At 39.5% G+C, this 144179-nt stretch overlaps 4 protein-coding genes across 6 annotated transcripts in view; 1 reads left to right on the forward strand and 3 right to left on the reverse strand.

Moving 5' to 3' along the window:
- Positions 1–2529: 2529 nt before the first annotated feature.
- On the reverse strand, positions 2530–38122 carry LOC139746097 (uncharacterized). Its single transcript, XM_071656937.1, has 14 exons — positions 38030–38122; positions 35383–35825; positions 34062–34191; positions 30435–31258; positions 26332–26491; positions 23656–23735; positions 20078–20212; positions 18633–18775; positions 12684–12819; positions 10819–10971; positions 10315–10476; positions 7713–7795; positions 3552–3765; positions 2530–3344 (listed from the first exon to the last, which is right to left on the reverse strand). The coding sequence occupies exons 2-14, from the start codon at positions 35818–35820 to the stop codon at positions 2673–2675; spliced, it is 3330 nt and encodes a 1109-aa protein (XP_071513038.1). The 5' UTR covers positions 35821–35825; positions 38030–38122; the 3' UTR covers positions 2530–2672.
- Positions 38123–40008: 1886 nt separating this feature from the next.
- On the forward strand, positions 40009–56732 carry thoc6 (THO complex 6). The gene is made up of 8 exons (XM_071656942.1): positions 40009–40269; positions 42355–42502; positions 44121–44204; positions 45067–45221; positions 47185–47350; positions 49615–49762; positions 50367–50476; positions 56201–56732. The coding sequence occupies exons 1-8, from the start codon at positions 40157–40159 to the stop codon at positions 56288–56290; spliced, it is 1014 nt and encodes a 337-aa protein (XP_071513043.1). The 5' UTR covers positions 40009–40156; the 3' UTR covers positions 56291–56732.
- A 12960-nt stretch (positions 56733–69692) lies between these two features.
- LOC139746290 (uncharacterized) lies at positions 69693–120788 on the reverse strand. Of its 2 annotated transcripts, XM_071657378.1 has the most exons (9): positions 120630–120788; positions 99636–100703; positions 88276–88445; positions 86076–86235; positions 84196–84304; positions 78105–78265; positions 75945–76175; positions 71509–71595; positions 69693–70390 (listed from the first exon to the last, which is right to left on the reverse strand). In XM_071657378.1, exons 1-9 carry the CDS (start codon positions 120648–120650, stop codon positions 70178–70180), a joined length of 2220 nt encoding a protein of 739 aa, XP_071513479.1. In that variant the 5' UTR covers positions 120651–120788; the 3' UTR covers positions 69693–70177. The 2 variants fall into 2 exon arrangements, with proteins under 2 accessions (XP_071513479.1, XP_071513480.1); XM_071657379.1 differs by lacking the exon at positions 71509–71595.
- A 12015-nt stretch (positions 120789–132803) lies between these two features.
- The window catches only part of LOC139746130 (uncharacterized), an 11630-nt gene continuing 254 nt past the window's right edge, over positions 132804–144179 (reverse strand). The window contains exons 2-4 of one of the 2 annotated variants that reach the window (XM_071656987.1): positions 137951–138125; positions 136973–137122; positions 132804–135020 (exon numbers count right to left, since the gene is read on the reverse strand). In XM_071656987.1, the coding sequence (XP_071513088.1) occupies positions 133476–134987 (1512 nt within the window). In that variant the 5' untranslated portion in view covers positions 134988–135020; positions 136973–137122; positions 137951–138125 and the 3' untranslated portion in view covers positions 132804–133475. The remainder of the gene's footprint in view (positions 135021–136972; positions 137123–137950; positions 138126–144179) is intronic. The other variant, XM_071656986.1, reaches the window with a different exon arrangement.

Raw genomic sequence — 144179 nt, forward strand, 5'->3', positions numbered from 1 at the left:
CAAAACACCCTCTTCTGCTCTCTCAACCACACTCTTTTTATTACCACACATCTCACTTACCCTTTCATCACTTACTTGATCAAACCACCTCACACCATATACTGTCCTCAAACATCTCATTTCCAACACATTCACCCTCCTAAACACATCCCTATCTATAGCCCATGCCTTGCAACCATATAACATTGTTGGAACCACTATTCCTTCAAACATACCCATTTTTGCTCTCCGAGATAATGTTCTCGCATTCCACACATTCTTTAACACTCCCAGAACCTTTGCCCCCTTCCCCACCTTGTGACTCTCTTCTGCTTCCATGGTTCCATCCGCTGCTAAATTCATTCCCAGACATCTAAAACACTTCACTTCCTCCAGTTTTTCTCCATTTAAACTTACCTCCCAATTGACTTCTCCCTCAACCCTACTGAACCTAATAACCTTGCTCTTATTCACATTTACTCTCAGTTTTCTTCTTTCACACACTTTACCAAACTCAGTCACAAGCTTCTGCAGTTTCTCACCCAAATCAGCCACCAGTGCTTTATGATCAGCGAACAACAACTGACTAACTTCCCAAGCCCTCTCATTCACAACAGACTGCACACTTGCTCCTTTCTCCAAAACTCTTGCATTCACCTCCCTAACAACCCCATCCATAAACAGAAGAGGGTGTATTGAAATGGTTTGGTCACATGGAGAGAATGAGTGAGGAAAGACTGACAGAGGATATATATGTGTCAGAGATGGAGGGAACGAGGAGAAGTGGGAGACCATATTGGAGGTGGAAGGATGGAGTGAAAAAGATTTTCAGCGATCAGGGTCTCATCATACAGGAGGGTGAAAAGCATGCAAGGAATAGAGTGAATTGGAATGATGTGGTATACTGGGGTGGATGTGCTGTCAATGGATTGAACCAGGGCATGTGAAGTGTCTGCAGTAAACCATGAAAAGTTTTGTGGGTCCTGGATGTGCTAAGGGAGCTGTGGTTTTGATGCATTACACATGACAGCCAGAGACTGAGTGTGAACAAATGTGGCCTTTGTTGTCTTTTCCTAGCGCTACCTCGCACGCCGCGCGTGGGGGAGGGGGGTGCCATTTCATGTGTGGCAGGGTGAAAACAGGAATGGATAAAGGCAGCAAGTATGAATATGTACATGTGTATATATGAATATGTCTGTGTATGTATATGTATGTATACATTGAAATGTATAGGTATGCATATGTGCATGAGTGGGCATTTATATGTGTACATGTGTATGAGGGTGGGTTGGGCCATTCTTTTGTTTGTTTCCTTGCGCTACCTCGCTAACACGGGAGACAGCTGTCAATGGATTGAATCAAGGCATATGAAGTGTCTGGGGTAAACCATGGAAAGTTCTGTGGGGCCTGGATGTGGAAAGGGAGCTGTGGTTTCAGTGTATTATTACATGACAGTTAGAGACTGAGTATGAACGAATGGGGCCTTTGTTGTCTTTTCCTAGCACTACCTCGCGCACATAAGGGGGAGGGGGTTGTTATTCCATGTGTGGCGAGGTGGCAATGGGAATGAATAAGGGCAGACAGTATGAATTATGTACATGTGTATATATGCATATGTCTGTGTGTGTATATATATGTATACATTGATATGTATCAGTATGTATAGTTGCATGTGTGGACATGTATGTATATACATGTCCACACACGTATGTATATACATGTGTATGTGGGTGGGTTGGGCCATTCTTTCGTCTGTTTCCTTGCGCTACCTCGCTGACGCGGGAGACAGCGACAAAGTAAAATAAATGAATAAATAAATATTATTGCATATGACAGGCCAACCTAATAACTTTGCTTTAATTCACATTTGCTCTTCAATGCTTCTAATGGCTTTCCTCCCAAATCACAAATTCCTAATATCTTCCAAAAAGCATTTCCATCAAACACATATAAATCCTTTTGTTCCTACACGTATTTCTCACACATGTTCTCCAAATGAAAAATCTGATCCACACATCCTCAACTACTGAAATCACAATGTTTCTCCTAATCTGAAGCTCTGAGCATGCCACCACCATCTTAATCACAATCTCCAATACTACTTACCAGGTACACTCAACCAACTTATACATCTGTAATTTGGACCTTCACTTTTGTCCCCCTTGCCTTTATACAACTGCACTATACAAGCATTCTCCCAATACTGAGGCATCTCATAATATTCTATGCATACATTAAAAATCCTACCGTTCCAATGAATCTTAAGAAAATTGAGTGTAATTTCTTCTACCACAGCTACTTTGCCACATTTTGTCTCATGCAAGGCTTTCACCACTACTTCTGTCTCCAGTATTGAAACTCTTTGAAATACTAATCCACAAAAGAATTAAACAAAATAACCCAATCTCACTTATACAACAAGGCTCCAGATCTAGCCAATCTACTACTGCACCAAACACAGATGTCACAGAGAAGTAATAATATTTCTAACAAAAGAAAGGCCAAACAAGCAAGTATGAAGTCTTTCTGAAAGTCTGCGGTAATAAAATGATATTAACAAAATCAGGAGACAAAAAGCAAACTAAAAATATGATAGTATGTGTGGGTATGGCATATCCCACTCTTGCATGGAGAAAATTACCATAGAAATGAACATATATCATGAATAGTTGCAAAGATTGCACTCCTCAGAGTTACTGTTGTTCTTCTGTTTGTTGTATGGTAAAGATACTAGTCTGACCATTACTTATTCCATCAGAGGAGATTCCAATGATATACTGATGACCATCTTCTGACATCACAACATGAGGCAGTGTCATTATAGTTTCCTCTCCATCCACATTAAGAACATCTGTTTCTTCACTGGTACTAGCAACAACACCCAGAGCTGTTGTACCATCACTGCTGTGGTTCATTAAAGATGCTGTTTCAACTACACTTTCTTCTAACTGCACCTCTTGCTTAAACTGATCAGGCTGTTTAATGTCAGGTTCTGATCTCTCACACATGTCAGAACTGGATGAACCTGATTTTGTGATATCTGACTGCTCCATATTGCCTAGTTTAATTGTTATGACCTGAGTCTTTGGGTCATTACTTGCGGTACTAAAAGATTCAAAAACATATGATCCTGAACTGGTATCCTTGATGGTGTTATTTACATCCACTTCATCGCTTTGTTTCAGTTTGATGTTATCTTTTTCTGCAGAGTTTACTTTGTCAATCTGTATATCAGTACCCTCAACATCATTTTTATGATCTGAAGAATCACTCCTCTTCTTGAAGGCTTCTTTAACTAACTGCTTCTCGTGGTTTGTGGAATGTGATATATACTCTTGTAATTTTGGGGTCTCCATTGAACAAATCTACAAAAATGAGAAAGAAAATGCTCATGATAATACTCTATATAAAAACAAATTTAAGAGAGTTGCAATACTGTACGAAGACATATTGCAAAAATTAATGCATATAAATCCATGAAAATAGACAAATAATATGAACATGAAAATTGGATTTTTTTATTCTCTTTTTATGTCAAATACTAATAATATATGAATAATAAAGAATTTTACCTGACATTTATAAATGGCCTCTGCTTCAGGATGTTTTTTTGCCACATGCCTCTTGAAGTATGCAGTATGACGACTCTCAAACTGACAAAAGGCATGTGGACACTTTAGTGGTTTTAAGTGCAGGTGAATGAGTTTATGTCTTCGTAATGCATTATGATCACGACACTGCCATCCACAGAGCTCACATTTATGTGGTCGCTCCCCTGTGTGTTGCCTGAAAGAATGGTTACAATAAAAAAATAAATTTGACTGTGATATGAATCTATTGCAAAGGACCCCAAAACTATTGAGGTACCTATATGCATTCCCTAGCCTATCAAAGGTAACTCCATTTCTTCAAATTTTGAAATTTCATCTTCTATGTTTATCTGTGGATAATCAATTGGCCACTTTGGTGATACATATGGGAGGAGGATGCTCAAAGTGAATGCGATAAAAATAATGCTACCTTATGAAAAGATCAAAACAGTATCAGTGTGCAAGGTAAAGAAAAAAAAGCTACAGAGGTTCATGTGTGTGGTGAAGATAGAAGAGGAAGGTATCTACTACATTAGCCACATAAGATGTGGGTTACTATCGTTATTACTTATTTCTTATAACCTATAACCTATATGAGGGAAAAGGTTTACTTTTGCTATTCTGCTGGTGAGGAAATGTTCTTGCACATCTTTGACATTGCTCATGCTCATTTTCATGTTATATACTCTGGTCTTGATATTTCTTTGGATTTTGATGAAATGGTTTATGCCAAGCTTAACAATGCCCCTAAGTAAATCTAAGGGGGTTAACATATCTCTTCCTAGCTTCCTCTGCTCCTGCATGGGCAGATCAGGGACTTTTCTCCTCTCCTCATGATTCCTTTTGGCAAAATATATGTATCTTCTTGAACATTTACTTTTACCTTTACTTGAAAGCAATCACAACAACCGAATATTTTTGCTTCTCCCATGATCTCCCAGGTGTTATCTATCTATAACTCTGATGCCTGTTCCCACTTGCAACTTCCTCAAGGGGATGGTTACAACAATAGTCACCTAAACTAGTGCATTCCAGTGCTGCATCTTAACTATTAGTGCCTTGCCCTTAGCAGGCCACTGGCAAAGGGCAACTCTAGCACAGTGTTTGCAAAGGCTCCTTCCTAATGTTCCTACTGACTACTTCTACCTAATGTTCCTACCTACTATTTCTTCCTATTGTTTCTACCTAATGCTCCTACCTTAATGTTCCTAACTATGGCATCTATCTATTGCTCTAACCATTTTGCCAAAAGGCATGGCTAGTGCATAGTGCTCACCATGGGAAAATCTAGAGTTAAGAAGAATGAGCTATGTGAGATAAGTGCTGTCAAATGTTATGTATGACAAGAGGTTGTACGTTTGTGGACAGAATGCCAGTAGTCCATGTGTAGGTGAAGCAGAAAGACAAGACAGCTACCTGGGTCAAGAAGAGTGCAACTTGACAACCATTAAAGTGCTGGCTCACTACACAGCTGTCATTAACCCTCTCTAAGCCCAGTCGGGTAGTACTGGTAATGTTCCTCCCTGGTTGGTGGCTGCCTACCAACTACTACTTACCTACATCAGTCTCATTCACAGGGTAATTCTGTGAACTTGTTTCTATCAATGCAAAAATCTGAGTTTGGTCTGTTCTCATTCTCTCCCATCTTAATGAATTTATACTGGAATAGGGTTGGCGTAGTTATCACATCACCTAGGTAAAGCAGGGATGCTGGGCTCAAAATGAAGGCAGTTACAAATCATTATTATCCTGTTTGTAAACAAAATGCAACACTTTACATTGTGAGACTTGTGAAGCTTAACCAGTAAGCAAAATTACTGCCTCTGGAACTTAAATAAACCCCATATCTTCCAAAAGTTGACTAAGTTAGAAAAATGTTAGAAACTCCAAGCTACCAGTGCACTCATCATACTCAAGAAACTGGAGGTAACTAACCTTTCAAAGCATTACTTATAACTAACCTTTCAAAGCATTACTTATACAGATCATATAATAAGGGCAAGCAAAATTACAGAATCATGAGAGAGTCCCTTAATAGCTCCTTCCTTCATACACTAGAAAAAAGAAGCAATCATAACATTTCCAGAACAAAGATTCTTTATGGATCACATGTAAATCCAGGGGATATCATTATTATTATCATCACTGTCATCCTTTTTTCACACTGATCACCTTTTCCCGCATTAGTGAGATAGCTCCAGGAACAGACAAAGAAAGGCCGCATCCGATGTAGCTACAGGAACAGACAAAGAAAGGTCACATCCACTCACATCCATTCTCGAGCTGTCATGTCTAATGCACTGTAACTACGGCTTCCTATCCACAACCTAGCCCCAGAGAACATTCAATGGTTTACCCCAGCCACTTCACATGCCCCGATTTGGTCCACTGACAGTACACTGACCCCAGTATACCACATCATTCCAATTAGCTCCATCTCATGCAAGCCCCCTAACCCTACTGCATGTTCAGGTTCTGATCACTCCAAATCCCCTTCACTCCATCTCCAACTTGTCTCCCCGCTATCATTATTACTATTATTATTATTATTTTTTTTTTTTTTTGTCGCTGTCTCCCGCGTTTGCGAGGTAGCGCAAGGAAACAGACGAAAGAAATGGCCCAACCCACCCCCATACACATGCCTTGATTCAATCCACTGACAGCACGTCAACCCCGGTATAATTATTATTATTATTATTATTATTATTATTATTATTATTATTGTTATTATCATCATCATCATCATCATTACTGTTGTTATGCACAACCTTACTGACATGAAAAATGGTGAACTTGTATGAAAAAAAATTATTATCACTATCATAACCCAAGGATTCCTTCAATGGAGCTCCTAATGCTTCATAGCTGCACTACAAACAGTAGCTGTTAGAGGATGGACTCCTTTGAAATGGAAAGTTTTTTAATGAAACCATACTTCTTTTCATACAGTGATGATGATACTACCTCACAGAAGGCGACTTTTGACTCACAGCATAACCACATGCAGGAAGAGTCTAGTAGTGCCACTTTAGGGAAGAGATAAGTAAAAATAGATGAGCTGGCTGAATTGGTACCTGCAACAAGGAGAAAACTACATCCTAAGATGGTGGAAGAGGTTAACTGCTCATTAGATAAGATGATGTGTTTCCTAATTGAAAGCTTCAAGTCAGGTCATGATCGGTGTGCTCTTGATTTCCAAAATCACCTGAGGAAGAGGGGATGACCATATTAAGTAGTGTGACTCATTCGATATATCTATGTTGTTGTATTCCCTGAGATGTCCTACAAATGCAATATTATGCTGAGTTGGTGAACTCAGTAGTGGCATTTCTGAATATTTCTGCATATGAAACAAAATCCAATAAACTAGGAGTTTTTCATATTGTAAAAAAGATGGGAGCCATTGAATTACGTCAGTTCAGCAGTAACTTGCTTTACCATAATCAATTAAATCATAATTACATTAGACTTGCAACTGGATTCATGAAATCTGGAGACAGAAGCAGCCACGTTTAACAGCAATATGAGTACTGTTTTTCAATTATGAAGCTCTGCAGTAACACAAATTAATTCCTCTCTACTAAGAATGCACATTTCAAAAAATAAAAATAACTTTAAAAAATGAGTGTTCATAATAAATATGACAGTACACAATGTACAGATCCCAAAATCATAGTGCAAAAGTGAAGAGCAACAGCAAAAACAAAATAACGAGAACATCTGTCTAACGACTGTCTACCTCTCCCCTAAACGGCATGTATACTTAAGTTGCAATTTAATTAGCAGTTCGTGAGCAAGAACATACTTGTCCACATAATCTTTTAGAAATTGTGTCTTCTGCTTACACAATGACTAAGCAAGGGGCACATAGTCATGCAAGGATTAGCGAACCTACAAGAAGAAAACACATTGTTCATAACTTATAGGACAATTAAACATCCACCTGCTTTTATGAATCAAGTCTCTTTTGTATACACCATAATCAACAGCCAAAGAACTTGAAATACTCACCTTTAATGAACTTTTACATCAAAATCATCACTGTTCAAGTCTTACAGGATAATCAAACATTCCCTCCTCTTTTTAATTATTAAGTCTTTTGTATATACCAAAAATAACATCCAAGGAACTTGAAATACTCACCTTTGATGAACTTTTAGATCAAACTTCCTTGAACATCTATATGAACAATGAGGACAAGCATGAGGCTTTACTTTTAAATGTACCTGTAAAAGGGAAAAATGTTATTACAGGCTAATCTAAACCCACAAGTACTTCCAGCCTATGATTAAAAAGAGCAGCTGTGGCAAGATGTATGCATATAATTACTATACAAGTTCTTCACAGCAGCACTATATACACAGAACACTACATGAACTCCTATCTGACTACATACCCATTCCAATTACTCTCCACTTAAATCACCCAACCTGTACAGTCAGCAAAAACACATGCACAAATTACAGAAAAGCAGATTGCTCTCCATTCAGACAGTATAGAGAATCCAAGCTCCAAAACTTCAATGTAGGTGAATTCTCACCCATATATTGTGCCATCTTACATTATATCAACATCACCACCCATGCCAGCAAAAAGCACATTCCACAAGGTCAAAAAAAATAGCCAAAAATTTCCTCCTACAAGTTGCATAAAACAAAGAAACAAGCTCATAAAAAAACCACAAAACATCTTAAGAAATCACATAAAAAATTAAATTTCTAAACATATTCATAATCTTACTGAAAGGCATGCTGCAAACAGGAACTACTTTCTCTACAGTGTGAATCACAAAACTACACAGGAACCATCTCTGGTGTCTGTTAAGTAAGATCCACACCTCCTGCACAGAGCATCTTTATCAACACTACCATATGCTTTCTCCAGACCCTTAAATGCCACATATATATATATATATATATATATTTATTTATTTTTTTTTTTTTGCTTTGTCGCTGTCTCCCGCGTTTGCGAGGTAGCGCAAGGAAACAGACGAAAGAAATGGCCCAACCCACCCCCATACACATGCCTTGATTCAATCCACTGACAGCACGTCAACTCCGGTATACCACATCGCTCCAATTCACTCTATTCTTTGCCCTCCTTTCACCCTCCTGCATGTTCAGGCCCCGATCACACAAAATCTTTTTCACTCCATCTTTCCACCTCCAATTTGGTCTCCCACTTCTCCTCGTTCCCTCCACCTCCGACACATATATCCTCTTGGTCAATCTTTCCTCACTCATTCTCTCCATGTGCCCAAACCATTTCAACACACCCTCTTCTGCTCTCTCAACCACGCTCTTTTTATTTCCACACATCTCTCTTACCCTTACGTTACTTACTCGATCAAACCACCTCACACCACACATTGTCCTCAAACATCTCATTTCCAGCACATCCATCCTCCTGCGCACAACTCTATCCATAGCCCACGCCACGCAACCATACAACATTGTTGGAACCACTATTCCTTCAAACATACCCATTTTTGCTTTCCGAGATAATGTTCTTGACTTCCACACATTCTTCAAGGCTCCCAGAATTTTCGCCCCCTCCCCCACCCTATGATCCACTTCCGCTTCCATGGTTCCATCCACTGCCAGATCCACTCCCAGATGTCTAAAACACTTTACTTCCTCCAGTTTTTCTCCATTCAAACTTACCTCCCAATTGACTTGACCCTCAACCCTACTGTACCTAATAACCTTGCTCTTATTCACATTTACTCTTAACTTTCTTCTTTCACACACTTTACCAAACTCAGTCACCAGCTTCTGCAGTTTCTCACATGAATCAGCCACCAGCGCTGTATCATCAGCGAACAACAACTGACTCACTTCCCAAGCTCTCTCATCCCCAACAGACTTCATACTTGCCCCTCTTTCCAAAACTCTTGCATTCACCTCCCTAACAACCCCATCCATAAACAAATTAAACAACCATGGAGACATCACACACCCCTGCTGCAAACCTACATTCACTGAGAACCAATCACTTTCCTCTCTTCCTACACGTACACATGCCTTACATCCTCGATAAAAACTTTTCACTGCTTCTAACAACTTGCCTCCCACACCATATATTCTTAATACCTTCCACAGAGCATCTCTATCAACTCTATCATATGCCTTCTCCAGATCCATAAATGCTACATACAAATCCATTTGCTTTTCTAAGTATTTCTCACATACATTCTTCAAAGCAAACACCTGATCCACACATCCTCTATCACTTCTGAAACCACACTGCTCTTCCCCAATCCTTTCAATCAATACCCTCCCATATAATTTACCAGGAATACTCAACAAACTTATACCTCTGTATATATATATATATATATATATTTCTTTCTTTCATACTATTCGCCATTTCCCGCATTAGCGAGGTAGCGTTAAGAACAGAGGACTGGACCTTTGAGGGAATATCCTCACCTGGCCCCCTTCTCTGTTCCTTCTTTTGGAAAATTAAAAAAAAATGAGAGGGGAGGATTTCCAGCCCCCTGCTCCCTTTCCTTTTAGTCGCCTTCTATGACAAAAAAAAATCCTTAAAATATAACCCCAAAATTACTATTTGATACTTCCAACTTCCCACCAAAATAATTTTGCCCTAAAATTCCTTGAAATTAAGTATTCATTAAACCAAAACTTAATTATTTTCATCTTTTCTACTTGCAAATGTTATTCAAATTAATGTCCTCTAAACCTTGATGGAATGTACTGAAAAACAAATATACAGATATACTTACGGCACTAATGTGAAGTCTTAAAGTTTTCTTATCACCAAACCATCTTTTGCATTCACTGCAATACCCTTTCTGTGCCCAGGTAGGAAGATCCTTGGCACTGGATATGTGTAAAACTTGATGGTTTAAAAGTTGTGCCAACTGCCTAAAACCTTTTCCACAGACCTGTTTTAGTAAGTTGTCTGCATAAGTTATGTATCATTTTCATGGGATTATTTTTTTCTTAGCATGAACAGATTTAACCATAGAATAAGTTAAAAACCTTGATGAAATCAATCTTTTTCAAAACATAAATCATATACTGAAAAATGCAACGACAAATGCAACATTGTATCAAAGAAAAACTGTCTAAAATCATCATGAAGTCTATTTTTCTCATCAATTGAAGTCTAACTATTTTTTCCATCAATTAAGACAGTATCAAGGGATGATAAAAAGCACTTCTGAAACTAAATACCTTTTACAAGATGTAAGATATGAACACTCAACAAGTCTTATTATACATACCTTGCAAACATGGTCCCGAGCATCTGAATGAGTCTTCTGATGGATTACAAGCCTCTGCTGTGTACAAGTCTTGTAAGTATGACAAATTCCACAAGTGAGCAGATCTATGTCTATCCCATGAGACTTCCACAAGTGTAACTGACATGCTGCCCACTGTAAAACAAGTTTTATTATCATTAAGAAAAATACATCAGAAATCATTGTACCTGGCTGTCACAGAATACTATACAATTTTGGTGTTAGGTATGTAAATAATACACTTTCCCCTCTATGTTCATACAATGTATTTGGAAAATTTACATTCATTGCAGTTTCTTTAAAGACATGAGGAGGAACAACAAACATGCAGCACTACATTACGCACTGGGAACCATGGCTCACCCAGAGCAGAATGTTTGCATCTCCACACATTTTCAAACACTCTTTTAAGCCTGTTAAGACATTAATCTACCTATCAGTCACCCTAAAGGGCCAATCACTTCCACTCTACAAAATATCAATTATTTTGAGTATCAGATTCAACATTTACGTGATATTCACCCCCACATCAAAAATATTAATGCAAAGGCAAATACAAACTAAATGACAGAACACTAAATGGTGCTAGAATTAGAAAAAATATCCCTTAGTATCCTCCACAAACAATTCACCTCATTCACCCTACAGTAAACTATGTCTCTCCTTACTGGTCATACCCCCCCTTTAAAAGCAACTAAAAAAATGCAAATAACACAAAATAGAGCACTCAGAACAATCACTGACAACCTAGCCATCACAAAAACTCAATACCCACGGAATGGAACAAAGATCCTTCCAATAAAACCCCATCCTAGAAAGCTCAGCACTCAAAACCTTGCAAAACAACTAGAGCCTCACATCTGAACCACTACAAAACTAACCACCAAACCCTACTCAAAATAACAAAAAATTATGTCTCACACTTTAACAAGCTATACTCACAGATACCCCCTTCCCTATCAAATGAAACTGACCAAACGCTTACACAGTAATGACTTGACAAGCACTAAATAATTGCCTCCCAACCTAGCATTAAATTCTACACCATCTGAAACTACACTCCCTAGGTATGCATAAATAATACTTTCTCATCTATGTTCTGGACACTACAAACAATGATTTAATATATAAGAGGATCCATTATACTCAAGATTAATCTTCAGTCTGAAGACACTAAACATCTACTCCTCAAATTACTCCTTTACTGTAGTCACCTCAAATATACAAACACATAACATCACCAAACTTCTTGGCCTGAGGTCCTACTTGATGGATATGACCAGCTTCCTGTGCGCTGTGGCAGTTCCATACAGGAAGTTCCTGGTGCAGGAGATTAATCAAGTATATGTATAAACAAAGGCAGACAGTATGAATTATGTACATGTGTATATATGTACATGTCTGTGTGTGTGTATATATATATGTGTACACTGAGATGTGTAGGTATGTGTATTTCCATGTGTGGACGTGTATGTATATACATGTGTATGTGGGTGGGTTGGGCCATTCTTTCGTCTGTTTCCTTGCGCTACCTCGCTAATGTGGGAGACAGCGACAAAGCAAAATTAATAAAATAAATAAATAAAATATGTATTACTGGACTCCAAGTGTATGTGGCTACATCACAAGTGAAAGGTACCTTCAGTGAGGCTGTAGCATCATCAATGGCAAAAAAGAAGTACACTTTCATTTAGGAACTCAAGTCCATGAAAGTCTATCATTTCCCTGCTCCTGATTGGAGCACTGCCATGAAGTTGCAGGATCCCTAGAAAAGTGGCCCTGGGGTTGCAGAATTAAATTGCTTATGATAATTATTTATGACTGACATGATATGATTCTTTCCTTACCTTGTCATATTTGAAGAAACACCGATGGCAAGTAAAGACTCTTTCTTCACTACTCCCTGGCTGTCCATGACATTCCTGATGTTGATACAAGTTTTCTTCACTTGAAAACTTATATTTACAAGTTTGTACTGGACACCTAAAAGAATACAAAAATCATTATCATAAGAGACTTTTATCAGAAGTTGGTGACTGAGTTTGGAAAAGTGTGTGAAAGGAGAAAATTGAGAGTAAATGTAAATAAGAGAAAGGTTAGTAGGTTCAGTAGAAATGAGGGATAAGCTAATTGGGATTAAGTTTAACTGGAGAAAAATTGAAGGAAGTGAAGTGATTTAAATATCTGGGAGTGGACTTAGCATCAAATGGAACCATGGAAGTGGAAGTGAGTCACAGGTTGGGGGAGGGAGTGAAGGTTCTGGGAGTGATGAAGAATGTGTAGAAGGAGAGAATGTTATCTCAGAGAGCAAAAATGGATATGTTTGAAGGAATAGCAGTTCCAACAATGTTATGTGGTTGTGAGGCAATGGGCTACAGGGCTATAAAAAGGGGTTCTGAGGTTTACTACTACAACTAATATCAATAATAATAATTTTTCATTATCATATCATCATAATTGCTATTTCCCACATCAGCGAGGTAGCGCAAGGAAACAGAAGAAGAATGGCCCAACCACTCACATAGACATATATGTATATAAACACCCATACACACACATATACATATCAATGCATACATACATATACATACATACTTGCTGTCTTCCTCCATTTCTGTCGCTACCCTGCCACGGGAAATATTCCCTCCCCGCCAGTGAGGAAGCACCAGGAAAAGAAAAAAAAGGCCACATTTGCTCACACTCAATCTCTAGCTGTCATATATAATGCACTAAAACCACAGCTCCCTTTCCACATCCAGGCCCCACAGACCTTTCCATGGTTTACCCCAGATGCTTCACAGGTTCTGGTTCAGTCCATTGACAGCACGTCAACCCCGGTATACCACATCATTCCAATTCACTCTATTCCTTGCACACCTTTCACCATCCTGTATATTCAGGCCCCGATTGCTCAAAGTCTTTTTCACTCCATCCTTCCACCTCCAATTTGGTCTCCCACTTTATGATAATAATAATAATAATAATAATAATAATAATAATAATAATAATAATAATAATAATAATAATAATAATCCCGTTTTTTTAGAAAGTTAAAAATACAAGGAGGGGAGGATTTCTGGCCCCCCGCTCCCGTCCCCTCTAGTTGCCTTCTATGACACGTGAGGAATGCGTGGGAAGTATTCTTTCACCCCTATCCCCAGGGATAATATATATATATATATATACATACACACACATATACACACACATATATATATATATATATATATATATATATACATATATACATATTCCCTCAAAGGCCCAGTCCTCTGTTCTTAACGCTACCTCGCTAACGCGGTAAATGGCGAATAGTATAAAAAAAAAAAATGAAAAATGTAAGAAATAATTTAGAAAACTGAAACTTCTATCTTAAAATGAAATTAAAAAAATGAATGTCACATTATGGTTCAACCTCTGGCTATGGAAAAGGGAAATGTATAATTCATTTACACAAACGTCAATTAGTAGTTTTCATCAATTTAACCACAGTATCATACTGCCTGGACCACTTCTCTTATCAAGAAACTGGAATATTGGCTTATGATGTTTCTCAATTGTCTTCATTACACAAAGTACAACCATATCTTGGATACATGAGGGTAGGTAGTTGGTCATCCGCCATAATAAAGCCTTGACAGACCAAAAAGTTTATCTAGACCTCAACTTTTCCAGTACATTCATGAAAAACACCTTTTTGCTTTCTATCTCTATCACTTTGAAAAATGCTCCCTTTGTTCACATTTCAATGAAAGAATAAGCTTCAATGTCTAAGCTACATTCTTTTCCAATTTCACTATATTCTTGTCAGAGCACCATGTATGAAAACTATCACTCCAGTAACACAACTATAAACATTTACTTTCCCTTTAAAAAAGTTCTGGGGAAGTCTGTCTTGATACACTGCGGGTCACTCTACCACCTGGCGAGGTTTGTGTTGCAATGGTTCTTAATTCACAAAAGTAGTAGCATCACTGGTGGGCGGAAGAACATTCTCATCATTTAGGACGAACAAGAAGGGCAACAGCGACACACACTCGAGGGAGACAGTTGCCCAGGTCCTGTCTTAGTTGGTTGTGAGGTCGGGTATGAGGTTTCCAGCCTAAGTAAGCAGTTGGGGGCCAGAAAGAAGTGGATTTTCACATTTTTCTGATCTCTCTTCATTTCTCCACATACATAGCAGCTGGAAACATGATGTTCAGGAGCCATGCTCGTACCTTCTTTACTCTGCACCACACCTTTTCAATGTTATACGTATCATTGGGAGGTAAGTTTGAATGGAGAAAAACTGTAGGAAGTAAAGTGTTTTAGATATCTGGGAGTGGATCTGGCAGCGGATGGAACCATGGAAGTGGAAGTGAATCATAGGGTGGGGGAGGGGGCGAAAATCCTGGGAACCTTGAAGAATGTGTGAAGTCGAGAACATTATCTCGGAAAGCAAAAATGGGTATGTTTGAAGGAATAGTGGTTCCAACAATGTTGTATGGTTGCAAGGCGTGGGCTATGGATAGAGTTGTGCGCAGGAGGGTGGATGTGCTGGAAATGAGATGTTTGAGGACAATGTGTGGTGTGGAAATAAAAAGAGCGTGGTTGAGAGAGCAGAAGAGGGTGTTTTGAAATGGTTTGGGCACATGGAGAGAATGAGTGAAGAAAGATTGACCAAGAGGATATATGTGTCAGAGGTGGAGGGAACGAGGAGAAGTGGGAGACCAAATTGGAGGTGGAAAGATGGAGTGAAAAAGATTTTGAGTGATCGGGGCCTGAACATGCAAGAGGGTGAAAGGCGGGCAAGGAATAGAGTGAATTGGATCGATGTGGTATACCGGGGTTGACGTGCTGTCAGTGGATTGAATCAGGGCATGTGAAGCGTCTGGGGTAAACCATGGAAAGCTGTGTGGGGCCTGGATGTGGAAAGGGAGCTGTGGTTTCGGGCATTATTGCATGACAGCTAGAGACTGAGTGTGGACGAATGAGGCCTTTGTTGTCTTTTCCTAGCGCTTCCCCGCACACATGAGGGGGGAGGGGGATGGTATTCCATGTGTGGTGAGGTGGCGATTGGGAATGAATAAAGGCAGACTGTGTGAATTATGTGCATGGGTATATATGTATGTGTCTTTGTGTGTATATATATGTGTACATTGAGATGTACAGGTATGTACATTTGCGTGTGTGGACATGTGTGTATATACATGTGTATGGGGTGGGTTGGGCCATTTCTTTCGTCTGTTTCCTTGCGCTACCTTGCAAACACGGGAGACAGCGACAAAAAAAAAAAAAAATAATAATAATAATGAGAACAAATGGGAACATCGGTGAAAGGGGCAAATGGGGAGGTAATAACAAGTAGTGGTGAAGTGAGGGGGAGATGAAGTGAGTATTTTGAAGGGTTGTTGAATGTGTTTGATGATAGAGTGGCAGATATAGAGTGTTTTGGTTGAGGTGGTGTGTAAAGTGAGAGGGTTAGGGAGAATGATTTGGTAAACAGAGAAGAGGTAGTGAAAGCTTTGTGGAAGATGAAAGCCAGCAAGGTAGCGGGTTTGGATGGTATTGCTGTGAAATTCATTAAAAAGGGGGTGACTGTGTTGTTGACTGGTTGGTGAGGATATTCAATGTATGTATGGTTCATGGTGAAGTGCCTCAGGATTGGCGGAATGCATGCATAGTGCCATTGTACAAAGGCAAAGGGGATAAAGGCGAGCGTTCAAATTACAGAGGTATAAGTTTGTTGAGTATTCCTGGGATAGTATATGGGAGGGTATTGATTGAGAGGGTCAAGGCATGTACAGAGCATCAGACTGGGGAAGAGAAGTGAGGTTTCAGAAGTGGTAGAGGATGTGTGGATCAGGTGTTTGCTTTGAAGAATGTATGTGAGAATACTTAGAAAAACAGATGGATTTGTATGTAGCATTTATGGATCTGGAGAAGGTATATGATAAGAGTTGATAAAGATGCTCTGTGGAAAGTATTAAGAGTATATGGTGTGGAAGGTAAGTTGCTAGAAGCAGTGAAAACTTTTTACCGAGGATGTAAGGCATGTGTAAGAGTAGGAAGAGAGGAAAGTGATTGGTTTCCAGTAAATGTTGGTTTGCGGCAGGGGTGCATGATGTCTCCATGGTTGTTTAATTTGTTTATGGATGAGGCTGTTAGGGAGGTGAATGCAAGAGTTTTGGAGAGAGGGGCGAGTGTGCAGTCTGTTGTGGATAAGAGCGCTTGAGGAGTGAGTCAGTTGTTCACTGATGATGCAGCGCTGGTGGCTGATTCGGGTGAGAAACTGCAGAAGTTGGTGACTGAGTTTGGTAAAGTGTGTGAACAAAGAAAGCTGAGAGTAAATGTGAATATGAGCAAGGTTATTAGGTTCAGTAAGGTTGAGGGACAAATAAATTGAGTAAGTTTGAATAGAGATAAACTGGAGGAAGTGAAATGTTTTAGATATCTGGGAGTGGATCTGGCAGTGGATGGAACCATGGAAGTGGAAGTGAGTCACAGGGTGGGGGAGGGGGCGAAGGTTCTGGGAGCGTTGAAGAATGTATGGAAGGTGAGAACGTAATCTCGGAGAGTAAAAATGGGTATGTTTGAAGGAATAGTGGTTCCAACAATGATATATGGTTGTGAGGCATGGGCTATAGATAGGGTTGTGTGAAGGAGGGTGGATGTGTTGGAAATGAGATGCTTGAGGACAGTATGTGGTGTGAGGTGGTTTGATCGAGTAAGTAGTGAAAGGGTAAGAGAGATGTGTGGTAATAAAAAGAGTGTGGTGGAGAGAGCAGAAAAGGGTGTATTGAAATGGTTTGGTCACATGGACAGAATGAGTGAGGAAAGATTGACAAAGAGGATATATGTGTCAGAGGTGGAGGGAACGAGAAGTGGGAAAACAAATTGGAGGTGAAAGGATGGAGTGAAAAAGATTTTGAGTTATCAGGGCCTGAACATACAGGAGGGTGAAAGGCGTGCAAGGAATAGAGTGCACTGGAACGATGTGGCATACCAGGGTCGATGTGCTGCCAATGGATTGAACCAGGGCATGTGAAGCGTCTGGGGTAAATCATGGAAAGTTTTGTGGGGCCTGGATGTGGACAGGGAGCTGTGGTTTTGGTGCATTACACATGACAGCTAGAGACTGAGTGTGAACGAATGTAGCCTTTGTTGTCTTTTCCTAGTGCTACCTCGCACGCACGTGGGGGGAGGGGGTGCCATTTCATGTGTAGCGGGGTGGCATTGGGAATGGATGAAGGCAGCATGTATGTATATGTACATGTGTATCCCTGGGGATAGGGGATTAAGAATACTTCCCACGTATTCCCTGCGTGTCGTAGAAGGCGACTAAAAGGGGAGGGAGCGGGGGGCTGGAAATCCTCCCCTCTCGTTTTTTTTTTTTTTTTTTTTTTTTCAATTTTCCAAAAGAAGGAACAGAGAATTGGGCCAGGTGAGGGTATTCCCTCAAAGGCCCAGTCCTCTGTTCTTAACGCTACCTCGCTAATGCGGGAAATGGCGAATGGTTTGAAAGAAAGAAAGAAAGATGTCTGTGTATGTATATGTATGTATACGTTGAAATGTAGAGGTATGTATATGTGCGTGTGTAGGCATTTAGGTATATACATGTGTATGTGGGTGGGTTGGGCCACTCTTTCATCTGTTTCCTTGTGCTACCTCGCTAACGCGGAAGACAGCAACAAGGTATAATAGGAAAATAGATTAACATAATCAACCTAAATCTTGTATTAAGTCCTGTTTGTTGCTGAAGACAGCATTTAGCAAATCAATTTTGCTGATGATGATATACAAGATATTCAACTTACTTAAAATTTTTTTCAACTTCTTTTGAGAACACAGGTTTAGGTCTTTGTTTCTGTAACCAATACTGTTCATGGAGATTCTTTGGAGCTCGAATACGACGCTTGCTGTTCTCAGCTCCATCTACTTTCCTTTCTTCTGTCTCCTCCTGATAAGATAATGAATATTTCATTACAACATTCATTATCATCCCAGTTTAATATGCATCATAATATAGAAATACTGCTGCTTATTTCATTTCACAACACCTGTGGGAAGGAGGGGAAAAACACGAATGAGTATCAGAATGAGAGAATTATGCAAGCTGAAATCCTTTTAAAAAATAAACAGCATTATAAAAAATACAGGAAGCCCCTGTGCTAATCAAGGTCTTGCAAAGAGCTGGCATAAAAGTGCTTGGCTCCATCTCTAACAGAGGAGAGCTCAGCTATGAAACCCCAACAGCATTAACAAATTCAATAATTTTCATTTTCTAGTCTCTAATTTCTGAAGCTAAATTTCATACAAACAATCATCTTTTTCTTATAATTATTCCCTGTCTCCCACATAGCAAGGAAGTACCAGGGACAGACAAAAAAGGCCTCTCTAGCTGTCATATATAAAGCAACAAAACCAGAGCCCCCATCAACAGATTAATGTCACAGACCTTTCAGTGGTTTTATTCCCTAACCACTTCAAATGCTCTGGTTTGGCCCACTGATGGCATGTTGCCCCAGCAAACCACATCACTCCAAACTGCTCTATCCCATTTGAATATATATTTCAAAAAATTTCAAAATAAAGGTGGCTAAGGGATGTGAGACAACTAATGTTCAAGAAAGAAATGGGTAAGGCAAAAAATCTTGTGATTAATAGGAATAATCCAGTTCCATGAGATGATGACAAGTAGGTCTAAAAAAGAATCTGTCATTAAAAACTAAGACAAATAAATCAAAATATAAGACTCAAAGGCAGGTTATGAAGGGACCCAGTGGCCTGTTGCCACAGCTAATGACAGGAAGGTGCAGAGGGTACATCGTACCTGGGTCCAGGGGTCCAACAGGGGGCCCAGGAATTTCCTGGGATTTCAGTAAAGGTTTGCATATACTGAAGACTAGGATTCCACCCCTTCCCTCATCTTCCATACCCTTTTTTGGCCTTACAGCTTATGGCATAAAACCACAACGAATAAAAAAAGGAAGACTAATGGAGAAGGGAAGGGGACCTAAGAGAAACTTTGTATCCCCGATAAATTCCTCTCAGAAGCCCTGCCTGTTGCTTCTTGAATTCCCTTGTATCCACCGTCACAAAATTAGGTATGCATGCTAAATATGAAAACCATCATCGAGCATGTTGCATACATTAAACAAATAAAATCTTAGTACTGACAATTTCTTATCATAACAAAAAAATTACCTGACATTGTACTGAGAGCTCATTCTACTTGTAAACCATGAAGCATAAACCTCACCTGGTTGTATGTACGAGACTTTCGGTGGCCAATAAGCATGCCAGGTTGTGAAGGATACTTGGTCTGTAGTCCTTGAGAATGACGGTGACGCTGTGTTCCTTTTCTTGGTTTCTTCTCTGCCTCATTTGGGTGCTCCTGTTAACAAAATTACTGGTCTGATTCACTTATTTCAACATTTCAGCTGATATATCAAATGTACCTTTCAACAACAAAAAAAAAGGTTTAAACACTTCTAAATACATGTATAAATTTGATTACCTATCTATGCATGTGAAATGGAAACTTTTACTTTCATGGGGTCTCATTTCTTTTTCTTACTGTCAATTTAACTTCTTTTTGAACTTCTTAGCCCTCTGTGTCAGTAAAGTTTTTGTCTGTCTAACAACCTCACTTTACATTTGAAGAAATGCTCATATCACCATTATCTCATCTACAAGGAAACTTCAGAGTAATAAACATTTCCCCTCTTCCTTCTTTCTTCCAAAAATGGTAAGTCTATGGCTGTTATCCTCTCCCTGTAGCTCAAATCTCTATTTTGTGGATTCAGCACTAATCATCTGCCACTGGATCTTTTCTAATAGATTTGCATCACTGCAGGAGGGGATGACTAAACAAATATTGCATACTCTAATCTGAAACGATAAACAATTTTCTTAACATTTTCTTATGCATGTACTTGAAAGTAATCTTAACACTTACAAGCAAGTAATCTTTCTCCTTTATCAGTTTCTCAATCTAGTGGGGTCCTACCTTTTACTCTTTTACCTAATCATACAGCTCTTGAACTTCAAACAGAGGCAAGAAATGCTGACAGTAATATAATAAACACCTTTCTTTCGGAAAAGCAATTCTATTGATGGTATCCATTCTCTGTAGCTTTATATACATTTTTCCCCTTCTTATGCTCAATTTTCCAAAACAAATTCCGGTCTTCTGAAATAGGCTGACAACATTATTTAATTATTTTATTTATTATTTTGCTTTGTTGCTGTCTCCCGCGTTTGCGAGGTAGCGCAAGGAAACAGACGAAAGAAATGGCCCAACCCACCCCATACACAATGTATATACACACACGTCCACACACGCAAATATACATACCTATACATCTCAATGTACACATATATATACACACACAGACACATACACATATACCCATGCACACAATTCACACAGTCTGCCTTTATTCATTCCCATCGCCACCTCGCCACACATGGAATACCATCCCCCTCCCCCCTCATGTGTGCGAGGTAGCGCTAGGAAAAGACAACAAAGGCCCCATTCATTCACACTCAGTCTCTAGCAGCCATGCAATAATGCCCAAAACCACAGCTCCCTTTCCACATCCAGGCCCCACAGAACTTTCCATGGTTTACCCCAGACACTTCACATGCCTTGATTCAATCCACTGACAGCACGTCAACCCCGGTATACCACATCGATCCAATTCACTCTATTCCTTGCCCGCCTTTCACCCTCCTGGATGTTCAGGCCCCGATCACACAAAATCTTTTTCACTCCATCTTTCCACCTCCAATTTGGTCTCCCACTTCTCCTCGTTCCCTCCACCTCCGACACATATATCCTCTTGGTCAATCTTTCCTCACTCATTCTCTCCATGTGCCCAAACCATTTCAACACACCCTCTTCTGCTCTCTCAACCACGCTCTTTTTATTTCCACACATCTCTCTTACCCTTACATTACTTACTCGATCAAACCACCTCACACCACACACTGTCCTCAAACATCTCATTTCCAGCACATCCACCCTCCTGCGCACAACTCTATCCATAGCCCACGCCTCGCAACCATACAACATTGTTGGAACCACTATTCCTTCAAACATACCCATTTTTGCTTTCCGAGATAATGTTCTTGACTTCCACACATTCTTCAAGGCTCCCAGGATTTTCGCCCCCTCCCCCACCCTATGATTCACTTCCGCTTCCATGGTTCCATCCGCTGCCAGATCCACTCCCAGATATCTAAAACACTTTACTTCCTCCAGTTTTTCTCCATTCAAACTTACCTCCCAATTGACTTGACCCTCAACCCTACTGTACCTAACAACCTTGCTCTTATTCACATTTACTCTTAACTTTCTTCTTTCACACACTCTACCAAACTCAGTCACCAGCTTCTGCAGTTTCTCACATGAATCAGCCACCAGCACTGTATCATCAGCGAACAACAACTGACTCACTTCCCAAACTCTCTCATCCACAACAGACTTCATACTTGCTCCTCTTTCCAAAACTCTTGCATTCACCTCCCTAACAACCCCATCCATAAACAAATTAAACAACCATGGAGACATCACACACCCCTGCCGCAAACCTACATTCACTGAGAACCAATCACTTTCCTCTCTTCCTACACGTACACATGCCTTACATCCTCGATAAAAACTTTTCACTGCTTCTAACAACTTGCCTCCCACACCATATATTCTTAATACCTTCCACAGATCATCTCTATCAACTCTATCATATGCCTTCTCCAGATCCATAAATGCTACATACAAATCCATTTGCTTTTCTAAGTATTTCTCACATACATTCTTCAAAGCAAACACCTGATCCACACATCCTCTACCACTTCTGAAACCACACTGCTCTTCCCCAATCTGATGCTCTGTACATGCCTTCACCCTCTCAATCAATATCCTCCCATATAATTTACCAGGAATACTCAACATTATCTATGTAAACTCTTAATTCAGGTTGAGAATATGCTGTCAAAATCAATCTGAAAACCTCCTTATCCTTAAAATTTACATCAGGAAATTTTGATAATGTCTAGTCCAAAGAGTACATACTTTTCAATATTTAAAGTTCAATTATCTTGTGACAGGCTGGGTAGTACATCAATCACAAAGTGTTTTCATATAAAAATCCTGTTACTAGCTCCTTGCAAGATAATAGTCTTCTGGCCTTGATTTACAATTACCCATGTATCTGGGCAATGCTGGATTCTGTTCAGTTTCTTTGCAAGTTCTTGCAGTCCTGATTACTCCATATTTCTCTCATAAGTTAAGCATGCAAACATTAAGAAATAGCCCTTGCACTTAAGGTAGATCTTTCATGTCAGCCAGATATACCAATGCTCCCAAAACTGAGTCCTAAGGGATTCTTATCACTTTTTCCACTCTGAGAATGCAATCCATCAAGGAAGTCTTCCACTGGTAGCAACATGAGATACCTACTTCTTCAAAAGCTGTTTGTTTGGTACAGTATGAGTGAGTAACAAATATTCCAAAAATACTTGATCAACTCTAATGTTGCCTAGTCTACCAAAGAAATGTTTCGCTCAGTAATTTATCATTTCTACACTCTACTTTTATTTGCAGAAGTTTATATATTACTTTAAAGAAAAGACAACAAAGAGTTATCATATCTTTCTTTGTACACTTATTTTGAAGAAAACATTTCAAAATCAATTACACAAAAAACTTCATGAGTACCATAAAAATATTCTTTGGACTATGGCTGTTTGGCAAAAGTAAATTTATGCCCAAATATCAACTAAAAGAACTTTTTTTTTCAATTACAGCTCTACAATACAAAAAAAAAATCTCACCTTATTAATGTGTTCTTGGCACTCCTCCAGTCCCACAAAATCTTGAGAGCAGAATCCACATGACAATATGTTAAGTTCCTCTAGAAAATACACAGAGCAAATCAAGATACTGTAATGTATAACAAAAAAATTTCAGTAAAGTGAAAAATACAAATATAGTATGAAACGTTTCAATATATATATATATATATATATATATATATATATATATATATATATATATATATATATATATATATATATATCCCTGGGGATAGGAGAGAAAGAATACTTCCCACGTATTCCCTGTGTGTCGTAGAAGGCGACTAAAAGGGGAGGAAGCGGGGGGCTGGAAATCCTCCCCTCTATTTTTTTTTGATTCTTCCAAAAGAAGGAACAGAGAAGGGGGCCAGGTGAGGATATTCCCCCAAAAGCCCAGTCCTCTGTTCTTAACGCTACCTCGCTAATGCGGAAAATGGCTATATGTGTCGGAGGGGGAGGGAACGAGGAGAAGTGGGAGACCAAATTGGAGGTGGAAAGATGGAGTGAAAAAGATTTTGAGTGATCGGGGCCTGAACATCCAGGAGGGTGAAAGGCGGGCAAGGAATAGAGTGAATTGGATTGATGTGGTATACCGGGGTTGACGGGCTGTCAGTGGATTGAATCAGGGCATGTGAAGTGTCTGGGGTAAACCATGGAAAGTTCTGTGGGGCCTGGATGTGGAAAGGGAGCTGTGGTTTCGGGCATTATTGCATGACAGCTAGAGACTGAGAGTGAACGAATGAGGCCTTTGTTGTCTTTTCCTAGCGCTACCCCACACACATGAGGGGGGAGGGGGATGGTATTCCATGTGTGGCGAGGTGGCGATGGGAATGAATAAAGGCAGACAGTGTGAATTGTGTGCATGGGTATATAAGTATGTGTCTGTGTGTGTGTATATATGTGTACATTGAGATGTATAGGTATGTATATTTGCGTGTGTGGACGTGTGTGTATATACATGTGTATGGGGGTGGGTTGGGCCATTTCTTTCGTCTGTTTCCTTGCGCTACCTCGCAAACGCGGGAGACAGCGACAAAGCAAAATAATAATAATAATATAATATATATATATATTTTTTTTTCATACTATTCGCCATTTATATAAATTTGCCATATATATAAATACCAGATACATCAGGTCTCTGGATCAACTGGAACTAAGTAACAACTTTATGATCACAGATATCCATGAGGATAGTACCAAAGCCATAAAATACTCAAACACTTTATCCAGATTTTCCACTACTTTAATATCTTTTTATCTAAGCATCACATAAAGTTGTAACTCCAGGCCTAAGATAAAATTACAGGATTATTTCATAAGGCAGCAGAGGAAAATTAGCTTTGTCAAATGAAGAAATTTCTTTCTTCATTGGTGATGCATGGGCTGTGACCTTAAGACCCAAAACACATGATTTAAAAGCAGAATCAACATACTTAAAAGATCTACAAGATGTCATCCAATAGCATTTTCACATCCATCTGGCAAATAACAAAGAACAGACTGACTCAAATTCTACCATGACTAACCTTCCTCACCATTAATCATGAAGATCCCATTACATCTAACTGCCCTCTGACAATTACATTTAAGGTATCTCGGGAGGGGTGGGAAGGAGCGACAGGCTGATCTTGTAATGTACTCATCATAACTCTTGTAATGTACTCATCATAACCATAAACTTCGATATTAATGACTTCCTGTGCTGTGTAATGGATTGTGATCATAGGAGCATAATACTAATGGGGCAACATTCTGGGATAAAGACACAGTTTCAGTGACAGGAAAACATGAATTTTGTAGGAGTGAGGGTTCTTTGATGAGTCTTGAATACTAATGCTACAATATTGCCAAAGGTAATTTTTTTTACTCAAGGCATAACCTCATGCAGGAGGAGTCCAGTAGCACTTGCACAATTAAATAAAGAACAGCATATGCTGCTAATATGGGAAAATCAAGTGGTTTATTTGATGGGAATACAAGGTCAAGAGGTGAGGCTCCACAATACTGCTAACATCTCCCTAAAAAAATGCACAAACATGACCACACTCACACATGGGGCTGAATTAAGGTCCTGGAACTAACTGATCCAAATGGGCCTTGAGTTAGTATGTTCATGTTCATTATGTTACGTATGTGATTCTGAATCTGAGTATGAAAACAAAGAAGATATATCTTGTATCATATAGACATACATAATATGCTTGTACTGGAAACACTGCAATATCAATTTTGTTTACATATATGCACATTTCTCTCAAAAACAAACCTTGAACGTTTTTGTACTACTGTGGATTAAAATTACGTCTTATGCTCTATAAAATGTCTTCTAAATTTTTTTTAAGCTGGTTAAGCTCAAATCACAACCTATTAACCCATGAAATACCTGCCTCAAGTGCCACCTAATACAGTAGCCCCCCACAGTTGTGCCACAGACACTGGGCCACTAAACAATGTTCTCCTTGAATCTATTATTCCTCACCTATTGTCTAGTTCATTTGGCCTATTTGGAAGGCCTTATAGTATTTCCTATATCAATTTGGCAGGTGTATGTTCTCTGATGGGCTTGGGGTTGTAGGCCCATCCGCCCCATCGTTAATTCGTCTGCACACATGCACACACTCACTTCTGTTTTGATACTAGTAGGAAACTTACTAGTTTTCTCCCCTCTTTCGCTGTTACTTCCTCTCTTGAGAATTATGTTACTCATCTGTAAATCAGTAAATGCTTTCTTAGGAGATATTTTCTTACCACCAAAACGTAATGAAGATTCATTATTTTCAGATGTAGTCACTCGAATCTTTACCACTCCTCCCTGAAATTCAGAAAAATTATACTTAATCTTTTAATGCCCTATTCACATTAACTAACAACTACCAAATGTCCCTCTTGGCCAGGATTAATAATAGCTCTGGCAAATGGGTAGCTATATGCCTAATAAGCAAAACATCTATGAAAACATGACAGTCATTAAGATTGGATCCATCTATAGTGCTGGGGGTTTATGAGATTTCAATTGTTCAGTTTCTTGTCACCCAGCCAGCAGATCACACCAGCACACATCATTATGATCCTAAGCTAACTGGCAAGATGGCAGATATTTTTTCACTCATGTTTATATGAAGACTTGTCAGAATTTTCTGGAATCTCAAGTTACTTTCACTTAATGCACAGTATATCACACTGTAAGTGTTATCATGGAAGAAAAAAGGTAGTAATCCTTCAATGGCTTAGTCTCAGACCTATTCAAATGTTTCAAAAAAAGGATTTCTCTTCTAAACAAAGAATTTCTGATCTCTCTTTTCGTTTAAAAAGACTAACATAACATGGACAAAAACATGTCCCAGTCAAATGCCATCACAGGTGAAAGGAAAACAGTGAGAGAAAAAAGAATGTAGAAATTAATCAAAGCTCTGCAGCTGTTTGAAGATCTGACTTTCAAACCTTTCACTGTACCATACCACTTTTGTAGCTTCTACTTATTGCAGTGGCTTTTAGTGCAAAATCAACTACAGTGGCTGGTCTATAAATCTTGCTTCCCGCAAGGATTATGTAGTAGCACTTCCCTTAACAATATACGGGTGACTGTGATGAGTGATATTTCTTCTATCTGTTTTATTGGGTTCCTACTAGTACCTATGGATATGATACAGAATCATACATTAGCAGGGAATTCAACTGGGAGTACGAAGGTTCACAGTCACACTCATGATGCCTCTTTTCTATACCCACTCACTTTCATTAACCTTTTCTCACCCATATCATTTTCTGTTTCTGAAATCCTCTAAAAATCTTTATCCTTGCCTCCATCAAGTGATAATTAGTCATAATCCTAGGATACATCCTCCAAGAACTCCTGCAGCTTTAAGGAGAGAAAGTATGTTCAATATGAAAATGAGATTGAGCATTAGGAGGAGGGGAGGGAAAGTGAGATGACATGTGTACAGCAGAATCATCAACATAAGAAAGAAAAAAGATCATTTAAGGAAAGTGGAAAGAAAGTAAGTAATAGGACAGAACCCAGAAGTTGAAGAGAAAAGATCATTTATGGAAACAGGAAAGAGAACAAGCAATAGGACAGAACCATGAGGGACACCACTGTTGAAAGAATGAGAGGATGGAGCTGCTCCATATATGACTTCTGCAATGGAAACAGCCAGAGAGAAATCTATGCATTAGGAAACAGAGAGAAGCAGTAAACACAAAGGAAGAAAGTTTAGAAAGTATAGACTTATGACATACTATGCGCTCTTAATTACTTTGGAGATGTCAGGGGTCACAACAAAAGATTTATGAAAATCCCTAAAAGAGAAGGAATGGAGAAGAATCACATGGGAGAGAGATAAACAACAGACCCAGCACTGCAAAAGCCTTACAACTGATCAATAAGATGAGATTCTAGGAGTTTGAGAAAGTAAGAACTAAAGAGAGTTTCAGGAACTTTGGAGACAAGAGAGGTGAGAGCACTGGGGTAATAGAAGGAAGAGTTAACAGTTGTTTTCTCTCTTAAAGTAAGCTATTCTGAGGTATGCTCCTAAGAAGGAAAAATTTAGTTGTTTTTGGACACACAAAATAGCCAAACAAGGATCAATGCTAGCTCAGAGGCAGACTCTCTTATGACTTGAGAAGGAATGTTATGTGTCATGAGCCTTGTTTTGGTTAAGGACCAGAGAGGTATGTCAGTGGAAGTTACACCAGCACACTTTTTTTTATGAAGCTGTGCTTGACTTTATAAGGAACACCTTTGAAATGATTCTCAGCATTAATGAAAGCAGAGAGCAATTCAGGGGAAGGAAAGTTTCACGGCCTGTTTCACTAGTGCACACAAAAGGCATTACAGAAGGAGTAATCAACCATGACTGGAGAGAGATGAAGCACTCCATCCTATCCGATATAACAGCTGTATATTTAGCACAACATGAGAATGAAGTACCCTTCCCAAGGAAAGTTAGTAAAGAAGCCACACAGGTATGATGGTTGAACTCTTTCAAAGCACTAAAGTTGGAATTCTGAGGGAGAATAAGCTCAAGTATTAGTAACAAAATAAGACCGTAAATAAGAAGTTGAGTGTATTGGAAGAGTGGCTGACTCCTGTTGGGTATCTGAATATTTTTTTAAGATCATCAATATGGGACTGTCAGGACTAAGTACAGTTTAACCAATCATTGTGGTACACATTGATATACCTTGCACAGAGGATTTCAGTGCATGGATGTGAAGAAAGCAATGTTCCATGAAAGGAAGGCAAATAGTCAGAGAATTGTACACAGATCAAATAAATTTGGAGGAAATATATGAAACAAGAGCATAAATATAAAGGGGTAAGAATTTCTAAGCTAGGTAGGAAGCCAGCATATTGTAAATTTCTAAATTACCTGCTATTCTGTCAATGTTCTGCGGCTCTAGTTAATCTATGGAGGAACAAACAGAATACAGGAAGTGAATATTTCATATCAAAACTATATACATTTTTCCATTATCTGTAATTTCATAAAAGCTTTCTAACTGTCTGATCAATGAACCACAAAAAAAAGTTTTATGAAAAAATTTTTTCTTATGGAAATAGTCAGTCATATCCTGAAATTCAAAGTAGTGGTATTTCTACAAAGTTTTTTCTTATACCTGTATCATAATGACTGCTGTTCTGTTACTTTTGTTGTGATACAACCTTTGGACACTGCCTTAGCCAATCTACTACATACACCAATCTGTGCCAATAATGAAAATGGCCAATTGGTCTTGCATAAAAAGAAGGCCAGAGAATTTTTACTCTTAAACCATAGGTCTAACAAGACTGTTGACTTTAAGGCTTTTACCATGAGGGCTATGTTAGGTCATCAAAAATATCATCTATCCTGCAGGATAAGCATGAAGCTCATTGAATGGTCTATTTTGGATCTATAAAGCTGCAAATACTGAACACTTCACCTTCTTACAAGCAGAAGAATGTGAAGAATCAACTATGCTGTGCTTCCTTTAGGTGTTAATGCCTGAAACAGGAGTCTATCATCCTTTGATTATTCAATTAACTGAAACTTGTAAGCAATTACATGCATCAAATATTATACTTTAATATCATTTCTAATATACAGTAACTTATTAGACCAGCTTTTTCTGTTACCACTTCTGTAGATTCTTAAAATTTTTTGGTTTCTACCTCAAAGGCAGAATGCACAATGCGTGGTTTACGTATGGATGAAGTAGGGACTTACCAGACCATATGACAGAAATATGAAGTTGAGCATTCAATCTTTCATGGTCCTCAACAAAGACTGAATCAGAAAGTAAGAAGAACAAAAGTTAATAACAAAGGAATTAGAGCGTAAAATTAAGTTTCCAAGAGGAGCTGAATTTTCCTTACTTTCCCTTCCTCTGTTTTCTATTACTTCACAACTTACTTTTCCTTGTGTATTCCTACCATGGCAACTGTAATTTGTCTTAAACATTTCAATTCTTAGTGCCATTGTTTCATTCTTGTAAATGCTAAACCATCATGCACAAGTCCTTAACAAATGTTTGGAGATATGTTGCCAAGTTACTAGCAGGCAAGAGAGATGAGGTGGTTAGTAACTGAAACATTTCAGAAAATTCTACAAATGCCATCCTCTTTTGATTACAGAAGTTGGTTACACAATCTAGAGAGAGATTTGAAAATGTGTACCACATTAAGTGATCATTCACATTCAAAACCAAATTCTAATGATGCCATTTCTACATAGATCAGAGAACAATACAAAAAATACTGGCAATATACCTACAGGTTTGTGCAAATCCTGATAGTGCTGAAGGAGTACAGACTTTTCCATAAACACTTCTGAACATAATTTGCATCTGTACGTCATCACAATATCATACAGACTCTCTTCATCAATAGCCACTGGTTCATTTACATCTGATTTTGATGAATATTTGCAGTGTTCAAAAGGTGACAGTTCATTATGTTCACTGTGCAGTTTCACGGTTATACTAGGCCTCAGAATTGATCTGCTGCCAAGACTAGTTAATGGTTTCACTGAATAGCTCTCCTGAAGAGCAGGTCGTTTCTTTTCTTGCTGCAATGAACTGCCTTTAAAGACAGTCATATGAGGAAAATCTATATCTACATTTTCTTCAGAGTTAGAGACAGGAGTGCTCCCAGTGGTCCCAACAGGATGAGTTACAATGGATTCACCTGTACTATCAATGACTTGGTGGGGCTGACTATTACTATCTGTAAACTTCTCAATGATCTCTTCTAGGTTGATATGGGGCACAGATTCAATACCAAGAATATCCCTTCTTATTTCACCTGAGGTCACCCCACCACTCTCATCTGGCACTTGAAGAGTAAGCACAGGAGCATCGGAACAGTCCAATAATGTGGAGTTTCTTCTTTGGTTTTCTACAATGCCACCAGTGGCATGGAGATTTAAAATAGAATTTCCACTTGTGCTGACATGATCTCCAGTGCTGGAGCTATCAGGAGCTACTCCTGCATTAAGACTAAGTGATGATTCAAGCTGTGTCTCAAAAATCTGGTGACTAGTAAGTTCAGCTGCAGAGCTATTCCCAGCTGCCACTATATGGGAACTTAACATATTTCCTGAAAGTAGAAGAGAATAATTTAGTCTTTAGGCAGACTGAACTACAGTCTTTGGTGAATACAACCATTAACATATAAATTTGGTATTACTCATATCTACACAAAGAAAATATTTTTCATATCATAATCATATTTCCTACTATATTACCATTGCAAAAGCACTTTACCCAAAGCAAATGACACCCTTAAGGTCATCATACAATCTCTCAAGCCAACAAGTTTGCCTTGGGTAAAGTGCTTTTGTAACGGTAATACTAATTGTGATTACTATGCCAACCTTAAATATCAAACTACCAGTACTACTTTATGATGTACGTATTTCACTTACCAGCCAATGAGAGTAATAATTTTATTTCCTCAATTTTCTATTACTTGAATTAAGTCATCATTCCAGCCCATAACAGCAAAACAATATGAAATATGGCCTAAATGGTTATGCACAGTGGTTAGTAACAAACCATCAGGGGCCTTCATATACTGATGGCTCATAGAGTGATATTTCACAATACCAACATTTGAAAATTAAAGATCAAACTCTTATAATTACGTTAAAAGTCTCGCTAAAGTGAAAATCTGGAAAATAATTACGCTGCTTATTCAATATTTTCAATACCTTTGCCAGTATTAATGAAATATATATGAAGTATATTGAAAAGTTTTTCAGTCATAATGCCTTTTATAATAATGGTATATCAATACAATAATAGATTTCCATACAACAAGTGACTGAAATGTCATTTGGAATAAAATTACCCCTCCTGAAGATCATTTTGGCATATCCAGCACACAACTGTTTCTCTTCCCAACAGTGTTGGATTTAACAAAACTGAAAAGTAAGATTTTTGCTGAAGTCACATTCTGAGAAGCTAAACAACAAGGAACTAATGCAAGTTGAGGCAAACAAATGGAGAGAATGAGTGAGGAAACATTGACCAAGAGAATATATGTGTCAGAGGTGGAGGGAATGAGAAGTGGAAGACCAAATTGGAGGTGGAAAGATGGAGTGAAAAAGATTTTGAGTGATCGGGGCCTGAACATGCAGGAGGGTGAAACGTGTTCAAGGAACAGAGTGAATTGGAACGATGTGGTATACCAGGGTGGATGTGCTGTCAATGGATTGAACCAGGGCATGTGAAGCATCTGGGGTAAACCATGGAAAGTTCTGTGGGGCCTGGATGTGGAAAGGGAGCTGTGGTTTCGGTGCATTATTACATGACAGCTAGAGAGACACTGAGTGTGAACGAATGTGGCCTTTGTTGTCTTTTCCTAGCGCTACCTCACACACGAGGGGGTTGTTATTTCAATATGTGGTGGGGTGGCGATGGGAATGAATAAAGGCAGACAGTATGAATTATGTACATGTGTATATATGTATATGTCTGTGTGTGTATATATATGTATACGTTGAGATGTATAGGTATGTATATTTGCGTGTGTGGATGTGTATATATATACATGTGTATGTGGGTGGGTTGGGCCATTCTTTTGTCTGTTTCCTTGCGCTACCTTGCTAACACAGGAGACAGCGACAAAGCAAAATAAATAAATATATATATATATATAAACGCCCATAAACACACATATACATACCCAGACATATACATATATACACATGTACATATTCATACTAACTTGCCTTCATCAATTCCTGTCACTACCCTGCCACACAGGAAAGAGCATCACTACCCCCCTGCTGTGCTATTTGGTTGCCAGTAAATCAGGTTAATGTAATAAAGATAGTGAGAATACAGAAATATTTCACAAATGAAATCAATTGGTCTGGAGCTTATGAACTACCAGAAAAGACTAACTGAAATTTATCTACAAAGTCTAAAATGACAAAGAGAGAAACATAATAATACAGTCTGTCAACAAACAGAACAAACAGGGAACTATCTTTTAAACATCAGACAAAAATACACAAATGCCTAGCACATAAGCTGGAATGAATCATTTAATGCAATACGTGGTTGACAAAGAAACTTACAAGGAGTTGACTAAAGAAACAGTCAATACTGCATAAATCTCAAACTGATGACTAAACCAAAGTTTCAGGTGAATTGCCCTGGCGTATATTTTATCACATATTTTACCTAAAACAAAAAATTAATTCCTGATTATTATGTTTACTCTTGTATAATATTTTTCTATGGTCAATGTGACTAATTTTTTTTCATGAAAGCAAAATTGTAGAAATCTGTAAAACTACCAGATGTAACGGTAAGATGTAAAGTTGTCAAAGTCAGGCAAATGCTGGAAACTACCTATACTCTTGCTAGAAAATCTTCTGTCCCAACTTGGTCAACTTTTAATGCTGGAAGAGTTATTGACCATGAAATCACACCCCACGTGATCTAAAGACAATTCTTCATTCTCAAATAATTCAAGAACATTTAATGGCTCCTCTAAATCTAGCTAAAAGCCACTCAGTTTCCTTCCTAGAAAACTAATGAAGATCTATTCTCTGGCATGGCCAAAGAATGACTGTCTGTGCAGGGAAATTACTGTGTACTGCCACCCCAACCACCACCCAGGCTCAGCTTGCGGCTTGGATACGAAAGCATAAAATGCAATATGTAAAGATCTGTCTAAAGATTATGCTCAGCTCATTTACACATCCATCTGGAGACATAAAGGGTTAAGGGGAAGTGGTCACTTAAAACACTGTGTAAATATATGCAATGACAAGTACTTTCACATTAAATTTTGAAAATTTACTACGGTGGAAAGAAAATCAGCTCAATACATATACAAAATTTTACAAGCAAGCTATCATATACACTTAATGGAATGGAAAATTTACCAACTGAAGTATGACAGGTGTCAACTGAGGAATGATCTTCTAGTGGTCTTTCCACCACCACCTGCTCCTCTTCAGACTGCAAGGCACCCACAACCACAAATTGTTCACGAGATCCATCATCCTCTTGCAACTACAACATAATCATATTCTAATGCATATGAAAAAGCAAGTTGTTTAGTGAAATGAAAGTAAAAAGTACATATAACTTTTCAGTGAATAATCTCATCATTTTCATGAAGAAAATTCTTCAAACTTACTGAAAATTCAAACTTGTTCTACTCTAATTTCCCTTAACTCTATTCTCATTTACACGGAGTGGGTGAAATGCCTAAAGCCTTCCAACTCATTCATGTATGTTCTTAACTCATATACATGACAAAATAATAAATATTTTCCATATAATTATGAAAGTTTGCCCATTAAACTGAGAAATCTGATAAGAATTACATCTACATTCAGCCCTCCATCTTCACATACAAAGAGCTGGGATACTCACAGCCCTATACAAATCATCATATCAATCTATCTCTTCCATGGGTCTACCATACAAGCTCATTTCCTTCTTTGCAGATCTTGTACAATATCCTGCTCATGTCAAACATATATTCTCTGTATCTATTCCATGAATACTCATGGATATTAGTTATCTGATTAGTAACATTCAGACCTGCTGCTGAATATATTTCATTCAATCTCTTTATAAATTCATACATACTCAACATTCCCTTTTTCATCTTATCTCCGATTCATCCTTCAAAATCATCAATTACATGGACTTTGGATCTGTTTCTTTAGTTATTCTTTAAACCCTATCCAAAATGCATGCAAGATGCATATACAACATAATTTTTCAAATCAACTGAACTTTGATTTTGAAATTAACAGCCTAAAACTCACACAGTTTCAATCAACCATAATTTCTCACTAATGATATCAATGAAATTTCCAAACTTTCTGTTCATATTCACCTACGTACATTCTCCATAATATTCAGTGACACCTTTTACTCCATTCCAAACAACTGCCTCACAGCCTTTCATCTTTTTGCACATATCTCTCGTTTGGTATTTCTACATCATCCTTACCTAAAACAATGAACACTCATTGCTATATATGTCCCTTAATCTTACATTCCAAGGAGAAACAGAATTCTGCAATACTTGATATAATACCTAGAAACAGGTAAACAAAAAGTAGATTACCCTCTCATACTCCTAGAAGAAAATCATAAAATAAATATTGTAATCTATAAACTATAATTTTTTGATGTTCACAGAAAAGGAAACAAAACTTATTTGCCTTTCTAATATTTGGCTATTACCTGAGGCCCTGTGGTTTCTTGTGCAGAGTGAGGCAAATGATGTACCAATACATGCAAACCAGTGGCAGGGTCCAGGTACAGTAATGGACCTTGTCCCACTTCTCCATCCTCTCTATCCCCTCCACTAATTAACACTTCTTCGGCACTACCAACTTCTCCCTCTGCACCTGAGAGAAATGTCTCTGCTGTTTCTGAAGGTTCAGAAAGACTAAGAAACGTCTCTGATGCTTCTGCTTGACTTGTAAGAAAGGCAGCATCTGAATTCTGTGAAGTATGTGCAAGGAAGGAGGTTGAAGAGGAAGGGGAGGCATGTGAATTAGCTGTTAACCCGGTCAAGAAATCTCCTACGGATAATGATGCCCCTGTTGTTCCTTCCTCATATGGTCCAGTTGCCCGAGGTGATCCTTGAACCAGGAAAGAGTTCAAAGAATTTGACATGGTATCTGAAATATAAGGTTCATTCTTTTTAATGAAGTATTCAAACCCTCTACAAATATAATTGTCAATAACACAATGGAATTGCATTTTGAAAGTTCTATTAACTATGTAGTACTTCTTAATCAATCACTTCCTAGCCTAAAGAATTGTTTACAATACTATGATAAAATCCTGTCCTGTATCAATTATTGCTGCTAATTGTGTAAAATTCTTTCGACTACATTAACCTCCATCCAACTCAGGTTCACAAAGCAGAGCACTATAATTTGGCCTGGGACACCAGCCTCTGTTAACTCATATGTTTTTGAAAAACTATTTCCATTTTTCAACAGTGACTAATAATGACAGATGGCATGCTTTTAATCACTAATGTATATATCAGGAATATAACATTATATATTTGATTGATAACTGTGAAGTTTCAAGGCACCACAGAAGTAATATATAGTGGTAATGTAATATTGAATTATATTTTTTTTTCTATGGTAGTTAATAAGACAATAGTAAGGAGAACTATGATAATCAAGGAAAACATATTCAATTAAAGCAAAAGTGGGTGAAATATTCCTAAAATATCACGAGTACCCAAGAGAACCTAACCAAATTCCCCTAGCAGCTCTGACTTATCAGTTTTAGTATCACTTCATAATCAAGTGATTCCTGTAACAGTTTACATTTTCATCTTGCACAGAGCATGAAAAATCTGGCTGTGAATACAAAACTCACAACAATTAGTTATTCTTTAATCAATATGAAAAACAGGAGGCTTAACCTCAGCTGCTAAAGGAAGTTAAGTAAGGTTTTCATGGGTTTAAGACGTTTGCTGCCTATGTCAAATCACTTTATATTTTTGTTAATCCATCTCCTGCTCTTGATTATCATAGCCCTCCCCGCTAACAACTTATCTAACTATTAAGTTCAAAAGTAGAAAATATGCAGTAAAACACCCTTCCTATTCTTACTGCACTCTTGGAAAATGTACAGTGTACCTACAAAATTAGAACTGATGACGTGAAATTTGGAACATTTAATTAACTTTGATTTCAGGAAAATCTGATAGAAGGGAGGGCTATGATTGTCAGTGAATATGAGGGGGGAAAAATAACCTAACCCCTATAGAAACCATGAGAACCAATGAAACCTTCACCTAACTTCCCCTAACATATTAATTTCATCTTTTCTGTTACATGATATATATGCTATTGTGCACCAGTCTGCTGGGATGTCCAACGTTTAAAACCCGTTAGACAGTTTGTCATCTACCTTAGGTTAAGTAGATTAATTAGTCAGGATTGAGTAGGTATGGTAAGGTTTAGTCAGGTGAGTAGATAGGGAAGGTTTAGTTAGGTTTGGCGTACCTGCGTCGGGAAAGGTTCATTGGGGGAAAATGCATCAATATATATATTCAAGGCATTTAATTTTTCCCCATAACTGATGCTAATCAATAATTAGCAGGCATAAATATTGCTCTATATCACTTCCACAGAGAAATGAAGAGCCGTAAAAGGCGTTCTTTCTATACCCATTACAGTGGTGTCCCTAAACCAGAACTGTACTGTAGTTTCCATTATGAAGCCTATCTTATACTTAATCCATTGCATGAATACTTTAACAAGGGAAACAAGTCATGACTAGCCTATAATGATGGCGTAATGATAAATACCTTTCCATACAATTTGCTAATTCCCGAAATTCATTTAATTCAAATTTCCTATATTCTTCAATGTCTTATGTTTTTAACGTATTGTAAGGTATAAGCATTTCATCTTTATCCTCTTCTACTTGTTCTTTTACATGAAATCAGGTAAATCACATGGTATACATTTAAAATGCAACAACGCATTATATTGTCACCATGCAAGTTCATTAGAACTTTTTCCTGATGAAGGGTAAAATAACCTAAAAGATTCTAATGTTAGTGAGGATCCTAAGCTATAGAAAAAATAAGAGAGCTCCCAAAAGCAATTGTTTATTTCTCCAATGTGAGATATCATCTCAAATATACTGTAAGTAGGACCGACGGTGTTCCAACGATAACTATGAGTGACTCATCTCGCTCCCGAAATGGCGTCGAGCATGCGGACTACCGAAGCGGACTTTGGGGACGAGACGAACAAACCTTCTCCCCGAGATTCTTGAATACACTTTATTTCAAAACTGACGAGAGTGTCATGACAAACTTTATGAATATTCTAAGATAAAGTCTTACCTGTTTCGAGTGCGTGGATGTGGGGGAATTCATAGATAATTCTACACCATGGAAGAACTCTTTCCTAGTCTCCGGGGTTATGGTACAACGTCGTCTGCAATTGGCGGGAAAAATATGGCGCTGATTTAATTCAAATCTTTTCCAAACTCAAGTATATATGTGCAAAAAGTGTATAATTAATTATTTTTTCAGAACAGAAAGCACTTAAACCAAAACATAATACTCACAATGATAAATACATGGAAACTATGTGTGTTGCCAACTGCTCGAATTTATGCGTATTTACGCATTGTCAATCTCCAAATTCATCTACACAGTCATTGTTATCATATGAGTCAAATCTACATTATTTTTTGAATTCTTATGGCCTGTTATAATCAATAAAGGTGAAAGGCTGAGTGCCCAGATAACCAGATTTTTCGATTGGGGAATAAAGTAGATACACAATTACTTTCAGTCTGTCTTGTAAGCCACACATGTACATTTTGTTAACAAGAAACTTCCAACCTAATTAAAAAGAATTTGTGAATATTCGCGGGTTAAGATATTGAAGGACAAAGAATAAGTAAATTCATATACAATCCTACATAAAATTTTAAGCCTTGCAGTATCAAATAGCTTTAGCTAGATAAGAAAAATTAAATATGATTTTGAAAGCTATGTAGGTGAGCGAATGTCATATATTTACTATCTTTCAATTTCTCTCAAATTCATGTAATGAACGGTCATCTTGCCGAACTCATGAATCCTAGCTATTTCTTAATTTATGAAATATTCTACATAGAGTTACTGCATGAAAATCTGTGGTAATTTTTTTCAGTTTGACAAATTTCGACAAATATGGCATCGAAAATGATGTTTTACTATTATGATGAAGATCATAATTTGACAAGAAATGGGAGAAGATGGAGACTCCAATGACAAATGATCACGATACCAGCCTTCCTTATCTGTAAATTTCATGACGGCTGTAGCTAAAAAAAAAAAAAAAAAGAAAAAGAAAACTGTTCTCATAAACTCCAAGATAGTGAGAAGTGGAAATTGGTTAGCATGAGAGAAATGAACGTAAGTGTTCCATGGCGCCAGTCTTATCAAAAGAAGGAATTCCGGGATTCTTTCACAACTTAAAAGTATCATTGTGGAGGAATTTCATTCCTGTTAAACCCAAATGTTTGTGAAAGAGAAAAAAAAACCCTAATCGCACGTTCTGGAACAATGAAACACCTCGTTTGAAATATTATGTGTGTGTGTGTGTGTGTGTGTGTGTGTGTGTGTGTGTGTTATTATTTAACATTACTGTAAAAGTTATTAGTTAATTAGTGAATACTGTCATTATCAAAAATGTCCTCAGTTACACTGTGCATACATATCACAATTTGATAATAGAAAGTAATTTGATATAAATTGATGTCAGTTAAAAATAAATTGTTATTCCATATGTTGAATATATATATATATATATATATATATATATATATATATATATATATATATATATATATATATATATATATATATATATATCATTTATACAGTTTTATATCTTAAGATAGGAAGGTTGCTCATAGCCAAACATATATTGACTGATCGGGTAAGTTACTGATAAAGGAACTACTTGGAGTTTGTCCTTGACTATGAAACCTCAAGATATGAAGTATTCGGTACATGACAACCATTAATCGAGCGCTGACATTCACAGTGATGTTTCTGTCAACAGCCTGGTTAAATGAATGAGTTGATAATGGATAACAACCTCATCAAATAGGGGTACAAAGTACAAAGTGTATATCCAATTTGACTTTGACTAATATGACGCTAAACCATTCATAATTTATACATCAAACATATGAATAGAACGATGATTTTTATCAGACTCAAACTGCATTTCAAATCTCACAAATAAAGCTTATTTCTTATATTACACTTGATTATTATGATGGAGCCCAGTACCATTGAAAAGTTTCTACTCTTCGTTTTCCACTGTATTGCGCCCCGAATCCAAAACATAAACAAATCTGGGACTCTCTAAGAGGCATACAGTAACTGAAAGCTAGAGAGCCTTATTTAAACCACACTAATAAATTCAGAGAATAAGGACAGGAGGAGTGAAGTGACAGCGATAAGATAATGGTGTTAACTACACTAAAGAACTTGTATACAACTACCTTTAGCCAGGCAAGCTCCCCGGAATCAGCACTGCTAGCTGTTGGGAACAATGATGGCAAGATCGTTGTTTATGAGTAAGGATTTTTTTTTTGTATCCTTGATATATTTTCTCTATTATTTGATAAGTGTTGGATGTCAAGTATGGCCACAGGTGTGAGAAAAATTGTAATGACCAGGGGGCCGTTAACCACCAGTTCGTAGTGACGAGGCTGAAAAGACTTTGAATATCTGTTCTAGGAAAGTGGCGATTTTAACGGTAAATTTATTTATGGGATATTGCATTTATTTGTTTATTTGCGCGCTTGAACAATTTCTGGGTATTACAATATGGTGACGTTCCTGTTTAGGGGTACCACAAAAATTGCAGTAAAGTATTAGTGGCACTACAAAATAACTTACGAATTTGATTGCAGAGCATATCAGTGGGATCTTGACACTTTGTAAAACTGATATAGAGTATTATTTACCCCTTATGAAAAATAGTCTGTTTCCTGAAGCTACCTCGCTGATGCAGGAGACTACGATCAAGTATAACATGGATATTGTAAATAAAAATTGATGTTAAGTTAAAATTACTTAAACAGTAAAATGTGTGTGCAGTAAAATTAGTGGAAGTAAAACATAGCAAAATAATTGAGAACCTTGCATAAAAGCCAATATTTACTTCATTTTGAGTGGTATACTTGAAATATTTTTAAGACATTGTTGCTATCTTCCATATATTGCATTAGTAGCATGCAGGTGTAGAAGATGAACATATAATTATTTGACAATAAACACTTTGGAAATAAAATTTCTAGAAATGGGGATAAGTAACTTAGAAAAGTTAGTTTTTTCTATTCTATTTGATTTGTTTTCTTATAGAATTGTCTACATTGAGTTGTGATTTAGTAATAAAAACATAGACTAGTTTCATAATTTTCATGCTTAAAAAAAAATTATGATGAAACAATATAAAAACTGCCTATTAATAAAAAAAGAATTGCTTGAAACTGCACTGTTATTTGTATGAGTAATGGTACATTGATGAAGTTCCATAGTAACCACATTACCAGTGAAGGTATTTCAATTTTACATTTATTTTTATCAATTTTTTTTTAAGCCCTTATTTCATGTATGTTCTCAAGCTCGCGGGATAGACTGCTCAGGAGAGAAATGTAGGTTTTGAGATTTGAAAAACCTTTTTATCTTTTAGGCAGTGCCCTGTGACCAGTTTTTTTTTTTTTGGTGACTGTAGGCAAGGGCTTCCATACTGGATATGCAGAGGGTTTGAATGGCCTAACCCTTATATTCTTATGGGGTGCTGCCATAAAAAGTTTTTCATTATTCATTACTGACACTTTTCTGATGCTTCATATCCTCTCTCCACTTTTATTGGGGTTTTAGCACAATAAATTGCTTCAGTTTTCAGAATTCAGAATCATGTTTCAGAGCAAGAAAAACATACTTCTGGTCAATTTCAAGAGAACAGTGACATCTATCCTTGTTATTTTATTAGTGCCTTCATTAAGTTTTATAGTCTTGGTGTTATTGTTTGAAATTACACCATATTTTAGTGGGTAATGCCTCTTAAGATTCAGGTTATCATTATGGAATTTAAAATATGAGACTGCCAGTCTGGATGCCTTATAGAAATATTTATATTGTTGAGGGAGGTTGTGAGGTTAGAGAAACTAAGGTGATGAAAATCAAACTTAATCTAAGTTATAAAGACATTAAAATGTTACAAATTTAACCAGTTCTATTAGAGATCATTTTTGCTTGTTGAATGTGATACTGGCAAAGATCTGCTTATTGACATATGCTCTATTTAGACCATTTTTAGCAGTCAGTAGAATGATCGTTAAATACTACCATCGTAAATCATGAATTGAGGCTTAAAGGTATTCCTTTAGTGAAAAACTGCTTATGTAATTATTTTAGAATTTTTTGATTCAGATCTATCTCAATGTTGTTCAGCAGCATAGCTAAGAATATGCATAACTGTGGATGATTTTTATTGCCTACATCTCATTTTCTTTTAACTTTGAATTCTTAGTGATTATTCACTTTACTTTGCAAAGACTGATGATTGATGAAAAAATGTGATACTTGATATGGTGATTTGTTTTAAAACTGCTATCAATATTTTCACATTTACTAATTTACATATTTTGTAGTTTATCAGGTGTTAATGCCAGTCGAGAAACAGGTGTTGGTGAGAGACTTGCAAAGCCATGGAAAATAATAAGCGCTCACAATGATGCAGTATATTCTATGGTGTCTACAGATGCCTTTTGTATATCTGGAACTACAGGTTTGATTGCAGTAAGTTGATATCGAATTTTTGTTGTTCTGCTTTGTAACTTTTGTCTTTTGTGTATCAATAATACATTTGCACATATACAGTATGTACCATGTGAATGGAGGTTGGCATGAAAAAATAACAGAAATGATCTTTATGTGAAGCTGTATGTACATTATTAGATGTGAGGATATATAATTAGAATATGGGAGTTCTCTCTCATCTAGGAGGAATTTCTTACTACAAAGGAGTCCATTTTTTCCCTACTCTTGCATGTAGTGCAGCCTTGCAGGTGCAGGAGCCACATAAAACATCCTGGGGAGGGGGATATAATTTCATGTGTGGCGGGGTGGCGACGGGAATGAATAAGGGCAGACTTATGAATTGTATGAATTATGTACATGTGTATATATGTATATGACTGTGTGTGTATATATATATATGTTGAGATGTATAGGTATGTATATGTGCATGTGTGGACATGTATGTATATACATGTGTATGTGGGTGGGTTGGGCCATTCTCTTGTCTGTTTCCTTGCGCTACCTTGCTAATGCAGGAGGCAGCGACAAAGTATAATAAACAAATATTTTTTTTTTTTTTTTGCTGCCTTTATTCATTCCCGTCGCCACCCCACCACGCATGAAATGACAACCTCCTCCCCCCGCATGTATGCGAGGTAGCACTAGGAAAAGACAACAAAGGCCACATTTGTTCACACTCGGTCTCTAGCTGTCATGTATAATGCACCAAAACAAAGTATAAAGGTAATTTTTTTCAAAATGATGAAGGATGAAGCTTATGCATCACATGTCAGTTCAGTGTACCCTTATTGTAGTGTCACATAGCTGAAATATTTTGACTCATTGAAATGTCATAAGTCAAAGCCCTGTTGTACTTCTCAAAAACATCTCTGATGCTCATGGGACACTACATCGGACAAATTTTTTTTTTTTCAGATATACATTTTTCCCATTATACACTAAGTTAATTCATACCACCTCCATCATTAATGGACACTAGATATTCAAGTGTCTATGAAGTAAATTTATCATTTATCAAAGAAGAAAGCAGCTTGTATGCCACAAAGAGTTAAAGGGCTGTCGAGATATATGAATAATTTTGTATGGATGGCTGTTGTTACTTGTTTGATTTGACAATGTTGTGTATAATTTTCAGGACAGGAATACTTAAACAGTTCAAATAATCTGTTAAAGTCATTACAATAAACCAATATAGTTATAAATGTATTTATTCTTTTTTTTATAGGTTGTGAGCCTTATGGTTAGTCATGTGGAAAAATCAGTTTTGAAGTACAATAATTTTGTTCCATCAAGTTTTGAAATCATACAAATTGTGGAGAACCCACTTATCAACCTATATTGCTTATTTGTATCATATATGTGGACAGAAAAGCTGACTAGTTTATCAATCATTGAGTCAAGCTTTGCCTAAATAGGGTGATTTTAACAGGCAATTAGCTTGTGATTGACAGACCCTTTGTTGCTTGGTGTTGGGGAAAGAGATGACCACTCTTATTTAATAATATTCTTTCATCAAAATTGCCAGCAAACTTTGATGTCAGAAGCTTGTAAGTTGTTAATGCTTAAGTATTTCTTATACTTTGGCGGTTTTCTTTAGGGACGTCGTTGGAATGAAATGAGACAGCAGAACTGCCAGTCAGCATGGACTATATCCCTGGAGTGTGATCAAGCCAATTTTGGGGTAAGATGGCTAATTCAGGTTCATACAGTAATTGCTGTAATTTTGCAATGAGTTAATGTGAAAATCACAGATGAAATCAAAAGGATTACATTTGAAAAAGTAAACTAATACAGAGGGAGATAGGTCACTAGACAGGATAGCTTGATATTAAATATGTCACTTATAGTTACACTAGTTGATACTGAATATCATGAAATTTATTTAAATGTATGCAGATTGGTATAGCTTTCAGGAGAGTTGGGAAAAATACTATGTTGAATGTATGGTAGGATTCACTAAAAAGGAATGATGGAACCTCCATTAATGAATACTAATGTAATGCAGATTTCTGACAATAGGTGATAGAGTGCAAGTGGTTGAGATGGATGTTGTAATAGGTGGAGACAGGGGCCAGGAGATTGACAGAGGAATCAAGAAACTAGTGGGAAATATTATATTTTGATATGGTAGATAAAAGTTGGAATGTTGAGTTGTCTTGCTCAGTTAAAGAAAAGGTAAGTGGAAAAACATTGAGAGAAGTGTTTATGAGTGAAATACGTACATCAACAATCCAGGTTAGTGTAAAAGGAAAGGATAAAGGGTAATGAAGAGATTTGGCATGAACCACCTTCCTGTCTAGGAGGAGGTGTATTTGAAATTAGTAAATGTGAGTGTGTACAATTAAAGGATTATTATGCTATTTTATACAGTTGTGGAAAAGAATTTAGAATTGACAAGTTCAAAAGTGGTTACAGAAATTTATGAAAATTGTAGTTACCTGTGAGAATAATAATAACTGACATGATCAAAAGAATGCTTGGGTGATAGCCTGTTTATGGAATACGACTGATGTATTGCTTCTGAAATTGCTGATTTATTGCAGACTCCCGAGGTAAACAGTCTTGCATATGACACTGTAAGAGGTCTTGTATATGCAGCATGTGGTGACTGGCGCACTCATGTATATGACCTCGAGACGGGTAAACGTACTCAGACATTGGAGGGACATGATGACTATGTACACGATGTGGTTACAAGGTATGATTAGAATATTTCAGTATGAACACTGTAATGAAAATTTTTGTTCAACCTTATATTAAGCATGAATTTTACATGTGAAGAAATTCATGAGTCAGTTGTTGTTCGCTGATGATACAGTGTTGGTGGCTGATTCGTGTGAGAAACTGCAGAAGCTGGTGACTGAGTTTGATAAAGTGTGTGAAAGAAGAAAGCTGAGAGTAAATGTGAATAAGAGCAAGGTTATTAGGTACAGTAGGGTTGAGGGACAAGTCAATTGGGAGGTAAGTTTGAATGGAGAAAAACTGGAGGAAGTGAAGTGTTTTAGATATCTGGGAGTGGATTTGGCGGCGGATGGAACCATGGAAACGGGAGTGAATCATAGGGTGGGGGAGGGGGCGAAAGTTCTGGGAGTGTTGAAGAATGTGTGGAAGTCAAGAACATTATCTCGGAAAGCAAAAATGGGTATGTTTGAAGGATTAGTGGTTCTAACAATGTTATATGGTTGCGAGGCATGGGCTATGGATAGAGTTGTGCGGAGAAGGTTGGAGGTTCTGGAAATGAAATGTTTGAGGACAATATGTTGTGTGAGGTAGTTTGATTGAGTAAGTAATAATAGGGTAAGAGACATGTGTAGTAATAAAAAGAGTGTGGTTGAGAGAGCAGAAGAGGGTGTTTTGAAATGGTTTGGTCACATGGAGAGAATGAGTGAGGAAAGATTGACCAAGAGGATATATGTGTCAGAGGTGGAGGGAACGAGGAGAAATGGGAGACCAAATTGGAGGTAGAAAGATGGAGTGAAAAAGATTTTGAGTGATTGGAGCCTGAACATGCAGGAGGATGAAAGGCGTGCAAGGAATAGAGTGAATTGGAATGATGTGGTATACCGGGGTTGACGTACTGTCAATGGATTGAACTAGGGCATGTGAAGCATCTGGGGTAAACAATGGAAAGTTCTGTGGGGCCTGGATGTGGAAAGGAAGCTGTGGTTTCGGTGCATTATTACATGACAGCTAGAGAGTGAGTGTGAACGAATGTGGCCTTTGTTTTCTTTTCTTAGCGCTACCTTGCGCACATGAGGGGGTGAGGGGGTTGTTAGTTCATGTGTGGTGGGGTGGCGATGGGAATGAATAAAGGCAGACAGTATGAATTATGTACATGTGTATATATGTATATGTCTGTGTGTGTATAGGTATGTATATGTGCGTGTGTGGACGTGTATGTATATACATGTGTATGTGGGTGGGATGGGCCATTTCTTTCGTCTGTTTCCTTGTGCTACCTTGCTAACGCGGGAGACAGCGACAAAGCAAAATAAACAAAAAAAAAATATTTTGATTATTATTGCATTGCTGTGGAGACTCAAGCTCCTGCATTACATTAATGATGATAAATTGTTCAGATATACCTAAAGGAATACTATTGCAAAATCAAGGTATGAATTAATTGATTTAGAAAGCCTCATAAAAAGCGAGAGTAGAATAGAGATTTTGATGTACTTCATGACTTACTACTGTGGTTTAATTTGGTTATGAAATCTCTTATTTATGTCCCCCAAGAGATATGTGTACAAATAATCTCTTTAATGGGTATACTAATGAATTATCTGTGTTTGGAATTCTGCTCTTGCTGCTTTTAGAAAGAGGTATAGAGGGTTTGTATTTTGATATCATGTAAGTAGATATGAAGTCTCCATGTATTTCTCTTGTGTTTCTCATCAGTTTTATGATCATAAACAGCCTTGAAAGGACTTGTGGCGTGTTACTGAAAACACTGCTCTAGATGTGCCCTCTGCCAGTGGCCTGTTAAAGGTGAGGCATTAAAGTCTAAGAAGTGGCACTGAAGTTCACCAGTTATGGAGAGACTTTTGCCATGGCCACCCCCTTGTGGGAGTTTCTGAATGGAACATGTGTCAGAGGTATAGATAGATTGATAGTATTTTGTGGTATAATGAGTTCCATTACTTGTACATTTTTATCAACAGCGGAAATTTGGTAGCAAGCAGTGGAGAGGATGGTCAGGTGTTTGTTTGGGATCCTCGGTCAGGAAGGGAGCCTCGTCACAAAGTGGCACCTCACACCCATGATCAGCTAGCCAGACCACACCTTGGGAGATTTATTGCATCTCTCGATCTCGACAATGATTGGCTTGTAAGAGGCAATGTGAACATTATACTGCTTGCTAACACTTTCTCACTATTGTCTTTAAGTTTGGTTAAGGTCAAACTTCAGTTTGCTGTGTCTCAAGCATTTCTTCTCACCATTACCCTGCACCATCATCAAAATATCATACTTTGTTTGAAATAACATGTTCCTAGATCTTCTATACCATTGCACATTTCCTTGTCATACAAAAGAGAGCACTCCAAACAATCATTAACTACCTAACAAACACAAACATTCAGTACTTGAGTAATGAGAAAAAAATTCTGATGATACCATCCTACCTCAATTTGCTCGGCACCAAATTCTTTGTAACAGTGTTAGAGCCTTTGCATCCAAACCACTCCATAGCCACCCACTCCTGAGTAGAAATAAAAATCAGACCCCTTCCTCACATTCCAACAGCCTATACCCACAGATCCCTCCATTGAAACCAACTTTGACAAAACGTATACACACCATTTCATCTCTCCCTTTGTCTCCCCTTCTTCATATTACCATCAGTGACACATATCCTCTCCGTCAGCCTTTCCTCACTTATCTTCTCCATATCCAGACCACCTTAGGAGCCTATAGAGAATAAAGATTTTAAATATTTTCAAAGTAAAATTTAAAATTTAACATATGTCATTTTAATTATCTAACTTCACTTTGATTTATAAAGTTAATACAGAAGCAAAGTGTAAGTAGTATAAGAAGTAGATAATAAAATGATCGACAAAAATTTCACATTAATAACTTTTAAAGAAAAGTTAAGAGAAGGGATGAAACTGAAGAAGAGAAATAGAAAAGGAAGAAAAGAGAGAAGTTAAGAAAAGAAAAAAGTAAAAAATGGAGATGAAAACATAGAAATAGAAGATAAAACTAGAAAATAAGATGACATATTTCAGTGTGTTTAAAGTCAATAAAGTGACCTTGGCTTGAAATAGTGTAATGAAATACAATTATTCATATAAACAACAGTTTGTAATTCTGTTTTCTTACACTTTTGGTTATAAATAGAAATAGTTCAAAAATTTCTTACCACGTAGGTTACACCTTGGAAAAAAGACTACGAAATCACTCTTGAAACTGTAGTAACATGCTGGAGAAAGGTCTCTTGTATATGACTTGACCTGGTTTACATTAATCTGTAGTATGAAAACTAATGAAGGATATCACACACTCGGTTATGAAAGTGACAGGTAAGCTTTAAACAATGCATACCAAGTATCTGTGTTTAACATGTTAGCCTATATACCAATGTAGTGTGACCTAAAAGTTTGAGTCAGGTTGACTAGACTCTCTGATTATAGAGTTGACTTGTCATATCATTACCTTGATAATTAGATTACACTCAACTTGATATACCCTTAGAGGCAACACCAACCAAAACTGCTCTTCATATCAGACAAGTTCACTATCAGGTCATGGTGACAAAGGCACTTTGATTGCAAGGGTTGACCCAGTACACTAAGAAAGAGAGTCCCAGCCACCTTGATAAGGTTATTGATAGGATATAGTCCTAGAGAGACCACTTGCCATCTTGAGAAGAATATTGTTTGGACCTGCTCTTAGAGTTGACCTGGCATGCCCTTAAATAGGCTACTAATCCCCCTATCCTGACCTGCATAAGATTATAATTGCTCTATAAACCACTCAAACACACCAAAAAGCCTTTGAGAACCTGCAGACAATTACTTTTCAGGGATATTGCAAAGGTCTTTTCTACACTTGATTACCTGGTAACCCAATCTTGCTAAAAGGGCCAAGGGCTGCACAAAATTTCCCTAAGGGATGCAGGTAACTCTGTAAAGCAGATTAGTAACCTGTGTTCTACATCAGCGACAGGTGACGAAAGTGGATACAGATAAGTGGAATTATTTTATAAAGCTGTCAGGGTAAACCAAAGAATAGTTTGTGGGCTTGGCTTTGGAAATTAGGCGCTTGTTTCAGTTCATTGCATATAACAGCTGAGAGTGGAATTGTTCAAAAGGAGCCAGAGTTCATTTGTCCCTTATGCTAAGTTGCTAAAGTGTGAGAAATAATTGGGTAAAAATGAAAAAATTGTTGTTTCTTCCCTTTAATTTTGCTGGAATATAACCATGGTGTCAGTTGAAATTATTTGCAACTTTGCATTTCCTGATTTATTTGTGTGTATAAATAACCTGCTGTTACATGTTATTGTGAATTACTTTTATAGATTTCTGATTATTTTTTTGTAGAATATAAGTTATGAACTTTTGGGTAGCATATTTATCGCCTTACCTCAGGTGTGTGGAGGTGGACCACGGGCTGGAATCTTTCACTTGAGATCTCTTGCTTTAACAACAGTCCTACCCCCTGCAAAATCTGCCATTCATGTCACAAAGTTTACAAGGCATGCAGAAGGTGGAGATCGAGGTGGGATTGTAACAGCAGGTAAAGATAAATTTTTTCATCGTTTTAGAACATATTTACTGCAAGATAACTGCCCTAGTGATAGTGAAAGACAATTTTGTAGCAGATGATTGTGATTACCTTAGATCTCCTGTCATAAAAAAGATGGTGAAAAATTATTACTGTTTATTTGTGAGCTGTCATGAATAAATTGTTTATTAATAATTGCTCATAGATCAAACCAAAGTAAGATTTCTTTTATACTACTTCAAGAGGTAAATAATTATACAAATAATATGGGAGTAATGTAAAAATGATCAAACTTTAGTTCTAGGATGGCTGCTGGAAGCATTGGCTTCACTAGGAATATGTTTTCGATGCCTTATGTTGGTCACTTGCAATGCTGGATGAGTTAGTGTCCATAAAATCAGTTTCCATATGCAGAGAGGTAAATAATTATAGGAACAGTACCAGAATTATTATGAACAAGCTTTATTTAGTTTTAGGGTGATCACTGGCTCCATGTGTGCTGGGAATACTTTCTGATGCTCTATCTTCATCACTATCAACTATTCCTTGCCATATTGCAAATATAAACTGCATATTATGTCTTGAAAACTTACCTCCCTCATGAACTTCTTCTCAGGTGTATCACCCCATCTCTCCATATGCAGCATGGCTGGAGTGGTGACAGCTCAGCTCCCATCATCTTCACCATGTATCTACACTGTCAGCGTGTCTGACAAGCCTTTCACTGTATGTATGTCCTATTTTTAAAGACCAACTTAATTTACTTTTGAACTGTCGTAATGTTATTGATTGGAGAGGATAAAGACTATCAATCCTTAATGCTTGGGACTAAAAAGCATCGAGTGAATTTTATGGTTCTTAGATCCACAGATTATGGTCAGATCTGTCTTAACCTTAATGCTCTGTGTACCTGAAGTGGGTTTAAATATTTGATATTTTAAGTAAATATGTACTATATTAAACATTTGATAAACATATACTTAATTTATTTTACATTGTTAATCCAATATTCTTTCTTCTCAAACTCTCAAGCACTGTAGTACAGGTATGTAGACTAAAGGAAGGGTTGGCAGGCAGGTCTTTCATTTCATTTCATGTATGAGATTAGCGTCATTGTCAGTGTGGGTGATCAAAGATAAACTGTGGCTTGGCAGTGTTATACTCGAGGAATTTGCAGTCATTATCCATGACAGGTATAGAGTGCATATGAGCAAATGAGGCCATTCTTAGGTGTAGAGTGTATATAAGCAAGTGAGGCCATTCTTGGTCTGTTTCTAGCACAATTTCTTGGGGGGTGGGGGCTAGCAGTTGCACTTTTTGGATGTTTACCACACTTCTATGCCTGGTTGACTAGTTTTTTGGTGAGTTGCCTTGAGGTTGAGGCAGTAGGAAAATGTTTTGATTATGGTAATGGATGGTTGTCAAAGAGAATCTCTGGTTGGTTAGTATCAGGCATGGTGAAGGGTCAAGAGTTGCATCATTTAGACCACCACACTTTGAAGCCTGGTTATACATTTCAGAAAGTCATTGCCTTTTAAAAAGTTTAGTCTTTCCTTGTTAAAAATATTCTGAACAAGGCTTCAGTTACACTAGACTCCCAGCAAATGAGACAGTGCTAATGAAATATGGCAAATGTATCTTTGTATTGCCTTTCTCTTGATTAAAAGGTAGCAAAAAATGATTGCTTAAATCTTGTTGTTAAATGAGGAAGGTAGGTAGAACTCGTCCTTCAATTCTGTATGTTCATATGGTTCCCTAGCTTTGCTTTGCTCCTTAGGATGCATAGGTCTCATATATGTTACGAGTCTTACAAAACCTCAAGGTATGCCAAGTGTTATAAGTATTTGAAGCTTTACAAGTTTTGCTCAATGTTTCAAGCCATAAGTAACCCCCAGTGGACTTAACAGAAGGCTATTCTCCCTTCTCACAAACCTTTGGAAGCATCTCAGACACCATGACAACATTTTCTACCAGTTGATCCTTCTTCTAATGTTGAAGGGATAAGAATGGAATTCTTTGCTTAGTAGACACTTGTTCCATAACTTTGCATTTAACCTTGGCCATGTACGTCTTCTTGTTAAGCTCTCATGATTTGGCTGAAAAAATTTGAGGCATGGATTTTTATTTGGTATTGACCAAAGGATACTCTAAAATACTTTGATCAGGAGGTAGTGGAAGGATTCAGTTCTACGAGGCCAAGAGAACAAAAAGCTAGGATGTTGTTAACTTGATATCACACCCTGGTGCAGGAATGGTTAATATTCAGTTTTGATAAATCCTTTAGTTTTTGTAGAGTATGAGCTGTTCCTGGCAAAACAATCTGGGCATAATGAAAATGGACAATAAATACAAATTAACCCTCTTTATGGCATGTAGGACACATACTATCAATGTATCTATATTTCCAGGGGTGCGTGATGTCTCCATGGTTGTTTAATTTGTTTATGGATGGGGTTGTTAGGGAAGTGAATGCAAGAGTATTGGAAAGAGGGGCAAGTATGCAGTCTGTTGTAGACGAGAGAGCTTGGGAAGCGAGTCAGTTGTTGTTCGCTGATGATACAGCGCTGGTGGCTGATTCGGGTGAGAAACTGCAGAAGTTGGTGACTGAGTTTGGTAAAGTGTGTGCAAGAAGAAAGCTGAGAGTAAATATGATGAAGAGCAAGGTTATTAGGTACAGTAGGGTTGAGGGACAAGTCAATTGGGAGGTAAGTTTGAATGGAGAAAAACTGGAGGAAGTGAAGTGTTTTAGATATCTGGGAGTGGATTTGGCAGCTGATGGAACCATGGAAGTGGAAGTGAGTCACAGGATGGGGGAGAGGGGGAAAGTTCTGGGAGGGTTGAAAAATGTGTGGAAGTCGAGAACGTTACCTCGGAAAGCAAAAATGGGTATGTTTGAAGGAATAGTGGTTCCAACAATGTTATATGGTTGCGAGGCATAGGCTATAGATAGAGTTGTGTGGAGGAGGGTGGATGTGCTGGAAATGAGATGTTTGAGGACAATATGTGGTGTGAGGTAGTTTGATCAAGTAAGTAATGAAAGGGTTAGAGAGAAGTGTGGTAGTAAAAAGAGTGTGGTTGAGAGAGCAGAAGAGGGTGTTTTGAAATGGTTTGGTCACATGGAGAGAATGAGTGAGGAAAGATTGACAAAGAGGATATATGTGTCAGAGGTGGAGGGAACAAGGAGAAGTGGGAAACCAAATTGGAAGTAGAAGGATGGTGTGAAAAAGATTTTGAGCAAGCAGGGGCCTGATACAGGAGGGTGAAAGGTGTGCAGGGAATAGAGTGAATTGGAACAGTGTGGTATACCAGGGTCGAGGTGCTGTCAATGGATTGAACCAAGGCATGTGAAGTGTGTGGGGTAAACCATGGAAAGCTTTGTGGGGCCTGGATGTGGAAAGGGAGCTGTGTTTTTGGTGCATTACACATGACAGCTAGAGACCGAGTGTGAACGAATGTGGCCTTTGTTTTCTTTTCCTAGAGCCACCTTGTGTGCATGCATGCGCAGGGGGAGGGGGTTGCCAGTTCCTATGTGGTGGGGTGGTGATGGGAATGGATGAAGGCAGCAAGTGTGGATGTGTACTCGTGTATATATGTATATGTCTGTGTATGTTTTCATTTCATGTGTGGCGGGGTGGAGACCGGAATGAATAAGGGCAGACAGTATGAATTATGTAAATGTGTATATATATATGAGATGTATAGGTATGTATATGTGCATGTGTGGGCTTTTATGTATATACATGTGTATGTGGATGGGATAGGCCATTCTTTCGTCAGTTTCCTTGTGCTACCTTGCTAACGCGGGAGACAGTGACAAAGTATAATACATAAATAAAATAAATAAATGTATATATATGTATACGTTGAAATGTATAGGTACATATATGTACGTGTGTGGGCTTTTATGTATATATACGTGTATGTGGATGGGATGGGCCATTCTTTCGTCTGTTTCCTTGCACTACCTTGCTAATGCAGTTGACAGCGACTAAGTATAATAAACAGTATATATATTTCTTTTTTTCTTTCATACTATTCGCCATTTTCCGCATTAGTGAGGTAGCGTTAAGAACAGAGGCCTTTGAGGGGATATTCTCACCTGGCCCCCTTCTCTGTTCCTCTTTTGGAAAATTAAAAAAAAAAAAAAATGAGAGGGGAGGATTTCCAGCCCCCCACTCCCCTCCCTTTTAGTCACCTTCTACGACATGCAGGGAATACGTGGGAAGTATTCTTTCTCCCCTATCCCCAGGGATAAAATAATATATATATATATATATATAGCGCAAGGAAACAGACGAAAGAAATGGCCCAACCCACCCCCATACACATGTATATACATACGTCCACACACGCAAATATACATACCTACACAGCTTTCCATGGTTTACCCCAGACGCTTCACATGCCTTGATTCAATCCACTGACAGCACGTCAACCCCGGTATACCACATCGCTCCAATTCACTCTATTCCTTGCCCTCCTTTCACCCTCCTGCATGTTCAGGCCCCGATCACACAAAATCTTTTTCACTCCATCTTTCCACCTCCAGTTTGGTCTCCCTCTTCTCCTCGTTCCCTCCACCTCCGACACATATATTCTCTTGGTCAATCTTTCCTCACTCATTCTCTCCATGTCCCTCAAAGGCTCAGTCCTATATATATATATATATATATATATATATATATATATATATATATATATATATATATATATTCTTTCTTTCTTTCAAACTATTCGCCATTTCCCGCATTAGCGAGGTAGCGTTAAGAACAGAGGACTGGGCCCTTGAGGGAATTCCCTCACCTGGCCCAATTCTATGTACCTTCTTTTGGAAAATTAAAAAAAAAACGAGAGGGGAGGATTTCCAGCCCCCCGCTCCCTCCCCTTTTAGTCGCCTTCTACGACACGCTGGGAATACATGGGAAGTATTCTTTCTCCCCTATCCCCAGGGATATATATATATATATATATATATATATATATATATATATATATATATATATATATATATATATATATAAAGCAGATTAAACAACCATTGAGGCATCACACACCCCTGCCGCAAACCTACACTCACTGAGAACCAATCACTTTCCTCTCTTCCCAAACGCACACAAGCCCCACATCCTCGACAAAAACTTTTCACTGCTTCTAACAACTTGCCTCCCCCACCACACATTCCCAATACCCTCCACAGAGCATCTCTATCAATATAATATATATATATATATATATATATATATATATATATATATATTATATTTTTGTTTATTTTGCTTTGTCACTGTCTCCCATGTTTGCGAGGTAGCGCAAGGAAACAGACGAAAGAAATGGCCCAACCCACCCCCATACACATGTATATACATACATGTCCACACACGCAAATATACATACCTATACATCTCAATGTACACATATATATACACACACAGACTCATACATATATACCCATGCACACCATTCACGCTGTCTGCCTTTATTCATTCATATATATATATATATATATATATATATATATATATATATATATATATTACACACAAACGCTCACATATACATACACACATGCAGACATTATATATGGCTCTTGGAGTGAAATATTTTCAGGAAAATATGTTATAGTTTAACAGGAAGGCTGTACCAGCAGTATGGAAGGTATGGAAAAGAAAAATGCAAAATGAGTAATTCATACCATAGGACAGTGTCATCCACCATTCAGGGAGTGTGGTCAGGGAGGGAATGGTGGTGTGTGAGGGTGTGATGGTTTGGCAGGGAATTGGTGGTGGTTGTGAGGGAGGGTGTAGTGGCTAGGGAGGAAGGAAATGTTGGTGGCGAGTGACAGTGTGGTGGTCAGGGAAGGAGAATCTGGTGACCAGGGTGGGATGGTATGGTAATGACAATTAGGGAGGGTGTTGTAGCCCACCACAGGAGTGTAGAGACTAGGGCCCAGAGGGTCTGAATCAGCTTGTAGAATATGGAGTGTAAATGGATAAATAGAAAGACACAGGGTGTAAAAGTTTGAAATTTTGGGTATTATATTTTGTAAGGATCATGTAATAGAAACCCATAGAATATATATTAAAAGTTAAAGTGCAGGTAATTATGAGCTATCTTGTTATGATTATTGCAAGCTGCTTACATATGTAGCAGGTTCTGTAACAGTGGAATGGCATGTAGAGTGTCCAGTATCGCATTAGGAATATAGCTGGATTGAAGTGAGAAAACAGAGAAATTTGGTATCATGAATAATGTGGACGAAAATATAGACACTGGTTGTATGGCTATGTGAAAATCAATTGTTTTAAGTTGTTGAATTATAGTATATGGTTTGCATGAGCAACCATACTCTGGTGTGGAACAGAGCATACAAAATCTTGATGGAAATTGAAACTCATAAGAACTCTATGCTGCTTCTCGCCCCTATCATTCACTTAATTTTTTCTTTTTCAGATGATGACATACGGTGGAACAAGTACAAAGCTTGATGTCTGCTTTAACCTGAACTATCGTGACCATACAGTGTCCCTGCTTGAAGATTAAGGACCAAATAAAAAGTGCCAGCATCTTGAAAGACCAACATTTACTTCAGCTCCTTGTACGTTTCAACAGAAGTAAAGGCAAAACACTTTTGAGGACATGCTTAGTCGTGTGAATTTTTGCAAGAGGATTGTCCATTAGTGTTTCTGGAAAAGGCCACATTGATTTGCTCTGTTGGCAGACTTTAGAAAGTATTATTATTTGGTGGATATTGCCTCTGGACATTTCCTCATTAGTCAATGTTCCCTTATACCCAGAACTAACAGACAGGCAGTTATTAAAGTTTTTTATATCAGTAAACTTTAAAAGAAAATTTTTTTATAAGCATTAATTTCATAAGTCAATTTATTTCATTCAAAAGAATTAATAAGTATACCTCAGTACGAGATACTTGAAAGAAAACTATTGTGACATTGCTGAACAATTAATAAAGTACAATTTATGATTTTGAAATTTGATTCCAAAACTTAAACGACATTTGATTTTACTATGATTTTTAACAGATATGAAATCCAGTTTTATAATTAAACATAAATTAATACTCAAATTATTTTTCAACGAATGACAAGAGTTAAGTGCATTCAATAAGTATTTTTTTTATCATACATGATCGCCGCTTGTCGTGACAGTTAGGTAACGCCACGAAAGACACAAAGAATGGCCCATCCACTCGTATACACATATATATATTACTTTTATTTATTATACATAATCACTGTTCACACGTCAGCGAGATAGTGCCAGGAAATAGACGAAGAATGGTTCACACACTCATATACACACACACACACATATATATATATATATATATATATATATATATATATATATATATATATATATATATATATAAAAGGGAAGGGAGCGGGGGCCTGGAAATCCTCCCCTCTCGTTTTTTTTTTTTTTTTTTAAATTTTCCAAAAGAAGGAACAGAGAAGAGGGCCAGGTGAGGATATTCCCTCAAAGGCCCAGTCCTCTGTTCTTAACGCTACCTCGCTATTGCGGGAAATGGCGAATAGTATGATGATACAGCGCTGGTGGCTGATTCATGTGAGAAACTGCAGAAGCTGGTGACTGAGTTTGGTAAAGTGTGTGGAAGAAGAAAGTTAAGAGTAAATGTGAATAAGAGCAAGGTTATTAGGTACAGTAGGGTTGAGGGTCAAGTCAATTGGGAGGTGAGTTTGAATGGAGAAAAACTGGAGGAAGTGAAGTGTTTTAGATATCTGGGAGTGGATCTGGCAGCGGATGGAACCATGGAAGCGGAAGTGGATCATAGAGTGGGGGAGGGGGCGAAAATTCTGGGGGCCTTGAAGAATGTGTGGAAGTCGAGAACATTATCTCGAAAAGCAAAAATGGGTATGTTTGAAGGAATAGTGGTTCCAACAATGTTGTATGGTTGCGAGGCGTGGGCTATGGATAGAGTTGTGCGCAGGAGGATGGATGTGCTGGAAATGAGATGTTTGAGGACAATGTGTGGTGTGAGGTGGTTTGATCGAGTGAGTAACGTAAGGGTAAGAGAGATGTGTGGAATAAAAAAGAGCGTGGTTGAGAGAGCAGAAGAGGGTGTTTTGAAGTGGTTTGGGCACATGGAGAGAATGAGTGAGGAAAGATTGACCAAGAGGATATATGTGTCGGAGGTGGAGGAAACGAGGAGAAGAGGGAGACCAAATTGGAGGTGGAAAGATGGAGTGAAAAAGATTTTGTGTGATCGGGGCCTGAACATGCAGGAGGGTGAAAGGAGGGCAAGGAATAGAGTGAATTGGAGCGATGTGGTATACCGGGGTTGACGTGCTGTCAGTGGATTGAATCAGGGCATGTGAAGCGTCTGGGGTAAACCATGGAAAGCTGTGTAGGTATGTATATTTGCGTGTGTGGACGTATGTATATACATGTGTATGGGGGGGGGGGTTGGGCCATTTCTTTCGTCTGTTTCCTTGCGCTACCTCGCAAACGCGGGAGACAGCAACAAAGTATAATAAAAAAAAAAAAATATATATATATATATATACATATCTTTTCTTTTAAACTATTCGCCATTTCCCGCGTTAGCGAGGTAGCGTTAAGAACAGAGAACTGGGTCTTAGAGGGAATATCCTCACCTGGCCCCCTTCTCTGTTCCTTGTGTTGGAAAATAAAAAAAACGAGGGGAGGATTTCCAGCCACCCGCTCCGATATATATATATATATATATATATATATATATATATATATATATATATATATATATATATATATATATATATCTTTTCTTTTAAACTATTTGCCATTTCCCGCGTTAGCGAGGTAGCGTTAAGAACAGAAGACTGGGCCTTTTTTTGGAATATTCTCACCTGGCCCCCTCTGTTCCTTCTTTTGGAAAATTAAAAAAAAAAAAAAAAAAAAGGAAAGGGAGCCCCGTGGTTCGGGCATTATTGCATGACAGCTAGAGACCGAGTGTAAACGAATGGGGCCTTTGTTGTCTTTTCCTAGCGCTACCTCGCACACATGAGGGGGGAGGGGGATGTTATTCCATGTGTGGCAAGGTGGTGATGGGAATGAATAAAGGCAGACAGTGTGAATTGTGTGCATGTGTATATATGTATGTGTCTGTGTGTGTATATATATGTGTACACTGAGATGTATGGGTATGTATATTTGCGTGTGTGGACATGTATGTATATACATGTGTATGGGGGTGGGTTGGGCCATTTCTTTCATCTGTTTCCTTGCGCTACCTCGCAAACGCGGGAGACAGCGACAAAGCAAAATAATAATAATAATATAAATGTTGGGAAATAACCGGTGTAGACCCCATTGTAAGTAGGAGAGATGGCCTGACAGCGTGATTGGATTATGTGTTAATTGATAGGCATGCGAAAGAGAGACTTTTGGATGTTAATGTGCTGAGAGGTGCAAATGAAGGGATGTCTGATCATTATCTTGTGGAGGCGAAAGTGAAGATTTGTAGAGGTTTTCAGAAAAGAAGAGAGAATGTTGGGGTGAACAGAGTGGTGAGAGTGAGCGAGCTTGGGAAGGAGACTTGTGTGAGGAAGTACCAGGAGAGACTGAGTAGAAAATGGAAAAAGGTGAGAACAAAGGACATAAGGGGAGTGGGGTAGGAATGGGATGTATTTAGGGAAGTAGATTAGAAAGGGTAGTGACTGGTGGGATGAAGAAGTAAGATTATTAGTGAACGAGAAGAGAGAGGCATTTGGATGATTTTTGCAGGGAAATAATGCAAATGACTGGGAGATGTATAAAAGAAAGAGACAGGAGGACAAGAGAAAGGTGCAAGAGGTGAAAAAGAGGGCAATGAGAGTTGGGGTGAGAGAGTATCATTAAATTTTAGAGAGAATAAAAAGATGTTTTGGAAGGAGGTAAATAAAGTGCATAAGACAAGGGAACAAATGGGAACTTCAGTGAAGGGGGCTAATGGGGAGGTGATAACAAGTAGTGGTGATGTGAGGAGATGGAGTGAGTATTTTGAAGGTTTGTTGAATGTGTTTGATGATAGAGTGGCAGATATAGGGTGTTTGGTCGAGGTGGTGTGCAAAGTGAGAGGGTTAGGGAGAATGATTGATGATAGAGTGGCAGACATAGGGTGTTTGGTCAAAGTGGTGTGCAAAGTGAGAGGGTTAGGGAGAATGATTTGGTAAATAGAGAAGAGGTAGTAAAAGCTTTGCGGAAGATGAAAGCCGGCAAGGCAGCGGGTTTGGATGGTATTGCAGTGGAATTTATTAAAAAAGGGGGTGACTGTATTGTTGACTGGTTGGTAAGGTTATTTAATGTATGTATGACTCCCACTTATCTAAAACACTTCACGTTCTCCAATTTTTCTCCACTCAAACTTACATCCAAATTTACTTGTCCCTCAACCCTACTGAACCTAATAACCTTGCCCTTATTCACATTTACTCTCAACTTTCTCCCTTCACACACTTTCCCAAACTCAGTCACCAATTTCTGCAGTTTCTTACTCTGATCAGCCACCAGAGGTGTGTTATCGGCGAACAACGACTGATTCACTTCCCAGTCCACTCACCCCAACAGACTGCATACTCCCCCTCTCTCCAAAACTCCAGCACTTACCTCCCATTCATAAACAAATTAAACAATAATAGGGACATCACACATCCCTGCCGCAGACCGACCTTCACCGGGAACCAATCGCTCTCCTCTCTTCCTACTTGTACACATGCCTTACATCCTTGGTGAAAAATTTTCACTGCTTCTAGCAGCTTACCTTCCACACCATATACTCTTAAGGCCTTCCACAAAGCATCTCTACCAACCCTATCATATGCCTGCTATAGATCCATAAATGCTACATACAAATCCATCCGTTTTTCTATCGTATACCTGCTCCAAATCCATAAATGCTACATACAAATCCATCTGTTTTTCTAAGTATTTCTCACACACATTCTTCAAGGCATGATTCACACATCCTCTACCACTTCTGAAACCACAGTGCTCCTCTCCAATCTGGTGCTCTGTACATACCTTCACCCTCTCATTCAATACCCTTCCATACAATTTCCCAGGAATACTCAACAAACTTATGCCTCTGTCATTTGAACACTCACCTTTATCCCCTTTGCCTTTGTACAGTGGCACTATGTATGCATTCCACCAATCCTCTGGCACTTCACCATGATCCATACATACATTAAATATCTTTACTAACCAGTTGACAACACAGTTCCCCCTTTCTTAATAAATTATACCGCAATACCATTCAAACCTGCCACCTGGCTGGATTTCATCCTCTGCAAAGCTTTCACTACTACTCTCTTAACCAAACCATTCTCCCCGACCCTCTAACTTTGCACACTAACCCGACAAAAACACCCTACATCTGCCACTCTATCATCAGACTTATCAACAAACTTTCAAAATACTCACTCCACCTCCTTCTCACTTCATCACTTTGTTATTACTTCATCCCTTGCCTCCTTCACCAAAATTCAATAAGTATGGTAAATTAAATAAATTTTAAATTAAAGTGCATTTACAAATGCTGTTTAAAAGGTGCAGTATGTACTAGCTGAGCAAGAGCATTTATTCCTTACTCTTTGGGGTAGCTTAAAAGGAATACTACCCATATTTCTCATTCATAGAGGAAAAGTGAGGGATGGGAGTTGAGGGGGATGAAAATCTAACCCACCTATTTTACACTTTCTATTTATTTATTTGCTTTGTCGCTGTCTCCTGTGTTAGCGAGGTAGCACAAGGAAACAGACGAAAGAATGGCCCAACCCACCCACATACACATGTATATACATACATGTCCACACAAGCAAATATACATACCTATACATCTCAATGTATACATATATATACACACACAGTACATAATTCATACTGTGCCTTTATTCATTCCCATCGCCACCCCGCCACACATGAAATAACAACCCCCTCCCCCTTATGTGCGCGAGGTAGCGCTAGGAAAAGACAACAAAGGCCACATTCGTTCACACTCAGTCTCTAGCTGTCATGTAATAATGTACCAAGACCATAGCTCCCTTTCCACATCCAGGCCCCACAGAACTTTCCATGGTTTACCCCAGACGCTTCACATGCCCTGATTCAATCCACTGATAGCACGTTGACCCCGGTATACCACATTGTTCCAATTCACTCCATTCCTTGCACGCCTTTCACCCTCCTGCATGTTCAGGCCCCGATCACTCAAAATCTTTTTCACTCCATCTTTCCACCTCCAATTTGGTCTTCCAATTCTCCTTGTTTCCTCCACCTCTGACACATATATCCTTTTGGTCAATCTTTCCTCACTCATTCTCTCCATGTGACCAAACCACTTCAAAACACCCTCTTCTGCTCTCTCAACCACACTCTCTTTATTACCACACATCTCTCTTACCCTATTTTTACTTACTCGATCAAACCACCTCACACCACTTATTGTCCTCAAACATCTCATTTCCAGCATATCCACCCTCCTCTGCACAACGCTATCTATAGCCCACGCCTCGCAACCGTATAACATTGTTGGAACCACTATTCCTTCAAACATACCCATTTTTGCTTCCAGAGATAATGTTCTCAACTTCCACACATTCTTCAATGCTCCCAGAACTTACGCCCCCTCCCCCACCCTATGATTCACTTCCACTTCCATGGTTCCGTCTGCTGCGAAATCCACTCCCAGATATCTAAAACACTTCACTTCCTCCAGTTTTTCTCCATTCAAACTTACCTCCCAATTGACTTGTCCCTCCACCCTACTGTACCTAATAACCTTGCTCTTATTCACATTTACTTTCAGCTTTCTTCTTTCACACACTTTACCAAACTCAGTCACCAGCTTCTGCAGTTTCTCACCCGAATCAGCCACCAGTGCTGTATCATCAGCGAACAACAACTGACTTACTTCCCAAGCTCTCTCATCCACAACATACTGCATACTTGCCCCTTTCCAAAACCCTTCTATTCACCTCCCTAACAACCCCATCCATAAACAAATCAAACAACCATGGAGACATCACACACCCCTGCCAGAAACCTACATTCACTGGGAACCAATCACTTTCCTCTCTTCCTACACGTACACATGCCTTACACCCTCGATAAAAACTTTTCACTGCTTCTAACAACTTGCCTCCCACACCATATATTCTTAATACCTTCCACAGAGCATCTCTATCAACTCTGTCATATGCCTTCTCCAGATCCATAAATGCTACATACAAATCCATTTGCTTTTCTAAGTATTTCTCACATACATTCTTCAAAGCAAACACCTGATCCACACATCCTCTACCACTTCTGAAACCACACCACTCCTCCCCAATCTGATGCTCTGTACATGCCTTCACCCTCTCAATCAATACCCTCCCATATAATTTCCCAGGAAATTGTATTATTTCCACTTTTTAAAAGTGGAAATGAGGAGGAAAACATGGATTTTTCCCTCTAAAGCTCGTGCATCTATTCTTGACAATTATTTAGATGGAAAAAGCAAGAATGCATCTTTGGCAAACAATTTATCTGCTCTGTCTAGAGAAAGTGTATGATGGAGTTTCATGGAGATGCTCTGTGGGAGGTGTTAAGAATTATGATGTAGGAGGAAAATTGCTAATACCAGTAAAGATATTTTCTCAACTGAGCAAGGTGTGTGTGTTGAATTAGGAAAGAGAAGGGTGTCTGGCCTCAAGTGAAGGTGGGTCTGCAGCTAGGGTGTTTAATTTGCTTTTGGGAGGGATGGTGAGGTAGGTAAATACAAGGGTCTTGGAGAGAGGGGCAGGAATCCAGTCTGTTGAGCCTTGGGATATGGGTCAGTTGTCGACTGTTTATGACAGAGCGCTGCTGGCAGGCATGAGCCTGGTTGGTGTCCAAGACTGGAAGTGTGTGAAAGGTTAGAAAGTTGAGAGGAAATGTGAATAAAAGGAAGGTTATTAGGTCTAGCATTGTAAAGAGACAGGTTAGCTGGGGATGTGAGTTTTATTGAGGAAATTTGGAGGAAGTGAAGTGTCTGATACTTGGGAGTGGCCACAGCAGCAACTGGAACCATGGAACCCAAGTCAAGTTAGAGGGTGGATGAAGGGGAGAAGGTTGAGGAGAGCATGTTAAGGGAGGTCACTATCTGGGAGGGCAAAAATGGGTATGTTTGAAGGTACAGTTGTCTAAACAGTGTTGTATGGATGCAAGGTATATGCTATATGTGAGAATGTATGGAAGAGCTAGAATGTGTTGGAAATAAGTGTTTCAGGACATGTGGTGTGAGGAAAGTTGATCAAATAATTGTAAGGCAAGAGAGAAGTGCTGTAATAAGAAGAGCATGGTTGAAAAAGCTGAAGAGGGAGTGCTGAAATGATTTGGACATACGGTGAAGATGCATAGGGAGAGGTTGACAAAGAGGATATATTTTTTTAGAAATGGAGGGCACAAGAAGGCGAAGATTAAATCGGAGATGGAAGGATGGAATGAACAAGATTTTGAGTGCTCATAGCCTGAACATGCAAGAGGATGAAAGGTATACACAGGAGAGAGTAAAATGGAGCAATGACTTGCTGTCAACTGACTGAACCAAGGGATATGAACCATCTGGGGAAAACCACAAAAAGGTCTGTGGGACCTGGATGTGGATAGGGGGTTGTGGTTTAGGTGAATTACACATGGCAGCTAGGGAATGGATAAAAGCAAATAAGACCTTTTCTTTGTTCCTGGCAATACGGAAAACTGCGAACAGGTATGAAAGAAAGAACAAAAACATGTACATTACTCATGTAGGTATAACTGAACTCTCCATGCTCAAGGTTACATTGCAAGTGAAAAATACTTATGACAAGGATGTATGACTGGGAGTCCAGTCTCTTCAAAGAACTTCTCATTCCAAAGTTCACAATTTCTTGCTACTAAAAGCAGTGCAGCCTTGAGCTGTAGGAGCCTGTTGAAAAAGATCCAGGGTAACACCAGGACTCTTCCTTAGATACTGGTCCTAGGATAATTATATAACTCACATATTTCCTGTGCATTGTAGGGGTGACCAAAAGGAGCAGAAATGTGAGAGTGGAAATGCTCTATTCCTGTATCACTACATTTCCCAACAAAGGAAGAGAGGAAGAAACTAAGCAAGGATTTTTCTTCTGAGGCACAGTAGCCTGTTTGTGGTGCCACTTTGCTAAGGCTGGAAAAGACAAATGGGAATCAAAGAAGAATATATTTATATTCCCATAAACTTGGAGGAGGAATATGGATCACTATAGACATGTCTGATTAATTAAAGGCATTCTATTCATAGCATGCGATGTTCTTGGCTAATCAAATATTTCAGATAATTAAAATTTATTGAATGTGCTATTCTTTCACAAGTCTAGAGTTAAAAATGCTGTGTTGAATTATTAGTATGGTAAATCTAATTTCATAAACCTTCTGTTATACATACTAATATTAATGACTGGAGATTGTGATTACCTGTTAAAAGTACAGTAACAGTCAAACTAATATATAAAAAGTACTGCTAAGCAGCCACAATAATCACTAGCCTTACCTTTACATAGTATCCTGTTATCTACTTAAGAGACAAAAACTGAACTGTGATACACTAATTCATTCCTTAAATGTCTCAGCTATGGAACTTCCCTCAGCTCCTGCTGTGAATGATATTGCTCTGTCTAATGTAGTTACTAATGACTGCCACAACCTGTTCCATCATTTCAGATATATCACCTTTAGTCTTAAAAAAATATAACAAGAAAGGCAGCCTTATTACTAATCTCCAGCTTGTAATCTCTCATCCCCTGTACCATGCACTTAGGGCCTTCCACCCCTTCTCTTCTCTCTCCTTGCTTTTTGCTGCCTTTTTCTTTCTCTCCTACGCCTTCTTCTCTCACGATGTTGCCGTTTCCTTTCTTCAATTGTCTGGTCTATATCTTCATTCCATTCCCCATCCTCCTCATTTTGCTGCCGCCCTATGCCATTTACTTCTATCCATTCACTATCTGCAGAATGATCATCTCGTTTTTCCTGAAACATTTACAAAAGGTAAGATTCACAGGAATTTCTGAATAACATAGAAAAGACAGAATCAATGAATATCTGATTTCCACAAAAATCAGATAGTTAATGTTACAGAATGTTCAAGAAAATGTATCTGAAACTGGTAAATGGAAAAAAAACATCAATAAAAAGGGGGAGGGAGAGAATCATTATCATACAGAAGTAGTCTACACATTTTGAGTTAAATATTATGTTCTCTCAACCACAATCTTTATTACCACACATCTCTCTTACCCTTTTATCACACTACATATTTCATTTATTATATTATACTTTGTCGCTGTCTCCCACGTCAGTGAGGTAACGCAAGGAAACAGACGAAAGAATGGCCCAACCCATCCACATACACATGTATATACATACACTTCCACACAAACACATATACATACCTATACATCTCAACGTATACATATATATATATACACACAGACATATACATATATACACATGTACATAATTCATACAGTCTGCCCTTATTCATTCCCGTTGCCACTCTGGCACACATGAAATGACAGCCCCCTCCCCCCGCATGTGCACGAGGTAGCGTTAGGAAAAGACAACAAAGGCCACATTCGTTCACACTCAGTCTCTAGCTGCCATGTATAATGCACCGAAACCACAGCTCCCTTTCCACATCCAGGCCCCACAGAACTTTCCATGGTTTACCCCAGACGCTTCACATGCCCTGGTTCAATCCATTGACAGCACATCGACCCTGGTATACAACATCGTTCCAGTTCACTCTATTCCTTGCACACCTTTCACCATCCAGCATGTTCAGGCCCCGATCACTCAAAATCTTTTTCACTCCATCTTTCCACCTCCAATTTGGTCTCCCACTTCTCGTTCCCTTCACCTCTGACACATATATCCTCTTCGTCAATCTTTCCTCACTCATTTGTCAATCTTTCCTCACTCATTCTCTCCATGTGACCAAACCATTTCAAAACACCCTCTTCTGCTCTCTCAACTACACTCTTTTTATTACCACACATCTCTCTTACCCTTTCATGACTTACTCGATCAAACCACCTCACACCACATATAGACCTCAAACCTCTCATTTCCAGCACATCCACCCTCCTCCGCACAACTCTATCTATAGCCCATGCCTCGCAACCATATAACAGTGTTGGAACCACTATTCCTTCAAACATACCCATTTTTGCTTTTGGAGATAACATTCTCGACTCCCACACATTTTTCAACCCTCCCAGAACTTTCGCCCCCTCCCCCACCATATGATTCACTTCCACTTCCATGGTTCCATCCCCTGCTAAATCCACTCCCAGATATCTAAAACACTTCACTTCCTCCAGTTTTTCTCCATTCAAACTTATCTCCCAATTAACTTGTCCCTCCACCCTACTGTACCTAATAACCTTGCTCTTATTCACATTTACTCTCAGCTTTCTTGTTTCACAGACTTTACCAAACTCAGTCACCAGCTTCTGCAGTTTCTCACCCGAATCAGCCACCAGCACTGTATCATCAGCGAACAACAACTGACTCACTTCCCAAGCTCTCTCATCCACAACAGACTGCATACTTGCCCCTCTTTCCAAAACTCTTGCATTCACCTCCCTAACAACCCCATCCATAAACAAATTAAACAACCATGGAGACATCACACACCCCTGCCATAAACCAAAGAACCAATCACTTTCCTCTTTTCCTACACGTACACATGCCTTACACCCTCGATAAAAACTTTTCACTGCTTCTAACAACTTGCCTCCCACACCATATATTCTTAATACCTTCCACAGAGCATCTCTATCAACTCTATCATATGCCTTCTCCAGATCCATAAATGCTACATACAAATCCATTTGCTTTTCTAAGTATTTCTCACATACATTCTTCAAAGCAAACACCTGATCCACACATCCTCTACCACTTCTGAAACCACACTGCTCTTCTCCAATCTGATGCTCTGTACATGCCTTGACCCTCTCAATCAATACCCTCCCATATAATTTCCGAGGAAATTGTATTATTTCCACTTTTTAAAAGTGGAAATGAGGAGGAAAACATGGATTTTTCCCTCTAAAGCTCGTGCATCTATTCTTGACAATTATTTAGATGGAAAAAGCAAGAATGCATCTTTGGCAAACAATTTATCTGCTCTGTCTAGAGAAAGTGTATGATGGAGTTTCATGGAGATGCTCTGTGGGAGGTGTTAAGAATTATGATGTAGGAGGAAAATTGCTAATACCAGTAAAGATATTTTCTCAACTGAGCAAGGTGTGTGTGTTGAATTAGGAAAGAGAAGGGTGTCTGGCCTCAAGTGAAGGTGGGTCTGCAGCTAGGGTGTTTAATTTGCTTTTGGGAGGGATGGTGAGGTAGGTAAATACAAGGGTCTTGGAGAGAGGGGCAGGAATCCAGTCTGTTGAGCCTTGGGATATGGGTCAGTTGTCGACTGTTTATGACAGAGCGCTGCTGGCAGGCATGAGCCTGGTTGGTGTCCAAGACTGGAAGTGTGTGAAAGGTTAGAAAGTTGAGAGGAAATGTGAATAAAAGGAAGGTTATTAGGTCTAGCATTGTAAAGAGACAGGTTAGCTGGGGATGTGAGTTTTATTGAGGAAATTTGGAGGAAGTGAAGTGTCTGATACTTGGGAGTGGCCAGAGCAGCAACTGGAACCATGGAACCCAAGTCAAGTTAGAGGGTGGATGAAGGGGAGAAGGTTGAGGAGAGCATGTTAAGGGAGGTCACTATCTGGGAGGGCAAAAATGGGTATGTTTGAAGGTACAGTTGTCTAAACAGTGTTGTATGGATGCAAGGTATATGCTATATGTGAGAATGTATGGAAGAGCTAGAATGTGTTGGAAATAAGTGTTTCAGGACATGTGGTGTGAGGAAAGTTGATCAAATAATTGTAAGGCAAGAGAGAAGTGCTGTAATAAGAAGAGCATGGTTGAAAAAGCTGAAGAGGGAGTGCTGAAATGATTTGGACATACGGTGAAGATGCATAGGGAGAGGTTGACAAAGAGGATATATTTTTTTAGAAATGGAGGGCACAAGAAGGCGAAGATTAAATCGGAGATGGAAGGATGGAATGAACAAGATTTTGAGTGCTCATAGCCTGAACATGCAAGAGGATGAAAGGTATGCACAGGAGAGAGTAAAATGGAGCAATGACTTGCTGTCAACTGACTGAACCAAGGGATATGAACCATCTGGGGAAAACCACAAAAAGGTCTGTGGGACCTGGATGTGGATAGGGGGTTGTGGTTTAGGTGAATTACACATGGCAGCTAGGGAATGGATAAAAGCAAATAAGACCTTTTCTTTGTTCCTGGCAATACGGAAAACTGCGAACAGGTATGAAAGAAAGAACAAAAACATGTACATTACTCATGTAGGTATAACTGAACTCTCCATGCTCAAGGTTACATTGCAAGTGAAAAATACTTATGACAAGGATGTATGACTGGGAGTCCAGTCTCTTCAAAGAACTTCTCATTCCAAAGTTCACAATTTCTTGCTACTAAAAGCAGTGCAGCCTTGAGCTGTAGGAGCCTGTTGAAAAAGATCCAGGGTAACACCAGGACTCTTCCTTAGATACTGGTCCTAGGATAATTATATAACTCACATATTTCCTGTGCATTGTAGGGGTGACCAAAAGGAGCAGAAATGTGAGAGTGGAAATGCTCTATTCCTGTATCACTACATTTCCCAACAAAGGAAGAGAGGAAGAAACTAAGCAAGGATTTTTCTTCTGAGGCACAGTAGCCTGTTTGTGGTGCCACTTTGCTAAGGCTGGAAAAGACAAATGGGAATCAAAGAAGAATATATTTATATTCCCATAAACTTGGAGGAGGAATATGGATCACTATAGACATGTCTGATTAATTAAAGGCATTCTATTCATAGCATGCGATGTTCTTGGCTAATCAAATATTTCAGATAATTAAAATTTATTGAATGTGCTATTCTTTCACAAGTCTAGAGTTAAAAATGCTGTGTTGAATTATTAGTATGGTAAATCTAATTTCATAAACCTTCTGTTATACATACTAATATTAATGACTGGAGATTGTGATTACCTGTTAAAAGTACAGTAACAGTCAAACTAATATATAAAAAGTACTGCTAAGCAGCCACAATAATCACTAGCCTTACCTTTACATAGTATCCTGTTATCTACTTAAGAGACAAAAACTGAACTGTGATACACTAATCCATTCCTTAAATGTCTCAGCTATGGAACTTTCCTCAGCTCCTGCTGTGAATGATATTGCTCTGTCTAATGTAGTTACTAATGACTGCCACAACCTGTTCCATCATTTCAGATATATCACCTTTAGTCTTAAAAAAATATAACAAGAAAGGCAGCCTTATTACTAATCTCCAGCTTGTAATCTCTCATCCCCTGTACCATGCACTTAGGGCCTTCCACCCCTTCTCTTCTCTCTCCTTGCTTTTTGCTGCCTTTTTCTTTCTCTCCTACGCCTTCTTCTCTCACGATGTTGCCGTTTCCTTTCTTCAATTGTCTGGTCTATATCTTCATTCCATTCCCCATCCTCCTCATTTTGCTGCCGCCCTATGCCATTTACTTCTATCCATTCACTATCTGCAGAATGATCATCTCGTTTTTCCTGAAACATTTACAAAAGGTAAGATTCACAGGAATTTCTGAATAACATAGAAAAAACAGAATCAATGAATATCTGATTTCCACAAAAATCAGATAGTTAATGTTACAGAATGTTCAAGAAAATGTATCTGAAACTGGTAAATGGAAAAAAAACATCAATAAAAAGGGGGAGGGAGAGAATCATTATCATAATCATTATTTTCTCTATGCCAACTTGCATCCCAATTAACTTGTCTCTTAACCCTGTGGGTCCTAATAATCTTGCTCTTATTCACATTTACTCTCAACTTTCTCCTTTCACACACTTTTCCAAATTCAGTCATTAACTTCTGCAGTTTCTCACACGAATCAGCCACTAGAGCTGTATCATCGGTGAACAACAACTGACTCGCTTCCCAGGCCCTCTCATCCCCAGCAGACTGCATACTTGCCCCTCTTTCCAAAACTCTATATATTTTCTCTCTGGCCTACAGCATTCCTATTCCCTACTACCCTGTCAGTTTCTTCAAGGCTCTCCTCCATTCGTACTTCAAGCTGGCCCTTTCACTATTAATCTATGAAAATTTTGTTTCTTGACTCATGGCCTACTTTCTCAAGGGAAGGAAGGCTTTCATTCTTTATAGAAGCATTACCAATCACTTATTCATAACATTTTCAACAACCCATTCCCAATCATGACCCCATTGGTAAACAGAAATGAGTTAATCCAATAGCTTGATTCTTTAAACAAGGCTTTTTCATAATTCTTCTGTTCAAAATACATGAAACGGGTGCAACGACAATAAAAACAATAAATTTACAGCAAAGCAATGAGAGACAGCTGCTAGTAATGTGCCTAGCATATGAAGAGGCCATGCTCCCCCATGCAAGTCTAAGGTGGAATAATCTTTAAGACTAAATATTTAAGTGCACGAGTAAAGCAGGCAATTATTCATTGAATTAGCATGAAAAAAAGGCAACGAGACAATACAAAACTCTTGACAGTCATTAGCTTTTATATGTTCATCCTGCAAGCTAAAACGTGTAGTATCTCAGCATAGCCCAGTAGGATACAAGAAACTTGGACATCCTTTATTATCACAGTGAATGAAAATTTTTAGTCTTGTATATACATCATACCTTCTCCCAGGATGAATTTAGTATGGAACTTAGAAGATTAATATAACAGTTGCTGTCTAAAGCATTTGTTTCACTTCTAGGTTCATCCTGAAAATTAATAAAAATAATGCAATATCCAACCCAAATAATGCTCTTCAAATGAAAAAATTATGCTTCTAATATCAATATGTAAAAAGGCTCCTTGAAAAGAATGTTGTAGACTAATAATCAAAGAAATACATGACTCACATCTGTCAACTATTGTCAGAAGATAAATGGACTCATTTTTCTTGGATGTTTTCTTTAGCAATATTGCCCAGCAACACCTTGATAAACAACACATCTTTTTGACTTCAAAGACTATTTGTTTCATCTTATCTTTCATCAATTTCATTATTTTTAACTTCTTAGTCTGCATTTGTCTTATTTCCCCCTTGTGTATGCTTGCTGAAGCAAGCAAGCAATCTAGCAAACACTAAAATGCAATAGTCTTATCAACCACTTCAACTTAATATTGTTAAACTTTGATAACTAAAGGGATGAAAATGATAGGTATTGTACTACAGCTTGTCTGGAAGTATATTCTGCAGAAGAGTCAACTATGTGAAAGTATTTATATCAAAACTCTTACTATCCCAGTTTTCTCTTTGCCAAAGGTCTCCCATGTTACTTAAAATATCTAAAGATTGATAATCAATCCCATATGAATGAATTACATATCATATCAAGATTTTCAATCAACTTGTCCACAGAATCTTGGAATAATAGAATGTAGGAATTTAACAAAAAAATTTTCCACACATCACCAATCACTAGCATACATTATCTTATCATATGAAGTTAAGTTTTCACAAAATACTAACTAGCAAAATAAATCTGCAATTGAAATTGAATATCTGCAGCTTCAAACACATACAAAGACAAACTGACTGACCGAGTTCACTGTTGGTAAACGAATTCTAACATCGAGAACATAAATGAATATTAACATTAACAAGAACCAAATTTTCATACTGGATGTAAAAATGAGAATGCAAGGTATAATATGGATTCTGTTGAACTACAAGTAAATGAGGAAATAAACTTGTCATAATCTCGGGTGGCCTAAGCCAAGCAAGCAGTGCACAAGCAGTAAAAGGGTAAACAAATTTCTTGGATTCATAGGCAGGAGTTTTGAATTGAAGTGGTTTTGAATTTACATCTAAGAAATCATGCATACTCTAAAGAGGTAGTTGGTACAGCTCCTTCATGCATACTGTGTTCACTTTTGATAATCCTGCTTGGAACAAGAAAGACAGAACAGAGAGTACAACAATGAGCTATACACAGTGATCCCAGGCTGATAAACAAATCCTATGAGAGCTGAATGAATTTTTTTTAGCTTATTAAAGAGAAAGTTAAGAGATTGTCTAGTACAGGCCTTCAAAATTATAAAAAGGATTGATAATCTTAATTCAACAAGCTACTTAAATCTTGATTTCAGTCATTTTCATCTAATTTCAGTCATTCCAATGGATATAAGATTGTGGGCCATCATTTTACCTTGAATGAAGCAAAGTACTCTCTCTTAACTGGACTGTTAACATATGGAATAATTTACCAAATAGGGTGGTTGAAAGCAGTACTATGGACACAATTAGGAATAATCTTCAAATATTTTGCTTCAAGTCTATGACCAACAATATTAGCATCTCCTTAGTTACATGAACAGATTTGTAAGTTTTCCTTTAGAACCATCCATAAGACTTTCTACTTGACACAATCTGAGTTTCTGACATCTTTCACTACCACAGAGAGCCCCAAAAGGAAACCCATGGTCTCTTGCTGTTTAAATTCCTTCGTAATTTTTGTATAAGTAAAAATTCTAAGATCAAGAAAAATAGTTGAAATCTAACCCTTATACTCCTATGCTGGTTCCCTTCCCTAAAAAAAAGAAAAAAAAAAAAAAAAAAAAAAAAAAAAAAAATAAGCGATTTTCAGGTGTAACTTTAAAGTGCGTTATTCTTTGCATTTGAAACATTCATAATACAATGAAAATAACTGTAAGAGTATGCTTTGGCCACTAACATCCAGCCAAGACAATTTACATGTTTGGAGAGCTTCATAAGGACAGAGCATCTAAGAAATGCTACTGACATCTGCTAGATACATATGGCTCATGGGCTGCAATACCATCCAAACCCATCACGTTGCCTGATTTCACCTTCCACAAAACTTTCACCACCTCTTCTCTCTTAACTAAACCATTCTTCCTGACTCTCTCATTTTGCACACCACCCCGATCAAAACACCGTATATCTCCACCCTATCATCAAACACATTCAACAAACCTTCAAAATACTTACTCCATCCCCTTCTCACTTCATCACTGCCCAATATTATTTCCCCCCTTGCCCCCTTCACCGATGTTCCCATTTATTTTCTTGTCTTACGCATGTTATTTACCTCCTTTCAAAACATCCTTTTTATTCTCCTTAAAATTAAATGATACCCTCTCACCCCAACTCTCATTTGCCTTCTTTTTCAACACTTGCACCTTTCTCTTGACCTCCTGCTGCTTTCTTTACACATCAGTAGGGTTGAAAGTTGCTCAACCCAAGAACATACATGTCTGGAGGAGTTAAGGGGTTTAAGTGCACATTGAAAAGGTCAAAAAGCCAAATAAACCTTAATACTGTACTCTTTACACTCATGTTTTTAGGGCATCACTTCAATGTTTGGCAAAGTCCATAACTTAGCACTTGCTGCTAAGTTAAATAGGACCTGTGTTTGCAAAATTCACTGCTTTGTTGTATGGGTGCTGCCCAGACATCCCAGTGTTGCCACAATCCACTGTTTTCTATTTTGAATTGCTAAGCATAGCTTATTACACGAAAACAAGGGATACGGCAAGGACCGTTTAAGAAGATATCAAAGCAATGAACAAGCCAAGGTATATCAAATTGAAACTCTTTACCAAGCCGGAGCCGAGTTTTCATCATCTTCCAAGCACATTCACAGCAGCTCCTACAATGGACAAAGTAAAACACTCGCCTTCAGCCTAAGGTATCATCATCATCACAGTAAGATAACATTCATGTTTACTCACCCTCAGGTTTAATTTGGCCTGATGCCAACCTAGCAGTTCAACTATGTAATCATGTATTGCTACTTTAGTCTACATTGTACACTTTAGGATTGGAAACAAGGAAGAAGTTTACGTGCAGTACATATATATGATTGCAATGTTTAAAAAATATGTCAACTTAAAATTGGGAAAGCAACATCCCACAATTTGTAATCTTTAAGCAACACTCGACAGTCTGCGAAAGGAAAAAAGACTATTTATGGTGAGTATATTGATATACATGTAACATTTTAAAACAAACACTGTGAAAGTATAACTAAGTTGTAATTCTATTGACTATTAGGTATACAGGGGTCAGCGTGCTGTCAATGACTAAAATAGGGCATGCGAAGCACTGGGGTAAACCATGGAAAGGTCTATGGACCCTGTTGTGGATAGGGAGCTGTGGTTTTGGTGCACTGCACATGACAGCTAGAGGATGGATATGAGGTACTGTGTTCTTTCTTGATCTGCACCTAAATGATACCTCACTAATGCATCCTTTCTTTATCTGCTCCTTGCACAACCTCACTAATGCAGGAAATTGCAATAAAGTATGAAAAAAGGTGCTCCTGGCAACATCAATACCTATAATATCAAAGCTACCCTAATTCAGCAACTGCTTGGGCCCTAGCTTACCAGATTTGTTATTGTACAAAAAATGAGAAAGAGATCTCTACAATCAGGTTCCCCACTGAGTAGATCAGTATTTAAATGTGCAGGTACATGCATCAATATTGTCTGTACACTGGTGATAAAATTTTTCATCCTCTGACCTGGGACAGTCCAACCAACATGCATTAAAAATTAACACTGGTAAAGAGAAAAGGAAAGTTCCTCAACATTACCAAAATCAGCTGGTTCCCTGCAAATAAGTGTAATCAAATTGGCCAACAAAAATTCTTTGCCAACAAAACAAAGAAATGAAGTATCATTACAAAGCTTTGACATGCTGGCAAGCAAAAAAATTCTTAAATACTAAAATCTTCCCGAGTACAAGTAATGGCATTTAAGTTAACAGACATAATGAGGACACAATAGAACTTCAAAAATTTAAAAACATTAAGTATAACTTAAGTTGCCAAAATATTCCACAATTCATTGCCTGAATGACATGACTTTTCATGGTGGATCACAATCAGCAACTAAATGTGGTGTGGCCCCATAATGACCCAACTAGCCACTCACGTTAAGCCATTTATATTTAGGCATGTCCTCTCATTGTCATGCTAATTTTGACTTTACCTGTGTCTAACCACAAAGGTTCAAGCCGTGCAAATGGTAAAAAATATTTATACCCATCTAATCAATCAAACAATTGCTTGCTAAATATTTCTCTAGTTATTCTTACCCTTAAGTGTTCAAAGTTTTTTGGACTGGAGGCAGATATTCCTGTGGTTGTTATATTTGGGTAATGGCGGTCTATCTGACTTCTTATCCAGGGATAAAGAAAAGGAATGTTTACATATACTCCTGGTACTCCATCATCACCACAGCCTATACCCCAGGCAGTCATTCCCACCAAGGAATACCTTTTTGGGTTATCGATCCGGGCACAAGCCAGAGGTCCTCCACCATCTCCCTGTAATAAAAGCAGAAATCATAAAATATGGCTCTCCCATCTAATGACAATTCATAGTTATAATGTTGTGGGTGAGTGGTACAGGTTTTTATATCCTCTGTTAAGAGCAAAATCTTTACAAAAGTACAAAAAAAATGAGTGACAGCATTCAAGTGTGCTATCATAAAGTGATATGTTTCAAAAGAAACAGGCAACACTTGGGCATGTATATGTAAGCAGCACCTCTGCAGTTCCAAGGTTGTACTACTTCCATCAGCAGTAAATGATGATGATCTTTGGAATGAAAAGTACATCAGTGACTGTTTTTCCTTTAGTCAATGTTTTTCCTTTAGTCAACGGATGACACAGCCACGCCAAAGGTTGTATATAGGGGTTGATGTGCTGCCAATGGAATGAACCATGGGTTGAGAAGCAGCAGGGGTAAACCATGGAAAGGTCTGTGGGGCCTGTTTGTAGATTGGGAGTTATGGTTGTTGTTCACTGATGATACAGCATTGGTGGCCGATTTGAATGAGAAACTACAGAAGTTGGTGACTGAGTTTAGAAGCATGAGAGAAAGGAGAAAGTTGAGAGTAAATTTATAGACTCCTGTGGTGTAGTGGTTACCGTTCCTGACAAATTCATGGGCTGCCCAAGGTCAAGCGCATAGGTTTAAATCCTGGTTGTGGGAGTTGATCCACAGTCAACCCAGCTGTTCATCCACTCCATAGGGCTGGTAGATAAAATGGATACCTGGCTCAGGCTAGAGTATGAATCTATACAGTGTTAATAGGATGGCCCTGATTAGGGCCTCAGCTGCCCCTGCTGTCTCAGCTAACAAAAAAAAAAAAAAAAAAGAAAAAAAAAAAAAAGTGAATAAAAGCAAGGTTATTAAGTTCAGCAGCAGGGCTGAGGGACAAGTTAATCGGGATGTAAGTCTGAAATAAGGAAAATTGGAGGAGGTGAAGTGTTTCAGATATCTGGGAGTGAACTTGGCAGTAAATGTAACCACGAAAGCGGAGGCAAGCAATGGGGTGGGGGAGGTAGCGAAGGTTCTGGGAGTGATGAAAACGTGTGGAAAGAGAGAATGTTATCTTGGAGAGCAAAAATGGGCATATTTGAAGGCATAGTAGTTCCATCAATGCTGTACGGTTGCAAGGCATATGCTGTAGATGGGGTTGTGCAGAGGAAGGTGGATGTGTTAGAAATGAAATGCCTGAGGACAATGTGGTGTGAGGTGGTTTGATTAAGTAATGAAAGGGTAAAAGAGAGATGTGGTAAGAAAAAGAGTGTGGTTGAGAAAGCAGAAAAAGTGTTGAAAAGTTTTGGCCATAAGGAGAGAATGAGTGAAGAAAAGTTGACGAAGATGATATATGTCAGTCATGGGGGGAAAAAGAAGTGGGAGACCAACTGGAGATGTAAGGATGAAGTGAAAAAGATTTTGAGCGATCAGGGCCTGAACATGCAGGAGGGTGAAACTCACTCACAGATAAAGTGAACTGGACTGATGTTGTGTACTGGGGTCAACGTGCTGTCAATGGATTGAACCAGGGCATGAGAAACATCTGGGATAAATCATGGAAAGGTGTATGGGCATTTATGTATATATACGTGTATGTGAGTGGATGGGCCATTTTTCATCTGTTTCCTGGTGCTACCTAGCTGATGTGGGAAATGGTGGTCATGTATAATATATATGCATGTGTGTATGTGTTTGTGCATATATATAGGGATAGGGGAGAAAGAATACTTGTACATCTCAATGCATCTAACTTTACCATACAAACATTACTTCAACCTAATGACTCATAGAAATGCAAAAAAGTAACAGATGAAAACTGGACAACATCCTGTACTGGAGCTCTAGATAAGAAATAACTTTTTTCTTGTTCAAAACTGATTTCAAAAAGATAAAATGGGTATATGTTAATGTCAACACTGTGTACTCACTCTGCAGGCATCTTTGCCCTTCTCTCCTCCAGCACAGATGAAGGAATCATGCAGGCGAAAATATGATCCAAGTCTGGTTTTTCGCAGACTGGCTTGGCATTCAGCTTGTTTTATCAGTGGCAGTGTCAAACTCTTCATAATCTTCTGGAACTTGCCATCCTCTGCTCAACACAAGATTTCATGTGGGGGAGAACAGATAGAATTCTTGAAGCTTTTAGCCAATTGCATGCATGAACTTCCACATATGACAAATGTACTGTAGTGTATGATTTAACAACAAACTAAATAAAGATACAAAAGGGTTCACAGCCACAGACTCCAAATTTCTGTGCTAATTCTTACAAGTACGTATATGACTAAAATAAAAATCTAAGTAACACAAAATATAAAACACATGCTAACTTCACTTAAATACATACACATATATAGGTATACAGCCATACACAATGTATTTCTTGATGCATACATACAAAGTTTTTAAAAGATCATGATGTTAACATAGACATTTAAGTCATAAGAGAATCAAAAACTAGATGGCACAACTGGAAGACAGACAAGAAAGGTGCATAGAGGGAAGAGAAGCATTCTTCAGAAACAGAGTGGTGGACTTGTGGGGAAAACTTAATCAAGATTCTTCAGAAACAGAGTGGTGGACTTGTGGGAAAATTTAATCAGACTAATGAAACAAGCTAAGCAAAAAGAAAGTATATGAAAGTGTCTCTGGAAAACTCAAAATCCCACAAGATACAGAAAACAAATAATTAGGCCCGAAAAAACAGTTTCCTCCCTACATGCACAAACAGGTCAACAGTAAAAACATGAGTGCATACACATGTTAAGAGTTGTTCAATATGTAATCATACACACACACAATATACACAACCTTTAAGCTTTTAAACTGGTTGATGAAGTAGATAATGAGCAGTTCTTGAGAGATGCAGTTCATAACATGAAATTAAGTAAGAAACTTACTGAAAAAGATGTTTAGTACATGTACAGTACATCAGTGGATGAATGTAATACAATGAATCGAGACATGTAGAGAGCATCTAGAAATTTACAAAGTTGCAATTGCACACACACACACAAACACATTATGATAATTATAAAGGAGGCAAACTGTCTAATGGCAAATATTAGAACTATCAAAATATCTGGAAAAGGAAATATCTAGCAAGCTGCTCATCCTAAATTAGACTAAAACAAATATGTTTCTCAAGCTTGGTCAATGCACATTGTTACAGTTATCTCCCCTCATTCCCGATAATTGTTTCAGTTATCCATGATATGTTCAGTTTTTCTATCAATGGTACATTATATTCTTTTGAAAAATCTTATTGTCGTATGTTACAACATGAAATTTTGATTATTAAATCAAGAATAAATCAATAGTAGCCATTTTTACTATTATACAAATTTATGGAAGACCACGGAATATGTAAGAGATAAAATAATAGGAAATATTTGTATGCAAGAATAGAAAAAGTACTGAAATGTTTATGTTCTGTTTGCTCTCTTCCTCAGAACAGCTCTCGAGTAGTATGTAGTACAATGCTGTTGGGCAAATTATCTGTACACATCTTGGTGATTTCAAAAACATGTTATAAATTGAGGCCAGTATATTTGCCCAAGATTTGCTAAGTAAAATATGTAGAGGGAGATCACTGCATTAAGAGAAATTTGTATCTTTATGTTCAGAGAGAGATTATGTTTATTTTTGCTGATGTAAATACACTTTTATAGCTTTATCCCTGGGGATAGGGGATTAAGAATACTTCCCACGTATTCCCTGCGTGTCGTAGAAGGCGACTAAAAGGGGAGGGAGCGGGAGGCTGGAAATCCTCCCCTCTCTTTTTTTTTTTTTAATTTTCCAAAAGAAGGAACAGAGGGAGCCAGGTGAGGATATTCCAAAAAAGGCCCAGTCCTCTGTTCTTAGCGCAACCTCGCTAACGCGGGAAATGGCGAATAGTTTAAAAGAAAGAAAAAAGCTTTTTTACCACTGTGTTTGGTATTTGACCAGTGCTGGAAGAAAGAGAAGTGTATATATATCAAGCGGCTGTCAGCTGTCTGGAGATGTTAGCCAGATGGTAAGGGAATGAATGTCTAGCCCAAGTCTATCTGCTAACAGAAACCATTATTTCAGAGTTCTGTCTTAATGGGTCTATGGGTTGATTATACACCCTTAAAAGAAGGGTGAGGCTCATAGCAATGTGAAGCAAAAATACTGAAAGAGAAGGTTTAGAAGAAGTCATGAAAGATAGTATTGAATAAAGAGCTGCATTAAAAGGAAAGGTTGAGGTCTTAAATCTATCAACGATAAAAGAGGAGAAAGAAGTGACCCGATTCTGAACCTCTGAGAAAGTGCACGAATAAAAAAATTCAGGGGACACAACATTAAATCTAGCAAGAAACTTGTTGGAAAAGATATAAAGATTACAGTCATGGTTGAATGGAATAAACTAAGTGATGAAAATCTGGAAGTGGACAGCATACAGATGTTTAAAAATTTGTATGATGGAGAGAGTTTAAAAGAGGGGGCAACATGCTTGTAAAACTTCCCAATACATCACAAACATGCAATTACTAACAGATGTTACCAGAGGTGTATCGCAGGGTTGTGTTCTAAGAACACTGCTCTTATTGATCTATGTAAATGACTTACCAAAAGGATGACTCCTACTTGAGCAGAACTGTGGATGATATCATGGTCGAGTGGGACGTACAGGGAAGGGGAGAACTGCATCTACTTGCAAAGGGACCTAGACAAACTCTTAAAGTTTGTCCGATACAAGGCTGATGAAATTAAACTCCAGTATATGTAAAGTAACAAAGAAGAGTGACAACGAAACAAGACCTCCTGCGGAAAGTTAGCTTGCCTTGATGCGTTTGAAAGAGACATTGAGTCCAAACAGCCCCTAACCTGTCAGCTAACTACCACCTCGGAGAACAGCAAAGGGGAAAACCATGCTGGCAAATATCAAAATTGTATGAAAGAACAAGCATAAAGAAATATTCTGCAAGCTGTTTACACCCAATATCATGCCTAAACTGGAATAAGCTTCTCAAGCATGGTCAATAAACTCACAGAAACACAAAGAACTAGCATATAAGCAGTGGAGGGCAACAAAGATGATAGCACAATTAGGAAAGCAGAATTACAAGGCAAGTAACCTTAAATTTGCCCACCAGGTTACAGAGGAGTAAATGGTGACCAGAATTAAACCTATCAGTTTTTAAACAAGTTTCATGATGAAGACAGAGAACAATTTTAAAGTACAATATAATAATAGTGGATGAACGGAAGAAACTCAGCTATAAGAATGTGAACTTGGACAGCATATAGAGGTTTAAAAAGTTACACAGCAGTAGAGAAGACTGAAGAGATGAGGCCCTACAAGTGAAGAACTACCTCCTTGCACAGTACAAAAAGGTAATTCCCCACAAATGCTAGCACACATGCACTTACAAGACAAGCTTAACACTGAGGGAGACTACCATTCAGTGTTCTACATGATGGCAATAAAGGAAGAAACCATGTGAAAACAAACAGTATAATGTTTTCATTACACCTTAGTTGAGAAAATACTAAAAGATGTTGGATACTTTCCCACACATTGTCTGAGTGGGAAGGAGTTCAATGGCAGGATAGGGTCTAAGCTACTGGCATGGATGCTTATCTACATATGTATACCTTAATTACAGGTCTTCTTCAGGTTGATTGGCTCCTACATACAACTAATCAAGTTATATAATCAATTTCTTTTCAAGACATAATTTCACACTAAACGTACACACTTATTTTTTCATGTAGGTGCGAGGTAGGGCTGTGTGAATCAGGTGTTTGCTTTGAAGAATTTATGTGAGAAATACTTAGAAAAACAGATGGATTTGTATGTAGCATTTATGGATCTGGATAAGGATGATAGAGGTGCTTTGTCGAAGGTCTTACGAGTATATGGTGTGGGAATTGCTAGAAGCAGTGAAACGTTTTAACCAATGATGTAAGGCATGTGTACGAGTAGGAAGAGAGGATAGTGATTGATTCCCAGTGAAGGTTGGTTTGTGGCAGGGGTGTGTGATGTCCCCTTGGTTGTTTAATTTGTTTACGGATAGGGTGGTTAGGGAAGTAAATGCAAGTCTTGGAGAGGGGTGCGCATGCAAACTGTTGGGGATGAGAGGGCCTGGGAAGTGAGTCGGTTGTTTTTTGCCGATGATACAGCTCTAGTGGCAGATTCTTGTGAGAAACTGTAGAAGTTGGTGACTGAGATTGGAAAAGTGTGTGAAAGGAGAAAGCTGAGAGTAAATAAGAGCAAGTTAATTGGGATGTAAGTTTGAATGGAGAAAAATTGGAGGAAGTGGAGTGCTTTAGATATCTGGGAGTGGACTGAGCAGCAGATGGAACCATGGAAGCGGTACAAAGTCACAAGGTGGGGGAGGGGGCAAATGTTCTGAGAGCATTGAAGAAAGTGTGGAAGGCGAGAACATTATCTCGGGGAGCAAAAATAAGTACGTTTGAAGAAATATTGGTTCCAACAATGTTATATGGTTGAGAGGCATGGGCTATAGATAGGGTTGTGTGGAGGAGGGTGGATGTGCTTGAAATGAGATGACCGAGGACAATATGTGGTGCGAGGTGGTTTGATTGAGTAAGTAATGAAAGGGAAAGAGAGATGTGTGGTAATAAAGAGAGTGTGGTTGAGAGAGCAGAAGATGGTGTATTGAAATGGTTTGGTCTCATGGAGAGAATGAGTGAGGAAGGATTGACAAAAAGGATATACGTGTCAGAGGTGGAGGGAGTGAGGAGAAGTGGGAGACCAAATTGGAGGTGGAAGGATGGAGTGAAAAAGATTTTGAGCGATTGAGGGCATAACATACAGGAGAGAGAAAGGTGTGCAAGGAATAGAGTGAATTGTAACGATGTGGTATACCGGGGTCAACGTGCTGTCAATGGATTGAACCAGGGCATGTGAAGCGTCTGGGATAAACCATGGAAAGTTTTGTGGGGCCTGAATGTGGAAAGGGAGCTGTGGTTTCGGTGCATTACATGTGGCAGCTAGAGACTGAGTGTGAACGAATGTGGCCTTTGTTGTCTTTTCCTAGTGCTACCTTGCACGCATGCAGGGGGAGGTGCCATTTCATGTGTGGCCGGATGGTGGCGAGAATGGATGAGGGCAGCACGTATGAATATGTACATGTGTATATATGTATATGTCTGTGTATGTATATGTATGTATACATTGAAATGTATAGGTATGAATATGTGTGTGCATGGGCGTTTATGTATATACATGTGTACGTGGGTGGGTTGGGACATTCTTTCATCTGTTTCCTTGCGCTACCTCGCTAAGGTGGGAGAAAGCAACAAAGTATAACAAATAAAATATAGCACATATATACATTTTCATGCATTTATATATCATCTACACAAGCCTTTTTACATGAATGAATGAAAAGCTAACTATTTGCACTATGAATATAAAAATTCATACCCCAGAAATTGTCTCATTCTAAAACCAACTAAATGGTGAGCGCTGATACCTAGCTTTACACCCATATGATGTATATGCTATAAACTCTCTAGTGGTTTCTTTTTCTTGCTGCCAGTGATATCTAAGGATAATTAGTAGATGCAAACATCTGCTGGGATTCCAAAGAGGAAGCAAGTTTTATCAACCAATGCCAGGAGTAGGGTTATATGGTCCCTCCCAAGAAAATCAGTATATCGTGGAATAATATTAATTCTTACAAAGCTTGTCCTTCATTAATTCTGACTATCATTATTACTCTTTCAACCATACGCAAATGATCAGTCACTGCCTCTATTCAGGTCTGGTACACAAACACTTTTCCAAGCTACCATGAATACTTTCACACTGCTGTTTCCTATCCAGTCTTCATCATGTCTATCCTCACCATTTTCACACCAATAACTAATGAAACCGCAAACATGAACCGATGAGCGAGATAACATACCAGTTAACACATACATCACCACCACTGATTCATCAAGGGAAGCAGTGGCTGATAGTCCAACAATTATAGTACCATTCATGAGGTGCCAACAAACAAAAGGCAAGTCATCACCACTTACCAAAACCATCAACTCCCCAGCCATTGATGACACAGTCAGTAGGGTCCACCGTAGCAACATCCTGGGCCATGCAGATGCGATTTATATGTGGGGCAACAGAAACTTCCTCCTGCATGGAATATAGGCCATATTTAACTGACTTTTAAATAGGGCTCTAGCAATTCCACATCCTTATATCCACCATGACCCAAACTTAGTGTATACACACTTTCTTGTAAAGTACAGAAGGGAAATGCAGCTCTATTTTTAAATATGGTTAGTGTATCTATGCCTTAGATACAAAAACAATCAGTACATGCCTTGCCCAATCACAGGAATTAGACTTACAATAATTATGAGACAGTGGAAGAGTAAGGGAGGGATAGAAATGAGGGAAAGAATGCATGAAATAGTGTATGCAAAGGAGGCATGTAAGGACAAGGGCAAGGAAGACTCTTGCTGTGGCCACCCCCTCAATGGGAGTTCCTGGAGGGGACGGGCACTAGGTAAATGGATGAGACATGATAGTAATATCATGACACTTGTATAATGTAAGCTTGTACAAGGTAAGGACGACATAGAAAGGGAGGAAATACCACTGCCTGAAATCAGTTGCAATGCAGTTGAGGACAAAGAAATTGTTTCATTAAATAATGCTCTTGCTGAATGATCTAGGAAGGCTGCATGGTTGAGGATAACAAGATGTAAAATGTAAGATTTCTTAGCTTGAGTTGAAGAACTTTTGAATAAGGAGACAAATTTTAGATATTCCTTGTTAGTCCTCAGGAAAATAAGCAATGCAAGGCTAAGTCTACTATACTGTAATTCATTCAATTAACATTTACATACATATTCAGAATGTAATTTTTCTATGGCTCTACAAACTTCAAAGTATCTTTATAACCCTAAGGCTAAAATTTCTTATCTATGCTTCATTTAAATTCAACAGAGAAAACCTACGCTCCTTCACTTTCTGGGGCTTAGGTGGCCCTCAAACTTCCAACCTTTACTGGCAACACTTTGTTTTGTTTGGCACAATTTACATTTTTTTTATTGTTAACTAATCTATGTTTACCTCCCTTCAACACAAATAATCAGAAGCACAACTCCATGGGGAAAAAAAAAGACAGCCATCTTTATAATTGCTGGTTAACAACTGAAGAACAAAAGTTCTCATGGATCAATGAAATTACAATTGTAACCTAAAACAACAAGGTATGCCAAGCAAAAAGTAGTTACGTACAATGAAAGTGACAGAGAACTGCAAGTCCCCTTACAATTCAAAGAAGCAGATACTTAACATACAAGTCAAAAACTGGAAACAGCTTCCTGTTATTAGTATTACAGAGGATTAACATGTTTCAGTATAATGAGACATACTCTATAAACTTTTGAACAAACATTGACAGATCTGTAATGTGATATATATAGCTACATCCTATTACATAATAAACAACAACAAAAAGCTCTCTATTTACTTTCTAAATATCAAGTAACTATGTCATGGTGAATGTCCTCATGTCTCAACATTACTAACATAGACCAGGGTTTTAAATTTGTATCAAAGTATTGAAAAAATTACATTAATTCATCCAAGAGTTGAGTGAGCTTCTGTTTTTTGTTTTAATCTTTACATCAATTACAGATAACAATTTTAATAAAAAATTTGCCTAAATACTGGACTGTGGACCAAATGCCTTTTAAGACAACAGCTGAAAAATCAAAGAAAAAGTAATCTTATCTACAAATGTGAAACACATGAAATACATTAAAGCATGTACGTACATTTAAAATCTTGGGTCCATTTGCGAAACCTCGTTAAATTTTCATGGAATAAATCCTGCTTATGCACTTAAGCTTAATCATGTATTTTCTAAAGAAGAAAAGTACTGTGTACTTACCTTGAGGAAGAGAAGGGCTACATCATAGTAGAGTGTTGCAGGGTAAAACCTTTTGTGGATGACCATTTCCTCTACCTCAAAGTCCTGATGTCGGTTAGGTTCAACCTCTGTCTGTGTATCCCATTCTCCCAGCCTTACAATCAGGTTATTTGAATTATATCTGCATGGAGACACCATATTTTGAAAAATTTAGAATAAACAAATGGCAACTGACTGCATTACAGCTTAAATGTATTACAAAATCAAACTAGAAGTGCAGTTCCCTTATCTATCTTATGTGAAGGAAAATTACCATAGGTCCATAGTAATCTACCCATCCATCTCTCTAAGATGTTGATAGATGCTCTCAAAATTGTGAGATTCACTGTGCATGATCTTTCTGAAAATCTGAAAAGCTGTCCAGCTTAAGAAGATTTTGCTTGTCAAGAATTCCTCTGTTTTCTGTAATTCAATCTTTTACTTGGAAAAACAAAGTGAATTGTACATGGCATTCATGCAATTGGAGAAAGCATATGCTTATGATGACAGAGGCCTTGTGCAAGGTATAACACTTTCAAAGGGGTAAACAGAACATTACCAAATACAGTGACAATTCTTTACCTGAAGAGTACAGCATGGGCTTGCATCAAGGATGTGTGGTCTCCATGGTTGTTTAATCTGTTTTGGGCAGGGTGGTGAGGAATGCACAATAGTTTATAGTATATATGCTAAGGGTTGAAGGACAAGGGATGCGAATCAGTTACTGTATCCAAATGACATGGCTCTGGTGGTAAACTTCAGAAGTAAATTTCCAAAGATGGTACAAGAGCTTGGAATGATGTGCGAAAGAAGAAAACAGATATGTGTGAACAAAAGTAAGGTAACAGCAAGGAGACAAGAGGATGGTTTGATCATAAGTTTGAATGGCAAGGGTCTAGAAAGAGTGGAGTGCTTTAAATACCATGAAGTGGATGTGGCAGTGATGGAACCATGGTGGCCAAAGTCAGTCACAGGATGGAGAAAGGTAAAGTTTCTTTGTGTATTAAGGGCAAAAATGAGTCTGAAAGTATAGTGATTCTGACAGTGTTGTATGGGCAGGAGTCTTGAACACTGTATACAAAATAGGAACAAAGTGAATGTGTTTGTTATGAAATACTCAAGAACATAATGAAAAGATAATGAAGTGTAAGGAGGATTGGTTGTGAAAGGAATGTGTCAGAGTGAGATGTGGAAGTAAGCACACTAAGTGAATGGACTGAACAGGTAGCTTAAAATGATCAGATATACTGACAGGATGAACAAAGAAAGACTGACTAAAAGCATCTAAAATTCAGAAGCTGAGGTAAGAAGGGAGAGGGGCAGATCAAGGAAATTGAAAGATGGACTGTAGGCAGCTTTGGGGTAATGGGGACTAAAGGTGAGGCATGCATGAGATAATCAATTGGATCTATGTAGAGCATGTGTGTGTGTGTGTGTGTGTGTGTGTGTGTGTGTGTGTGTGTGTGTGTGTGTGTGTGTGAGCGAGGTAACTGAAAATTTACAAAGGTTTTATGCTCATGGTGCCTCAGTCTTCTTAACCCTGTATGTGTGTACCATGTCTTTACTTCTATGCATGTATGTATGCACAAACACACACACACACACACACTTAGCCTATGCCAGGTAACCTTTCTTTCAACAAGCGCCTGGGGGGATGAAAAGCTTAGTGGATTGTGGATTGGTAGCTGCGACCAAAATTGAAACCCATGCCGGTCTGATCCCAGGTGGCCTGTGCATGCACGATGGTTAGGGAGGCTAATCACTACACCACGGAGATGTGTGTGTGTGTGTGTGTGTGTGTGTGTGTGTGTGTGTGTGTGTGTGTGTGTGTGTGTGTGGGGGGGGGGGGGGGGTTAGACTGTCACTGGGCTGAATCAGGGTATATGAAGCAATCAAGGTTAATGTGAAATCACCAATGGAACTTGGCTGTGGAAGCATAATCTCATTTCAGTATATTATACACAACACCTAAAAAGTGGATGCAGACAAATGAGGTAGTTCATTTGTTTCTGGTACTTGTACTACCTTGCCAAGCATGAAAATGTAACTGGGTACTAAAATTTTATCCTAACCCATGTATTTGTGCATGTATGGGTGTTATCAACAAAAAAGAAAATCAGCAGTGTGAGAAATAGTACATGTAGAGCAGCAAAGTGTGAGCAGAGGAGGCAAGTGAACTTACCTGATGACCTTGTGGGCAGCAGTGATGATGACACGAGGGTGAATGAGCGTGCCACCACCTACAAACCGACGGATGGTCTTGCCCATCAGATTCTCCACACTTAGGATAGCTGCCACCCATGGAAACTCCCCAAACTGACTCTCGCCATTACGAAAACCTAGTATGCGAGCCTGCAAGATGTACAAACTCTCACATGTATGCACACAACTGATATTCGAGACTAGAAATAAAGATACTGCATACTGATGAACTGGAAATAAAAGTAAGCTTATCTATAATACCAAGACAGGTGATGAGGGGCTCAGAAGCACAGAATTTTGAGGGTTTTTCAAGGGAGAGAAAAGGTGCCTGTGGGAAGACAGAAAACTCAATGGCTAATTGCATCCAGTTTTCAGTCGCAGTGAAAGAGCTTATGCATAATATATACTACCATGAGGACAAAGTATAGAAATTAAGAGAATATTCCTATGGACTATAAAAATTCCAAAGAGCTCTAAAGATGGCGGATAAACTAAATAAAATTGTGATGTACCATAACTTCAAGCTATAATAAAGAGGGGGATACAAAAAGGAGGGGGCTCACAGGGAAGGCAAATGTTGGAACAGGAAAGTAGTCAGTCCAGTTTTCAAAGAAAAATGCATAACAGGAGGGGCAAGAAGTAAGAGATGATTCTGGGAGTGAAGACAACTGCAGAGCAGAGGTAACTAAAGAGGAGCAGCTGTCTATGGACTCTGAAACATATAACTACAATAAAATAACATACATTGCCATAAAAAGTCATTGTATACATTCAAGATAAACACATGGTGCAATGAAAGAAAGACTTAAGAGGGCAGAAAAGCATTCAAGACAGCTGTGTGATTGAGAAATATGTTTAACATAAAACTAAAGAGGAGGAGGAGGACACAACACAACTGAAGGGGATAGGAGAAAGTTGGGTTACCTACCTAATAGTAAATATGATTAGATTTTGCAAGAATGGTAGGGCTGGCACATAGCGCTCACTGTGTCTTGCTTGGCAAATTTTGCAGTTTCTATTGAATGCTACAACTCTTCATTTCAGCCACAAGTCTAGTATGCTGTTGTCATTCCATGAATGTTTCATATTTCTCCTGGGTATCAGGAAGCTTATCAAATGTATGTCTGAGATGATTTTTACATTGGCACAAGGAGGAAAGGAATGTCTGAAAGGGGGAACATTTAACAAATAATTTGATGAGAAGGATTTAACAAATGTAGGTCAAGAAAAAACAGAGGAATATAGGAAAAACAGCAAGGGACAACCAATGAAGATAACATTCGATACAATGTTTACGCAAGAGATGCTTCAGTAGGTTAATAAATGCAAAAAAGTTGTTACAAGAAGCATTCGTCAAGAGTAACACACCAAAAGAACACCTATTCAGTACTCACAAGTACCCATGATGACTGAGAGGGAGAGAGAGAGAGAGAGAGAGAGAGAGAGAGAGAGAGAGAGAGAGAGAGAGAGAGAGAGAGAGAGAGAGAGAGAGAAGAGAGAGAGAGAGTCTACTAATGAGTACCTTTTGAAAGATTTTACCATGATGGCAAGGCTTGCTTGATGAAAAATAGTGTTCCTCTGCACTCACCTCCATTACATATCTGTTTTTGGCTCACCTGGGACTGACTTTAACCACATGTTAAGTTTTCTGTTTCTGTACATTCCATGCATGTTTCTTATTTTTCTTGATAGTTTACCAAATAACTAATTGTTATAGCTTCATGGCTGGTCTATCAAACGTTTTTGTTTGATTTACCTTTGCATGTTCCATGATATTCTTGAAGATTTAATATCAAAACTACATTTTCCATGTTCAAATGCTCTCTGGTTCAATGCATTTTCCTTTATACCTTCAATTTGATCATCTATCTTTCTACTCTACCTAGGCTATATAATTCCACTTCTTTCTGCCTCTCATGGTAACGCATATGTTCTAGCCCATCAATTTTGCTCAGGAAGTGCTTTTGAATTCCTTCTGTGCATATTTCTATTTGTTTCATTGATATCCAAATGACACACCAGAATCAAATTTTCATTCTTATGTATACAGTAAACATTTTCATCTAAAGTACTGGGAGTCCCATCTTTATGAACATCTGACCTATGAACCTCTGTACTTATAAATCAACTCCAAAAAAAATACAATCCATATTTGTAGTCCAACATTCAAACAATCATTCACTCTCACAAACCACAGAACTTTCTTTTCTTCATCAAATGTTGCTCAATACAATATTCTATTAACCATATTTTCAGAATATATAAAATTTTTACAAACAATTATTTACCCAAATCTTAGGTAAATCATCATAATCTGTTTATTTTCAAACTTCCAAACAATTCATCTTTGGAAGAGAGTCCCAGAATGCAACTCTTTCACAAGTTAGGGACTTCTTGTATGGTTTTCTCTTTCAGTGAAAGGTCTCTAAATAATGCTACCATATTCATTACTTGGCTTAACAGTGCTATCTTCTCAAATCATTTACATTTGTTTCACTTCCTATTGCTTTCTCTGATGAGGCTTTATAAAGTGTCACTGAAATATCTTTACTTGTTCCATAACTTGTTTGTTCAATTATGTCTCCAGTGAATTCCATAAGGTTCACTTCTGTCCATTTGCATATTGCATTCCAAGCTCTTTGGATCTCCATTTTATCAGCTTCTTATCCATTTTAGTTACTCTATTGTCATCAGCAAAGCTCATTACTCCACTTTCTTTTACTTCTCGGTACATGTCTGACACCAATATAATGAAGGGAACCAAGGCAAACCACATTCTTTATGATACATTGGACTGGACATTTTCATCTCAAAACAATGTTCACTCTGACTGAAAATTGTTAAAACACTAATTCATCATCCCATCTTACTCTTAATGTTGTGTGAATAGTATTTTTTGGTTCCTCTTCACAATTTTTTTTTTCATTTTCTGTTCTCTCCTATGGGGCAATCATTTCCACATCTGTGTTCTTTATTCTTTTATCAAGCTCACTGATTTTGCCTAACTCATTGATAAACTTTTCTTTAGCTTTCATACTCTACTTACCCACTGTTTTTCATCTCTTCGTAACTTTGACTTTGCACTTTTAAGTGGTATTAGACCACTGATCATGTTCTCTTATGTTTTCATATTTATTGTAGGTCATTTCCCTTGAAGGTCTTGTTCCAATTTATGCTTAAAATCCTTTGAATGTTCACTTTCCAAAGTGATATATAATGGCAAAAATTCATGGTGCTCAAACTTGTTGTTCTGTATCCTCTTCATATTCATTTATTTCTGTACTGTATCATGTAGTGATTGTTATGATATTGTGATCTAAGAGACCAATCTGGAAATGGTATGATGTCATTTGAAAGGCAAACATCTACTATGCTTTTCCCTCTTGTTAATCTGTGGCTCACTTGTATAAGGTTGAATGATTGACAAAGATTTTTTTGTCTTTGGATCAGTTCTCTTTCATCTACAGATCCTGTATCCATAGCTTATTTCCCCTTCCTCCCATTAAGTGAAATGGAAGTCAGTCTCCTTACCAAATAATTATTAAACAGTTTTCTAATCACACAAATATTTCTTCAACTTTACTTAAAACTTCTCATGTCATTTTGTTTGATCTTTTGGTGGTATGTATGACAGATCTAGTGTATTTATGACTGGGATGCTCCTTGCAATAAGTTCACATTTACTGTGGCTCATCTTCATTAACTGTTTTCCTTATCTTATTAAATACTGTACATACATACATTGCTGAATTGCCTTGTTTGAGTTTGGTCGTCTCCTCACCATGTTCTAAACTGATCCACGTTTATATTTTCATTTCATACTTCTGTCATGTTGATCAGTACTGTGTTGTTTTCCCTGGAGTATTCACCAATATGATTTACTTTGGTTCAGAAGTTCCTCACTCACTTATCAGAAGTTAGAGAGAGAGAGAGAGAGAGAGAGAGAGAGAGAGAGAGAGAGAGAGAGAGAGAACCTATGAGTACTTGTGCAAAATTTTGCCATGATGGCAAGACTAGTAGGAAGTGCTCACAGCATGTCTCACTTGAATAAAACTATTCCTTCCAGTTACCAACTGCATTACATGTCTATCTATTCCTGGCTCATCTGGGAGTAATTCTAATTAATGCCAAGTCTCCTTTTAAATGTTCTGTTTATATTCCATAAAAGTCTATTATTTCTCCTAGCAGTCTAGTTAATAGTCATTACAGCTTCCTCGTTAAGCCTTTTATCCGATTTATTTATGGTATATTCACAAGTATTCTTTATTTAATAATTCTGTATTTTCACTGTTGACATGCTTTCCAGTTTATTAAATTTTCCTGTATACCTTCAATATGTTGCCAGGCACAGGTTATCATGCATCTTTCTCTCTTTTCTGGGCTATTTTGTTTAATTTTTTTTTAGCCTTTCCTCGTTGCTCCTATATTCTATCCCTTGGTTTTGTTTGAGAAGGGCTTCTGAATTCTGCAGTGTTATTTCAGTTTGTTTCAATGGTCATTGCACACCACAGCAGCATTCAATTTTGCTTACTATGTACAATTTTAAAATCTTTACTAATAGCTTTCTGATGGAAGGCACAGTAAGAGAAAATAAGAGTACATATGGGTCAGGATATGGCAAGGGATAGGGGTGAGTATACAGTTCGTAGTGAGTGAGGACATCTGGGAAGAGGGTTACTCGTTTGATGATGAAACACTAATAGTGGCAGATTCGAGAGAGAAACAAAACCAGTTTGTCAATGCTGGCAGTAAAGAGCTCTTTGTAAGATGCAAGGGCAGAGCAACCAGATGACATAAAATAAACAACAAACTTGTTACAAAAAAGCAAATGGAAACACGTTATGTGATAAAACTGTAAATACTGCCAGTATAAAAAAAATAAAGGTTCAAAAACTGTACTGCAGTGGAGAATGTTCAAAACATATGGCTTCAAGAGTGAAGAAATCTTTGTACTGTACAATTAGGTAACTGTAAACATACAAATATTTGTCTGCACACATTTTGTACACATGGACATACATGTAAAGCTGTGGAGGAATAGGTATGAAAACAATAAAAGCCCAAAAATACAACAAAGACAAACATACATACAAATATACAAAATCAAGATAAGATTTTGGAGGAGTGGAAGGATTTATTGCAATCAACTGGACAACAGGTAGACAAATATTTACATTACATTGGAATTAGAATATGAATAAGGCAGAAAATCACCTCTAAAAAATGGAATCGACTTAAAATCGAAATAATGGTGAAAATCTTTTCTGAGGTTGATTACCAAAGCTCCACCATCTGTGTTCTAGTTAAATAACTCATTGTATAAAGCAAAGCACTACAAAAGCCTTTACACAGGTAACTAGTACCTCATCACATGCAGCAAGGCACTACACGGAAGACTACACATGCAACTAATACCTCATCTTGTAAATTACAAGACTGCATAAGACTACACATGTAATTAGTATCTCATTTCATTTAGTACAATATAAGAATACACAAGCAACTAGCATGTCATCATTACTGATATCTCACTACATGAAGAGTATTATGCAAGACTACATATACTGTGCAATTAGTATTTCTATTACATGTACAATACAGTATTATAAAAGACACACATACAACTATTACCTCATTACGTGAATCAAAGTACTATGTACAATTCTGCATAATCTAGTACCCCTCAATTATGTGAAGTATTGCAATATTCTAAGAAGCTACTGTACACTGGCATACTGAAGAACAGGACTATGCAGGAATACAGCTCAACAGGTGAAATACAGGCAACTATTAACACTATATGTGAAGTAATGTACTACAGAAAACTTTACACAACCAAGTAGTGCATCATTGTAGGAGGTACGGTACTACACATTACAAAAGCAAAAACAAGAAATTTTTTTCCATAGATGAAAGGTTTCATTGGGTCACCATGTCAAATTGAGGAAAGTCCTTCACAACTGAATCATCCTGAGATATCTTAAGAAATCTTATACTGCATAATAACCCTGACATAATTGACAAAAAAGTTCATCACAACCTAATCATCCTGATACAACTTAGGAAAGTCCATCACAACCTAATCATCCTGATATGATATGAAAAAGTCTTTCACAAGCTTATTACCTTGGCACAACTTGTGAAAGCCCTTCTCAGCCAAGTCATCCTTGCATTTCTTAGGGAAATCCTTTTCATCCTCATTACCAATGATGTCACAAACAGAAACTCAATCAAACCATCAATACTCAAATGATTTAGGAAAGTTTTTAACATTATCACCCTACTATAACTTAGCAAAGTCCTTCACAGCATTACTATTATAACAACTTGGGAAAGACTTTCACAATCTTAGCTTAACATAACTTGAAAAAGTTCTCCACAACCTAATAACCCTGTTATAACATGGGGAAAGTACTTCACAACCTGAACATCAAGGAATAATACTGGAAAGTCCCTAACAACCCCATTACTTTGACATAACTGTCAGTTCCTTCACAACCCAATCATCCTGACTTAAATTAATAAAGTCCTTCTAGACCTTATCACATAGGTCTGATGTGGGAAATTAGTTAACAAACCTTATCACCGAAACATAACTTTGAAAAATCCTTCACAGCCTCATATCCATCATAACTTGGGAAAGTCCTTCATAACCTCAGCACCCTCACATTACTTGGGGAAAGTCCCCCACAATCGCATCATCCTGAAATAACTTGGGAAATTCCCCCACAACCTTATCACCCTAAGATAACATGGGAAGGTCCTTAAAATCCTTATTTCTTCTATACAATTTGGGGAAGTCCTGCACAACCTTGTAAACCTGGAAATTAGGAGTCCTTCACAAAGTCATCACCCTTACATAACTTGGGAAAGCCCTTCACAACCTCATCATCCTGATATAACAAAGGTGTCTCCTTCAAAACCTCATCACCTGGACAAAACTTGGGAGTCCTTTGCATTGTCACCCAAACATAAATTAGGGAAGTCTTCCAGACATAATTTGGGAAAGTCCTTCACAGCCTCATCTTACCTTCGGGCAAATATTTCTCAACATCATTATCTAGCCATAACCAAGGACAACTTCACCACCTAGGCATGATGCATAAATATTCTTATAATGAAAACAACAGAGGCAGTGGCAAATTCTAAAGTGCTAAGATTACAAAGAATATTAACTATGCAGATTATAATGGAATAAGGCCAGTAGGTTAAACGGCATTATGCCAATATCTATTACCATCTTCCATCATTTCATTACCGTGTATATCGACTTTCTTATACTGAACTGGTATGGTAAATCTATGCAACTATTTAGGTTCATATAAATATTTTGATCAGCAGAATGGTGACCAATTTGAAAAAAAGTTCAGTGGAAGTCATTAATTGGAAAGCTCTCATCAATATATCATCATGAAGCGCAAGGGAAGTGTTCTGTTAACAGGCAAACCCATCAACTTTACCAGAGGTGCTAAGTTGGAAGATTCTGAAGGAGGGAGATTTTGGTGAAATGGATCATGCTACCTCTGACCAAATTCATGGTACTTCTTAGTAAAAGACCAAATTCTATAGTGAACCAACGCATACCATATTGCTATTGTCTTAGAGAAAATGTAAATATACTAACATACGATTTGAGATGCCCACATAGCAAGCAAAAATCACTAAGAACTGATGAAATGATAGCAAGCAGATATACTTTACTAAACCATGAACATCGAAACACTGCCTCAAGTGTGCCGGATGGCCGAGAAGCATTGATGTGAATACATATACTGTATAATCCAAGTTGCTAAAAACTGATGCTAAGAATACAGAAATGCATAAATGATGAATCACACGATAAAACCACATTCAAGTGTAAATGATTAAATACCACAAGAGCAAACAAGGATCAATTTTTATGAAAAGCACTGCATCGTCGCCGATGAAACCAACTGCATTCACTTTTGAAAATGCAAATTGGTCACAATACGGGAGATCTGTGTCCGTTGTTGCAAAACTTTGGATATCATTTGACTGTAGGAAACCTCATGTGAATGAGCGTGTGCCTCGGCCAATGTGGCAGACTTGGCATTTCTGCCTTACCTATCCCGAACGAAACTGGTGGCCAGAGGTTCGAACCCAAACGACCTCCTCATATTCCATAACTTTAAGCCAGATGAAGCCTACGAAATCCAGGAATAACAATGTCGACATGATTACCACTTGACCCATTTGTGGTAACATATCAAAATACCTGTAGGTAATAAATATACTAACAATAAACTATGTGGAAAGCATTCTTTTCTTAGCTTAAACAGCACAGGCAACACACACAATCTTGCATGCATTCTCTCGCTGTCACATGTTAGGTAGCAAAACCACAGCTCCCTACACACACCCACACAATATATATATATATATATATATATATATATATATATATATATATATATATATATATATATATATATATATATATGGTTGAGGAACAGGTTATATGGAGCGATGAGTTTGAATGGAGAAAAACTGGAAGTGAAGTGTTTTAGATACCTGGGAGTGGACATAGAAGGGAATAGAACTATGGAAACGGAAGAGTCCTAAGAAGGGTGAGGGGACAAAGGTTCTGGAAGCACCGAAAAAAGTGTGGCGAGATAGGGTTATTGGGGAGGGCAAAAATGGGTATGTCTGAAGATATAATAGTCTTAACAATATTATATGGATGCAAAGCATGGACCATAGATGAGACTGTGCGGAGGAAGGCGAGTGAGTAGAAGATGGAATGTCTGAGGAATCTATGTGGTATGAGGCGGTTTGATCGAGTAAGTAATACAAGGGTAAGAGATAAGATGTAATAAAAAGTGTGAGAAAGCCGAAAAAATCTGAACATATGGAGAGAATGAGAGGAAAGGCCATCAAAGAGGATATATGTGTCATAAGTGGATGGAATAAGGAGAACGGGGAAACCAACCAGAGATGGAAGGATGGAGTGAAAAGATTTTAAGCGGCTGGGACCTTGAACAAACAGGAGGGAAAAGGGCCTACACAGGATAGAATAAAGTGGAACGATGTGGTATACAGGGGGCGACGTGCTGTTAATGGACTAAACCAGGTCATGAGAAGGGTTAGATGTAAATCATGGGAGGGTTTGTAGGAAATGATTGTGACAGGGAGCTATGGATTCGATGCATTATACATGACGGCTAGAAAAATTGACGAGCGAATGCGGCCCCTCTTCGTTGTTCCTGGCGTTACCTCGCTAACGCGGGAAATGCGAAAATATGTGGTAATAAGAGTGTGGTTGAGAGAGCAGAAGAGGGTGTGTTGAAATAGTTTGGTCACATGGAAAGAATGAGCGAGGAAAGATTGACAAAGAGGATATATGTGTCAGAAGTAGATGGAACGAGGAGAAGCGGGAGACCACACTGGAGGTGGAAGGATGGAGTGAAAAAGATTTTGAGCAATCGGAGCCTGAACATACACGAGGGTGAAAGGCGTGCAAGGAACAGAGGTGAATTGGAACGATGTTGTGTACCGGGGTCGACGTGCTGTCCATTAATGGATTAGCAAGGGCATGTGCAGAGTCTGGGGTAAACCATGGAAAGTTTTGTGGGGCCTGGATGTGGAAAGGGAGATGTGGTTTTGGTGCATTATACGACAGCTAAGGAACTGAGTGTAAACGAATGTGCCTCTTTTTTTTTTTTTTTTTTTTTTTTTCGTAGTGCTACCTCGCGGGGTACATCTCCCAGTCATTTGCACTACTTCCCTGCAAGTATCGTCCAAACCTCCTCTCTTTCCTCTTTCACTAACGACCTTACTTCATCCCACCACTCACTACTCTTTTTCATGCCACTTGCATCTTTTGCGCAAGCCTTCACTGCATCCCTAACTAATACATTCCATTCCTCACCCACTCCTTTCACGGCATTTGCTCTCACTTTTTGCCATTCTACAATCAATCTCTCCGAGTACTTCCTCACACAAGTCTCCTTTCCAAGCTCACTCTCACCACTCCCTTCTCCTCAACATTCTTTTTTGAAAGCCTCTACCACTCCTCATCTTCGGCATTCCTCCAGCTGAACCTCTCAGCAAATTAACATCCAAAAGTCTCTCCATTATACGCCTATCAATTAACACCTAGTCCAATAATGCCCTGTGACCATTTCCTACACACATACGTATACTTATGTACATCTTCATTTTTAAACCGGGTATTCCCAATCACCTGTCTTTTTTCAGGACACGTATCCACAAATTCTTCATTTCCATTTACAACACTGAACACCCAATTATACCCTCAATTGCCACATTATTCACCTTCGCATTTAAATCACCCATCACTATATACCCGGTCTCGTGTATCAAAGCTGCTAACACACCCACTCAGCTACTCCTAAAACACTTTCTCTCATGAGCCTCCCCGCATATATGTATGCCCAAGCTAGTTTCCAAATCCATCGACCAACACCTAGCGGAGGATAAACTGGGTTGGCTGCGAATCGACTGCCACAACAGAGGATTCGAATCTAAACGCCCGACCCCGAGCAGCATGCGAATGCATGGTCAGCGACGCTAATCGTTAGACCCTAACATTGTTGCCAACATTAACATTCAACATGCAATTCCATCTTAAAATATACGAGATATTCTAGCTACATTGTCAAGCAATGAGATTCCACCTGTCTACGTTCATCCAACTGCAGCACCATCCAGTCTAGAGCTAAGCTTTCTACCTTCCCACACCTACCTGTAGCACCACCCAGTGTGGGGCTTTTCTACCTCTCCACATACACCAAGAGTACCATGCAGTGTGGGGCTAAGCTTCCTACCTCCCCACACTTACTATTTGCAACACCCTATGTGAAGCTTAAGCTTCCTACCTCCCCACACCCACACAGAGCCGCCGTCTGGTGTGGGGCTAAACTTTCAAAATTACCGAACAGGGTATGTGTTAGGTATACAAAAACATGCCATTTGTACTACAACTGATACTGAGGATTACTTGAGGGAGGGCTAAAAGACAATCAACACTGGTCTTGCGTAAACAGGAGGGAGTACGAGTGTTACAGGAAACAGGTGTGAGGGCGACAGGATGGATGGGTGTGAGGGAGACAGGATGGATGGGTGTGAGGGAGACGGATGGACGTGTGTGAGGGCGACAAGACGGATGGATGGGTGTGAGGGAGACATCATGTGAGGGTGATGGAACTAGTGTTCTGTGTTCAGGAATAGAGAGACTGGTTCGCCTACATCATAAGGTGGAAGGTGGAGGGTGAGGTAGGACGAGAGAGGAAAGTCTGTCAGTTAGGGGACGCGAGCGACATACAGCACCAACACCAATATAGAATTCAGGAGACTCACTGTCAAACCCTCGGAGTTTCTCAATCCACAGTCGGCTACAGGGTCTTGAGTGGTGGTGGGGAGTGGCGTAGTGGTGGTGGGCAGTGGCGTAGTGGTGGTGGGCTGTGGCTTTTTGGTGGTAGATACCACGTCGACACCGGAGTGTCTGGCTGGGAGGCAACAGACTAGGTTTTCGTCTTGGCAGCGTCCACTACTGGATGTTAGCGATCTGATGTCGAAGATGCCCTCCCCAGTGGTGATGACGTGGCCGTCTTCGCCACACAGGTAGGGTTCTACACATACACACATCGATGTGCTGTGGGGCTTCACGATAGATGGGCGGGCGGTGGTGGTGGTGGGTGGTGGCTCCTCTGGAGCGCAGCACACAGAGAAGGCTTCGGGACACTTCGAGTGAGAGAAGCCAATGCCCAGAATCTCCAAGGTGGTGTTGCCCAGCCCATCGCTCACCAGCCTCTCGGCCGTGCAGTTGATGAATGGGACGCACTCACACGGGGTGTCTGGGGCGAGCGTGGGCAGAGGCGTGGTCGTGGTGGGCGCTGGGGTCGTTGTGGTGGATGGAGGCATGCCGCAACAGACGTCAAGTTCGTCTGGGCACTGCTCCACATTGGTGGCGGCCGGGGCTCTGTCCCCTGATATGCGAATGTCAATAATACCTTCCCCTGACGTGTTGATGACGCCATCCACACACAGGAAGAACTTGACGCACTTGCAGGTAATGGGCTCAGTCGTGGTGGCCAGGGCGGTGGTGGTCGGCGGTGGGGTGGTAGTGAGGGCGACGGTAGTGGTTGGCGGGCGGCAGCAGACATCAATGGGGTCCGGACATTCCTCCACGTTGGTGACGGGCTTGGTCCTCCCACCTGACATGCGGACATCCAGGATGCCTTCCCCAGACGAACTTATGACGCCATCCACACACAGGAAGTACTTGACGCACTCGCACTCCACGGGCGGGGTGGCTGTGGTCAGCCACCAGAAGCCTAAGTTACCCTGGGCCTGGGCGCTGGTCCAGCTCACTGCCCACACCACCAACACCGTCCATGGCACAGACAACCCTTCCCAGGGCTGCCGCTGAAAGAAAGAAGTAGTTTAGCTGAGGCGCGTGACTCTCTCTCTCTCTCTCTCTCTCTCTCTCTCTCTCTCTCTCTCTCTCTCTCTCTCTCTCTCTGCCCCTTCACCATATTAGAGGCATCAAATACCCACCTACCAACACTGACCCCAGTTTACCTGTGCCTACAAACACTGACCCCAGTTTACTCATGTCTACAAACACTGACCCCAGTTTACTCATGTCTACCAATACTAATCCTAGGATTCACACACACGAACCATCTACACATAACTGCTTCATACACTCGAACCATCTGCACAACTGCTTCATACACTCGAACCATCATCTACACGTAGAAAGATTAAAATCCATATAATGAAAAGTAATACATTGTAAACTAGATTAAACATCTAATTACTAATCAAGGACACTACCAAAACGTCAATGAAATGACTTAAGCAACGTATTCTATTTATTCCTGTAAGCTAATTCTATATACTTCATTTAATCAAAAACATGTACTGCATGGCCTCTAAAATAACTTTCTAACAACATTAAATAAAATTCTGACAAAAATATCTTAATTGCTCAAATATAACGTTTTTTCTTTGACGGATATACGCTAGATTGTTACGAAGTCTGGTTAAAAAAGAAAAAAAAAATCACGTCCGGCCGCCAACAGTACTAACGTCCAACTCACGATTAGTTGACATCCGGCTTAGGTAGCCAGCCTGGCGTGAGGTTTTATATATATATATTCACTCGACCAGTATAATCCCCAACAACAAGAGATATACCCGTTATCTACATTCAAGACCCATTTTCCACGGGGGTAGCTCCTGCAGCTACAAGTCTGCGCTACACTAGTAGTAGGGGCAAGATAAGCAAGGCTCCTTTGAAGCGATATTTGTTTGTCGATACGATAGCGTTTCGTATACTGACCAAAATATAGCCTCGCCAAAGTGATTTTTTACTCGTGTTAGAACCTAAATCAAGCAAAGTACGGAAACTATATATATATATATATATATATATATATATATATATATATATATATATATATATATATATATATATATATATATATATATATATATATATATATATATTATATATTATATATATATATATATATATATATATGTATATATATATATATATATATATATATATATATATATATATATATATATATATATATATCCATTATACTTATTCGCTGTCTCCCGCGTTTGCGAGATAGCGCAAGGAAACAGACGAAAGAATGACCCAACGCACCCACATAGACATTATATATAAACGTCCACACACGCACATATACATACCTATACATTTCAACGTATACATACATACATACACAGACATATACATATATACACATGCACACACTCATACTTGCTGTCCCCAACCATTCCCGTCGCCATCCCGCCACACATGAAACGAACCCCCTTCCCTCCGCGCGCACGTGAGGTAGCGCCTGAAAAGACAACAAAGGCCACATTCGTTCACACTCAGTCTCTAGCTGTCATGTGTAATGCACCGAAACCACAGCTCCCTTTCCACATCCAGGCCCCACAAAAGTTTCCATGGTTGACCACAGACGCTTCACATGCCCTGGTTCAATCAACTGACAGCACGTCCACCCCGGTACACCAAATCGTTCCAATTCACTATTCCTTGCACGCCCTTCACCCTCCTGTATGTTTAGGCCCTAATCGCTCAAAATCTTTTTCGCTCCATCTTTCCACCTACAATTTGGTCTCCCACTTCTCGTTCCCTCTACCTCTGACACATATATCCTCTTTGTCAATCTTTCCTCACTAATTCTCTCCATGTGACCAAACCATTTCAATACACCCTCTTCTGCTCTCTCAACCACACTATTTCTATTACCACATATCTCTTGCCCTTTCATTACTTACTCGATCAAACCACCTCACACCACATATTGTCCTTAAACATTTCATTTCCAACACATCCATCCTCCTCCGCACAACCCTATCTATAGCCCATGCCTCGCAACCATATAACATTGTTGGAACCACTATTCCCTCAAACATATCCATTTTTGCTCCCCAGATAACGTTCTCGCCTTCCACACATTCTTCAACGCTCCGAGAACCTTCGCCCCCTACCCCACCATGTGACTCGCTTCCACTTCCATGGTTCCATCCGCTGCTAAATCCACTCCCAGATATCTCAAACACTTAACTTCCTCCAGTTTTTCTCCATTCAAACTAACCTCCTAATTAAATTGTTCCTCAACCCTACTGAATCTAATAACCTTTCTCTTATTCACATTTACTCTCAGCTTTCTTCTTTCACACACTTTACCAAACTCAGTCACCAACTTCTGCAGTTTCTCACCTGAATCAGCCATCAGCGCTGCATCATCATCATCAGTTCTCACTTCACCAATACTTGTTATTACCTCCCCTTTAGCCCCCTTCACCGATGTTCCCATTTGTTCTCTTGCCTTACGCACTTTATTTGCCTCCTTTCAAAACATCTTTTTAGTCTCCCTAAAATTTATTGATATTCTCTCACCCCAACTCTCATTTGCCCTCTTTTTCACCTCTTGCACCTTTCTCTTGACCTCCTGATTCTTTATTTTATATATCTAGTCATTCCCACTACTTCCCTGCAAAAATCGTAAAAACGCCTCTCTCTTCTCTTTCACTAACAATCTTACTTCTTCATCCCACCACTCACTACCCTTTCTAATCTGCACACCTCCCATCTTTCACATGCCACAAGCATCTTTTGCGCGTGCCATCACTGCTTCCCTAAATACATCCCATTCCTCCCCTACTCCCCTTACATCATTTGCTCTCTCCTTTTTCCATTCTGCACTCAATCTTCCTGGTACTCCCTCACACAAGTCTCCTTTTCAAGCTCACTTACTCTCACCACTCTCTTCACGCCAACATTCTCTCTTCTTTCCTGCAAACCTCTACAAATCTTCACCTTCGCCTCCACAAGATAATGATCAGACATCCCTCCAGTTGCACCTCTCAGCACATAAATATCCAAAAGTCTCTCTTTCACGCGCCTATCAATTAACACGTAATATAATAACGCTATCTGGCTATCTCTCCTACTTACATACGTATACTATGCATATCTCTCTTTTTAAACCAGGTATTCCCAATCACGAGTGCTTTTTCGGAACACAAATCCACAACCTCTTCACCATTTCCATTTACAACACTGAACACCCCATGTACACCATTATACTCTCAACTGCCACATTACTCAACTTTGCATTAAAATCATAGATCACCATACCCCAGTCTCGAGCATCAAAACTTTTAACACACTCACTCGGCTGCTCTCAAAACACTTGCCTCTCATGATCCTTCTTCTCATGACCAGGTGCATAGGCACCTATAATCACCAATCTCTCTCCATCCACTTTCAGTTTTACCCATATTAGAGTTTACTTTCTTACTATCTTACACTATCACATACTCCCACAACTCCTGCTTCAGGAGTAGTGCTACTCCTAGAAACCCTCCCCTCCTTGTATCTTAATTTTCTAAAAGGGGAATCAGAAGGAGTCATGCGGGGAGTGCTCATCCTCCTCGAAGGCTCAGACTGGGGTGTCTAAATGTGTGTGGATGTAACCAAGATGAGAAAAAAAGGAGAGATAGGTAGCATGTTTGAAGAAAGGAACCTGGATATATATATATATATATATATATATATATATATATATATATATATATATATATATATATATATATATATATATATATAATCTGCAAAGTGGACTGAATCCTGCTATGTGGATTCTTTTTTTTTTTTTATGGAGGAGCAAGTTCTGCAGTATATATATAGAATGCTACTGTGAAGACGAAGGCTGCACGTAACTTTCACCATCCCACTTCCGGCCGCTCGCGTCCCTGCTCCAGATAACGGCTAATTCTAACAAGATAACGTCACCTCCACGCCAGCTCCTTAACTAACAAGACCCCTAACTTTTGTAAGACGATGTTAACCTCCGCATACGATAGCTGGACACGTGAAGTGGGAAAACGCTGCGAAGGTACGATAGAGCGATGATGAGTACGGTATCAAAACTTGCGTGTTGTTCAAACCTCAAGTACGATGATACAGTGAGCATGATACCTCGAGCATTATATCAAACCCATGCGTTAAGATAACGGGAGTATGACATTTTATGTACGAAAATAGATAGTACGATATCAAACCACACTAAGCACAATAGCGTCTAAAGTGTGGTAATAACTTCAGTATATCAAAGCTAAGATAACATCTTACGCACGATAACTCTTGAGTACCATATCAAACATGAGTAAAGTGACATCTAACAACTCAAACACGATATCAGACCTGAGTACGATAACAACGATCACGATATCAAATCAGCGAGTACAACGTCAGCGTCAGTATGTCTGAGCGATTCCTCGAGTATAATAAAGAACACTAAAGTACGACGATATGACTACAAGGATGACTCAATATGATAGCAAGATAACTCAATTATAACAACGGATTATGGTAACATGGTTCATTTATATTATGCCTGACTCCTGATCCACCACCCATAATCATTTGGGTCACTTGACTCGCCACCCATGCTCACCTGCGTCTCTTCGACTCACCACCACCCACGAACACCCTTAAGGGTTTTGTGGAGAGTCCTCACTTAGCGAGAGAAGCAGAGAAGCCTAGGAACTGCACTCTATATATTTGTTAGGGAAGGGATGCTATTTGGTTCTGTTGCTGCAGCATCAGAAGAGGTGGTTGGACAGTTGAAGGTATCTGAGTTTAGGGCAAGCGACCCGAGGATGTCATGATAAGGTTGAACTTCAGACTCGCTGCGCCAAGCTAGTCTAACTCTCTGAACCCTAGCCATGCTGGGCAAGACCCAAGGCCCTCGCAACATGCTGGTCATGATGACCTCGTAGTACAACGACACTAATGCTAATTCTTAGTCTATTACAAAACTCTACAACTATATATCCTCACCTGGAGTTCTTTTATATACTATGAATTACGCAGAGCTCCTCATTTTCTATGCCTCACAATGAGTTCTCTCTTTCCCCCTGCCTCACAATGAGTTACCCTATTTTCCTTTACTTCACACAGAGTTCCACTCCTCCTCTCACAGGGTTCATCAGACCTTAACAGCTTACAGTAAGTTACAGCTTTGATGTTCATTACATCCCTCCTATACAATAACTACCGTAACACACAAGGTACTATAATGTCTAGCACTGGTTAGCTCTGCAACCCGTTAGTCTAACGGGCCCAAACTCTATTCCAGGACTGGGCGACTAGCTCATAGCTAACCAAGTTCCTCCTGTTTTTTTGGGACTGGTCTGTGAACGGTGTACCTGGATTAAGTTAGGATATGTATATACAAGGGTCAGGCATGGTAATGTGTACTGTACGAGTTCAAGAGACTGAGAAATACGTTCAATCTTTCGCCCTAACATAAAGTACTCACACAGCAAGAGTAGCTAAAAAAAAGTGGTAAAACAAACATCAAAGAATTAAGCTTCCAGACAGCTTGAGACAAATAGAGCTGGAACAAAGCTGTTTAAGAAGACATATGGACTTACACCTGACGTCTGCCATAGGATGCTCCGGGGCAATGCAAGAGAGAAAAGACAGTCATAAGTATTTGCTCTCACGACACAGGGAGTGTGTAAATGAGAGCTAATACTTGTGGGGTGACAAGTACACAGCAGGGAAAGTAACAACTTTGCAACACACTTGACAGAATACGCTAATCAAAAAGGTAGGTAATATGAATAACGACGAACCATAAACTAGGAAAGTGAAGGCACAATCAGCATATTTAGTAGGCTTAGGGTAAAGCCTCACACGCGGGTAAATGCACAGAGACTGAAAACACGTATAAACTGCCTGGCAGGTAATTCAAGCAGTTATTCTTAGAACACAGTCAAAATAAAAAATTTTCACCTTATGGATGTGAAAAAGCTAATACTTTTCATGTCTATATTTACATAGTATATTTAAGAGCGTGACCTTCACTTTTGTGACTTGGTTATTTCCTTTCCATCCACCAACTTCCGGACGTAACTATGAGTCAACAGTGGCGACAATGACAGACCTTGAGCCCTGGCCCGGTGGTTACTGCGGTGACAGGTGCGGAAGAGGAGAGAGAAAGAATGACAAAGTAATTATTTACGAGTACTCGGAAGATTTCGAGAGGGATATAGAAAGAAAGTGAGAGTATGAAGGGATACAAGTGTATTTACCTATAAGGTCTTGCCTCAAGGTACGTTAGCGCGTAGGCTCACCATACACCTAGCAATTTAAACTCCCCTGCCCCCTTTCTTTACGCCACTACACTTGTACTGTAATCGTCAGTTTGTAGACGATCTTATGGCATTTAAATATTAGTCTAATTTTTTATGTGGAGAGGCTTTCATTCCTAAAAACACTAAATCTCCTCCATCAATACTGAAGGTCAATAATTTATTTTTGTTCCGTACGCAAGGCTTTTTAACTTCGATTGGATTTTGAGGAATTTGTTGGCTTTTTGGCGTTTTTCAGCTTGAAAAAGACATCTAAAACTTCAAAACTAAACAAAATTATTTTCAAATAATCAATCTTCATTAACATTATCGTTAAAATTTCTCCAATACTTTTATTTCCTTAACTTATCATATAATTCGTAAATGACTGACTATTATTCTGGCATTATACTAGTTCATGTTCCACAATAATACTGGGACTGCAGGTAACATACTGGAACAGGTCTCTTTATTAAGTGGTCATGGGTCATGTATCCAAGTCCCATTTAACATGCTGCTTTCATCTAACAGTTATTAAATCTGCTTATAAAATTGGAATTTGTATATATACAAATTGCTAGATACATCTACTTTAACCTCAGCATGTGCCAATTGCACTACCAACATGTTCAAGACACCAGTAAATTCATACACTTGTGCTCCGAGTGAATTCTTGCAAACTAACCTTGAGCTCATTTCCAAAACATTTGGCTGGAGTCCTTGCTGCCTTGCATAAGTTATCAAAATCCTTTCTCTTTCAAGGTTGTACAATACAGCCTATCTGCTCGTTCAGGCGTTTAATTTCTTCATTTCATTTATAGTGTTCCAGAATTACGCGGCTTTTTATAATTGGTGGCTATAAACGCAGCAGTACCGAGTTTTTGTTTCGTGTATAAACCGCGAGTATTTCCAGTCATCCAGTGACGATGAGTCTCATCATCATTCCATCCATTACTTGGTTCGGTAAAGCTATCGTCTCGCTATGCTCTTTGAATTTATATCTCTCGTTTATGACCACTCCTTAATCTCTGACGTTTCCTTCACTTCCGTTTCCCCTTTTTGGTCTTTCATATCTTCAGTCTTTTCGTACCTTAATCGTTCATCTTTATTTGAATTCCACTGGGTTCCTTTCAGCACACTTATCAATTACATCAAAGTGTTATTGAGCGTTCTCCACGTCTTGCACAGATATTATTCTACTGACCCTGGTGTCATCTGCAAAGCATCGAACTCTCTTATCTCTTACTGCGCTGTCTGTAACTGATATAATTATAACTGATATAATTATCGTAAATGGGACTGTTGATAGCACCTTCCCCTGCGGTGCACCGGATGAAGCATTATCAAGCTACATTCGCTACAACTTTGAACTTTCATGTTAAAAATTCTTTGACACATCTCCATTTGTCACCATGGTTTTGTCTACGTCTTTTGATTGAATTCTGCAGCTTAATATATACAAGTTAGCAAGAAAATACAATATCCACTCCCCTTGTATCAGACCTTAAATGTCTTTGTAATGGACTGCAAGCTGATTGTTTGTGGTTTTACGTGGTACAAATCCGTGGTGGCCTTCACTTATACAACTGTAATTCATCTTTTTATTTCACTTTTCAAAAACTTTAAATGACATGTGATGTTAGGTTCAGTGCCCTGCAATGCTTTTTAAGTCCTTCATTGTGTATTTGTGTTGTGTGTGGCGCTTCACGAATACCTGCTATTATGATCTAAGCTTTGTTTCAGAAATAGCATCTTGGGTTTTGCTAGCGAGCAAGAGACGATACCTATCTATTCCTACAAAGAGATTTTGTCACGAGGTACAGCTAGCGCGCTAAGACCAAACCCACACTAAGAGAGAGACAGAGATGAGGTGGTCGTATGGTGTCAAGGATGGCGTGTCCAGGGAGCGTGGAAAAGATGACAGTTCCCGGCAAGGAGGATCTGCAGCACCACTGAGCAAGCGAAAACCTGTCCATCACGAGGCCATGTTGCTCACCATGTTCATCCCCCTCCCACACACACACACACACATATATATATATATATATATATATATATATATATATATATATATATATATATATATATATATATATATATTTTTTTTTTTTTTTTTTTTTTCTTCTTCTTTTTTTGCTTTGTTGCTGTCTCCCGCGTTTGCGAGGTAGCGCAAGGAAACAGACGAAAGAAATGGCCCAACCCACCCCCATGCACATGTATATACATACGTCCACACACGCAAATATACATACCTACACAGCTTTCCATGGTTTATATATATATATATATATATATATATATATATATATATATATATATATATATATATATATATATATATCAGGTCTCCGCCTGCTCGGGATAAAACCGCGAGTGAAGTCACCTTTGACGAGGCTCTATATTTGGGAGTACAGTGTCTTCAAAGAACTTCTCGCTCCAATGGGGTCTACATTTCCCTGCTACTGTTAGTAAAGGAGCGATGGGCTGCAAGAGCCTTTACAAAGATCCTGGGTAATATATATATATATATATATATATATATATATATATATATATATATATATATATATATATATATATATATATATATGCACACACGAGAAACACCTTTACTTAACCGAGCCCCACTGCACGACAGATAAACATGGGCCACCCTGTGCCAGTAATGACACCTTGAGCACACACACTCCCAACCTGTGCCAGTAATGGCACCCTGAGCACACACACTCCCAACCTGTAACAGTAATGGCACCCTTCACGATCAGTCATGCCCAGGGGTTGTATCGTCACGCACAAGGGTCATCTCCATCGTGCTGAAGGGAGAAGGAGCAGACATGCTTACCATGTTGGTCCTTGAGGAGCTAGAATATGATAGACGTCTCAAGGTTCCCAGGTGGCAACGGGTGATGCAGTGCGTTGGAGACTAAAGGGTGAGGCAGAGGTAGGTCCAAGGATGAGCAAGTCTTCTGTTGTCTACCAGTCCTTAACTAAGCTGAGGCAGGGCAGGTGTTCTGGCCTTGTTGAGAGGTCCTCGACAGTCTACCAGTCGTCCACTTCGACAAGGCAGGGCAGGTGTCCTGGCCTGATTGAGGCCCTAGACAGATTACTTGCCACGGCAGCTCTTCGGACGTAATTCCCAGCAGTATCCAGGTCTTCACGATTTCATTCAATACCCCTTGACTTCCCCCGTAGCCTCAACAGATGAGAGAGAGAGAGAGGTATCTAAATAATGTCATCATTGCCGTTATATCAACCTGGATGAAAGTACTGCCCTCCATAGCTAACTCGATGGAAGAAAGGGAGAACTGTTCGGTGTCGAGATGATGCCGTGACCATAGTCTTCGACAGCGTGTCGGGACAACTGGTTGGTTCGTGGTGGTGTTACGAGGCCATCTAACCGGAAGCTGTCAATGATGAACTGAACGCACAGGCTCTAGGGGGGGAGGAGGGGGGGGGGGGTCCCCCCACTAGAGAAGGGGGGGCCCTTACTTGACGGTGTGAGGGCGGGGGGAGTAGACTCGCTAGGGGGGTGGGTCTCCCACTATTGGTAGAGGTGAGGTGTCCACACTAAGGGTGAAGGTTGGGGGTAAGAGGCCACACTAGGAGTGAAGACGGCCCGCACATTACCACTCGTGTACTGCCTCCACTCCACTCCAGCCACACAAGATAGCAAGTTGTCGCTACCTTACTACTATCATCAACTCAGGATATCTTGTGGCCTAGTTGCTGTAACTGGGGCGTCTAAGTGTGATAGATAAGCTAACTGTAGCAGCTGACGTGTTTAAGCTGTGGCAGACGATCGCAGGTGGTGTGGCTAGCTCCGGTAGCTGCCTGCAGCTAATGTGTCTAGCTTTAGTAGCTAGCTGAAGCTAATACATCTAGCCATTATGAATTTTCCAATAGCGGTCGCATTTTCTCCCTCTTTGTTCAGGTGTTCCACGAGTCCACAAATCGGCAAGTCAGATATCCTCACGTCCCATCGCCCTCCTCTACTTGCTTAACCTCCAGCTGTGCCCTCTTATTCTGGTGTCTCTTCCACTATAAACGGGCAACCGGTCTGTGTTCACGTCGTCATGGCGTCTTCGAAACTGTGGGTAGCTATCACGTCTCCTCCTCCTCCTCCTCCTCTCTTTTTCAAGGCGACCCGACTGAAGGCTTCCCTCCTCTCTGGGGCATTCCCTTTCCCTCCTTGGCGTTCCTTTGGACCCTTTTCCCAAGCAACGCTACGTGGCTCTTCCACTGAAGTAACCACCCCGTCGCGTTATACTCAAGCAAGCAACGCTACGTGGCTCTTCCATTGAAGTAACCATCCCGTCGCGTTATATTCAAGCCTAGGTTGAGCATAAATCAGACAATTTCCTAAGCATCTAAGTCAAGTATCTGAGGGCAATTTCTTACACCTGCCTATATATATATATATATATATATATATATATATCACTGGCCTCCCTCATGATCTTCCTCACAAGCTGTTCTGGTGATGAGGTAAGAGTTGTGTCAACTCCTACATCCCTCAGAACATATGGCTTCTAATTCCATTCTTCCCTCAATATGATTCTCAGTGTCTGAATCCATATATATCATTGGCCTCCCTCATGATTTTCCTCACAAGCTGTTCTGGTGATAAGGTACGAGTGGTGTCTACTCCTACATCCCTCAGAACATATGGCTTCTAATTCCATTCTTCCCTCAATATGATTCTCAGTGTCTGAATCCTTCCTTCCCCCCCCAATCTTCATGACTACATTTTCGTGGGTAATTTCCCCACCCACGGTTGCCAAGGCCCCTCTGCGGTACTTCGCAGTCCATGTTGTCCTGTCTACACTGCTTTCATAACTATAGCATCATCAACAAACAATTAGGTAGGGATTCCCTTCGTCTGGCTAATCTTTTACGGAGGCCAGACACATTAGTGGTAGGAGGTGTGCCTTGCTGTGGTAGCTGACTGTAGGAAGTGCGTTTAGCTGCGGTACCTGACCGTGGGAAGTTTGTCTAGCTGGGGTATTTGATTGTAGGGAAGTGCGTCTAGCTGTGGTAGCCGATTGTAGGATGTGTATCTAACTGTAGAAGCCTAGTGTAGAAGCCAAGTGCGTCTAGCTGTGGTAGCTAATTGAAGGATGTGTACATAGCTGTGGAAGCTAACTGCAGGAGGTATATCTAGCTGTGGAAGCAGACTGTAGGAAGTGCGTCTAGCTGTGGTAGCTGACTGCAGCAGGTGTATCTAACTGTGGAAGCTGACTGTTGGAAGTGCGTCTAGCTTTGGTAGCTGACTGCACCAGGTACATCTAGCTGTGGTAGCTGACCAAGTGGTGTATAACTGTGGTAGCTGACTGTAGGAGGTGTGACTTGCTGTGGTGCTGACTGTATGTAGTGTGCCTAACAGTGGCAACTAACTTCAAGTGGTGTGTTTAACACTGACAGCTGGGTGCAGGTGGTGTGTCTAGCTGTGATGGGTGACTGCAGCTGGCGAGTTTAGCTGCGATGGGTGACTGCAACTGGCGAATCTAGCTGTGATGGGTGACTGCAACTGGCGAATCTAGCTGTGATGGGTGACTGCATGTGGTATGTCTACCTGTGATGGGTGACTGCATGTGGTATGTCTAGCTGTGGTGGGTGACTGCAACTGGCGAGTCTAGCTGTGGTGGGTGACTGCAACTGGCGAGTCTAGCTGTGGTGGGTGACTGCAACTGGCGAGTCTAGCTGTGGTGGGTGACTGCAACTGGCGAGTCTAGCTGTGGTGGGTGACTGCAACTGGCGAGTCTAGCTGTGGTGGGTGACTGCAACTGGCGAGTCTAGCTGTGGTGGGTGACTGCAACTGGCGAGTCTAGCTGTGGTGGGTGACTGCAACTGGCGAGTCTAGCTGTGGTGGGTGACTGCAACTGGCGAGTCTAGCTGTGGTGGGTGACTGCAACTGGCGAGTCTAGCTGTGGTGGGTGACTGCAACTGGCGAGTCTAGCTGTGGTGGGTGACTGCAACTGGCGAGTCTAGCTGTGATGGGTGACTGCAACTGGGGAGTCGAGCTGCGTTAGGAGACTGTAAGTGGGGAGTTAAACTGTGATAGGTGACTGCTGGTAGAGTGTCTGGCTGTGGTGTCTGACTGTACATGGTGTCTAGCTGAGGAAGGTAACTGCAGGTGGTGTGTTTGGCTGTGGCAGCACACCTGAATCGAAATTCATTATACTACCTTAATAATAATGATAAATAGCCCCCAAAGGTAATATCACGTTACAATGAAAACCCACACTAACATTTAACTGCAAATCAAAATTGAATAAAAACATAAAACCAAGAAACATTTAACTCTAAATCAATATCAACAAAAAATATAAAACAAAGAAAACCATACACTAACTTTTAGATGTAAAAGAAAAAAAATGAATATCACAATTCATCCCTCACGTTGGCCGCCAACTTGTAAACAAAGGGTACTTCGGTACTTTGAACCTAAACGTCAAATCACCATCCTCCCGGCCAATTACGACTCTCAAGCAACAACATGCGCAAACATGATGGTTTAGCAAGGCAGCCATGCGAAAGCTTGCGTGCTAACCTTGAAGAGCCGTGACTTCCACAATGGGGAGGAAGCTGTAATGGACCACATCTTGCGATGGCCATGTCTCGTACGAACTATATGGCAACAAACGAATCATCGTCCAGAATCGCGCATAGCCGATACTAACAACAGCTTGGTAAGAATAATACTCTAATTCTAACCTCATTCACTACATTTATAGATATCCTTTGGGGGTGGATAGTGTACAGCAGAGGTATGTTTTCGGTTGAAATAAACTTAACGACTAGGAAGCGCCAGTAACAATCGTCCCACCAAAAAAAAAATTGAACAAAATAAAAATACAAATACAAAAAATACAATAGCTCTTCCATGAAGGACAACTGAAATTTTAAGTAAAATATGAAGCCATGAATAAAGGTAAAAAAAAATGAAGATACACAGGATTGAAAAGACACGGATATGTAAATATCCTTACAAAACACATAAAACATTCTGGGTCACTGGTTAATGACAGAGTCTACGACATAATTTTGCCCACAAGAGCACGGTTGGCGCGTAGCGTTTTCACACTCGAATGAGAGAGAGAGAGAGAGAGAGAGAGAGAGAGAGAGAGAGAGAGAGAGAGAGAGAGAGAGAGAGAGAGAGAGAGAGAGAGAGAGAGAGAGAGAGAGAGAGAGAGAGAGAGAGAGAGAGAGAGAGACTTCTCCTCTAAGACAACCCGACCACCTTTACACGCGAAATAAAGAAACGAAATCTGCCCATTTCAAAGCCCTTAACACTACGAACACTAGTCGCGACTCTTGCTTGACCACAGAGACATTATTCTTAGGCACGACCCTTTGGTATGATAGCCTGACCCATGAGTCACATGTAACGCTCAAAAGGTCAATAGATTAGACTTAAGTTTTCTCCTAGCACAATTGCCTCCCAAGCAAGTAGTGATTACACATAACTCAGCTTGGTGGTCAAGCGGGTGGTTCCCCAGCTGAGAGGGAGAAGTCTTGCGCCACACACACGAGCACCTTGTTTTAATTTCTTTGACACCCTTCACAATAGCACTTACCAAGATACAGATAATAAGAGTTTGACCGATAGGATATCAAAACATTTACTGGTCAAATAATACATTAAGCACCGATGTATCTATTTGATATAAAAAGGATCCCAAGTGGCGTTTTGTTTAGAGTATAATAACTAAAGTTACCCAAAACACATTTCCGTTCTCTCAATTTTCCCCCAACCTTCTTTTCCCATTCAGTCGGTAACTATTAAAAACAAATTCAATATTCCTATAAAACAGTTTAAGTTTTATTCGCTAGTCATAACTTCAACCAAGTGAAAGTTACGTGACACATGATCTGGTTTCAGTGCGTAATTTGTAAATTCAAGTGGATAGTACACAGAACTGTTTGAATCAGGACATAGTGAAACTAACAGTAACTTGGTAGTACACACAGTGTAGAAAAGAATCTTTCCTCTTTTTGCGTTAGACAATACGACACCACAGACGAAGGATTCTGAAAAACGCTCATTAGTCTAACCTCACATAGGTGGCCTTGCTTCAATGATCATGTAATACATCGATTGCTTAGCGGCACTTTGCGTCATTTCCGCAAGTATTATATCGATTTCTTATTTCAGTGGAAATAATCATGAAGTGGGGCTATCATAATTAACAGGAAATCTGTCGAAAATTTACGCTTACTAACCCTATTAAGACACGAATCGTACGGATCGTTTGGAAATTTATCGGAATTATCTGCAAAGATATTTTTTGTTTTTTACCTTGTGTACACTGAACTGTTTAGTATCTGGATCTAGTGAAACATACACAAAACGAGTAGTACACTCTATTGTTTCTGCCAGGATTTTGCGAATGTCACTAGCAATAACTGTGATTACTATTTGTGTTAAGGGGAGAGAGTTTTACACTCGTGTTGCCCTGTCTCAAACTTGTATTCATAAATCATAGCTTTACTCCTATGTGCACACATACCCTAACCAAACCCTGGTACCTATTGACAGACTAGCCACGAGAGAAGGATGAACACCAAGGTTAAGTGGAGGCAGATAGCCACGCCACGGATTCGAACCAACGCGGGTCAGGCCCCAGGCTGGCCCGTGCTGACTCATGGTCAGTAACGCTAACACAACACGGGTGATGTACTGAACTGTTCGTGTTAAAACCTAATAAAAATTCCATCTAGATGTTGCAGTAAATTGAACAATAGCATGACGCCAACGAGACATCTAACTTCCACATTTTCGACCTGTTCCAGCGCTTACCCCAACACGTGTCAAGGTTAGATTTCGATTTCATCTATTAACCGAAGGGTTTGGAATGGGGGGGAAAAAAAAGGGAGGTTGGGAAGGAAAATGTAGGCTTTGGAAAGGAAAACTATGAAGCTGGGAAGGGAAGATTACGTGGTGAAACAGGGGAGTGGAAAGTCTGATTGTTGCATTTCAGTGTCTTTCCACTTGTATTGTCATTAACCGGTATACTATTCATTACAATGATCTTCAATTTAAAAGACAATAGCCATTATGCAACATAGTTTCTTTAACTTCAAAAACAACGAAAGTTACACGAGACTTAATACTGCATCTACGCAACTTAGAAAATACTAGAATCGGCTAGAATGGATGCAGTAAAAGATAGAAAATTCAGTCAATGATAGACGCTTTTCTGCATAATCCATGACATCCCTAGCTATTATCATCAAGGAATTCTGCTGGAGATACATAGCTTGTCCTGCGAAGCAGATGCGATGGTTGCAACTGAAGGCCAACCTTATATGAATTATAGTTTCCGGCGTGGCAAAGTGCAATAAAAAACACCAATATTTTTGCTGTTGTAACATCGCTGCTTTGAAGGGCACAGCGATATCAAAGGCCATTTGCCAACAGAATGAGAGAGCAACGTATTCCTCTTCCCTGCCCGAACGATCAAAGTTTGCCGTGACTTATGAAGACGGAGCCACCGACCGTAATATTGATTGGTTCTTTGGCCGCGAGGACCATCTCGAAGCTTAGTTTACCGACATAAAGTTAAGCGTAATCAGTTTAGAAACCGGGAATACACTAGTAAGCTACAGGAATATGTGTGACAAATAGGCTACAGCGAATCTGAGTGACGGAGTCGTGGGGTCGATATTATGCCTAACCTTTTGTCAGTTACACATCTGGAGAACTGCGAAAGAAACACTGCTAGCAAATATCAGAATCGCACTAGGCTTTATCATGCTTCCCAAGTCTAGTTTCGTACACTTACAGCACAACCATCTAAGTGAGAAGGGTCTCGCGAAGAGCGACTAAGAGACCTGAGCACCACTGGTTATATCCATAAGGGAGGAAAAAAGCGAAACGGGTGACCTGATATCAACCTCTCAAGTTTCAAAATTAGCTGAAAGTAATCGACAGTGAACAGGTCTATATGTACAATAACGAGAGAACACGAAGAGGAGGTTGTTAGGAAGTCCGTAAAGAAATACTGCGATAGTATACGGTGGTGGAATAGACTGAATAAAGGGAATTTGAATACCAGCAAAAACATGAAAGCCTAAAAGGTTATTTGACACAAGAGAAAGTTCAAGATGTAGTCCACACGAATGGGTAATTACGACACGAGTGACCGAGAATCCAGCAGGTGTTTGGCTGTATAGAAAATATAACCTTAAAAAAGAATCGTCTGGTTGCTATGCCTGACAGGTATTGTAGACACCTCATTCAAGCTCAGCCAGGCACGAACATCATCCCGGACGCTGGAAGGCATCTGGAAAATTAAAGGAACCAGGCTCGAAATCGTCAGGCCATGAACCGTGCCAGGAAATGTTCAAAACCTCCCCAAAGATATCGACATACTGTGACGGGACATTAAGGACGCCGGACATTCCTACCTCTGTGACGCCTACTTGACAGGCTCGCGATTTTAAAAAGTGGTTCATGGACACCGGCCTGCGATTCCACTCCTGCTCCTCGCTTCCCGCGCTCTCCGTCCTCCAAAGTGATCTATTATATTGTTCTTTGTCCACAATTTCCGACCGTGTGTGGCCATCACATGCAGTTTACGCCAGAGATAACGGACCTGGTCTAGGAATAATCGTGAGTGGGAAGGTCGCTGAGGAAGGGGATTGGGCTAGGTTTAATGTGATACCGTAGGTCGGCTTCCATTCATTTACCTCTACATCTGCCCTTTAAAAACAGCAAGGGGGGAAAACTTGCTAAAAGTTTATTCATTACACACACACACACACATATATATATATATATATATATATATATATATATATATATATATATATATATATATATATATATATATATTATTTTGCTTTGTCGCCGTCTCCCGCGTTTGCGAGGTAGCGCAAGGAAACACACGAAAGAAATGGCCCAACCCACCCCCATACACATACACGTCCACACACGTAAATATACACACCTATACATCTCACCGTACACAGACACATACATACACACACATGTACATAATATTATATATATATAATACTTTTTTTTTTTCCTTACTATACTCTGTCGCTGTCTCCCGCGTTAGCGAGGTACCGCAAGGAAACAGACGAAAGGCCCAACCTACCCACATACGCATACACACACACACACATATATATATATATATATATATATATATATATATATATATATATATATATATATATATATATATGCCTACACACGCACATATACATACTTATACATTTTAATGTATACATACATATACAAGCAGACAAAATACATATATACACATGTACATATTCATACTTGCTGCCCTCAGCCAATACCGTCACCACCCCGCCACACATGAAATGGCACGCCCGTTCCCCGGCACGCGCGCGAGGTAGCGCTAGGAAAAGAAAACAAAGGCCACATTCGTTCACACTCAGTCTCTAGCTGTCATGAATAATGCACCGAAACCACAGCTTCCTTTCCACACCTAGGCCCCACAAAACTTTCCATGGTTTACCCAAGACACTTCACATGCCCTTATTCAATCCATTGACAGCACGTCGACCCTGGTATACCACATCGCTCCAATTCACTATTCCTTGCAAGCCTCTCACCCTCCTGTACGTTCAGGCCCCGATCGCTCAAAATCTTTCTTCACTCCATCCTTCCACATCTAATTCCGGTCTCCCGCTTCTCCTTGTTCAATCCACCTCTGACACACAATCTCTTTGTTAATCTTTCCTCACTCATTCTCTCCATATGTCCAAAGCATTTCGACACACTCTCTTCTGCTCTCTCAACTACACTATTTTCATTTCACCATATCTCTCTTACCATTTCATTACTCGATCAAACCACCTTATACCACATTGTCCACAAACATTTAATTTCCAACACATCCACCCTCCTCCGCACAACCCTATCTATAGCCCATGCATCGTAACCATATAACATTGTCGGAACTACTTATTCTTTCAAACATAGTTTACTTCAAGCCTGCCATATAAGTATGATTTTTTGATAAATCTTGCCAGTTCATACAAATCTCTGTCATCATCAATCTTTACCGCCCAATGTTTACGTTAATAATGCACTATTGAAGGCTGATTAACGTAATTATATATATATATATATATATATATATATATATATATATATATATATATATATATATATATATCAAACCAGTACCCATCACAGATACCAATACCAAGGAGAGGATGAACAGTTGGGTTGACTGTGAACAGTGCCCCGTAACCATAATTCAAACCTATGCGCTCGACCCCGGGAGGCTACCGAATGCGTCACGGCCATCAATGCAAACAGTTACACCTTAATTATAAGACTAAGCTTTGATGTGGACTTCCGTCCGTGAAATTTGAGCCTTCAACATAAGGAGACAATCCAAGTTCAAAATGTAGATTTATAACATAAAGATCAAAGACTGTCAGAAACTGCCTTGTCCCGACTGGCAACTGATAACGATCTAAGACACCTTTAACATACAAGAGACTTCCAGCATTCAGTACACAATAATAGGCAAAACAATGCAGCTATCGTCGCTATCTCACTCCTCTAACAATAACAGAATCCAATACTATAGAAATGCCTTAACATCAGTTTATCAAATCAATACAATTGAATCTAGCAAAATTTTTATTTTCCTACGTCTGAGCGTGTTCTGGAGTGATCCTCTGAAACTAACCCAGTGTTTTAAATTCGCATCCTATAAAACTAAAAATGACTTTATTGGTCCTGTGATCGATATGTGGCAATATATCACAGTCCCCGACGAAAAGATTTGAGGCTTAAAGTTTCGAAGTCAATGTTCAAGCCGGGTAGATATTACTGCACCCAGGCGTGGCTCTGCTCCTTGCTAGAAAGGGTTCGGTGCAGCTTCGTCTCGGCGTAACAAATGACTGTGCTTCCACATTAAAGGTAACTTACTTTGCTTCGTGTGCCGCTACGAATTAGGAAAAAAGTAAGCTATTTGTCCTATATATATATATATATATATATATATATATATATATATATATATATATATATATATATATATATATTGCATAGGTCACAATGGCGCTCGTGATCTAGTATTTTTGCTGATAAACACGAGGAAAATGAAACACGGCAAGTTTCCAAGTGCACTTTCGCGTAATGATCACATCGTCAGGGGAGATAAGAACTTGTTTTTCCCCTGACGATGTGATCATTACACGAAAGTGCACTTGAGAACTTATCGTACTACACATTCCCTGTGGTTATCATTATTAGCACTTACAACACGAAAAAGAAATCTTTGCTATTATGCCAATTTGCACATACGTACCCAATAAACTAAATCAGGTCTTCACTTCCAAAAGCAATACCTAAAATGTATGTGCAAAGTTATCACGAACTGTTCTTTAGTTGTTGGGCTAATATGTCACAAGCACCAAACTCGATCCCCGTACAGTATAAACAATTACGGACGCACGAAGTGATGCCATAATGTTCCAGACACACCTTCATAGTGGCGGGACATAACACAAGTCGGCCCGTTTCGTAATAAAATACAACAGGCAGAAAAAACAATACATACTAAATTACCTTCAGTATAAACACAAGACACACACACACAAGGTCATTACAATGAAAATACTCTGGTAAGTCTACGAACAAAAGATAGCCAAACTTACCTTACGTGTAACGCCGTGCATGTATGTTACGAGCCACAGTTCCTATGCGGAGGAAGGAGCTTATCAATGGCAGTAACACTCACGACAATGTCTTGACGCGAACTAACGAGCGAGTGGCTCTGAGCCCCTGACCACGACTGTCGACGTTCTCCACTGTTGGCGCCGAGGACGGGGCACAAAGTGTCGTACTACCGTGGTTGCTTGCTGATGCACACATACGTTTAATGACTCGCTCTTAACCACGAAGTATGTACATGCGGAAATAGGAGTTCCATGGTTAACCCACACGCCTATAAACTGACGCTATAGTAACGTAAGTTATCAATGAACTTTAGTGGTAACTGGGAACCTTAAATCAGGTGTACTTTAGGGTAAGAATCCCCTGGCAACACTTCTGATCTCTATACCGTGTACGAACCACATTTGCTTACTCGGCTGAATCTAATGGACAAACAAATGACTCACGCTCGAACCTTTGTGGTGACCAGACCTAATCCCGCGTACTTCCTGCTACCATTACGCTAATACACCTGACTGCATGGTGCCTTCTGCTCCATGCTATACACCCGAGGGCAAGGTATCCTTCCTTCCACCCCGCGCACACACCTGACTGCTCTCGGTGCCTTTCACCCCGCGCACACAAACCTGGCTAACTAGCTCCTCCGTGCCTTCCCTGCGCACATCATTATTAAAGCCTCAAACCTAGCCATCATATCAAGCCTAGTGTACACTAACCAGATGAAACCTAGTCTAGAAGCCTAGTTCATCTACCACGACCAAACCTAACTTTAAAACACCTATAGAACCAACGCTAAATGTAACCGAAGAGAACCTACATCAGTTCACTTATGGTGCGGTCGTTTCCTTGACCCAGCGCAGATCTAAAGGTCACATGAGTTGCCATGGGAATACTTGACCAGAGTCCCTTTCACTATATCCCTGACCCCCCTGTGTGGGGGGGGGGGGAGTGTTATAGATGGGCAGGTGAATGCCACACTGACACACCTGAAAGAGCGTGAAAAAAAAAGAAAAATCAGACACAAGACTGATTACTTACTCTATACAGAGATAACTAAGCAATTCAGCGATCGCTCATTTGGCACCAGTTTTGAAACGCCTACATTTGAAAATGACTCCAATTACTTGCTTCTGGAAGCTGCTAATATCTTCAAATATGAAAATGAGAAAATGTTAGAAAAACTGGAATCAATGTAATACATTGATAATACGCGTAAAATAGTTCAGTTGACAATATTCGTGTAACACACAGAGCGATGTTTACTAAAACACCCCTGAACCAAGGCAGTTACGACCCTTATCATGACGATACGACCTTTGGGGCAATCAAACCTATGATTGTACCATCGTGACCAATACATATATATATATATATATATATATATATATATATATATATATATATATATATATATATATATTTTTTTTTTTTTTTTTTTTATACTTTGTCGCTGTCTCCCGCGTTTGCGAGGTAGCGCAAGGAAACAGACGAAAGAAATGGCCCAACCCCCCCCATACACATGTACATACACACGTCCACACACGCAATATACATACCTACACAGCTTTCCATGGTTTACCCCAGACGCTTCACATGCCTTGATTCAATCCACTGACAGCACGTCAACCCCTGTATACCACATCGCTCCAATTCACTCTATTCCTTGCCCTCCTTTCACCCTCCTGCATGTTCAGGCCCCGATCACACAAAATCCTTTTCACTCCATCTTTCCACCTCCAATTTGGTCTCCCTCTTCTCCTCGTTCCCTCCACCTCCGACACATATATCCTCTTGGTCAATCTTTCCTCACTCATTCTCTCCATGTGCCCAAACCACTTCAAAACACCCTCTTCTGCTCTCTCAACCACGCTCTTTTTATTTCCACACATCCCTCTTACCCTTACGTTACTTACTCGATCAAACCACCTCACTCCACACATTGTCCTCAAACATCTCATTTCCAACACATCCATCCTCCTGCGCACAACTCTATCCATAGCCCACGCCTCGCAACCATACAACATTGTTGGAACCACTATTCCTTCAAACATACCCATTTTTGCTTTCCGGGATAATGTTCTCGACTTCCACACATTTTTCAAGGCTCCCAAAATTTTCGCCCCCTCCCCCACCCTATGATCCACTTTCGCTTCCATGGTTCCATCCGCTGACAGATCCACTCCCAGATATCTAAAACACTTCACTTCCTCCAGCCTCTCACCATTCAAACTCACCTCCCAATTGACTTGACCCTCAACCCTACTGTACCTAATAACCTTGCTCTTATTGACATTTACTCTTAACTTTCTTCTTCCACACACTTTACCAAACTCCGTCACCAGCTTCTGCAGTTTCTCACATGAATCAGCCACCAGCGCTGTATCATCAGCGAACAACAACTGACTCACTTCCCAAGCTCTCTCATCCCCAACAGACTTCATACTTGCCCCTCTTTCCAAAACTCTTGCATTTACCTCCCTAACAACCCCATCCATAAACAAATTGAACAACCATGGAGACATCACACACCCCTGCCGCAAACCTACATTCACTGAGAACCAATCACTTTCCTCTCTTCCTACACGTACACATGCCTTACATCCTCGATAAAAACTTTTCACTGCTTCTAACAACTTGCCTCCCACACCATATATTCTTAATACCTTCCACAGAGCATCTCTATCAACTCTATCATATGCCTTCTCCAGATCCATAAATGCTACATACAAATCCATTTGCTTTTCTAAGTATTTCTCACATACATTCTTCAAAGCAAACACCTGATCCACACATCCTCTACCACTTCTGAAACCACACTGCTCTTCCCCAATCTGATGCTCTGTACATGCCTTCACCCTCTCAATCAATACCCTCCCATATAATTTACCAGGAATACTCAACAAACTTATACCTCTGTAATTTGAGCACTCACTCTTATCCCCTTTGCCTTTGTACAATGGCACTATGCAAGCATTCCGCCAATCCTCAGGCACCTCACCATGAGTCATACATACATTAAATAACCTTACCAACCAGTCAACAATACAGTCACCCCCTTTTTTAATAAATTCCACTGCAATACCATCCAAACCTGCTGCCTTGCCGGCTTTCATCTTCCGCAAAGCTTTTACTACCTCTTCTCTGTTTACCAAATCATTTTCCCTAACCCTCTCACTTTGCACACCACCTCGACCCAAACACCCTATATCTGCCACTCTGTCATCAGACACATTCAACAAACCTTCAAAATACTCATTCCATCTCCTTCTCACATCACCACTACTTGTTATCACCTCCCCATTTACGCCCTTTACTGAAGTTCCCATTTGCTCCCTTGTCTTACGCACCCTATTTACCTCCTTCCAGAACATCTTTTTATTCTCCCTAAAATTTACTGATAGTCTCTCACCCCAACTCTCATTTGCCCTTTTTTTCACCTCTTGCACCTTTCTCTTGACCTCCTGTCTCTTTCTTTTATACTTCTCCCACTCAATTGCATTTTTTCCCTGCAAAAATCGTCCAAATGCCTCTCTCTTCTCTTTCACTAATACTCTTACTTCTTCATCCCACCACTCACTACCCTTTCTAAACAGCCCACCTCCCACTCTTCTCATGCCACAAGCATCTTTTGCGCAATCCATCACTGATTCCCTAAATACATCCCATTCCTCCCCCACTCCCCTTACTTCCATTGTTCTCACCTTTTTCCATTCTGTACACAGTCTCTCCTGATACTTCTTCACACAGGTCTCCTTCCCAAGCTCACTTACTCTCACCACCTTCTTCACCCCAACATTCACTCTTCTTTTCTGAAAACCCATACTAATCTTCACCTTAGCCTCCACAAGATAATGATCAGACATCCCTCCAGTTGCACCTCTCAGCACATTGACATCCAAAAGTCTCTCTTTCGCACGCCTGTCCATTAACACGTAATCCAATAACGCTCTCTGGCCATCTCTCCTACTTACATAAGTATACTTATGTATATCTCGCTTTTTAAACCAGGTATTCCCAATCATCAGTCCTTTTTCAGCACATAAATCTACAAGCTCTTCACCATTTCCATTTACAACACTGAACACCCCATGCATACCAATTATTCCCTCAACTGCCACATTACTCACCTTTGCATTCAAATCACCCATCACTATATATATATATATATTTTTTTTTTTTTTTTTTTTTTTTATACTATTCGCTATCTCCCGCGATAGCGAGGTAGCGTTAAGAACAGAGGACTGGGCCTTTGAGGGAATATCCTCACCTGGCCCTCTTCTCTGTTCCTTCTTTTGGAAAAAAAAAAAAAAAAAAAAAAAAAAAACTATTCGCCATTTCCCGCGTTAGCGAGGTAGCGTTAAGAACAGAGGACTGGGCCTTTGAGGGAATATCCTCACCTGGCCCCCTTCTCTGTTCCTTCTTTTGGAAAATTGAAAAAAACGAGAGGGGAGGATTTTCAGCCACCCGCTCCCTCCCCTTTTAGTCGCCTTCTACGACACGTAGGGAATATGTGGGAAGTATTCTTTCTCCCCTATCCCCAGGGATATATATATATATATATATATATATATATATATATATATATATATATATATATATATATATATATATATATATATATATATATATATCACGCGACCACGAATTTACCCCCAGAAAGTTTTGTAGATTTTAAGATTTCGCAAAACCAGGTAGCACCTGTATATGTACAGGAGTTCGGTAACACGTGTATATATATATATATATATATATATATATATACACACAGGGCGTTTTCCTTATTGGTAATATGCACTGACACATCCCATCCCTAAGATGGGTGAACGTTCTAACTCCACTAACTATCATCCTGTCGCTTTGACATCCACCATTTCTAAAGTCTTTGAATCTATCCTCAATTCCTATATCCTCTGACTTCTTGAATCTCACAGTCTTCCCTCTGAGCACCCGTATGGCTTCCGTAAGGCGAGATCCAGTGGTGATAATCTATCCTATCTTATTAATGTTAGATATGTAGTTGACCTTGACGTATCCAAAGCTTCTGACAGGCAGTGGTAACGGAGTCTCATCTCTAAGCTCCACCTCTTTTTGGCTTCCCTCCCTTACTTTGCTCATTCATATCTAGCTTCCTCTCCGGCCGATGTATATATAGCTCTATGGCTGTTGATGGATCAGCCTCCCCCTTTTCCTCCATCAAAAACGTTGTCTCTCAAGGCTCTGTCCTACCTCCTACACTGATACTCCTTTATTATCAACGATTTGCTCTCTTCCAAAAATACCGAAGTGCACTAATACGCTGACGACTCAACACCTGCATTCATTCACATCCCTCAATTTTGCTCCTTCCCGCACTCGATCTGCATCTCGTCTCAACATAACTTCCTCAATGAATTCAGACTTGGACAGGTTTCTTCCGTGAAGTAGACGAAATCTGGGCAAGTTTAATGCCTTCAACACCAAGTTTCTGCTCATCTCTCTACAGAATATTCCTCACAGTTTTCCTCTCGCGTTTGACTGTTCTGTAATTCCAACTCTTGACTCAAAGAACATACTTGTCATTACTGTATCATCCACTCTGTCTTGGAAACCTCCCCACATTACAAGAAAAGGTAAGTATGCCTTTCAGAAAGTGGGAAGCCTATTAAGGGGTCGATACTTCGTTTTCTCTGAACGATTGCTCCGTTTAAACAAAGGACGAACCCGTCCTTGTATGGAGGACTGCGCTAACACTTGGGTTCTCCAGCTCTACCAACCTCACTCGACAGAGTCGAAAATGGTCTGACGTATCATCTCTTCCAGGATAACCACAAAATTTGACCCCCTCGCCCCATAAATATATTATTTCTATTCATTTATCTATTTTGCTTTGTCGCTGTCTCCCGAGTTAGCGAGGTAGCGCAAGAAAACAGACGAAAGAATGGCCCAACCCACCCACATACACATGTATATACATACACACACGCAAAAATATATACCAATACATCTCAAGGTATACATATATATATATATATATATATACACACACAGACATATACATATATACACATGTACATAATGCATACTGTCTGCCTTTATTCATTCTCATCGCCACCCCGCCACACATGGAATAACAACCCCCTTCCTCCTCATATATATATATATATATATATATATATATATATATATATATATATATATATATATATATATATATATATATATATATATATATATATATATATATATATATATATATATATATATATATATATATATATATATATATATATATATTCTTAAAACTTGTCATATAATATAATGAAACTAAAAGTCAAAATTGGTCTGAAAACATCTAAATGCATATCTCTCAGTCATGTAAACCTAATTACTTAACATTTCCCCGGTACTGACTGATGCTAGCAAGGAAGTATTGCAACAGATGGTGCAATACACCTTTGCAAGCACAGGGTGCGAGAAATCAAGCAAGCGAAACACATCCTCAGCCTCAGGTTAAACCCACATGTCTCCAAGGTAGTCACGCTACAACAAATTCATCGATCATTCAGATGTTCTCCAGGAACTGCGCTGTCCTACCGTGGGTCATGATGCAACTACTGTATTCCTTATTCCAATATCCAACACGAACTACGTGCACTCTCTTGGCATGGTTGTGATACAACTATTGTATTGAATATTCCAATATTGAATATTCCAGTATTGAATATTCCAGTATTGAATATTCCAGTGTCCTACTCGAACTGTTCAGTCCAAATCTTGTATTATTGTAAGCCAGATCTCCAGCTTGTTTTTTTTTCCCCCTCCAATGGCTGAACCCCTGTTCTCTCGAAGCAAAAAGGTTGAACCCCTTTCACCTGGTAGAATTTTTGATGTAGAGCCTCTCTCTCTCCTGGTAAAGGCCGCTGCTATCTTAAAAGTAGAACCTGAATGACTAACACGTCCCTGGTAGAAATTAATGGTCGAACCCCTCTCATCTGGTAGAACCAAAAGACTGAACCCCCTCTCACCTGATGTAAACCCAAAGGTTAAACCCATGTTACATGATGAAACGAACAGGTTGATTCCCTTTCACCTGACAGAACCTAGAAGTTGAATTCCTCCCACCCAAGGAAACCTGAGAGTTGAACCTTCCCTAGAAGAACCTAATAGTCAAACTTCTCTTTATTAGAACCTAAAAACCGAACCTCTTTCTGGTAGAACCTAATAGGAGAATCTCTCTCTGTTGGAACCTAAAAGTCGAACCTCTTTCTGGTAGAAACTGATACTAGAACCTCTCTCTGGCAGAACTTAAAAGTAGAACCTCTTTCTGGAAAAACCTACAAGTCGAACCTCTCTCTGGTTGAACCTAATAGTCAAACCTCCCTCTAGAAAAACCTAAGGGCTGAACTTTTATTCCCCTAATTTGACCAAAAGGTTCACCATTTCCCCTAACAGATATTATAAGTTTAAAAGTTCTTCTCCCTGGTAGAACCTAAAAGCTGAACCCTTGTCGTTTACAGGCTGAACCTCCAACCTGATTAATCTAGAGGTTTAATCCCTCTCTTGAGACTAAAGGCTGAACGCCTAAACAGGTAAAAAACTGAGGTTGAACCCAAGGACCGATTTCTTCCCAAGAAGCTAAAAAGGTTCAATCCAACTTCCTACATGAACCTAAGAATCGAACACTAGTTCCCCATTATAAGACACTGAACCTCTTTACTACCGGTAGAACCTAGGTGATGAACACCTCTCCATGGCAGAACCCTGAACTATGGTTCAATTCTTTTTTTCTTCACAACAGACACGTTATCTTCGTATCATAACCGTCAATGTCTTTGCTTCAAGAAGGCATGATACAGCCAAGCTGGCCCTTTTTTTTTTCTTGTTATCAGATAAATAAGGAAAGTAGGACAGATAAGAATACCTTAGTATATCTTCAACTGAATCAATTCAGTAACCTCTACTTTCAATAAATCAAATACTTTTTATAGAAATTTTTTTGGTCAATGTTTGCAGAAATTTATAGAAATGTTCGAGAAATTTATGCCGAGTTATTTATATTCATTAGTATATTGACAAAAGTCAGACTAAGGACACCTCCTTGTGGAGTTCCCAACTCCATGTCTCTCTCTTCTGAAGACCAACCAACCTTGAAACCAAAGTAATCGACAATCCATTTCAGGAACTTCCCGGAAACGCTCAAGTCAACAAGTTCTTCGAGTAGAACTTCTTTATTTGTTCTATCAAATGCCCCTTTTACATCGACGAATGTTCTACATGTAGCTTCGCCATTACACAAACTCTTCATCATGACACAATCAGCAGTGCCTTTCCCTCGCACAGACCCATGTAAATCGGACGGCAAAAGATTTTCAACTTCTTACAACATCGTGTTCAATATCATTCTCTCCATCATTTTGGTCGAAAATCTCCATTACATTTAGGCATTGGTACGATTACTGCTTTTTTTCACCCCCCCATTTGAGTGGAATACAACCTTCATTGTACGATATATTGAATAAGTCTAGAAAGGTTCCCTCCCTAATGCTAGCTATACAATAAATAATGTCATATATTCCTCCATCCATCCTTCCCTGGTGCAGTAGATTTCCCCCCATCTTAATCACATACAATAATTCGCCTCTCGTTATTGGCACACATGTATCATCATCTCCCAACGTACGCTGGACTCAATACTAGGTCCTTCTTGAACCTAATTTTACTCTGTAATGATCCCTGCACTACAGTTGGTAACTCTGCCAAAATGGCCACTCCAGCCCATTTATGAATAAGTTGATTGACCCTGGCTTGTGGATCAGCGTGGGTGTTGTTGCCCTTTGCTTTCAACACCTCGTACTTTATCTACTTCCTTCCAGATACCACTCAAGCTCTCATATTGACCAGTTCTCCATAAAAAGTCGATCCAATACTTATTCCTTGCTTTTTGCTTTACCTCAGTGCACATTATAGCCGTCTTTTTCAACGCTTCTTTAATTCTATTACCATTATTATTTGCACTTTAGTCTTTATGCGCCTTTCTAAGTAATTCACTCTAACCCTGTACTAACTTGTCTTTGAAATACACATTACGTTTCCCATACTTAATTTCTCCTTTATACCTACAATTTTTGGCCATCAACACAGAATCAATGATACGTAATAAATCATTACAAAAGCCATCTACATCTCTTGGTTCATAACCTGTATACCAATCCTGTACAGTAGCGACCAGATCATCCTTCTTGTCATCCAACAAGCAATATCTTCTACGCTCAATGATATTCTGTATATTACTGACATGTACAATGACTCGTAAAGCAATGTGATCACTGAGCAAACCCCCAAGCTATCTCGGTACTCGCCCTCATTCCACCTCTATTGAAGAGCACCCACGTATATAGGTAGGCTCATCATTTTACCCAGTAGTCTAATATCATCAAACTTCCCTAAAAAAGTGTGACCATCGATATTGCTGGGTCCTACAGTACCCAAAACTTCGTGTCTTGCATTAATATCACCAACTAAGACAGTCATCAGTAAATAAACACTCTGGCATATCATCAATATCCAAGCTTTGAGGATGTATATAAATATCAACAATACATATAGAGCTCCCTTGGAGGAGGTTGACTTTAACACACAAATTTTCAACCCCATTTTCCTTGTTAGTTAACATCAATTCAACCGGTAATTTTTTTCCAAACATAAGTTAACAGTCCTCTTGTATTATTCCCTTTATCAGCTGGTAAACAGAAACATTGATTAATCACACAAATTCATTACACTACCATCCTTCTCTGTGCCCGTTCCCTGTAGAGCTATGACATCCACCTTATACAACAGCGCATGACCATGCACAACTGTGGTCCTTGTACGTAAGCTATTTACATTCCATGAAAAGGATACGTAATTCACGGTCTTCTATTTTCCCTATTTACAACTGAAACTAAACGTACTCTCTCATCCACAAACTGTTCCATCATCGCATCTTTCACTCGTGTTAATACCTTATCATCTAATATTTCAGGGATGTCAGCTTACCTTATTTCCACATTTCCTCTCCCCCCGAGTGAGGATGGTTCGTCAGTATTTATCAGTTATTTTCAGCCTTCTCTCTCTCTCTCTCTCTCTCTCTCTCTCTCTCTCTCTCTCTCTCTCTCTCTCTCTCTCTCTCTCTCTCTCTCTCCCCAATCCACCTTTCTGTGTTCACAAAGATCAACAGTTACATTCGGATTGTCCTCTACCTTTTTCCTAAGTGCCTGAATTTCTTGTCGGAGTTGAACGACTACACCCCCACACACACAACAATGAGTTGGTCATTTACCTTATCCTCTGGGGTAGTTTTCGGCGCAGCCCTTACATCATTTCGTGTCACCTTCAACGTGTCATTCTGATCCATTCTCTTCTCCCACACGTCCTTAGTGGAAGGTAGCGTTGTCTTTGTGTAAACTCCATGTCCATCAATCCCTTTCCCGCGGCTACACTTCCTCCATGGTCTGCCACCGGACGCCACGCGCCTGTGGTCTCCAACTGCAAATTGGTGACCGTGCATTATGCGCACCGCCACAACTGAAACAGGACGGCGCAACACGTTGCCCAGACTTTATCTTATTTCCACATTCCATTGAATTATGATTCATCTTCCACAGTAACGGCAACGATATTCACTTTGGCATTTCCAGGCCGTATGGCCCCACTTACTGCACTTGTAACATAAAACACACTGTTCAGTGAACTTTACAATTCTCCTATATCCTCCTATTCCAGAGATGAAGAACATCTCCGGAAACGATTCCCTTCATCAAGGCTACCATTTGCTTCTTCTTTTCACTCCAAATTTCATGTCGCTTTGCCCACTCGAAGCGTGTATCATCAAGAAGGAAATCAGGATCCAGTATAAACGGATGCATGAATACAATCACCTTGGTGTGTTGTCCTGTGTCTTGGGGTATCGTAAATATCACCACCTCGAACCCTGTCGTCGTCAGAAACATTTCTACTTCATCCCCAGCCACAGTCAGATAGGAATTATTACGACCTTCTTTTAAGCAGAGGTTCAAACTTTTTATGCTGCCTCCCTAGTTTAGCAGCCCACAGCAACCGCTCATAGAACGTCATACGTAAATCGCTTGGAAAGTTCAATCTCCTCCTACCTGAGCTGTTTCCTCCACCCGGGTTGCTCGTTACACTGGTTCTGTCACTAGGATTCATTCGATCAACTTGCTGCTTCGTTCAGTTCCCAGTTGAATCATTCTTTCTTCTTTGTTCTGCGTATGTATTGTTTTTCTTCTTGTCGTTCTGGATCTCGTCACTATCACTTCCTCCACTTTGCTTCACTAGCTCTCGCCTCCTCTTCTTTTCCTTCCTATTAATCATCTCTTGAAAACCGTCTGCCACCTTCACTGTTTTCGGTTACGGATTCATCTGCTTCGTATTCGCTACTTGAAAGCTGCAAGTCGTCGTCTATGCAGTTTATTAGTGAAAAAGTTTCCTTCTTGCTTAGCCAAATCCTTCTTATGTTTCTGCCCACCACTTGACCCAGACGTGGTGCAAAGCTTAGACAGCCGCTGATGAAAATCGAAACTTGTTGCAGAGCGAAAGGTGAGGAACGTCTGACCAGCACGGAGGCGTCCACCGGAATGACACAACCAGTGAAAACTAGTTTCACTAATAGGAGAGGGGAACGTTCTTCAATATATATATACGAATATAGTGCATACGAACACGCACTACCATATAACATACAAACCTCCAATAGCCAAGATCGAACCCGGGACCACTGCGTGGCAGGCGGGAGTGCTACTGCTAGGATATGATAGCCCCTAACTTACCATGATAATGTGACGCATGATAGAAGGAAGGTCTTCCAGTAACATAATGTATTTACCATATCACAAACAATTTTGAACCTATCATTCCACTGCTTAAGCTACTTGATGTAAATTTAGTTATCTCATATGAGAACACTGTAAAGAAAATGCTGATTAAGAACGGCCCAAGTAATGACAGTAGTATACAACATTCCTTACAAAACGTGTAGTTCGTTTTACATGGGACTGACAGGTAAAGACAAAATCTCGTTGAGTCAACATAAATACTTTGTACTCGCTGGTCAACGATCATAAAAAATTCTAAAAGTTTTTTAAACAGAAATTTATTTGAACCTCCTCTTATACAGCTGACTGATGATAAGATCATGGCTATCAGTAGAAGCTGATTTAGTCTAGACAACGTCAACTTACATTTATTTCAGAGTGACTTGAGCAAGAAGGTTGGTGACCTGAGTCGTAAGGTTGGGTTGTGTTACCTGAGTGTCCTCTGACTCCACAGGGTTACTATACCACCCTCATTGCCTACTTCATTACCGTGTAAGATGTGGTCCTGGTCACATCTACTGGTTTCTTTGTACATTTTCCTCCATATGTGATTTTGTTGCTCTTTGTTTCTGAAGGTGTGTTGAAATACACGAAAGCGCTTCAAAGCAAATATCTAGTTTCCTGTACCAAGATTTAGACTAGGTATTAAAAACCTCTGCTTGGTTGTAGTAATTACAGTACCTAAACAATCGTAAAATACATCTTATTTAAGAGATAAACAGTAATGAAGAGAAGGATAAACAGCATGATTTATTGAATGACAAAATCCTTATATTATTAATATGGAAATACATTACTTAGAAAAAAAGGGCAGAAAAAAAGCTGTTTTTGTACTGTACTCATTTAACCTTTCATTATATCATTTCTATATAATTTTCCTTTTCCTTCTTCTTACCAATTTAATCATGCACTGATCATCTTTCCTGAGGCGTAACTTAAATCAGGTGTTTAAAAAAGAAAAAGTTTCTACATTTATCAATCATAATAGTCATAATAATATTCATAGTTATCTGGATCAAAGTTGAATATTTCTGTAAGTTCTGCATGAGTGAATCCTCCACTATCGTAAAAGTCCTTCAGGCGATCATGCACCTCGATGTCATTGAAGACATCAGGGAATGGTGGCGGCTCATAGGGCTCCTCCTCCGTCCTGTCTGGCTCCTCGGGAGGCGGCAGGCTTACGTGAGGCTGGTCTGGTGTGCTGTCAGTACCAAGTGTCCTCCTTGTCGTTACTGCAGGCAATGTTGTCGTTGCTGGTGAACTTGTGCGTGTGAAGGTGGGCTGAAATGTGGTTGTTGTTCTTAATGGTTGTGCCGTGGTTAAAGATGTTTTGATGGGGGTTGTTGAGGGATGAGGACTGGTTTTTAGATGATCTGTTGTGGTTTTCTGAGTTTCAGTTGTCAGTGGAGGAACAGTGGTCCGGAATCGAGTTGTGGTTGACGACTGAGTTGTGCTTTTTGGAAGAATTGTGGTTGTTGAGGAGGTGGTGGTAGTGGTCATTGATGGGGGAGTTGTGGATGGCAGACTAGTTGTGGTTGATGAATGAGTTGTTCGAGCTGAACGACCTATGGTTGTTGAGGGTTGTGTAATAGCCGTCGAAGCAGTTGTGGGTGGTAAACGAGTCGTTCTTGATAGATGAGTTGCGCTTGCTGAATGAAATGTGGTTGTTACAGGATGAATATTGCCTGTTGAGAGTTGAGTTATAGTTGTAGGCACAAGTGTAGTCGTTTTTGTGACTGGTTGGTTAGTGTCAATGGTTGGGTCACCAATGACTTCAGACGTAGTAGATCTTGTGGCAGCCAACGCAGACTCAACAGTATGTACGACACCTGGACTCGGGTAAAGATCTTCATCAGAGATAGTGACGTTCATGCCCATGTCCTCGAGTTTAGGAGGATGTTCCTCAGCTGTGCTCAGGGACAAGTCAGCACTGATACTCTCAACGGACGTGTTATGGAGAGCAGATTCATTGGAGAAGCGCCCTTCATTCTTCAGTATTTCGGAGACAGGAAGGGAATTATTCTCAACAGAGGAACCCGTGATTCGATTGCCAAAGAAGACGACATTGATGCCTAACTTTTCCATAAGGGCTAGAGCTCTCCCATCACCGGCTTCCAGCTTTTCTTTCAGACGGTTGGCCACGATACGGAACTTCTCGCCAGTGCCAGCGAATTTCAGTCGCACTTTCCTAAACCCTGCCTTGATGGCTGTGCCAATGCGTTTGGCTCCTCTTTTGATAGCCCGACCAGCTCCGAGAAAGCCTTCCTTCGTCGCGTTCCCGCCAGCCATGATGGCTCTTCCGACATTCGCCATGCGCTCACCGTAAGCTTCCTTTGCTTCTGCCAACTCATCTTTGGCATTCTGGGCAGCCACGGAGATCCTCGAGCCTACAGACGACAGCCACGACCTCCACCGACTGGGTTTCTTCGTGGAGATAGGAGACACAGGGGTAGTAGTGTGGGAAGTGGGAGTTCTTGTGGTCGTCATGTCTGGTTCCTCGGTCGTGCCATCATCATCATCCTGAAATTCAAGGATCATACTTAGCGATGTTAGCAAAACACTTTAAACACTACTTGAGAAGACATAGATTATATACGTCATTACATGAGTCTTATTTACTTGGAACAGAAATGAAGATTATATTGTTTTCAATATAATTCTTTTTTTGATAGAAATTTCTTTGCATCAGTTTTTTTTTCCCTAGAATTCTTATATTCTTATATATGTAAATATTTTTCCACGTTTCACCGTCATTTTCCGCTTTAGAGAGCTAGCGTCGGGAATAGACAAAAGAAATGTTTAATGGACCACACATCCATTCTGATGGTTTATCCCTACCACTTACATTCTCTGATTCAGTTCATCAACAGCAACCACTATATAACATCTCCAATTCACTCTATTCCATGCTTGCCTTTCACCCTCGTGCATGTTCAAGCCCTGAACGCAGATAATCTTTTTCATTTCATCCTTCTACCTCCAATTTGGTCTCCCCGTTCTCCTTGTTCCTTCCACTTCTGACACATATATCATCCTCGATGTCAAGCTTTGCTCACTCATTCTCTCCACAAGTCCAAACCATTTCAACACACCCTCTTCAGCTCTCTCAGCCACACTCTTTCATTACCACGCCTCTCTCTTACCCTTTCATCATCATCATCATCATAAATGGCGTCCTAGCTATGTCTCTTCGTTGTATATCAACTGACTATTATACTTCTTTCTTGTATCTCCCCTGAAGATGTGATTATCACATGAAAGCGCACTTGGGAACTTACCGTGTTTCATTTCCCCGTGGACTCATATGAATATATACATCTACACACACACACGCACACACACGTGTGTGTGTGTGTGTGTGTGTGTGTGTGTGTGTGTTTACGAGTAGGAAGAGAGGAAAGTGATTGTTTCTCAATGAATGTCGGTTTGTGGCAGGGGTGCATGATGTCTCCATAGTTGTTTAATCTGTTTATGGATGGGGTTGTTAGTGAATGCAAGAGTTTTGGAGAAAGGGGCAAGTATGCAGTCTGTTGTGGAAGAGAGGGCTTGGGAAGTGAGTCAGTTGTTGTTCGCTGTTGATACAGCGTTGGTGACTATCTTGGGTGAGAAACTGCAGAAGCTGGTGACTGAGTTTGGTAAAGTGTGTCAAAGAAGAAAGCTGAAAGTAATTATGAATAAGAACAAGGTTATTAGGTTCAGTAAGGTTGAGGGACAAGTTAATTGGGAGGTAAGTTTGAATGGAGAAAAACTGGAGGAAGTGATGTGTTTTAGATATCTGGGAGTGGATTTGGCTGCGGATGGAAACATGGAAGCGGAAGTGAGTCACAGGGTGGGTGAGGGGGCAGAGGTTCTGGGAGCGTTGAAAAATGTGTGGAAGGCGAGAACTTTATCTCGGAGAGCAAAACTGGGTGTTTGAAGGATTAGTGGTTCCAACAATGTTATATGGTTGTGAGGCATTGGCTATAGAGAGGGTTGTGCGGAGGAAGGTGGATGTGCTGGAAATGAAATGTTTGAGGACAATATGTGGTGTGAGGTAGTATGATCGAGTAAGTAATGAAAGGGTAAGAGAGATGTGTGGTTATAAAAATAATGTGGTTGAGAGAGAGCAAAAGAGAGTGTGTTGAAGTGGTTTGGTCATATGGAGAAAATGAATGAGGAAAGATTGACTAAGAGGATACATGTGTCAAAGGTGGAGGGAACAAGGAAAAGCGGGAGACGATGGCCTACAGTGCCGAAGGAGTGCCTCTGAAGACCTGCTAGTTAGTCCCTCACTGATCATTTCTCTGATATACACACAGACGCATACACTAACTCAAAATGCATCTGCCAATATGATTAACAATTGTTCTTTGCAATGAAGTGTAAAAGAGCAGCAGAACCTGCATATAATGAATCTGTATCTTATTGGTATTTTCTGTGAACCGTTGAGCTTCAGTCAAGGTTTTCATTTGATTTTCTCAAGACTTAGCTACCTTTTCGTCTGCAGATGACAGCCACCATCTCCATCTGCTAGGTTGCCTTGTGGTGGTGGTGGTGGTGAAAACATCAGAGGTGATTCCTGGTAGGGTGGAAGTCTCTGTAGTGTGAGTGACTAGATGTTCTGATTCCTCTTCGTCTTTTCCCTGAAAACACAAACTGTTCACCATTCTCAGCCACATTACTGAACATCCCGTGTCCCACCATCACAAATCATTTATATCAATCATTTAGTATTCTGTGGCTATTCTTCTTTCAACCAGTGAGTTCTGATTGTCTGTGTAACTACTGTAGCTTCTGAATCCTTTGCTTTCCTCCTCTCTGTTGTCGAGTCTTTTTAAAATTCCTTGGATCTTTGTTTTCAAATTGCATTCACATATCTGTGTGCGAGCCTAGGACTTCTTTCACTTCATGTCTTTAAGATCAAGGTTTGTTCCATTTGTTCCATCAAGATTAGTTGACTGTAACGTAGTATGCTTTTTCCATCAATGAGAGTATGATGGTGTATATAACGTTTACTTCATATCCGACGATGTGATAATCACCTGTTCCCAGTGTATGACCTACTTAGATGTAAATACTTAAACGAGTTTGGCTCATAACTTGTCTATGTGAGAGAGGGAAACATCAAGAGACGAAGAGAGGGAGGTCCATCAGATTCAAGAATATACTGCGATGCTCAGCAAGTATGAGAGTTACGTCAGACTGACAGCTCTCACAGTCAAAATAAACAAAACGAACATGGAAAGTTGGGTCAGTATTGCTAAAAAAAAAAAAGAAATAGCTCGGGAAGAATTAGGACGAAGAGTTGTGGGAAAGGGGCACAACAACTTTGAGCTGTGGCCTAAGAAACAGTGATACTTCCAAGAAGTTGCAAAAAGGGCTACATTAAGTACAGGATGTGGCTTAAGTACAGGATGTGGCAAAAGGATTATTATTCTTATCTGAGACGTGGCAGTGTAATTTGTACTCACCCACAGCCAAAGAAGTTGTCGCAGCCCCAAGATTAACCTTCAACAGCTGATGATGTTTTCCGGCATCCAGTTTGAGGTAGGGTCTGGGTGGAGGATGAGCCTGGGTGGAGGTGGTGAAGGCTGTCACTACCATCACAGCCGCCCACACCCACAACAACGAAACCAGTTTTCGCATCTGCAAGATAAGACAGTGTTGTAGTTACAGTTATTACACTTGGAAAACGTTTCATATTCTCTTAGCACAAATCCTTTCCTTTCCAAGCCTCTACAGTAGCATGGATTTTCTTGACCAAGACATTTATGGTTGTCTCTCCCGCTTTGGCGGGTTAGCAGTAAGAAACAAACGATGAAAAGGCCTCATTCGTTCACCCTCAGTCTCTAGCTGTCATGTGTAATGCACCGAAACCACAGCTCCCTATCCACGACCATGCTCTACACATCTTTTCGTGGTGTTCACCGAATGGTTTAGTCCACTGACAAAAACGTCACCACCTGCATACCAAATACCTCCAATTCACTCTATCCAACGCAGTCAATTCTCCTTCCTACATATTTGGGCCCCAAGCAGTCAAAATAACTTTCATTCCATCCTTCCATCTGCAAATTAATCTCCCTCTTGTCCTTGTTCCCTCTATTTCTAATGTGTATATCCCCTTTGTCAACGTCTCCTCATTCATTCTCTTTGTCCAAGCCATTTTAACACATTCTCTTCAGCTCTCTTAATCATACTCTTCTTATTCCCACACCTTTCTCTTACCGTATCATGGCTCCTTCGATCAACCCTCCTCACGCCATATATCGTCCTCAAACATCTCCTTGCAAAAGCTTACACCCTCTTTCCCACACTTTTATCTGTAGCCCATGCCTTTCATCCATACAACATTTTCGTCCACGCAGATAGAGATCTCACCTTCCATATCTTCCTCATTGCTTTCAGATCCTTCGCTGCGCCCTCCTCCCCCATCTTATAACTCACCTCCGTGTCCATGGTTCCATGCGCTGCCACGGCCACTCTCAAGTATATATAACACTTAACTTACTCCATAACTTTTACGTTCAAACTCATCCCAAATAATGTCTCTCTCTCTCTGCACAGCTTAACCAAATGTTTTTGCTTTTAATTCACAGTTACTCAGTGTTGCCATATTTGTCTAACCTATATGATAGCTTAGTATTATTGCCTTATCGTTGACATTTGATATACTAGGAATGCTATAACTTGCAAGTAAGCATATAGTATACAGCATCACTTGAGATTACTATATGGGGGGGAAAGCTACAAACTGTTGCAGCCTCGCGGGGTCATGAGTGATAGGGGACGTGAGGGGTATGTGGGAGGCTGACACTGACTCTCCTCCTCCGCCACCTCAAAACCTGCCATCACATCCCTCCCGCGGGGGAGAAAGATGCCAGTTATGGGTATGCTCGTAAGATTGTTTACCTAGTAAGGAGTAAATCATCGTATTGTAAGAATAATGTAAGGAATCAGTGCGTTAAATCATCCGTGGCATGTATCATGAGTATACCTGTAGGTTGATTATGGAAATCAGATCTTTTTAAACTTAGCGCACGAGATCGCCTATAGCAGGTCCCATATAGGATTAAGCCAAAGTGCAAAAATCTATCATTTGAGGAGCTCGAATAAGAACACGCAGTGAGACACTTTCAAATAATGACGCCACGAAAATATATCGAGTGTGGATAAGTGACAAAGTCACTTAGCGAGGTAATTAACCAAGGAAACTGAAATGATCACTTTGGTAACCCAAGATGCATCTCATGTCAAGCAGTACACAGACGAGATTCGGTGTTAGTACGCATCTTATCCCCTCAGAAACAAGTGCCCATCCCAGGGGAGCATAGCCTTCAACATCACCTGGGAATCCTGGCAAGCTACTCCTCGCTCTGTTGCAAAAGGTGTCTTTATAAAGTGTGCTAGGCTCGTCCTCCTGTGAGGGGTAACGGGCCAATAGTATGTCTACAAGAGACACTGATAACTTCAATTCCAACAGGGAACCTCTTTGGACAGAGCACCTGTAAGGTATCGGTTATTATCGGGCCGTGAACCAGTTGGGGTCGTCCCTTACGCCAGTTTGGGGCTGAGGAGAATGTGTGGATGGAAACAGTGAGCCATACCGAGGACGTACGCTAGGCGCGCTGTGTCGCACGTGAATATTGCAGACTCGACCTTGTGAACATTGGCCGCCACACACCCGGATCCCCGTGCATGTATAGACCAACCTGATCGGAAGGACATGTATGCCGAAAGTGAGCGATGAAGAATGTGTGGAAGGAGAGAAAATTATCTCGGAGAGCATAAAATGGGAATGTTTGAAGGAATAGTGGTTCCAACGGTGTTATATGGTTGCGAGGCATGGGTTATAGATAGGGTTGTAAGGAGGAGGGTGGGTGTGTTAGAAATGAAATGTCTGAGGACAATATGTGGTGTGAGGAGCTTTTATCGAGTAAGTAATGAAAGGATAAAAAATATGTGTAGAAATGAAAAGTGTGGTGGAAAGAGCAGAAGTGTGTGTGTGTGTGTGTGTGTGTGTGTGTGTGTGTGTGTGTGTGTGTGTGGTTTACTGCTCTGTAATACTGTATCACTGTTGGTAAAAGCACGGCACCAGTATGAGGGTAGACATAGTGAGAGCAAATTGTTTCAAAGATACGATAAGAGGAGAAAGTCATTGAAGTGAGAGAGAATGGAACAGAATACGAAAGGAACGTGAGCATTACCATGAATGAAGAGGACTGTGATTTCTTAGAAGAGTACTGACTTTACTAAGAGCGTATAAGGAAAGTATAAATGAGAGAGAGAGAGAGAGAGAGAGAGAGAGAGAGAGAGAGAGAGAGAGAGAGAGAGAGAGAGAGAGAGAGAGAGAGAGAGAGAGAGAGAGTGTGTGTACGTGTGTGGGACGGGCTGTTCCCCAGCTAGTGTACGCGTGTATCGCGAACAGCTGCACTGGCTGCCCCTGATACTCTTCTCGGTAAACAACATTGATCTAAAATTACAGTTAACTTCCGTTGGTCCGAACTCTGTTATTCACAGCTTCATTTCCCCCAATCTCTACCATAGTGACACTCCATCTACGTAGATTCGTATGCTATGCGTAAAGTTATAGAAACAAGAAGACCCGTGAACGTAAGCTTTGCTTTTAAGTTATAGAAACAAAAGAAACCGTGAATATTAATCTAATTTAGAAACTATCTTAGCAAAATAAGATTGTGACTTAGGAGTGTCTTTGATAACTTATAACAGTTCAGCTTGTCTTAGTCAATGATATTTTTACCTATAGCAAGCTAAGAGACGTCACTGGTAGGAATTGGCAGTCCATATAGACAGATGATGCCCGTCCGTCGTCTGAGCTACGCTGTACAGCTGCTGAGTCAGTGATGTTAAGCCAGTCATATAGGTGACCTCACTGTCCTACATGTACTGCCACTAAAGCGGCTGGGTGATCATCACAGCCACACTGCCCACCATATACGTCACTCTTACTACTCTAATTTTCTAGTCATGCTACTTGCCCTCCTCCCTCAGTGTGTTATGTCGTCATGAACACAGGGACGATGTTACGAAAAATCTTTTGTTTTTTCGTTTTTGTCTTTTTTTTCCAAGTGACTGACACGGCATGGACAAATATGTCCCAAGCGGAGAAAAAAAAATGTTCGAGAGAATAAAAGTAAAAGTTAATTAGATTTCCGCAAGTGTTTGTAGATGTAGCTCAAAGACAGAGAGTATATGAAGAGGGAAAGACAAGAAAAAGAATTTCCACAGCGTAATTGTTTGGGGGGAAAGAAGGAGGTAACATAACAGCCAATCCTCAAGTTAACCGATCTCCACACGGAGGAGAAGTTGTGGGAAGCACCAGCCAAAAGCGTGGCATGGATCCAAACCTTTGGAGTGGGGGAATGTGCATGCTGAGTAATCGAATACCCTTCGTCTCACGTTGGTGAACAACGGGGTCTCCACTGACCATTTCTCATAGGTTCAAACAACCAGCAAATAGCATTTTACAGAACCTAACTGTAAAATATATATATATATATATATATATATATATATATATATATATATATATATATATGTATATATATATATATATGTATATATATAGGCTATGATCGACCCTAGCAGTAGTGCTCCCGCCTGCCATGCACTGTCCTCCCGGGTACGATCCTGGCTGTTGGAGATTTGTATGTTGTATGGAAGTGCACGTTCATATGCACTATATTCTTATATATATATATATATATATATATATATATATATATATATATATATATATATATATATATATATATATATATATATACTTTTTTCAAGAGAGTAAGGCGCGTGTGCGAGTGGGTAGAAAGGCGTGTGAGTGATTTATTGGCTTGAAACCAGATCTGAAATCTGCCTTGACGAAGAGACACAAACAGGTTCGACATTATTGTAAGACGGTATGCAGGAACGCGTCTGGAGCTTTGGTACAGTGTCATACATTGTGCCGAGAAGGTGTTTACCACCACACTATGTAAGACGCAAGAGTTAAACACAAGGTAAGCCAGCGAATAATTATTGCACATTATTGTTTAGCATTGTAGATTTTCGCTTGGTGTTCCTGCCTCATTCCATCCATCATTATCCTGACATGATTAGTGAATGGTTTAATCATGTTGTGCTGGTAAGGTAGGTAGTCTTTCGTCAGTCCTTTAATCACCCAGAACTACGGTACAAACATTGTCCTCTCCACCGTCCTTATATATTCGCCCTAACGTCATCTATTTCATATGCAAGATATGACGAGGAAAACGTGGCTTCGAGGAGTAGTGGCAGCATTGTGGGCGGAGTCTGTGAAGTTGTGTAGGGCAACTCGCTGAGATAGAGGGTCGTCTCATAGCCGAGAAATATATTGAAATCTTGACATATACTCCAACACCATGTACGGGAGCAGGCAGTACTCGCGAAGGAGAAAGATTTCACATTCATTTGCCTCAAGATACAACTCACCCATCTACAATGTACGGATTATACAGGAGTGGTTTGTGGCACACTCTTTGACTGGCCTGTAAGATCACCTGACCCAAATCCAATGGAGAACCTCTAGGCCCAGGTGAGTAAACAGTGGCTAGGATGCGACGGCCCACACCTGAGAGAATGGATCGGCTACGTAGTGGAGTTAAGGGAGACGCTTTGATTACAACCCGGACGTTAATCAGCATCTTTTCGAGTTGATGGAGGACTTCGAGGTGTCCTTGCAGCGAACAAGGGCTATATTAAGCATTGGTGTAGCTTCTCATGATGGTGTATTTGATAGAGGTGTGTGGTGTTGGCGTGAGGATGGCGTTATGTGGTGGTGTGAGTAGCGTGATTGGTTTGGTAGTTGGGTTCGGCAATCGGTTGTTCTGAAGTTCGAGGCTTCGACAAGTCTAGCCCGATATTAGTGGTGAGGGGTTCGTGGCTTCCCGAAGTCTGGCCAATCATTCGCTCTTCTCGAGTGATCTAGAATTACCCAAGTGTTGTCTATTGAACGTATATCTGCATATGGCTTTGTGTCATGGATAGCAGCTGACAATATTGGCCTCGAAAAGAAAAAGAAATTACGTCTGGGGTGCCACAATGAACCAAACATTTGCAACGCCAATAAAGGCTCAATTACAGTCTACAGACAAATATAGGGCAAATTTTTAAGAAAAAAATGACATTAACAAATCTAAGTCGAATAAAGATGTCTTGGGATTCGGTTAGCCATTCGAAAACATAATCCGATTATCATAACAACTGTATCCCTGCATATTGCAGAGACTGTAACTTTCTTTTGTAATCATTACCAAATAATACGCCAATGTAGCACACTTCATGATGTCTAACGCAAGCTAGGAAGATAAAGCTAATTTGTAGAGTATCTGATGGACCACACAGAGGAGAACTGGCACTGAAACTTTAATGTAAATGGAAAGCAACAATGTAAACACGGGAGTGAATGACAGAACAGAGATGGAGAATTTTGTCATAATGTTAACTAAAAGTAGTAGCAGTCTGGAAGATACATTCTGACTGGTTTGTTTCGCTTCTTCGTCAAAATATCAACAGGTTCGTCACCTGGTTCAAATGGCAATTTGTGTCATTGCTACCAGCCATTCGTATGAAACACCACAAAACACACCGAACGTTTGGACTTTCGGCATATGTTTTCACCAAATTTCACGACACGACTTTAGACCCTTCATTGTACATCATTCC

Source organism: Panulirus ornatus, chromosome 64 (genome assembly GCF_036320965.1).
Source record: "Panulirus ornatus isolate Po-2019 chromosome 64, ASM3632096v1, whole genome shotgun sequence".
In the NCBI taxonomy this organism is placed as follows: Eukaryota; Metazoa; Arthropoda; class Malacostraca; order Decapoda; family Palinuridae; genus Panulirus; species Panulirus ornatus.

Coding starts and splice junctions, on each gene's coding strand:
- thoc6 (XM_071656942.1), top strand. CDS start 40,157: ATGGTGTTAACTACACTAAAGAACTTGTATACAACTACCTTTAGCCAG. Junction 45,222..47,184: donor GTACACGATGTGGTTACAAG/GTATGATTAGAA, acceptor TTTTATCAACAG/CGGAAATTTGGTAGCAAGCA. Junction 50,477..56,200: donor TGTCTGACAAGCCTTTCACT/GTATGTATGTCC, acceptor TTTCTTTTTCAG/ATGATGACATACGGTGGAAC.
- LOC139746097 (XM_071656937.1), bottom strand. CDS start 35,820: ATGTCAAATTCTTTGAACTCTTTCCTGGTTCAAGGATCACCTCGGGCA. Junction 18,776..20,077: donor AGTCTCGTACATACAACCAG/GTGAGGTTTATG, acceptor TTATCTTATCAG/GAGGAGACAGAAGAAAGGAA. Junction 3,766..7,712: donor GATCTAAAAGTTCATCAAAG/GTGAGTATTTCA, acceptor CCATTCTTTCAG/GCAACACACAGGGGAGCGAC.
- LOC139746290 (XM_071657378.1), bottom strand. CDS start 120,650: ATGCACGGCGTTACACGTAAG. Junction 88,446..99,635: donor GAAACTCCGAGGGTTTGACA/GTGAGTCTCCTG, acceptor TACATCTTGCAG/GCTCGCATACTAGGTTTTCG. Junction 86,236..88,275: donor GCTGCCCACAAGGTCATCAG/GTAAGTTCACTT, acceptor GTCTCCATGCAG/ATATAATTCAAATAACCTGA.